This window comes from Homo sapiens, chromosome 8, assembly GCF_000001405.40.
Source record: "Homo sapiens chromosome 8, GRCh38.p14 Primary Assembly".
Lineage (NCBI taxonomy): Eukaryota > Metazoa > Chordata > Mammalia > Primates > Hominidae > Homo > Homo sapiens.
Window position 1 is genome coordinate 41240285 of NC_000008.11, and position 143505 is coordinate 41383789.

Sequence of the window (143505 nt, forward strand, 5' to 3'; positions counted from 1 at the left end):
GCTTCAGCCTCCCTAGTAGCTAGTATTACAGGCACCTGCCACCATGCCTAGCTAATTTTTGTATATTTAGTAGAGAAGGGGTTTCACCATGCTGGCCAGGCTGGTCTCGAACTCCTGACCTCAGGTGATCTGCCCACCTCAGCCTCCAAAAGTGCTGGGATTACAAACATGAGCCACCACACCTGGTAAATTTTTTATCTTAATTGAGCATTTCTATGATTCTATCTTCTTTCCTTTCTTGGCGTATCAGTTATACTTCTCCTACCTTTTTTCAGTCATTGACCTAGAATTTGCAATATACATTTAGAACTAACCCAAGCCCACTTTCAAATAACAATATACAGCCTCATGGGTAGTGTGAGTACATTATAATAACAAAATAACCGAAAATCCTCTTTTTATTCCTTGTGTCATTGCTGTCATTCATTTCATTTATATGTAAGCATATGTAAGTGTGAATATATAAGTATATTTGTCACAAGCATATATTTATATATGTATTCAGTTATAAATCTTATGTATATATCTTATGTACATAATTGAAGGTGCAGTTGCTATTATTATTTTGAACAAACTGTTATGTGTTAGATCAACTAAGAATAAGAAAAATAGGCCAGGTATGGTGGCTCACATCTGTAATCCTAATACTTTGGGAGGCTGAGGCAGGAGAATTGCTTGAGCCCAGGAGTTTGAGACCAGCCTGGTCAACATAATGAGAACCCACCTCTATATTTAGAATAATAATAATCTAAAAAAGAAAAAAATTAATGATAAGAAGAATAAACATTTTTATATTGATGTTCTTCCTTTCTTTATGCAGATCTAAATTTCTGACCTGTACTATTTTCCCTCTCTCTAAAGAACTTCTTTTAACATTTCTTACAAGGCAGATCTACTGGCAAAGAAATTCCCTCAGTTTTTGTTTGATTGAGAATGTCTTTTTTTTTTTCTTCACTTTTGAAGGATAATTTCACAGGGTACAGCATTCTAGGCTGGCGGGGGGTTTTCTCCCAAACCTTTAACTATTTCACTACATTCCCATCTTGCTTGCATGGTTTCTGAGGAGAAGTTGGATGCAATTCTTAGCTTTGCATCTCTCTAGCTTAGCTGGTTTTTCCTTCTGTCTTCTTTCAGGATATTTTTCTTTATCTTTGGTTTTCCGTAATTTGAAAATGACATGTCTAGGTGTAGTTGTTTTGGCATTTATCCTGCTTGATATTCTCTGAGCTTCCTGGATCTGTGGTTTGGTGTTTGACATTAATTTTGGAAAATTATTGGTCATTATTATTTCAAACATTTCTTCTGTTTCCTTTCTCTTTTTATTCTCCTTCTGGTATTCCGTTACATGTATGTTACACCTTTTGTAAGTGTCTCACAGTTCTGTTTCTTTTTTCAGTCTCTGTTCTCTTTGCTTTTCAGTTTTAGAGGTTTCTATTGATCTACCCACAAGCTCAGAGATTCTTTCCTCAGCCATGTCCAGTCCACTAAGAATTCTATCAAAGGACTTGTCCATTCTTCCTTTCTCTCACAGTATTATTGATCTCTAGCATTTCCTTTTGGTTTTCCCCTTAGGATTTCCATCTCTCTGCTTATATTACCTATCTGTTCTGGCATGCTGTCTACTCTATCCATTATGGCCCTTAGCATATTAATAGGAGTTGTTTTAAATCTCCTGTCCTAATTCTAATATCCCTGCCATGTCTGGTTCTAATGCTTGCTCTGTCTCTTCAAACTGTGTCTTTTGTTCTTTAGTATGCCTTGTAATTTTTTCTTCACAGCTAGACATGATGTAGTGGGTTAAAGGAAATGCAGTAAATAGACCCTTAGTAATGTGGTGGTAAAGTGTATGGGGGGAATAAGCATTCCATATTTCTATGATGAGGTTTCTGTCTCTTAGTGACTCTGTGCCTCTGGACTGTGAACTTCTCAATTTTTCTCCACCTTAGGTTGGGCAGGATGGCTAGAGTAGCTGAACTTGGGTTATTTCCCCTCTCCTACATAGAAGGATAGAGCTGGCTGGATTTGGGCATTTCCTCCTTCCCTCCCAGGTCATTAGGCTCTGATAAAATTCCAGCAGGTTAGACTCTAGTTAACTAATTTCTCCCGACAGCAGACCTTGTTAAGACAGAGTGTTCTGGCATATTTCAAAATGGCTCCTTTCTCTCTCCCATCCTGCTGAAAGCATGAGGAGATTTTTCTCCAGTATTTACTGTGAGAACCTGGTTGATATCCTGAAGACAAAACTCACATAAGTGTTGGGGGCCTCCTAAGACTGGGTCTCCCTAGAGCTTTTAAGTCTCAGATTTGTCCACGCCTAGACTCCATCAGCTTGTCAGTTACAGTTCCGGTTCTCCCAGGCAGCAGTGGTTCCTGCAGAGGTTGCTGCTCTAATGTACTATGATTCTCTGTATTTGCTTGTCTGTCTGTTTAATTTAGGGGGCAGTAGTTTGCCCTATGACATCATTTCTCTTATGCATCTAAGAAGAGTGGTTGATTTTTCAGTTTGTTCAGCTCTTATTGTTAGGACACAGTGGCAACTTCTAAGTTCCTTATATGGAGGACAGAAAGCCAGGAGTTGCATTTTTCATTTCAGATATTATATTTTTCCACTCTAGAATTTCTGTTTGGTTTTTTTATATCTTCCATTTCTCTCTCCATTATCTTCATATTTTCCACTAGATTTTTGAGCATATTTATAATGGATGTTTTTTAAATAAATTTTTATTTTAGAATAATTTTAGATTTGTAGGAAAGTTGCAAAGGCAGTATAAAGTTACTGTACACCCTTCCTTAGATTCCCTTAATGTTAATATCTTGCATAACTCTGGTACATCTGTTAAAAGTATGTGTTGTGGCTGAGCACAGTGGCTCACGCCTGTAATCCCAGCACTTTGGGAGGCCGAGGCGGGCAGATCACTTGAGGTCAGGAGTTCGAGATCAGCCTGGCCAACATTGTGAAACCCCATCTCTATTAAAAATACAAAAATTAGCTGGACGTGGTGGCACACATCTGTAGTCCCAGCTACTTGGGAGGCTGAGGCGGGAGAATCGCTTGAACCCAGGAGGTAGAGGTTGCAGTGACTCACCACTGCACTCTAGCCTGGGCGATAGAGTGAGACCCTGTCTAGAAAAAAAAAGAAAAAGAAAAAAAAGTATGTGTTGTGAGTTAAACTGAACTCCCCAAAAAAGGTATTGAAGTCCTAACCCCTGGTACCTGTGAATGTGACCTTACTTGCAAATAGGGTTTTTGCAGATGTAGTTAGGTTAAGATGAGGTCATACTAGAGTACAGTGGACCCTAACTCCAGTATGACAGGAATCCTTATAAGAAGAGACACACAAGGAGAAGGCCGTGTTATGAAGGAGGTGGAGACTGGAGTGATGCATCTACAAGCCAAGGAATCCCAGGGTTTGCCAGTGACCACCAGAAGGCAGAGAGAGGCGGGAATGGTTTCTCCCTAAAGCCCTTCAGAAAAAGCACCTCCCTGCCAACATCTTCCTATCAGACTCAAGGCTCCAGAACTGTGAGAAATGAAATTCTATTATTTTAAGGCACCCTGTTTGTGATACTTTGTTACACGGTCCTAGAAAACTAATACAAGGAAAATACTAACATTGGTACATTACTATACACCAAACTCCAAACTTTGTTCAGCTTTCACCACTTTTCCCCCTAATGTCCTTTTTCTGTTCTGGAATCCAATCCAGGAGACAGTGTTGCATTTAGACACTGCATTTCTCCTGTCTCCTCTGGACTGGGACACTTTCCAAACTTTGTTTTCCATGATCTTAAAAGTACTGGTCAGCATTTTGTACGTGTTTCCCAGTTAGAGTTTCTTTGATATTTTTCCTCATATTAGGCTAGAGATATATGGGGTTGTTCTTTTTTTTTTTTTTTTTAAATACCAGACAGGTGAAGTGCCCTCTCATAACATCATATAGGGGATAAATGATATTAGCCAGATATATCAGCAGGGATATAAACCTTGATCAATTGGTGAAGATCGTATCTGTCAGATCTCTGGCTGTGAAGTTACCATTTTTCCCCTTCCATCCTCTATTCTTTGCAAGTGAGTCACTAAGTCCAGTCACACTCAAGCAGATGGAAATAGGGAAAATTAAATTACTTTTCTGCTAATTCCACATGTCTGTCATTTCTGGGCTTATTTCTTTTGAGTAATTTTTTCTCTCCTGGCTATGGGTTACATTTTCCTGCTTCTTTGCAAATCTAGTAATTTTGTGAATGTTACATTCTTGAGTGTTAGATTTTGTTGCATTTCTTTCAAGAGTGTTGCACTTTATTCTGGCTTTCAGGTGAGTTATTCAGACATCAGTTGAATAGTTTGGGCTTTAAAAAAAAAGAAAACCTTTTTATCAGGCAGGAGATCTAGAGAAGTGTTATTCTAGATTAGTTAAGTACCACTGCCAAGATGTGTACTTTCTGCGGCTGTTCAAGTATTAAACTAGGTTTCTCCAAGCTACCTAGTGGAATTGAATGTGTCCCAGTCCTGTGTAAGCTCTGGAGATCTCTTGGCCAGCAGCCTCTCGGCAATTGTTCTTTCCCCAGTGGTTGTTCTTTGCCCAATCCCAAGGATGCCATCCTGCTCAGCCCCAGACTCAAGAGAACCCCTCTGCACATTTCTGGAGTCATTTTCTGAGTAGTTTATTCATCTCTATTCTCTGCCTTAAAAGTCCCAGCTCCCTCAGCCTCCGGAACTCCAATCTCTGCCTCAACAGGACCACTGGGTTCTGTTGGGGTTCACTCTTCCTGCACCCTGGTTCAGAAATCCCCCGCAAGCAGGGAGCCAGGGAAATTGTAGGGCTTTCTTGCTTCATTTTCCTTCTCCCAGCAATCACAGTCTCAGTCTACCCACTACCCAGTGTCTGACAATTGTCATTGCACATGTCTTTCTTATCCAGTTTTTCAGCTGTGCGTGACAGGGAGACAACTGCCGATGCTCTTACCACTCAAGGCAGGAGTGCTTCTAAGTTTTCTTTCTCTCTTTCTTTCTTTCTTTCTCCTTCCTTCCTTCCTTCTCCTTCCTTCCTTCTCCTTCCTTCCTTTCTCTTTTTTCTTTTCTCTTTCTTTCTTTCTTTCTTTCTTTCTTTCTTTCTTTCTTTCTTTCTTTCTTTCTTCTTTCGACAGAGTTTCGCTCTTGTTGCCCAGGCTGGAGTGTGCAATGGTGCAATCTTGGCTCACTGCAACCTCTGCCTCCTGGGTTCAAGCAATTCCCCTACCTCAGCCTCCCGAGTAGCTGAAGTTTCCATAGTTCTTCTCGGCCCTCTATTCCCTGAAAGGAGTAACTGCTTGCTATAGTCCCTGCCTTGTAATACCTTAGCAGTCGGTTGAGCCTTTTCAGTTCTCCAATACAACCAGAGAGCTGTGTTGCTAACAGGGATTTACACTGCGCTCTCTCCATGGGAGTAATATGTGTTTCCATCTCCCATCAGGACCGCCCACCTTCCTTCAGAGTAAAAGCGAGAGATGGAGCGGAGGGCTGGTGGCATGGTGACAGGTGATACGGATGGTCACCTTTTTCTGCCTAAAGAAAAGGGGGCCTATAACTAGAGGGGAGGCCCAGGAAGAGTTCCCAGGGGAGCCCACACGGTGTTCCCTGGAGTCAAGAGGCCCCAGGTCAGGTGTCCGACCTTTACAGGAGAGCCAGATGGCCAGAGCATGGGTTGCTATGTGGAAGGGCCAGCAATGAGAGGGTTGTCCTGGAGTGCCTCTCGGGGACTGGCAGGGCCACGGAGCCAGGTGCTTCCTCTGGCTAGGCCATGCTAGCCAGGCACGGTGGCTCATGCCTGCAATCCCAGCACTTTGGGAGGCCAAGTCAGGAGGATCAGTTGAGGCCAGGAGTTTGAGACCAGCCTGGACCATATAGCAAGACTCCGTCTCTACAAAATATAAAAATAAATTAGCTGGGCCTAACGGTGCCCACCTCTGGTCCCAGCTACTCAGGAGGCTGAGGCAGAAGGATCACTTGAACCAAGGAGATCAAGGCTGCAGTGAACAATTATCTCACCACTGCACTCTAGCCTGGGTGACAGAGTGAGACCATGTCTCAAAAATAAAATAAAATAAAATAAAATGAAAAATAAAGGCCATGTTCACAAGCGCACCCTCCAGGACCAGATAGCCCCAGCAGACAGGTGCAAGCTGGGCCTCCAGGAGCAGGAACTGAGGGAACTGTGTCACATGGAAGATGGGAGGTCCCCAAGGGGAAGGGAGAGGGTGTCCAATAATTCCTAAAAGTCCCCAGAGAGAAAGCCTCACCTTGGGCACCAACCGGCCCAGTTAGAAGGTACCTACTCAGTTCCTATCGCCAGCCAGGGATGACTGCTTCACCCCTTTATGGCTCCCCACCTCCCTCTCACCCACCTCCCAACAAGCAGGAGAGCCAGCAGGGGCCGTTGAACTAAGTCTGATCTGAAGCTGCCTCTTTGACTATTTTAAGTTTGGCCTAAAGTTCTTTCCATGCATAGTGAGCTGTAAGCTACCTGGAGACTGAACAGACTGCAGCCTACTCTTGTGCCAATCACCGAGTTTCTGGCAATCGAAAGCGGCCAACTGTTCAAACTCTGTTCACATAAGGCAAGTGCCCAGCTGCAATCACCCTGCTGCTTCTGCACCTCACTTCTGTGTTCTGTTCCTCACTTTCCCTTTTTTGTCCATAAACCTTCTTCCACCATGTGGCTATGTTGGAGCTTCTCGGAGCCTATTCTGCTCCCGGCTCTGCCCAATGTACAAATCATTCTTTGTTCAATTAAGCCTGTTAAATTTAATGTTTTTTTAAAAAAATTTAATGTTGTTTAAGGTTTTTCTTTTATCACAGAGGAGGAAGACACACAGAGAGGGAAAAGATACACCCCTTCCTCTACTGCAGGTTTAGGAGGCTGTGGGGCAGGGAGAGTGGAAAGTTTAACTTCAATAAGAACGTTAAGGCCGGGCGCGGTGGCTCACACCTGGAATCCCAGCACTTTGGGAGGCTGAGGCACGTAGATCACTTTAGGCCAGGAGTTCAAGACCAGCCATGACCAACATGGTGAAACTCTGTCTCTACTAAAAATACAAAAATAAACCAGGCATGGTGGTGCATGCCTGTGGTCCCAGCTGCTCAGGAGGCTGAGGCAGGAGAATCACTTGAACCCAGGAGGAGAAGGTTGCAGTGAGCCGAGATGGTGCCTCTGTACTCCAGCCTGGGCAACAGAGTGAGACTCTGTCTCAAACAAAAACTAGAATAAAATAAGATAAAAACCTTTAAAAACTCCTTTAGATTAGTCTGGACTATTTGGTACAGGAAGATGAGACAGTGTCTTAGTACCTGCAAAGGACCAGAAAGCAATGGAATCTAAATGACGCCCCCAGGACAGGGATCCAATGGAGCAGGCGGGAAAGGCAGTCAGGTGGAAAATAGAAAATGATTTCATTATTTCAGCCCCAGCCTAGCTCCTTCAGTAAACCAGTTACAAATATTAGATGCATGAAAATCTTCATAGGAAAAGAGATGGGAGCCCAGAGTCCCAGACAAAGAGCAGGCAGCTGCTCTATCTTCCCTCGGTGCCCTGCCACCCCACGGCTTCCCCTGCAGGCCACGCTGAGTCCCCCAACCCTGCGGCTTCCCCTGCAGGCCACCCTGGGTACCCCCCTACCCCACCCCATGGCTTCTCCTGCAGGCTGTTCTGTCTTTCCTGAGTCCCCCACCCCACGGCCTCGCCTGTAGGCTGGTGGCAGTCCTCAGCTCCAGACCTTCCCCACGACCCAAGGTTACTCTCAGGGTGGAGCCAGAAACACCGGCCCTAGCTCCCACACACACCTGAAGACCTGTGTCCCTGCCTAACCATGTGGGACCCCAGCACAGGTATGTAGATGTGACAGGCCACCTGCACTCCAGCTGGAGAGAGGAAATAGATCAGGCATCAGTCAGCAGCCCTCAGCAAACCATATGAGGCTAGAGCACGCGTCACCCTAGGAAAACGGAGCCTCTTCCGGGAAGAATATCTTCTCAAACCAGCCATGGTTTGAGAAAGGCTGTCAGGAAAGACCAGTTGTTGTTTTTTCTGTCCAATCTGTCACAGATCTATATTTTGTAAAATGCAGTACAAATGAGTTATTAGGAAAAATTGAATAAAAACAAAGCACTCAAAATACAAGCTGAAAATTTGTATTATTAGATTGGACGGACATAAAATTACTCCATCAAATTACAATTTCTGTACTTATTTCTTCATGGGCCAGCCACAGCCAGTCCACGGACCATGCTGTGAGCAGCCCCAGCCCGGCCAGGAACTGTTCATGGCAGCCAGCCCTGGCCACTGCACTGCCCAGGAAGCTGGTCATTAAAACTTGCAGGCCATTTGGCAGACCTAGGCCATACCTTTCGTGTCTCCCTGCTGGCCTCTCCAGCCTCCTTAAAGCCACTTCTGATTAGGTCAGTTCCCCTGGCATCAGCCTTCAGCAGATCCCCCAGCGTGGATCCACGTCCTCCTTCTCTGACTGCTGTGCCCTCTTCCTGACCTCGCGTATCCAGTCCTGACCGCTCTCAGGCTCCACTTCACTGCCCCACCTTGTGAGTCCTCCCAATACCATCACTCTGAGGATTTTCAGGGGAGTTCGTCCACACTTCTCTTATTTCTCATTTCACTTCCTACTCAGCACTGGGGTTCTTATACCGACCTCTTACCTTCCCTGCGAGATCGTAAAATCCTTGGGGGCAGGATTCATTTCTGACTTATCTTTGCATCCTTCATAAGAGCTGGTACAGTGGCTACCCCCAAACCACTGACTTTTATTAATGATTGAAAACATTAAGGCCAGTCGCAGTGGCTCACGCCTGTAATCTCAATACTTTGGGAGGCCAAGGCGGGAGGATCACTTGAGGTCAGGCATTTGAGACCAGCCTGGCCAACACAGTGAAACCCCATCTCTACCAAAAAATACAACAATTAGCCGGATGTGGTGGTGTGTGCCTGTACTTCCAGCTACTCGGGAGGCTGAGGCAGGAGAATCACTTGAACCCAGGAGGCAGAGGCTGCAGTGAGCTGAGATCACACCACTGCACTCCAGCCTGGGTGACAGAGTGAGACCCTGTCTCAAATTAAAAAAAAAAAAAATAGAACTCTCTCCCTGAGTCTGGATGGAGTCATTTGGGCAGAGATAAGCAGCTGTTTGTCTGTTCTTCCTACCTTGAGTGCCAGTAAGTCCCAGGCCCTGAAGGCCCCCAGTCTGGGAAGTTCCCTCAGCACTGGGGAAAAAGGTCGGTCGCTAAGTGGACAGTTTGATGCGCTCTGTGCCTCTCTGAGCCCTTCAGAAAACGAGGACACCAGCTGTCCCCTGTCTCAATTGAGCAGGACGTCTCCTTTCATTTCTCCTGGGCCTCTTACTCCCTAGCAGGGTGTCAGAGCCCGCTGCCAGTTGTCCCAAGATGGGGAAGCGGCCCCGACAGATGGAAGATAGCTCAGTGCTGTGTGAAGGGAAACGGCTTTTGTTTCAGCCCCCGGTGTGTGTGGCAGGCACGAGGCTTGATGACAGGGTGATGAGCTGTGGAAGGAATGCACCACAGGGCTGGAACACAATCGTGCTTTGTTTTTGTTCTTGCATCTGAGAATGCCCCTGGACTGATGGCAGCGACGAGGCCCAATGTGCCACATTTCATCCTACAGGCGCCAATCCACATCCCCCCACCGCAGAGAGGTGGCTCTTCCTGCAATCCGGCCGCGATGCGCCTGCTGTAAATCAGCGTGGCTCCCCCCAAGTCAAAGGCCGTCTGAACAAGGTGACAGAGAAATGCAAGGAGGATGGACAGCCTCGTCTGGCTCTGCCTTGGAGGGGGAGGCTGCCTGGCCTCCCACAGCCGGGACAGGTTCCCTATGTGCAGCGCTGCCTGCGAGAGGGTCCCCAGGATGAACTCCTGCTGTGTCACTCCTCAGAACCCGAGTCCTGTGCCAAGGACGGTAACTTTAGCTATGAAGGGGAGTCAAGAAAGAGAGAAAAATGAGGAGAAAGCAAGAAAAACAGAAAGATTGAGGACAGGGGGATAGAAGGAGGCAGAAGGGGAGAAATGAAGGAAGAGGATTTTAAAAAATAAAAAAAAAAAGAATGGACGCAGCAAACCACCATCGCACACGTATACCTATGTAACAAACCTGCACGTTCTGCACATGTATCCCAGAACTTAAAGTAAAATTAAAAAAACAAAAACAAAAAAGAGAGTGTGTGCAGGGTACCTCCCCTTTACAAAACCGTCAGAAAAAAGAAAGGGAATGGACAAGAAAGAAAAGACGGGAAAAAAAGGGAAAAAGTAAGGACATTTTTAAAGGGGGGAGAAGAGATGGCAAATAAGAAATGATGTTGGCAGTAATGGCTTTTGAGAGCCTTACTGATTGATAGAAAATATTTCTTAGATAGGTTTCCCCTCCAGGAGAGGACTCTTGGTTCAAGCTCCCTCCTCTCATGCTGGCCAGGAGCAGGGCTGCAGAGGAAGCTCTGAGTTTCTCAGAGAAGCCTAGCACTCCCTTCTCTTCCTTCTAGGCAGCCAAAGTCCTGGGAGGCACAAGAAAGTGAGTTACAAGTTCCACTCTGTCCCACAGGGAGGCTGCAAAGTGGTGTCATCTCTCAGAGGAAGTCGGCTGAGCTGGCTGGAAAGTGTGTAAGTGTGTGTGTATGTGTGTGTGTGTGTATGCGCGCGCGCTTGCAGCTTCTCTGCCAGAGTTGGGAAATCAGAGGTCTGATCACTTTTGACTCTGGTGTAGCTGTTTTCCTCTTGTAATCCTCAGTGTGGTGAGCAGAAGGCAGTGGAAAACACACTCCGTGAAGTTTTTTTCCATTAGAAGGTCACTAAACTGTGTAACTCAGAAATAAGGTTCTGCTGCACACATAGCTTTCAACTTACATATTCCTGGACTTTGGACAACATCTTTTGTCCCAGAAATGAGAGAAGGAACAACACTTTTAAATTATTTTTAATTTTTAATTGTGGTAAAATACACATAACATAAAATTTACCATCTTAACCACTTCAAGTGTACGGTTCTGTGGCATTAAGTACATTCATGTTATTGTGCAACCATTACCACCGTCCCTCCACAGAATTCTTGCAAAACTGACACTCTCTACCCATTAAACAATAACTCCTCATTTCTCCTTACCCCAGCCCCTGGCAACCTTCAACCTATTTTCTATCTCTTTGACTTTGACTACTGAAGATACCTCACATAAGTGGAATTATGTAGTATTTGTCTTTTTGAGACTGGCTTATTTCACTTAACATCATGTCCTCAAGGTGCATCCACATTGTAGCATGTCAGAATTTCCTTCATTCTTAGAAAAAGCAAATGCTATTGTGTAGTACGTATACAGCACATTTCGTTTTTCCACTCGCCTACCTTTTGGCTATTATGATTAATCCTGCTATGAACATAGATGTACAAATATCTCTTTGAGTCCCTGATTTCAGTTATTTTAGGTATACACTCAGAAGTGGAATTGCTAGATCTTATGGTAAATCTATTTTGAAGCTTTTGAGAAACTGCTATACCGTTTTCCACAGTAGCTGCAGCATTTTACATTCCCACCAACATTGCACAAGGGTTCCAATCACTTTCTCCACATCCTTGCCAACACCTGTTATTTTCTGTTGTTTATTTAAGAGATTGGGTCTCGCTATGTTGCCCAGACTGGCCTCGAATTTCTGGGCTCAAGTGATCCTCCTCCCTCACCCTCCTTAATAGCTGGGATTATAGGCACATGACACCACATCCAGATAATTTCTGTTTTTGATAGTAGCCATTCGAATGGGCAGGAAGTAATATCCCATTGTGGTTTTGATTTGCATTTCTCTACTGATTAGTAATGTTGAACATCTTTTACTTGTTTATCTGCCATTTGTATACCTTCTTTAGAAAACTGTCTATTCAGGTCCTTTGTGAATTTTTTAATTAGGCCATTTGGTTTTTGTTGTTGTTGTAGAATTGTAGGAGTTCTTTAAATAGTCTGGTTATTAATCCCTTATGAAATGTATGATTTTCAAATATTTTCTCCCATGCTGTGGGTTGCCTTTTCACTCTGTTGATTGTGTCCTTTGATGCAAAGAAGCAGAATTTTAAGTCAACTGCAATACTATGGCACTTCTCGAGATGTCACTAAATGTGAGAGAGAGGCCAGGTGTGGTAGCTAATGCCTGTAATCCCAGCATTTTGGGAGGCCAAGGCAGGTGGATCACAAGGTCAAGAGATCAAGATCATCCTGGCCAACATGGTGAAACCCCGTCTCTACTAAAAATACAAAAATTAGCTGGATGTGGTGGTGTGTGCCTGTAGTCCCAGCTACTGGGGAGGCTGAGGCAGGAGAATCACTTGAACCCAGGAGACTGAGGTTGCAGTGAGCTGAGATCGTGCCACTGCACTCCAGCCTGACGACAGAGCGAGACTCAGTCTCAAACAAACAAACAAAAAAAGTGAGAAAGAACAAGATAAAACCCTACCCTGATGACTGCAAAGTGTGTGCACCCCCATCCACCAGTATTTCAGCCTAGCCTCACCAGAACTTGTTGACCAAGTTAGGACATAACCCACCTCTTCCATTACCTTCCCTATCAGAGTCTGTATGTGAGGTTCCCAGAAATCCTTTCTTTGCAGACCTATGCTAAATAGAAGGTTTTGTGTTTGGGCTTTTTTGTTGTTTCATTGTCTGGTTGGGTTTTGTTTTGATGTTGGTGGTGTTTTGGTTTGTATCTCTGCCTTCTGACTATGGTTTTTCAAGTCCTGCAGCAAGGAATCTTGCAGAATTAACTTCACATAAAGGATTCAAATGAACCACTTATTCGGAAGAAAACATCCCAGGTTTGCTGGCCAGTTCAGCTCTCCACACTTTGCACCAGGAGGGATCATTCTAAAAAGTGATCCCAAGGGGAGTGAGCCAGATGCAGACATTTAACTGTTCTGCAAGATAAGGACTTGAAAGCATCTTATAAGTGAGCACTCAGCATTCAAGGTCCTGGCTCTAAGTTTTATGAGCCCTAATTCTGATCCAGTGTCAGCTGCTGGATTCTCTGCCAAAGAAATACTGGAAAACCAGCTTTTCTTCAATTTCATTGGTATGTCAGCCACTGATGGACATCGTCTGTGAAGCCAGACCAACCTTTAAAACATCCAAATATATTGGAATGAGTGCATCATTTTCTTTTCGCAATGGAAAAGCAAAGCTAGTTTAATGGACGACGACGTCAACCCAATAGTGCCAATAGTGGGTGGGGGAGAGTTTCGCAGGCAGGGACAGGAAAGGTCCTGGAGTGCTGCCCAACTCTCCCCACTTTAGAGTCACTTGCCTTTCCCCAGGGAGCCCCACCAGGCCATGCTCTGCCACACTCTGAAGTCCAATTGGTTCAATTCATTCCTCTTCTTTCTTAACCACCCCTTACAAGTTTCTTGAATTTAAGGCATGTGCAAGGCACTGTACTGAGGGCAATGGCAGTGGGGAGGGAGACACAGAGCTCATATTATACACGGCAGCTGTCCTCATGGTGCTGACAGACAAGTGGAAGTGATGAAGGAACAATCAAGAAAAAGAGTGATCAATACAGGCCGGGCGGGGTGGTTCACACCTGTAATCCCAGCACTTTGGGAGGCCGAGGTAGGCAGATCACCTGAGGTCAGGAGTTCGAGACCAGCCTGGCCAACATGGTGAAACCCCATCTCTACTAAAAATACAAAAAAATTAGACAGGTGTGGTGGCTGGCACCTGCAGTACCAGCTACTACTCTCAGGAGGCTGAGGCAGGAGAATCACTTGAACCTGGGAGGCAGAGGTTGCATGAGCCGAGATCACGCGACTGCACTCCAGCCTGGGCAACAGAGTGAGACTCCATCCCCCAAAAAAAAAAAAAAAAAGGTAATCAATACAAAGCAGACTTGGTACCACAATTTAACATTCCACTCGACCCCAAGTATGTAGGGGCTTCCAGCAGAGGGGCCAGTGAGGAGGGGAAGTCCCAGTGACCTGGCATTGGAGGTACATTGTACACACAGACACCAACACAAACACAAGCACACATCTCAATGCCAGCACCCACACACGCTGACACTGATATGCACCCACACACATTCACAGATACCCATACATATACACACACACCCTAAAAAAGGGATGTGCTCTTCCCACATCAGTGCCGGGATACATTTTTTTTTAAACATTCCTCTCCTAAAAGAAATGATAAATAGGTTGGGCATGGTGGCTCATAACTGAAATTCCAGTGCTTTGGGAGGCCAAGGCAGGAAGATTGCTTGAGTTGGAGACCAGCCTGGGCAACCTAGCAAGATGCCATCTCTACAAAAAATACAAAAATTAGCCAGGCATGCTGATGCACTCCTGTAGCCCCAGCTGCTCAGGAGGCTGAGCTGGGAGGACTGCTTGAGCCCAGGAGTTTGAGCCTGCAGTGAGCTATGATCACGACACTGCACTCCAGCCTGGGGCAACAGAGCAAGACCCTGTCTCTAAAATAAGTAAATAAATAAATAAGAAATGATAAATGGACAAAAACCCAGGGCTTCCTAAAGCAGTTTGGAGGCCCAAGAAGACAGCCCGGCTGAATTTATAACATATCACCATCCTTTGCCCCATTCTAGATAGGTTTCATATGCACCTTATAAAAAGTACACCCCAACTTCCTGGAAGGGGTGGGGTTTTTAAAGGAGTAGATTAATGTTCATGGGTGGTAGTTGCTAGAGTTCCAGGTGAAGAAGAGAAGCACCAAGCTCTGAGTGTTTTTTGCAGAATTCCAAGTCCTCTCTGCAGATGTACATTTATTCCTGTAAGTGGATGCTGGGCTTTCGTTTTATGTACCCTGGCTCAATTTCAGCGCAGGTCAAGTTCAAATGCTTCATGCGGCATGGACAGTGATGAGCCTTGAGGAAGTCCAGGTGGTTCTGATTAGGTCTGGAAGCACATAACTCATCCAATAGAGAACCCAATCAATTGCAAAGGTCTGGGTCCCTGTTCCTGCCTGCTGGGTCCAAGTTTCATTCCTGTTGGAATGTAACTTCCCGATCAAAGACAAAATCTTTGATTCCTTCTTCCCACCTACCCTCCCAACAAAAAGTCACCGAAAAAAAAAAAGGCTGGCTTGGAATTGAGGCTCCAGAGGTTTATTTGGACACCACCCACCCTTTGTAAATCAACATTTTAACGAGTTAAGTGCACATGAATCAGAAACACAGGGTCACATTTCCTCTGAAATACTTGGGGGTGGGGATGCAAAATGCACTCCGAATTTGGCCCAGTCCAGAATCAGGAGGCAGGCCAGGCCCTTGTCAAGATTCTCTCATCCCAGTGTTCGGCCCAGCAGCCGGGACCATTTCCCCCAGCCGTCCTCAGCTGCGTCAGGACTGAGCGGAATGGTGCTCACATGCCCTGCCGGCCGCCACTAGGATAATCCATGCCAACCCCACAGAATGGGAGGCGAGCGATACTGAGAACAATGAAGGGGTCTGACATGGAAATTTCAGTAGGAAACAAGCAATTACATGAGAACAAACATTCCCAGTGCCACTTACAACAATTGGAACACAACAGTGATTATAAAAATGAAAGCAACAAATTGAGAGCCAGGGCAGCATGCACCTTAAAACAAATTGTCCTCCTGGTGCAGAGCTGCGACCCTCTCCCTGGGCAACTGTGTGACTGTGTGTGTGTGTGTGTGTGTGTGTCTGTGTGTCTGTGTGTGTGTAACACATGAATTTTATTTGACTTGTCTTAGAGGCTGGATCTCTTATCCCTGCGGTAGAAACCACTTCTCCTGAGCAAACTGGTTTCCATCCACCAGGCAGGGAGGAAACAGTGAGAAAACTGGAGAGGATTTTCTCTGGCCCTGCTATAGGTTCAGTCTCAGGACTGTGGGAAAATGTGCACGGCAGGGGAAAAGGCCTGTCTTCTCCAACTCAGGGCAGAGGCAGGTTTCTAATGAAGAGGGCCTAGGAAAGAAATATTTTGCAGGGAGCCAAACGTACCAGGACATACCAGCTTTCCTTGTTTTCTTCATCAAGATCCACAGAACAGTGAAGCTCATTCTAGGGTTCGAAAGGTAAATTATTTCCTTCCATCGGTTGAGTGAAAATCAGTCCTCTGGGTCTCATGCACATCTACTCAGTCTCCATTATGGGATGCCTTCCTTATCCAGCTCCAGCCTGTGTTTCTCATTCATAGCTGTCAATTCTGGCACTGCAGGGAGGAGGCATCTGAAAATAAGGCGGCAGCCTGGGGAAGTCTGGAGAGGATGCAGGGAGTTTCTGCGTGGCAGTGGTTGGCAAGTGGGGAGCAGAGCTAGCAAGGCTTCACGCTGATATACATTGCAATTTACAGGCTGGTACTTATTTTTTTCTCTAGGCAATTACTGGCTGCCTCCTGCTCCTCCTCTTCTGTAGGGGCCTTGGGGCCTCCCTCAAGCCTGGCCCAGCTCGGGGCCTGATTTGTGCGGCTAAGAGTCATTGAGCAACCTGCCAAGACTAGCAGCCAAGTTTGGATTCCTATGGCCACAGCTGCTGGCCTTGGGAGGGAGCACTGACCCCAGAGGAATCCAGCTAAATCTGTGGAACCCACCCTGGTTGTCCTTGGGCCACATTGTGAAATATGCACTTAGATTGTGGGTTGGGTTGTGGCATGTGATCTCTTTATTCCTTCAGATGATGGGCCTACTCATCTAGTTGATGGGGCAAGATTACCCAGATCTGCATAAGCCCCCCAGAGAACTATGCAGCAAAAATGGAAACTGAGGCCCCTAAACCACCCTTCCACCCTCAATCCATTCCCAAGTACAAACAATAACAGCAGATGCTAGTGTAAATCATTAAAAAGTGCAATAGATGGCTGAGCACGGTGGCTCATGCCTGTAATCCCAGCAGTTTGGGAGGTGGAGGCAGGAGGATTGCTTGAACCCAGGAGTTCAAGACCGGCCTGAGCAACATAGTGAGACTTGTCTCTACAAAAAAATTTAAAAATTAGCATGGCTTGGTGGCTTATGCCTGTAGTACCAGTTAATCAGAAGGCTGAGGTGGAAGGATTGTCTGAGCCTGGAAGGTTAAGGCTGCAGTAAGCCAAGATCACACCACTGAACTCCAGCATGGGCAGCAGAGCAAAACCCTGTCTCAAAATAAATAAATAAAACTAAAATAAAATAAAAAGTGCAGTAGAGATGGGGATCTTGTGCAAAGCATTTTAGCAGAATCTCCTGTTTTCTTTCTAATTCCCTTCCTTGGAAGGAAATTTATTGTGCAGTTCTGGGTTTTTTTTTTTTCCATTTCAATAGATTTAGGGGGTACAGATTGTTTTTGGTTACATGGATGAATTATATAGTGAAGTCTGGGCTTTTAGTGTAACCATCACCCAAACAGTGTACACTGTACCCAATAGGTAATTTCTCATTCCTCACCCCACTCCCACCCTCTGATCTTCTGAGTCTCCAGTGTCCATTATACCACTCTGGTGGACCTGTGTACCCACAGCATAGCTTCCACTTATAAGTGAGAATATGCCAGTATTTGGTTTTCCAGTCCTGAGTTACTTCACTTAGGATAGTGGCCTCTAGCTCCACGCAAGTTGCTGCAAAATACATTATTTCATTTTTTATGGCTGAGTAGTATTCCATGGTGTATGTATACCACATTTCCTATATTCACTCATTGGATGATGGGTACTTAGGTTGATTCCACATCTTTGCAACTGTGAATTGTGCTGTAATAAACATACAGGTGTAGGTGTTTTTTGATATAATGACTTTTTTCCTTTAGGTAGATACCCAGCAGTACGACTGATAGATCGAATGGTAGCTCTATTCTTAGTTATTTGAGAAATCTCCATATTGTTTTCCGTAGAGGTTATACTAACTTTCATTCCCATCAACAGTGTATAAGCATTCCCTTTTCACTGCATCCATGCCAACAAACTGTGGGTTCTGATTGCTTTATTTATATTTAAGCCCTGACACCCGGGGATCTCAGAGAAGCTGGATCCCTGGATCCTACCTGGCCAGCCAATGGGCAGGCTTCCTGAGGGTACACAGCTTTAGGACTGTGGACTCAGGCACTCCAGGGAAGCGGGAAATAAGAACTTCTCCTTAGTGCTTGCAACTGCCACATCAGAACTTAGCTGAAATCCGAGGGATCGGATCCCAAATCCTTCCTCACCAGCCCCCATCCACCAGTCCTTTTGCTCAGGTGATAGGAAGGTCATCCTAATGATAACCACGTGGTGGGTTTCAGCTGTGGAAAATTCCTGGCCCCTTTCTCCTTCTTCCCACCCCCTCCTTCTCCCCTTAAGCACACACACATGCAGCTTTCCCTTCCTTTATTTAAGCAAACAACTCTCCATGATTGGGTACAGCCCCTTCTTATCTAAATAGTCTGCAGATGCATGAAGATGCAGGCGCTTTCTGCTCCTATTCGGAGCTTGTTCTGGTGCCCATCTTCTCCAAACCTACAACAAGTGGCCTCCCTTAGACCTTGCTGACAGCAATCCCTACTGCCTGCTCCCCTAGTAAGTCAGCTCAGGGGACAGGCTGTCCTCAATGTATCAGGGGTGGGATTTTCCCTCCAAAGACTTCAATTTCCCCTCTCTTTCTTGGCTCCTCCCATAACCTGAGGTTGAAACTGCCCAGACATGAGCAAATGGAACAGGGAAAGTCCCAATTTTGTTGTCAGATTCCTATGTAACTTTAGTTGTCCAGGTACATACCACCAGTTGGTTAACACCATCAACCCCTGGTGGGTCTGGGGATGGGGGCTGAGGACTGGGAAGTTTGGTAAAGGGCACAGTCCATAATGTTAATAGATGGGAAAAATAGGAAGGAACCTGTGAGTTTCCATAATGAGCAGGGTCTGAGGGAAAAGAATTAACCCTAAGGTCTAGGACAAGAATGAAATCTAATGAGTGGGTTGAGAAGATCAGCCCCAGCTTTGGGTTTATAAGCATGACTCTCTGGTTTGATTTTCTTCCCATTCCAAAGCGTGGTCAATATTTTGAGTCCTTAGGAGATGGGCTGTGCTGATCATAGAGATGGTGATACTGTAACAGGGGGTGAGGACGCACCTGAAACCATCAGCCTGTTAGAGCTTCCCTACCCAAAGTACATTCTGCACACTGACAGCTTCACAGCTTCAGCCTCACCCGGGTACCCAAGGAAACGTGGTACACATACACTATGGAATACTACGCAGCCATAAAAAATAACAAAATCCTGTGCTTTGCAGTCACATCCAAATGCCACATGTTCTTACTAATAAGTGGGAGCTAAACAATGGGTCCACATGGACATCAAGATAGACAGAATCAATTCTGGGGACTCCAAAAGGAGGAAGGGGTGGGGGCAAGAATTGGGAAATTTCCTATTGGGTACTATGTTCACTATCTGAGTAATAGAGTCAATAGAAGCCCAAACCTCAGCATCATACAATATACCCTTGTAACAAAGCTGCACATGTGCCCCCAAATCCAAAATTTATATTTAAATTTTTAAAAGATTATTCAAATGTTAATATGGCCCACTAGTAGTTTGCAAAAAAAATTATATAATCTTTGGATTAAGAAAAATAACCTCTTTTGATATTAAAAGCATTACGAGTCATGTGTGCTTTAGGTACTTATGGATTATTTGACAAAGCTCCATTGGATAGGCCATGTATGTCTTTATACAAATAAAACTGGAAAAATATGAGGAAAAAAAAGAAAAGAAATGCAGAATTCAAGCCCACCTCAGACCTACCCTTCAGAATCGGCATTTTAACACTGGTCCTCAAGTGAGTCATATACATATTAAAATGTGAGAAACACTCCTTGGACAGCCAAATGTACTCAGTCTTAAGGAAAGAGGGCTCGTTCCCCCTTGCATTTAACTTGCCTCTATTAGCTGATGCCGGGTAAGATGAACTCACAGAGCTTCAGAAGGGACTGCGGCAATATGAAGTGTGGATGTGGGGAGAGGGAGATGACAAAATAACTTCCTGCCTCTCATCCCCGGGCCACGCAGGTCCTATGAGAATGTTTTGCAAAGTAAGATCCCGTGAACTGCTGGCATCAGAGAAACCTAGCACCTTGGTTCTAGAGCCCCTTTGCCAACCTTCCCAAACTTTCCCAATCAGAATGTCTGGGGGTGGGAGCCAAGACCCACATATTAGTAAGCTCCCCTTGGTGATACTCACATAGGCTGAAATTTAAGAACGATTCTCCCTCTGCCCTTCAATTGCTATTGGATGATTAGTACCATGTCCCACCCTCAGGAGCAAAAGTGAATTGCTAGCACTTCTGGACCCAAGGAGGGGAGACAGCCTTTGAAGTTAAGACCAGCCTACCTCTGTGTCCCTTGGTCTTTTATACCTCCTGCCTAGGGAAGTGCCGAAATTTTTCATTAAGGAGGTGCAGGTGCCATGCAGCTTGAGGACAAGCCTGTGGTTCCAAGTGCTGCCAGCATCTCTGAGGCACAAGCGTCAAGCAGTCCTGACCCTTGGGCACCCCAAACTCCACCACGGTGACTCCAGCAGCTGGAACTGAGATACCTTTGCACACACTTCATCATCCTTTTGCAGACTTAAAAAAAATGGAAATGGTGGGTCATGGTGGTGAGCTTCAGTAGGGGGTGGCAATGACATCTCCACCCAGCCTAAATAAATTTTCTTTCTTATTAACCACAGGGAGCTAAAAGGAAATATGGACATTTTCCTTGGCTGGACTAGTATCTCACTATTTTACCAGTCAGGTACATTAGCATGTGAGAATCTTTCTGGACTACAGCATGACTTTGATAGAATGTTTACAAGTCCTCATACCACACCTTAAAAAAAAAGTTGTGTCTCTGTGCTTGGGCGTGGATTTGGGTAACCTGGGAATATTTTATCACTTCTGGGTAAAACTGACAGTTGTCTGCGGTTTGGAGGTGACTTACTGATCAGGGAACTACATCCACTGAAGTTGTCACTGTAATTGCTTGCAGAATTAGAAGTCACATGGAAGAATTCCTGAGGCAAGAAGCACATAACCTAATATGAAACAGCTTGGGCTGGGTATGGTGCAGCACTCTGAGTCCAAAGGGAAGCTCGGCAGGGAGCGCAGACATCACGCCTACGCAAGTGGGATGCAGGAGCCCTGGGTTCTAATTCCAACCAGGCGAGTGACCTGGGAGTCCCAGACTAGTTGGGAAATCCCAGCTATATCCCCATCTTACGTTAAAAGAGTGGATATGTTCCTCTCCAAGGCCTCCTATGTGTCTAAGACTCCAGATAAGGACAAGTTTTCCAATTCTAGTTGGTAATTCTAACATTGAGTTGAGCCGGAGGGGAAAGAGAATGTTTCCATGAGAAACATGGAAAAGAAATTCAGGCAGGGCCGAAAGCTACATTCTTGTAGAGCAAGCATTTAACCTTCTCTCTGATCTGAAACACACACAACCAGGAGAAACACTTCTGGAAGTTATTTATAGGAGCAGATGGTAAATGGGAGGGTGGGGGCCACGGGTAGCCTGTGGTGCCTCCCAAGTTCTCCTTCAGCCCACCCACACCCAGTTACCATTTGCAAGCTGTTGAACTGGGACCAGAAAGCATCACTGAAGAAACTCAAGAGGAGAAAGATACATGTGGTTCACCGGAAAGGGTGAGAAGTGTATGACTGAGTGGGAAAAAAAAGTCACAGCTCACAGTATCATTGATTAATTGAGTGATTTTAGTCAAGTGAATATTGATACATGGCTGAAAAAGCATGAAAATAAAATGAACACGTACGGGAATTACTATTAACATAAGCGATAACATCAAAACATCTGGTAAAATGCAGTTAAAAAAACAACACAAATGAAATGGAATGTAAAACATTTTCACAGTATTCAAAGCTTTTGTAAGAGACTTAGGATCTAAAAGAGGAGTACTACAGGAAGAAACTAGAGGAAACGGGAATTTCATCCATGTCCTGTGTATCTGCTGGCAACAGGTCAGAACGGCCAGTATGTTATTCCCTGCAGGCTGCCTAGGGTGCTCTCCTCAAACAGATCACCTGAGCCTCCTGCATCTATGAAGTTATGACACAGCAACCAGTTACTCAGAGTCTGATGAGAAAAACAGATTTTAGGTTTGGGAAATGGGATTACTGTAATTTACACATCCAAATGCAAACTGGAGCTCTGATTGAATTCTACCCTGGGGAGAACTTGATGCTAACCCACAGGTACCAAGAGCCAAGTGTTACACAGGATATTTTAAAAATAAAATGTTTTTGGAATCCTCACCTCCCATGCTATCTTCTAAGATAACTACAAATATTCTTCAAAGATTTAACTGAGTTCTGCCAAGGACCTCCCAGGACTCTATCCAGAATGATTATTGTAAAGCTTTACAAATCCCACCTTGGCCCTAGCGATAATTAGGAAATCACAGGCAAACCTCCTCTCTCGGAGACCAATGACCAGGCCAATCAGTCTGCACATTGGTTTTGTTAGATACTTTGTGGAGAAAAACAAAGGCTCGTGATAGTGCAGCTCTGTGCCTACAGAGAGCCTCCCTTTTGGTTCTGAAATTGCTGATGTGACAGAGACAAAGCTGCTATGGGTCTAAAACCTTCAATAAAGTAACTAATGACACTCAAGGTCCTGGGACTCTGAGACAGACGGTGGTAAAACCCACAGCTGCGATTCACATTTCCAATTTATTTTGAGCTCTTTCTGAAGCTGTTGCTTCCTACCTGAGAATTCCCATTTAGAGAGCTGCACAGCACAGTCACCTGCTCTTCCGTATTCTGTGGTAACTACTAATGTTCCAGGTAAACCCCTCCACTAAGGACTCTGCCGCAGAGAGAGGGCCCGGTTGCATGAGGCACTTTGTCAAAATGAGCAGATACGTATGAGCACTGAACTCTTGAGTGAATCAACCAGAACTAAGACCCAGATCCACGCACTCAGGAACTTGCTCTGAATTTCAGTTTGACAACAGAGAAGTAGAATATTTCTAATTAGCTAATATATATACACATTTTTTAATCATCCAAAATTACAGGCAAATCACTTAAGGTCCCCAGCACTTTACGATGAAAGGTCAGAGAGAACCCCACAAAAAAGGTGTTAAAAGGACAGGATCACTAACTGTGAGAGGTTAATTTATCAGGATAACTCTCCGGTAGGTAACTAGGCGGGCATGCTGATTTTCATACTGGAGTCTTCAAGAGTTAACAGAATCTACCATCCTTTCCTCCGGGTCAGGCTAGGGCCGCAGGGGGCCACTTTACAGCCTCACTGCAGCATCCTCACTGGGTATAAGCATTGGCCCAGAGGGACAATCATAAATGTCCTCAAAGTGTTGCAGAGAATTAAGAATCCGGCTTTGGGGGAAGAAATTAATATGCATTTTTTTTAGAACTACTTCCTGTACATTGGACAAGAAGGGTAAAGTTGTCTAAGTGAACTGGCTTATATACATCGCTGATTAAACATAAGGGCTTTGGGAAGTATCTCAGGGTACTTGGGAAAAACTGCAGAGATGTTTTGCTTTTGAAACTCTCTCGCTGGATGGGGACACCCCACCCATGTCAACTTTCCATCTGCAGAAATGAAACAAATATATGTAAAAAGTGCGGGGGGACAGGCAGGCTGTTCTGAATTTCTTTGATCCATAGGCAATCAAGTTCAAAGGAAATGTTTCTTTACAGGAAAGAAAAAAACGGAAAGCTCTGTGAGTTTTGCTAGGGGGTGTTAGGTTCTAGGGCAACCACGGACTCTTCAGGAAGGAAAGCCACACAGCTACACTACCAGGGAAATCCGCCTCCCTTGGCAAATGCCTGGGGAGAGCTGCTCCTCTGGGAAGCAGCCTCGGACGGATCAGGAGACCTTGTTCTAGCACACCTTTCAAATGCTCAATGTAGACTGTTTTAAAACCTTGAAAAATAAGTGGGTGTTTGTCATTGTTCTTTTAAAAATGTGAAAAGGAAAAAACATGAGATTAGAATCCTAAGCTCTTCACCCAATTTCACAATTCACCCTGACTAGCAATTTGCTGGACTGTTCTAAAATTTTTTTCATTTGTTTCTTTTTTAACTATGTGTTTTGAAAACTACTGCCTTCTCAGCCCGAAAATCGCCGTCTCTCTCAGGCTCACTGTGGTTTCCTTTTTCTGACACAAAGGCAGGCACAGGCTGCCCCTCCACATGTCTTGGGGATCAGATCATGCCCCGGGCTCATAGGAACCGAAACTTTGGGGCATCTGAGACTGGCTGATTCAGATTCAAAGACAATCACACGGAAAGACTGTGGGCAGAGAAGGCAATGCCTCTCCCCTGGTCCCTTTGCTGTCACTATTACATAATGGACTTGCACTTTTCCTCCCTGCACTTATCACTTTCTGGGCTTGACCTTAATTGTAAGTGTGGTATGAGTCTGTTTCCATTTAAAGCAGACAGAAAGAAACTACTCTGGACCTGAAAACAACGTGACTTGCCAATCATTAGAATTTTCTAGTTGAAAGGCATAGATCAGCCAATAGATCCACACCAACAAGTTGCAAAATGTAGTTTTTGCTGCTGGCTCTCACTTTCCGCCCAATCCCCCTTTTTGTGTTTTAGTGGCTGTGTTGCTGTTGGAAATGGTTTGTCACCTCCTCCTGTGCAGTGGCTGCTGCTCCACATTGCGGATCTTAAAAACCTTCCTAATCTAAATGGCCCTTGCTTTACCCGGCCATGGCTACCCTGGGGTTTGGAGCGTGGCTATGGAGGGAAGGGAGCGGGAATGCTGCAAGAACAAGCCGACTGGATTACAATGTCCACTACTGACAGGCGCAGTGCGTGTGTGTGACCCACCGGGTTCCCGGGGCACTGTCCCCCCCGCTCCCACCCCACCCGAGGCTCCCTCCCCACCCTGCCCCCGGGAGAATCACTTAAACACGGACTGAAAGGTGGGGCACTCATGGTTTTTCATTTTCTTCATGAAGTTTTTGAACTCCTTGTTTTTCTTGTCCCACTTGTGGATGGCCGTCAGCAAGTACTGGCTCTTCACCTTGCGGCCCATGATGAGGAAGTGGTGGCTGAGGTTGTCCAGCTGGTGGCAGGGACAGTCAGCCCCATTCTTCAGGTACAGCACAAGCTTCTTCAGGTCCTTCTTCTTGATGGGCCCCAACTTCAGGGGCTTCTTCTTCTTGGGGACAATCTTCTTGTCGCCATTTTCTTTTTTCACTTCTTTTATTTTCATCCTCAGTGCTAGAGATGGAGAGGACAGAAGAAGAGAAAAGAGGGTAAGAGAAAGCATTTAGAACACAGCTTTTCTTTTTTTGATCCTCAAAGTGATTGCATTTTATTATTTTATTTTTTGGCTTATACTTTCTTCTTGTAAATATATATGTTTTTAATTTTAGATTCAGGGGCACAGGTGCAGAGTTGGTTTCATGGGTATACTGCATGATGCTGAGGTTTGGGCTTCTAATAACCCCATCGCCCAAGCAGCAATTACAGTGTCGGCCATCCTCCCTCATGTCTTTTGGAATCTCCAGTGTTTACTGTGGAACAAAGCTTTTCATCTAGAACAATAACCCAAGTGTACAGCTGAGGTGGAGAAGAAAATGAAAGGCAAGTAACAAGTCAAGAAACAGGCAGTTTTATCCATAAAAACCAAGGTCTGTTAATCCCAGCACTTTGGGAGGCCAAAGTGGGTAGATCCTCTGAGGTCAGGAGTTCGAGACCAGCCTGGCCAGCATGGTGAAACCCCATCTCTACTAAAAATACAAAAATTAGCCACACATGGTGGCAGGCGCCCATAATCCCAGCTACTAAGGAGGCTGAGGCAGGAGAATTGCTTGAACCTGGGAGGCGGAGGTTGCAGTGAGCCAAGATCACACCACTGCACTCCAGCCTGAGCGACAGAGCAAGACTCCATCTCAAAAAAAAAAAATCAAGGTCTCAGTTACCCATTCTGCCACCGCCTCCGCCCCCTATTCTGTGGTGTCCAGTGGTATCTCTCTGTAATGGCCATCGGTGCCAGGAGATCCTCAAATAAATTTCAAAGCTAAATCACATTGCTCTTTTTAAAAATCCAGTTATCATGCACTGCTTTAAGAGAAAAAAGGGTCCTATAACCCAATTTACTCCACATGATCTGATGCTATTGATCTCATCATTCAAAGACAAAAAATCCTGAGTGTTTTTGTTTTTTATTGTTGTCTTTGTGGAGGCAGGGTCTCACTCTATTGCCCAGGCTGGAGTGCAGTGTCTCGATCTCGGCTCACTGCAGCCTCAAACTCCCGGGCTCAAGCAATTCTCCCACCTCAGCCTCCCAAGTACCTGGGATTGCAGGCATGCACCATCATGCCTGGCTGATTTTTTTTTTTTTTTAAGAGACGGATCTTACTATGTTGCCCAGAACTCCTGGACTCAAGAAATCCTCCCTCCTCAGCCTCCCAAAGTGTTGGGATTACAGGCATGAGTCACCACGCCTGACCATGAGGGTTTCTTTTTGTTTGGTTTTGTTTTGAAGAGCAAGTTATTGGTTTAGTATTTTAACATTGAAAGACCTACAATTCCTTGAAAATTGAGTCCTATAAAATGACAGGCAGAACTATGTGTGTGCACTCAGCAAGGGAAAGTTAAAGGTTGTTTCAAATGGTCATGCTTCCTGCATTAAACATCAACGTCCAACCACAGCATGGGAGAAATCAGTTTCTACTACTGGGTCTCTATGGCGGTAAGACAGCAGGTACTGCTAGTATCAGTCAATCGCTAATCAACCACTAATCCCCACTGACAGGCAGCACTAATGTTCTGCCAACTGAGAAGACCTACACAAAATCCAAATCTACTTTGACTTTCTGGCAGATTAGAGCAAGTTCTGGTGAAGTCCTAATTGATAAATCCAGGTGATGAGCTCTCTTCAAATCCAATATGGTACCAGGGCTGCTTCTGTTCTCAACTCCCAGGAGTGTGGGAAAATCAGCCCATTCACCAACTCTGCTTTCTCTTTTCTCTGTCCCAATGGACACTGAATTAACAGTGTTAACCTGTGAGCCACATCCTGTAGCAATGACTCCACAGGGGCTGCTGATGAAGATAAATGAGCGTGGACATGCTCTATAAACGAAGCAGACTGAACACACAGTGTCGCGGGTACAATCAACTCCCCTTTAAGACTGGTCAGCCCGAGATATTCCCAAAGGAGTTGGAAATCACTTTCTAGGTGCCAGTCACCAGATAATTTGCGTATCTTCTGAACTCTTTTTAATAGAAAATTACCAAGCCCCCTCTTTTTAATGATGCAAGGCTTCCACCCACACACCCTGAGGAAAGTCTTTAACCTGAACTAAATCACAGTGGCTAACAATTATGAAAGCATGTGACCTGCCAGAACATGTGCTAAGTATTTTCCGTGCATTTCCTCAGTTAATTCTAACAACTCCAGGAGGAAGGCATAATTATTTTCCCATCTAATAGATGAGAAAACTGAGGCATAGGGGGTTAAGTTGGCTTGCCTAAAGTCACTAATCCTAAGTTGAAACCCATGTCTAAATGTGCACTTTTAATCTGCATGTTGTCCATGCTGACTCTATGGTTCCAAAATTCTTTAGAATGGACCCCAAACTTGGAGTACTGATTAAATGGACCAAGAAGATCACAGGGAGGAGCTCAGACCCTCTTCCCAGTTTCACCTACATTTCAAAATGACTTCACTTATGAAATGGCAAAAGAGTGCCTCCTGGTTGAAAGAGACTTCTCTGGCAAAGGAGAAACTGCATTTGTGAAAGCTTTATTATTTAATATTTTAATTTATTTTATTTATTAGAGATGGGAGAAACTAATGCATACTCCAGCTGACAAGGCGAGCGCCCTCTTGTCTGCAGAGAAGTGAGCCATTGTAAGGTAGTACCCACCACATGCTGGGCTCTGCAGATGAGAATGGGATATGTCTATCTACGACTCCTTGTTTAATACTCGCAGCAACCATGTTAAGAAGGCATCAATAGTACTTTATTATAATCAAGGAGAAGGACTCAGGTTAAGTAACAACAGCATGAGGCCACAGTTTGTAAGAGACAGAATCAGGATCAGAACCCACACCTAACCCCAAAACCACTCTTTCCTGCCATACACACCACGACCCGGTTAGAAGTGATATTGCTTCATTGGAAACTATTTCACTCTTCTGATTGTGTTGCTTTCAATCACAATTCAAATCAAAAATTAATGTTCCTTTGCCATGACCGTGTAAAGGAATGTAGTTTACGTAGGTGGGGGAGCAGCCAGGGAGGAGAAATCAGAGTATGGGAATGTGTTACACATTAGACTTTACTTCTTGTCTTGCCACTTGGCCCCTTTCTTTTTTTGAGGTGGGGAGAGCAGGAAAGAAGGCACGTATGGCCAGAAATTACTAACATCTTTCCATCTTTCAAGGGTTTGTTTTAGGAGTGCAGACTACCAACAATGTTGAAAAGATCATGAGCTGTCCCGGGTGGATTTTTCCTTGTGGGTGTGTGTGCAGACCCCACCATGATGCATCCCGGGGCTGCTGGGGCGAGGGCAGGTGCTGGCCCAAGAGCAGCCCGGAACTGATCACCACCACCCCATCCCATCATGCTCACAGGGCCTGGGCCCCAGCGATGTTGCCCATGGCCTGAATTTGCAATGCAAATGGTGGTGGTGAACAAACAGAAGCCCAGAAGGTAGCAGCTGGGGCAACAGCTGGATACAGTCCCAGGTCCTGGGTTCTTCTCTGAGTCTCAGTACTCTGTCTGTAAAGTGCAGGGCACCATCCGACTGCAGGCCTGGTGGATCGACCATCTGAGGAGCCCCTGCTGGGTACTTCTGGGAGACAGCAAAGTTTATCTCCAGCACTATCCCCACCCTGTGCTCACTCCATGCTTCCCTGATTGGGCACCCTGCTGTGCCTGGAGCATAGGGCTAAAACTAAACTACCACCTTGGACCCTGGATCTCAGCTCCCTGTAACAGCTAGACCCTAATCTAAAACCAAACAAAAAAATTTTAAAAATTATGTGTTTTTTTTCTTAAGCAACAATTTTAACATCCTCCAAGGGTAGGACATGACTCCCACCTAGGCATAGCTGCCAGCAAGAATTCAGAGACCCAGAAACTTTGAAAACTCAAAATTTGAGGCTGCAACAAGGGCCTGCCTGGGTCTTTCTCGGGAAATCTTAAAATAATCCATTATATTTGAGTAGGCCATTAAGCTTTCATTCTACTTGCAGTCACCCAAACCATTTTTGCTCACAAATTATACTTCCTTGGTAGCCTCCCTCAAGAAGCCTGGCCTTATTTGGGAAGCTGAAATGAGAATGAGGAAGTCATCACACACCATCCCAAACCCTCACATTCTTCAAAGCCGTCTCTTCCTCCTGACTCCCTGCTTCTATGAGTGGTGCCTCCAACCCTCCCAAGCCCGAGACATCCTACCCATGACTTTGAACGTAAGGCAACCATTGGCCCAGAGCCAGTCATTTCATAACCAGTCCTGTGGAATGGCTGTAGGAATCCAGGAAGGGTCTGTGGGGAAAGGTGGCATGGGGTTGCATTAGGAATCAATCTTATAACTCCTCTGATGGCAGATGATAGTAGCAATGAAGGGTAAAGTACAGAGGGAAAGAGGGACATACTAGAGAGCGCCTTCGTCAGGTGAAAGGAAGAAGAGTTACTGTAAATGCCACGGGAGGCCCCGCTGGGAAACCAGGCAGCCCAGTGTCAATGAAGACCACAGGGTCCATTTAAATGGAGGAAACACCCCTCAACCCTAAGTGCCGAAGAGCTTAAGAATGAGTCTGAAACTAGAGCACTTCACTGGGTGATTAGGGGGCCACGCCAACCCATAGGAGGCCAGGATCTGGAGTGGTGAGGGCAAATTCCAGAGAGCAAAAATCCAATGGGAAGGGAAAAGAAGAGAGAAGCCATATCACCAAGCTTCTGGACTGAGTGCGAAGGAGCACTTGCAGGCACGCTAGCCACATGGATTAGACTGAGCCCGTGCAATCATTCCCACTCTTCTTGAAGTCAGTTTAAAATTAGAGTCAAAAAAACAAGTTATAAACACATGCAAGAAAGTGGTAAAGGAAAAAAGAACATATCAACATTTTGTATGACAGAAAGCAAATGGATGGTAGAATCTGGCTTAAAAGGGAGAAGAAAAGCTAAAATGCAGATAGGGATGCCAGTAAAGTGCAGAGAAAAGAAGAAAAAGAGGGACAGACAGGGATGCCAGTAAAAAACAAGCCCATTTGCACTCCAGGTCCCACAAATGCTCCTGATTGGGGCCCCCGGACACTCCTGAACTCCATCACAGAGGCTGTCAATGTTGGGATTGGCAGCAAGTTTACATATGGACACTCAAACCTACTCCCCTGGGCCATGAGTCCAGGTGGCTGCCCTCACCAACTCCAGCAGTAGCCATGGGCTTCATTCCATACAGAAGGCCTGTAGTTCCAGCTACTTGGGAGGCTGGAGGTAGGAGAATCGCTTGAACCCGGGAGGTGGAGATTGCAGTGAGCCGAGAGCGCACACTGCACTCCAGCCTGGGTGACAGAGCAAGACTCCATCTCAAAAAAAAAAAAAGAAAAAGAAAAGAAAAGGGGGAAAAAAAGAAGGCCTGAACCTGCACACAGCCTGCCGCTGGGGTATACTAGACACAGAGGAGGACCGGACAGGTGCTGCTGCGTGAACACCAAAGGGTTACATGAAAGTCTGCAAAGTGAAGAATGAGACACTCGGGTCTTAGAACACTACATTTATATGCCTGTGTCAGAGGATTGAGTGGTTTTTCTCTAAAGAAACTATTAGGCTGTTGCAAAAGTAGTCACGGTCTTTGCCATTACTTTCAACTGCAAAAACCGTAGTTACTTCTGCATCAACCTAAGAATAGTTCAAAAGAAAAGACATATGGGCCCTCTGCAAAATTCTCAAGTGAGGCCTAACAAATCACAGGCCCTGCATGTACACAAAGAGCTTCCAACGTCATGTCTCGCTGTTAAATTCAAATGGACAGTCAAGGGCTGGCAAGTATTTAAGGAAAGCCTCCAAATGTGAATGGCAGAGACTGTAACATACAAAACAGAAAAGGAAGAAAAGGAATTCAGAGATAACAGAGACAATGCAGGGAGTATTAAAAAAAAAAACTTTTCACTTTTTGCCTTGTTGCACTCCTAAAAGCAAGATGGGTCACCAGCAGCTCTCCTGGAGCCATCCAAAAAAATTCGGCCAGGGTTCTCATTCTTGTCATTATGGCCTCAATATGTGCTGCCAGTGTTTCCATCAGTATGCAGAGGAGGTAGGCTTCATTAGGTTAGACTAAGTGAGCTTCCCTGAATGGATTATCCAAGGCATCCACCAAGTGAAAGAAACCATGCTAGCTCTCTGTACATAAAATAAAATTTTAAAAAAAAAACTTTAAAAAATGATAATATGGCCAGGAGTGGTGGCCCGCACCTGTAATCTCAGCACTTTGGGAGGCTGAGGCAAGCAGATCACTTGAACCCAAGAGTTAGAGACCAGCCTGGGCAATATAGTGAGACCCCATCTCTACCAAAAAAAAAAAATTAGCCAGGCATGGTGGTGCATGCCTGTAGTCCCAGCTACTCAGGAAGCTGAGATGAGAAGATCAGCTGAGTCTGGGGAGATTGAGGCTGCAGTGAGCTATGACTGCACCCCTGCGCTCCAGCCTGGGTGACAGAGTGAGACCCTGCCTCAAAAAAAATTGTTTTAAATGATAATAAATTAGATAAGACTTTTGTATTCCTAAAACAAGAACAGAAAGCTATTAAAAGGAATGTTCAGAGACTGGGAAAGATTACTTGGAAATTTAAAATATAAGAGAAGAAATATAAAATGCAAGACAAGTAAAAAGATGTGAAAGAAAGGAAATAAATATGCAGTACACTACATGGCTCAGCTGCAAATAATATTTACATAATTCTAATAAATTAAACATTCAATATTAACCAAAAGTGTGATGTAATTATATTGGAAAGATAGTGTAAAAGAGATAAATCTTTAACTTCAATAACAGAAAATCAATAAATAATGGTTTTAAGATAAGGTTAAAGAGGCCAGGCACGGTGGCTCACGCCTGTAATCCCAGCACTTTGGGAGGCCAAGGCAGGTGGATCACTTGGGGCCAAGAGTCCAAGACCCGACCAGCCTGGCCAACGTGGCGAAACCCCGTCTCTACTGAAAATACAAAAATTAGCCTGTGTGGTGGCATGTGCCTATAATTCCTGCTAATTGGGAGGGTGAGGTAGGAGAATTGCTTGAACTCAGGAGGCAGAGGTTGCAGTGAGCTGAGATTACACCACTGCACTCCAGCCTAGGTGACAGAGCCAGACTGTCTCAAAAAATTTTTTCAAGAATATTTTTTAAATTTTTTTTAAAAGATAAGGTTGAAGAAATTTCATGAAAAGATGAACAAAATGACAAACAGATGGGAAACAGAGGAAAGAAAAAGAGAATCAATCCAAGAGTTTCAACATCTGAGAAAAGGGTATTATAGCAAGAGAGAACAAGAAAACAAACGGCAGAAAATACCAAAGAAATAATACAAGAAAACTTTCCAGAAATGAAGAACATGAGTCCTCAGGTTAAACAACACCCAGCTCAAAGAATCATGACATTTACAAATATGAAAGACAAAAAGAACTTTTAAAATCTTCAAGAGAAAAGGGTAGACATCTAATACAAAGGATCAGTATCCCAGTTGCACTGGATTTATCAATACAGACACTGGAAACTGGAGGATAATGAATCAATGCCTTTAAAATTGCCAAATTTGATACTGAGGCAAGCTATCAATCAGCATGCAAGAGTAGAATGAAAACATCTTCAGGCATTAACAGGTTTTAAAACATCATCTCCCATGTATCTTTTCTTAGGAAACTACTCAATGATGTGCTCTACAAAAATGCAGAATTTTTTTAATTTATAAAATGTATTATCAGCCAGGCACAGTGGCTCACACCTGTAATCCTAGCACTTTGGGAGGCAGAGGTAGGCAGATTGCCTGGGCTCAGGAGTTCGAGACCAGCCTAGGCAACATGGCAAAACTCTGTCTCTACTAAAAATACAAACACTTAGCCAGGCATAGTGATGCGCACCTGTGGGCCGATCTACTCAGGAGGGCTGAGGCAGGAGAATTGCTTGAACTCGGGAGGCAGAGGCTGCAGTGAGCCGAGATCATGCCACTGCACTCCAGCCTGGGCCTCTGTCTCAAAAAAAAAAGGCATTATTAATGTTATTTTTGATTGAAAAGTAATAATTGTATAAACTTATGGGTTACAATGTGATGTTTTGTATAAGAGAAGGAATGATTAAATCAAGCTAATTAGCATGTACATCATCTCACTTACCTATTTAAAAAAATGCAGAATTAAACAAGACACGGGATTCAGGAAACCAAAGGTCTAACCTAAGAAAGGAAAAGGAAGGCTTAGGATGGTTTTTCCCGAACAACTGTGTGGCAGGCTGTGATGGTTAATTTTAGGTGTCAGCTTGGATTGAGGGATGCTGAGAAGGCTGGAAACGTGTGTGTGTCCAAGAGGGTGTTTCAGAGGAGACTGACATGTGAGTCAGTGGGCTGGGAGAGGAAGAGTCAGACCTCAATGTGGGCTGGCACCACCCAATCAGCTGCGAGGGCAGTCAGAATAAAGCAAGGAGAAGAAGGCAGGTATTCAGCTTGTGGAGTTTCTGCTCTCCCTCCCTTCCCAATAATGGCTGTTTCTCTTCTCCTGCCCTTGCACATCAGACTCCATGTTTTTCGGCTCTGGGACTTTGGGGCTTGCACCAGTGGCCTCCTGGGGGCTTTCAGGCTTTCAGCCTCAGACTGGGGGCTGCATTGTTCCAAGGCTTCTCTGGTTCTCCAGCTTGCAGACAGCCTATCGTGAGACTTCTCCAATCCTGTGAACCAATGCCCCTAATTAACTCCCTCTCCCATCTCCTGTTGTTTCTGTTTCTCTGAAGAACCCTGTCTAACAAAAAAGCCTAAAGCTCCATCAGCCCAGACCAATGGTAGGAAAGAGAACTCAGGCAGATTTCCTGATGCATATCTGCCAGAAAGCTTGGGGCTGAATTCATAATATGAACATAAGTAACTGGGTTAATAAAATGGGGCAGTTACTATCTCCAGGAAAAACAAAATGATGTAAAAGAAAGGAAATAAATATGCAGTACACTACATGGCTCAGCTGCAAATAATATTTACATAATTATAATAAATTAAACACTGAATATTAACCAAAAATGTGATATACCTGTACTGGAAAGACAGTGCAAGAGAGATAAATCTTTAACTTCAATAACAGAAAATCAATAAAGAACATCTAAATATTAAAAATAAGAAATCCAATTATAACCATGTTATTTATTTGCTCCAGTTTGCTGAATATGAAGAAATCACTAAAATACTTGAAAATTATTACTTCTAGGTCATAGGAACTAGAGGTGGGAAGGGAACTGCATGCAGTTTTTGTTAAAAACCATTCATTCCAATTTAACTTTTTAAACTATATTTACGTTGAATCAAAAATTTAAAATTTAAAAAACTTAGTCTAATAAAGAATGTCAGTGTATATAAAATATAAATGAACCACAAAATGTCAGATCATGAAGGAAATACAGAGATTTCACATCTCCAGACCCTTCACCCTCCATTCAGCTGGAGCAACTTGGCCATATAGTTAGGACTTCTTAAGGGTTTTGATTAAGAATTCTGCTTTCTCAACCAGCTTTTTGTTGTTTCCTTTTTTTTTCTTTTTTGAGGAGGAGGAGGGAGGCAGTCCACTGATTTAGTCAATCCCCATCATTTTTCAGATAACAAAATCAATTGGGTTAGAATGCAAATTATTTACTTAGAACTGGAAGAGACGTTAAATCTGGTTCAACCGATGCTCAAAAGTGAAGTCACTTGTCAGCTCTGCCTGGAACCTGCTCCCTGCTTCCCTACCCAGAGCTTTATGATTCATACAGCAGTTCCTCCAGTAGGAGAGCGAGAGGGGATGAATGGGGGCCTAGCCATCTGGGATGACGGGGCAAGCAGTTGGATCCATTTTTTCCAAAAGGTGCTGTTAAAAAAAAAAAAAAAAAAATCACCCAGAGACAGATACCAGACCACACACTCTGATTCCTAAGAGACTTGCTTTTTCCCTAAATTGCTTTCTTTTTCAGAGGGGCCTAAAGTTCCCAAAGAGATAACAAGAGAAGTAGAGGGCAAGCTAGTCACAGTGAGACTGGCAAACTCTTTTTGTTTTTTTTTTTTAGACAGAGTTTTGCTCTTTTGCCCAGGCTGGAGTGCAGTGGCGGAATCTCGGCTCACTGCAACCTCTGCCTCCTGGGTTCAAGCAATTCTCCTGCCTCAGCCTCCCGAGTAGCTGGGACTACAGGCACACACCGCCACGCCCGGCTAATTTTTTGTATTTTTAGTAGAGACGGGGTTTCACCACGTTAGCTAGGATGGTCTAGATTTCCTGACCTCGTGATCCGAGACTGGCAAACTCTTTAAGAGACAGGGTCTCACTTTGTCGCCCAGGCTGGAGTGCAGTGGCGCCATCACAGCTCACTGCAGCCTTGATCTTCTGGGCGCAAGTGATCCTTCAGTGTCAGCCTCCTGAGGAGCTGTGACTACAAGCATTCAGCATCACATTTGGCTGATTTTTTAATTTTTGTGTAGAAACAGGGTCTTGGCATCTTTCCCAGGTTGGTCTCGAACTCCTGAGCTCAAGTGATCCTCCCACCTCAGCCTCTCAAAGTGCTCTCAAAGATGTGAGCCACCACACCAGTCTGTAAACTCTACAAAGTGGCTTAGCCCAGCTTGGTTGATCAGGAAAGGCCCACAGACGGGCACCCCAATGCACCAGTCGCATGGGCCTGCTCCACCCCTCCTACCCCACAGAGCCTCCAGGTGGAAAAGTCTGCTCAGATACCAAAGCCTCACTAAGCCATGAAGACAGAGCACTGGTTTCCTGCCTCCCAGCCCCAGATCACACATGTCTTGGGTAACCCTGAGGTCTGAGGCAGAAAGCACCCTCCCCAAGTCCAATTGTGCAAATGAGATTCAGTAACAGCACTGGGTACGGCATTTGGCTGCAAGCAACCACAACCTCCTTCCAACACTCAGCAGAGTTCTGGGCACCATGGCGAGCTGGCTTTGCGGCACTAGGGCCCAGATAAGTCCTACTGACAATGGCCTTGCAATGGCAGCTTAACAGACCCCACTGTTCCCAGCAGGAGCCAATGTCTGGCATCATTAATTCGTTTAGCAGAGAAAGGGGCTTGTGCTTTGTCACAATAACTCAGCGTCTCTCCCCTGACCACAAGCCACATGCTGCATACTTGGATGCATTTGCTGACTACAAGACATACGTTACACACAAGAACAAAAAAAACTAAACTAAAAGAACAAGATCCAAAGCAGATTTCTTTTTCTCTCATCTCCAAAAACAAAACAAAGCAAAACAAACAAAACAAAACAAAAAACAGCAGATGTGGAAAATGCTCCTGAGTGGCTCATTTGGGACAAATTATTTAATTGAAGTTGTCCTGTTTTCTGGACCCCAGACACCTCAGGAAGGTGGCCAGGCAGGAGAGTAGAGATTGCAACTTTGCAGAGCCCTCTCCCCAGTACTCACATATGAACGCACACACGCAAGCTCATGTACACATGCACACACACTCGCCAGCATCATCAATGCATACACACCAGCAGCATCGGTGTCAGCCATCCAGAATCCTGCTGCTAACTGCTTGATTTCCTGGATTGTGTTAAATCCCCACTGAGTTAAGCTAATGGTGCAAAATGAAAACCCCACTCTGAGAGCAAAGTGCTGCCTGGTGTGATTTCATCTGGGAAGCCACGCATCTTGGGGAGCAAGGGCTTGGGCCTCAGAGTGGATCAGAGAAGAACTGTGGCCCCTCCCCTTCCCAGTGTGCAGCTTAGCCTCTTCCACCCCCAGCCCCCCACCCTCACCACCATCCTGCACTGGAGGGAGAGAAAGAAGAATAGGAGAATCACTTAAATAAAGTCCATCACTAGGATTGATTGAATCTTGGCTCTGAGTCCAGGCAAACCTGCCAAGGCAAACAGCTTTTCCTACCATGGGGTCACTGGTTTTTCATTCCTCTCCAATCTACTTCCTGGTGTTTGCCCAAATGGCAAGTTGAAATGTGGGATGGTCTCCTGGGAGGGAAAAGATGGGGAGTGGGCTACAGAAAAGGCAAAAACTATCCCTCGCTCTGAGAGATGCTAGAGTGAGCATCATCAGAATCACCTGGAGGATTGTTAAAAATGCAGACTGCTGGGCTCCACCCCTGGAGCTTCTGAGTCAGCAGCCATGAGATGGGGCCCAGGAATCTGCATTGGTTTTTATTTTTAGAGACCAGGTCTCACTCTGTCACCCAGGTCAGAGTACAGTGGTGCAATCACAGCTCACTGCAGCCTTGAACTCCAGGGCTCAAAGGATCTTCCTGAGTAACTGGGACTATAAGCATGAGCCACCACACCACCTAATTAAAAAAATGTTCTTTAGTTTTGTACAGATGGTGTCTCACTATGTTTCCAAGGCTGGTCTCAAACTTCTGGCCTCAAGAGATCCTCCCACCCTGGCCTCTCAAAGTGCCAGAATTACAAGCATGAGCCACTGTGCCTGGCCAGAAATGTGCATTTCTAACAAGTCCCCAAGTGATGTTAATGCTGCTGGCCTGGGGATCACACTTGAGAACCACTGGTTTAAAGAGCCTGAGGGTTGGGACAGGGTGGGTTGTTTGATTTGTCACCTTGGTTATTCACAGTGGTATCTTTTAAGGACTCTTTCTTGGATGACGTCTAAACATCCTAGAGGCCCAGAGCAGCCCCCCAAACCCACTGGAGCTCAGGTGGAAGCCAGCAAAATTGGCACAGGCCTGTCCAAGACACAGCGGAGTAGGGCAAGGTGGTCAGCACTACTTACAGAATTGCTGAGGTCTCTTCCAGAGCTGTGGGTGCTTGCAAAATCAAGAAAACAAAAGCTTGGATAGCAAGAGGCAGCACATTTCAGAGGAACGGACCCCAAGTGGAGAGTCAGCAGACCCCAGCTGACCAATCCCACCACTCACATTTTAGTGGATTAGACTCCACCATTAACCTTTAGCATAAACTTGGGTAAAATCATTTTACTTCTCTGGATCCCAGCGTAGCCATTTGCAAAACGAATGTGTTCATTCATTGAGATGGATCCGTTCATTTCAGTCTCCCTGCCTGCAATGGTGAGCTACATCTGCATCTTCCTATTTCCTTTCCCTGTCTTTGAAATCCAGTAGAGAAGCCCAGACCGCACAATGGGAACATCCCACCTCTCAGATGGCAATGCTGCCCAAGCCGCTCCACCCCCAGGGGCCTTGCTTGCATGTGCCCGAGGCCAGCCCTGCAGGGCAGACAGTAGCACAAGAGCACCATCTTGGTCACAAAGTTGTCTAAGCTCAAAGACAGCCCCGGAAAAACACCTGACACACTCCACAAATAATAATCAGCAGATCTTCATGCCATCCCATGTGACAGATGGGGAGCAGAGGCCTAGGGGGCTGCTGGCCCCTTTGCTGAGAGACCCCTGACAAAGTTAGTCCAATGCCTCTGCAAAATCGCAGCAGTTGCACCTCACTCTTCTCCCTTTATCATGTTCTCGGTTTGTCCTCTCTGAAGGAAGGGGGTGCAGGTCACCTGTGCTTCAGGCCGAGCTACAGACCATCTTCTCCTTGATGCCTCCCCAGCCCAGTCTAGCCTTGGCCTTCCTGGCTCTCCTTGCCTCAACATTGATGCAGCAGAGCTCTGCATGAGAATGACCCACGAGTGTTCCTACCTCTCCTCCTCCCCTCTGTGAGCTCATGTAGGACATGGCCCAAAACGCATCCAATCTCTGTTCAATGACTAGTGCAATGCCTGACATCAGGGGGCTCAGCTAAACACACGTGGGGCACACAAATGAACAGAGAGATGGAAAGAGCTCAGCCACTGCCCGGATGTTCAAAGACTCACTCGCCAGACTGGAACTCTCTGCACAGAACTCCGCTTCAGCACTAACAACAACAGCAAGAGCCAGTGGTCACCGAGTGCTTGCCCAGGCCGGGGTCTGGTCTACCCACCTATCAGTAGATGCACTCCGGGACACCTCTAACAGCCTAGAAGGCAGATACTCCAATAATGACACCCAGTTTCTAGATGTCTGGGAGCAGAACCTTTCTGTCCCAGAAAGGTTCAAGTCCCACAACTAGTCCATGGCAGAGCGGGACTTTGATCCAAGAAGCCTGGCTCACAACATATAAACACTACCAGAAGCAAAACGAACCACATAAGCAGAACAGGAGGCCTCTGTCTTGGGGGTTCCCTTTCTACTGGGGATAGCTGCTTTTCAGGCCTGGGGGCAGAGAAGGGTCTCACTGGCCCCCTTTCCCTCCAAGAGCTTTCTAGGTATAAAGGGATTTAGAGAGGGAAGCATCTCTCTGATCCATCATAGACAGTTCCAAAGTACAAAGCTAAGAAAGCAAAAAAAAAAAAAAACCTATGTCCAAAATCCTTCATCCTCGCCATCACATGATTCTCTCCAAAGCAAAAATAGAGGCCTCATCTCTCTGGACCTGATAGTGTCAACAAGCACAGTTCAAGGTTCTTGCTTATTCCCATTTCTGACCCTACCTATTTATCCAACTTTCTACACCTGAATAGTCTCTTTCTTTTTTTCAGCTTTCTAGGCTTTATGTCAATAGCAGGAAGGCTTGAAGACAGAGGGGCCCTGGTGGCCTGCTCTGACTCCGGCCCTTGGCGGGCACGAGGTCCAGTCTGAGCCTGGGCCCAAGCCACACACCTTCCCCGGCATAAGATGGGCAGCGCTGGGCTTCCCTCCCAAGTCCAGGGGAGTGCAGGGGGAGGGCTGACGGAGCTCATACAGTTTTCCTTTGTGGGGTGCAGGGTCGGGGGATGGTGCGGCAAAGCCCTGCCCGAGGCACACAATCATCCAGTGAGATGACAATGTACACCAAACAGGATGCAGAGGAACGCTGGCCTCTCAAAGCTGAAAAGTGTCTTGACCTGAGACAGGTCTGGCCAAAGCCAAGAATCTAAAAAGCTAAGAGGAATCAGCACCCGGTCCTATGTCAAAGCTGGCCTTACCTCTATTTTCTGGAATTCGCACTCCCTGCCCTACTCCGCTGGCACGCATTCAAGGCAGCCAGGTGGCACCGGCCTCAAGCTGAATGCCCTGACTCCGGCTTCCAGGTCCTCAGACCCTCCCTGGGTCTTTCCTTTCTCTCAAGCCATCTGGAGCCTACACACAAGTCACGGGGCAGAGGTTCTGAGAGCTGAAGGGAGCAAGCGGCAATAAAAACCCATACGACCCCAACTCTGCACGCCCTTTCTACTTCTTCAGGAAGCCATTTCTTGAGAAGAAACAAACAAAAAGCTTCCCTGTGGCTGCAGGAGCTGCTGACCCATGGGGCCAAATTAGCACCTGCAGAGGGACAAACAGCCCCAGCCCTAGAGGAGACCACAGAAGGCTGCTGGATGGGCAAAGACTCAGGGCACACATAGACAGAGCTTTGCAGGAACGGGTGCTCGGCCCACATTCTGGAGCGCCTGCCCCAACTCCCAGAAGCGTTCCTAGCATGCAGAAGGCAAGTGCTTTCTAAGTATCTCTACCAAGTGGCTCCACAACAGACAGATTCTTTTAATGTTCCAAGTACTCTCCAGGGACCGTGCTTCTCTTCCTACTGAAGATAGTCAACATCCAGGTTTGGGGGCCAAGGCTGAGCCCTGTGGGACAGGCCCGTGAGCTCCTAGCAGGCATGACCACCTCTAATGTATGCAGCTCCCTCTCCTCTATTTCCTTTTCCTGCCTCTCCTGCCACCTGCCAAGTGCTCCTACCTCGTTCATGGCCTTCCACTCCGTGCAGGGAGGGAGTGGGAGTCCTCTCTCCTGCACCTCCTCCCCAAGGCCTCCAGTTTGCATCAGGGGTGCTGATCACAGCCCCACCTCACCAGCCTTCACCAGCAAGCTTTGCCCTGTTACACAGCTGGGCACATTCGGGGGCCATGCAGGCCCTTCAAGGATTTGCCAGTGGAGTGGGAGTGCAGTGCCCCTCACTCCCTCAGCATGGGGGGATTGATGTTGCAGCCACAGACAGGGGAAAATGAAAGACAAATGTCAGCTTGCACTCACCCATAGCTAGAGGCAAAGTCCCTTCAGAGCACAGAAGGGTTAAGCCCATGGCTGCCATCCAAAGAGTTGAGACACATTGAGGATGCGGAGGCAGCTAGTCTGTCCTCAGGTGCTATCCAAGCACCCTTGTGGCTCCTATCTCTTGTGAATGGATGTGTACACAGGGGCATAATATAAACAAGTCACAGGGTCAATCTGTCATTGACTGAGGGTTCACTGTGAAGCCATCCCTCATATACTGCACACACCCTGGCTAAGCAAGATCAGTAACCTGAGGAGCTGCAATGCTGTGTGCAGGGGAAACCCCCACACCCTACAGGGTGATGAATTTCATATACATGGCCAACTGGGAAAGGCACAGTCTCAAGATCTAGGATCCCCTCCCAACCTTGCTGACCACTCTCTGGTGTTCTCGCCTACCCTGATCGTGATTTGTCCAGAGCACCTCTGGCGAATGCATATGTCGTGCCTCATGGTCAACAAATAAACAAGTTTCAAAGGGTCCTCATTTGTCTGAAGAGCCTGAAATGAGCTGCTAGGACAATTCACGAGACAGCTGGAGACCTTCAGAGCACTCAGGGCCAAGGGCGCAAAAGGTGGCCCCTCCATTCCTCTCGTCACCCTATAGGACTGGGTTGCTAAGGGCCTTTTGGGTAGCTGTTTGGTTGCCTCCCACATCTGCCTCTCACTGTCCCTGGTTTGCCTGCATGGCAAAGGGCCTCTCACCCAAGGTGTTCAGATGTGTGCACCTTGTAGCTCTGTGTTTTGTAATGTTAGAAATTAGGTTTTGGCCATGCAGGGTGACTCAGGCCTATAATCCCAACACTCTGGGAGGCCAAGGTTGGGGGATGGCTTGAGCCCAGGAGTTTGAGACCAGCCTGGGCAACATAGCAAGACTCCAGCTCTACATTTTTTTTAACTAGTCGGGCTTGGTCGTGTGGGCCTGTAGTCCCAGCTACTCAGAAGGCTGAGGTGGGAGAATTACTTGAGCCCAGGAGGTCAAAGCTACAGTGAGCTAAGATTGTGTCACTGCACTCCAGCCTGGGTGACAGAGAAAGACCCTGCCTCCAAAAACACACAAAAAATGCTTGTTTGGAAATCTGAAATAGAAAAAAATAAATAAATAAAATAAAATTTTAAATAAAATAAAATTTTAAATAAAATAAAAATAAGCTCAAGCATGGGAAAGCATTTTGAACATGGCAACCTGTTCCTCTTACTTTTAATTCTGTATTATTTGGACATTTTTTATTTTATACAATGTGAACACATTGCCTTTTTGAAACTACATATTCAAAAATATTATATACACAAATATATGTACAGAGTTATATACATGTTTAGGTTTTATTCATCCATTCATTTATTTTATTTTCCTGGCTTTCTGTACAATTTTAAAGTACTGCCCTGCCTTCAAGAAAAGCCAGAGACAAGCAAATAAAGTTTTTTTGCACTGATCGGGCCAAAATAACTCCAGCTTTAGAAATTTTGATTCATTTCCCTATGTTCTTTCAAGAAGCTCTCTGTGGCTATCTACGATCTCATTCTTCTTCATTCCACTCCAAAAGAATGAAGATTCCAACGTATCTCACAGATAAGAACACTGCTGAATTTAGATTCTTGCTTTTATTACATGACCTTGGACAACATGAGTCTCCATCCTGTTTCTTCCTCTCTTTCTAGATGTAGATTTCAATATCTTTATTAAGTTTCAGGTCAGTCATGTCCTTGTTTCTCCTTCCCTTTGCTACAATAAAAAGTACTTTTCCCTGACAAGTGTCAGAATTAGACCACCAGGTAGGCGTCACATCTATCTCCTCCTCCGAGTCCCTTTCAGAGTGTGTGTGTCTCCCATACAATGGGAGTAGGATGATCTTTAGGCCTTGTCCTGCGAATAGGTCACATTCTCTGCATTAGACAGAGCTGGTGGCCAGATAGGAAACCCCCGTGAGACCATCTAGACAGAAAACGTGCAGGCCCCCGATTGCTGTTTCAGCCATGCTCAAGATTTACTTAAAGACAATCCAATGAAGTGATCAGAAGATCAGGCCAAAGTCAGCGGCTGAACTTGTAAAAATCATTCAGATCAACGCTATTTTTATAGAAACTAAAAAAAAAAATTAAACTCCTCCAACTTTCTTTTTTTTTTTTTTTGAGACAGTTTCTCTCTGTCACCCAGGCTGGAGTGCAGTGGCACAATCTGCCTCCCAGGTTCAAGTGATTCTCCTGCCTCAGCCTCCCGAGAGTAGCTGGGATTACAGGCACCCACCACCATGCCCATCTTATTTTTGTATTTTTAGTAGAGACGGGGTTTCGCCATGTTGGTCAGGCTGGTCTCGAACTCCTGACCTCAGGTGATGCACCCACCTTGGCCTCCCAAAGTGCTGGGATTACAGGTGTGAGCCACCACGCCCGGCCAAACTCCTCCAATTTTCTTGTATCTATTGATGAGTTGGGCTAACACAAAGAGTTGATTAGAGCTTGTTACTTTGCTCAGCCTGACTGTTCCATCCAACCTACTGCTGTACACAAGGTGTCCTAGCTGGGCCAGGGGACTCTCTGGGGGATTGCCTACAGCTCCCACCAGCATTACCTGTTTGCCATGGCAAACTTTAAGATTGTCAGCAAGTAGGATCCAAACCTAGGCCTGCACATCTAGAGTGGCTGACAGGAGCCTCATCACTGAGTGAAGATGGGAAGCTGGAGAATCCAAGAATAATAAGAAAGAGTCTGGTTCATTAGCCCAGACTCAGATGGAAGAGGAGAAGGAGAACGGCAGCTCCAGGTGCAGCACAGTGGCTATTATGGAAACCGGCCACACTGTGGGAAGAAAGTGCCAGGTAAACACCCTGAAGAGCTCTTTCACTAGAGGCTGGGACACACCAGGGCCCGGCCAACATTGCTGGAGGGCCCCTCCCACATTGCTGGAGGGCCCCCTCCCACATTGTCTGAGCCCCTCCCACATTGCTGGAGGGCCCCTCCCACAGCAAACCCCACTCATGCACTGGGCACAGTGCTCTGGTGGCTCTGTGATGGCTGAGAGCGTCAGCAGGGACCCTCAGTCTGGCAATGGAGCTGCCACTCAGGAGATGCTGGGCTGCAAATACCCACGGACCTCCAGCATGGCTGACAACAGCCAGGACAGCAGCTCAGGGCAGCAGCAAATGAAGTGACCTGCAGGGACCACACCTGCTCACTCCACAGAGCCCAGCCTGCAGGGCCCACACCTGCTCGCTCTACAGAGCCCAGGGAAGGTGGCGTAGGGGGAGGGGTCTCCCCTGCCTCCTCTGAAGAGCATTCTTAGGTGAGGCAGAGGCAAAGCCTCTGGGAGCTGCTGGTAAGCGCAGGCAAGTGCAGGCTGGCAGGCTAACATGGCCTGCCATCATGGGTACCCCCAGGCTGCAAGGCCAAGGCCGATGCTCCAGTCCAGGGAGAAAGTACAGAGTCAGTGACTCATTGAGTTCACTCTGCCCTTCTTCCCTCAGGTCAGACACTCACTCTTCCCTACGCCCCACAGATGCACCGCAAGAGTAAGTGGAGGCCAAGCCAGCCCGACACTCAGTCCCCTCCGCTTCCGACCTGGTGGCCTGTGCTGCCTGGTTTTCCACAATGGAGTTCCGGGTGAGATTTCCTCTAAAGAAAAATTGTGCTTCGTGGCACATGAGTGTTTAACAAACACGAACTTCACATATAGATGCACAGAATGTTAAAGCACAATGGGATTTAAGAGGCCATCTAACCAAAGTCTCATTTTACCGATCAGAAAACTGGGGCCCAGAGAGAAAATGAAGCCCCCAGCCCCTCAGCCGTCAGCATCTGAGCTGGCACCAGAACCAGGACTCCCGACTTCCTGGAGCCACTGCTGTCCTCCGCCCCTCGTTCCCCACGCACTATTCCCTTCACACACTCATTTCCGGAAGGGTGATGCCCCAGCCCCTCGGGTTCCAGCCCCATGGGCTCAATCAGCCTCCCTCATTTCTTCCACAAATGCAAGCAAGCCACTCCCTACTTCCCTGCCAGAATAAAATGCCAAAAACCAGAGAACTAAGCCCCACTCCAGGCGGAAGAAGTGCAGCCCCAGCTTACTATCAGATAAGTCGTTTCCTAAAAAGAAATGCGGCTGCAGTAAGGCAGGAAAGCCGGGAGCCAGGGACCCTGAGGCCAGCCCACCTGGCCTCACTTTTCCCAGGACCACAGTCAGATACAACAGCAGGGCTGTGGCCCAGCCCCCCAACCCTTCCAACTCAGGAAATGCTGAGCCCCCGTGAGTGCCAGGGAGTGCCCCTGCCATGCCTCCTCTGAAGAGCATTCTGGGGTGAGGCAGGGACCTAGGACAGACAGGCGTGCTCAGTTAGCTCGAGCGGGATGGAGGCTCCACCGGATGGGATGGCCAGGCTCAGGCTAGGGTCGGGGGTGCCAATGATCCCTCCCAGCCGCCTCAGAAGTGGCCACCCTTTGGTGTTCTCTGCGGAGTTTTGGGGTATGGGTCCCCAGGAACTCTCAGGCTGAGGGCTCCATGGGAGGAACAGGCAACGTTTCCACTCCAACCCAGGGTCCTCATTCTATGGAACTGGGCGGGGGGAGGGGGTGGGTGGGTAAAGCAGAAGCTCATAGTTGCCAGCCGGCCCAGACCCGATTCCTGGCATCACCCCACTTCCAAAGAGCGTCGGGAATGGGGGGACAGGGATGGGGACGATGAACCCAAGAGAGAGAAACACTCTGTGTTCCTCCCTGGGCTTGCCTATTCCCGACTTCGAGTAATCATCCAAAACAAGGAAACCTGCCAGGAGATACATTAAGTCTGTAAGCGAAGAAGCCTCCAGGCAAAGAGCTGTCAGTCACAGGGAAAACCCAACACAATACATGGATTCTACTCCTGTTCCGAGGCAGGGGCGGTTCCCGCTCAACCTTCCCACCGCCTCCCCCGCCGCACAAACACAGGGACACAACTGTGAAGGCAAAAAAGGATTTGTTTTTCAAAGTCACCAGGAAAATCAACACCAAGGGAGGCAGAGGGAGTGTGGGGCCAGTGGCTCCTCCTTGGATAAAGGAAGCGGGGCGGGGGGAGGGGGTTCAGCCCTGGGCCTGGACTTCATTCCATGTCCATGCTCCTTGCTGCCAACTGCAGGTCCGTTCCCAAAGAGTCACAGCCACTAGAATGCTCCAGGCCATCTGGCCTTCCTCTCCAAGACACGCAACATGGAACGACTCCAGGATTCTGTCTTTACACACCCTGGCGTCATCCCTTTCTTCACTGAAGAGGGGGTCCACACACGAGGTCGGGGGCAGCTAGGAACTCATTTCAAGGGTAGGATTCATACGCTGCTGGTGACCTAAAGAGATGGGGGCCCTAGCTGGCTCCTCCACCTTCTTCAGAAAGATCATCTTACATCTCCACCAGAAGGAAGGTTCACCCACCAACACAGCCAACTTCTGGAGAGAAGCCAGTGGCCAGAAAGCACACAGTGAGTGCCCCAAGCGTGGCATCTGAAGGGCTGAAAAAGAGTCCTGTGGGTCATGCCTCTGGCTTCCTGCCCAGTGCAGGCCTCCAGGTATCGCAGCTAAGAGGCTGCCAGGTCTCTGAATAACGTCTACAGTGGGACCCTACCACGGAACAAGGCAGCCTGCCCCTCTGCTGAACAAGGTTTCATTTCCTCAAGCCCAGTTTCTCCGGTGCCACACAGGAGTCTTCCCTTTGCTGGACTGCACAGCCTTGGCCCTCACATCTGTTTTCTTCCTGACACCTGCAGTCCTAAAAGGTGGACATCCTGAAACACACAGGCTTGTCCACTTGAAGGGGTTATATAGGGAAGAGAATGGCCAGGCCCCAGGAAAGTGGGAAATGCCTGGGAATGACAGGCGTGCCAGCTTGTTTTCTCTCACCTCACAGCTCCTCTTACACAAAATCTCTGCCATCGGCCACCATGGCCGAAGCGATGCTGAGCGCTCATTCTAAATGCTGGCATCGGCTCGGAGGAACGTCATGGAGAGTGGGTAAGAGCACCAGGTCATGTGCCACTGCAGGCTGGTGGCCCCGATGCATCCATCCCACCTGCACCAGGGCCTGCTGTGGGCTCTGTTCCCTCTTTAGGGGTGAGCCTGGCTCTACATCTCAAGCCTGGATTTTTCAAGCATCCTTTCTGATTTGATGCTTTCGATCTCAGGGTCTTCAGCTAATATTTGCTCTCCCTGTGAGTCCACAGAGAAGGTGAGGGAATAGATTCGTGTGTATTATAATAACCTCTGAAGTTCTTTTTAAGCTTCTCTGAGAAATACATTACCATTACTATCCTGGCTTCAATTTGGTATATCTATAAAATGCATTCACCTGTTACAGTTTAAGGAAAGTGCAGCATGTGTCACAAATGCTTTGAGGGAAGGGACCACAAGGGATGCTGACAGCCTCCACATAAACAGGAAGCCCTTCCAGGGATGCCACATGGAGCTGTAAGAGAGCAACTGGGACTGGCCGCCACAGGGTGAATGACAAGTTAGAGGAGAACTGCACTTTGTATGCTGGACATGGCAGCTCATGCCTATAGGCAGGAGGATAACTTGAGGCCAGGAGTTCAAGACCAGCCTGGGCCACATAGCGAGACCCCGTTTCTATAAAAAAAAAAAATTTAAATTTGGCCAGGCACAGTGGCTCACACCTGTAATCTCAGCACTTTGGGAGGCCAAGGCAGGCAGATCACCTGAGGTCAGGAGTTCAAGATCAGCCTGGACAACATGGTGAAACCCTGTCTCTACTAAAAATAAAAAAATTAGCCAGTTGTTGTGGGACGTGCCTGTAATCCCAGCTACTCAGGAGGCTGAGGCAGAGAATCACTTGAACCCAGGAGGCAGAGGTTGCAGTGAGCCAAAATCGTGCCATTGCACTCCAGCCTGGATGACAGAGACTCCATCTCCAAAAAAATAAAATGAAATAAAAATAAAAATAAAAATTAGCTAGGTGTGATGCTATGCACCTGCAGTCCCTGTACTTGGGAGACTGAGGCAGAAGGATCGCTTGAGCCCAGGAGTTCGAGGCTGCACTGAGCCATGATAGTGCCACCGCAGTCCAGCCTGGGCAAAGAGACCCTGTCCAAAAAAAAAAAAAAAAAAAAAAAAAAAAAAAAAAAAAACTGCAATGCACTTTGTAGTTTCCAGGACTCTTCCATACACTCTCATGTCTACACACCAGCTCTGTGGGGGATGCATGATGGCCATCATTTGGCAAATGAGAAAACTGTGGTTCCAAGCATTGCCCTTGGCCAAAGCCATGCGACTAGTAAATTGTGGGGCAGGAATGAAAACTCAGTTCTGAGTTTTAGAAAGTAACTGCTTCCAAACTGCTTCCCCATAGCAGGCTCTCTCCTACCCTATGCAGCGGAAGGGGCTCCTATGCCATCCATCTCTGGGTTTCTGAGAACAGAAGGGAAGAAGCAGCAGCTCAGAGACACATTCAGGAGAGGGGCTGCAAATGCGGGGATCAGCCCAAGAAGATGGCGCTGGGGCCAGGATGTCCAGCAGTGCCCAGCCCTGGTCAGAGACCACTGATCCACAGTTTATGCAATGCACTGCCCTTTGCAGTGGTCCTACGCCCTCCAATGCACCCCCAACTCAACCCTTCAATGAATGCGTCCAACTCAGTTTTCATCTGCTCCACCCTCTCAGGCACATAGCGACTTCTCTTCCCCATGCACCCAAGGTGAAGGCCAGTGTTCCCAGGGGCCTTGCCTGGGGAGCAGGAGGTGCCAACCAAGATATCACACCTAGAGAGCAAGTCACAGAGTTTTTGCCACAGACCAAAACCACCTAACTGCAGAGCTGGAGGACACTCACAGATCACCTATGGTGACCCCTTCAACTCGCTTAAGGAAACAAGCTCAGAGATTTGAACTGACTGGCCAAAGTCACAAACAGTTCAGTAGCAGCGCAGAAATTAGATGCCAGGACTCCAGAATCTGTGTTATTTTTTTCTTACTCCATATTTTATCTTCTAACGCAGAAGTCTTTGTTTTTGTTTCTTAACAGGTGGGTAAACTGAGCCACCGAGTGCTTCAGTGACTTGCAGGCGCTGACACAGTAGGTGGTAGAACCAGGCGCTGGGCTCACGCCTGTACAGCTCCTAAGGCTACACGTGTTCTTTCCAATGCACTCTTTAAATCCTAGAGATTACAGCACCGCCTTTATGTCAATCCCTGCTAACCGCTGGAATCCTCTAAGGAAGTGACTCCTGCCCAGAGAACCAGCAGTTCTAAATGGACTTGCTGCAAACACTGAAACCTAAACAAAAGAGGTCTATTTGGCACTCAAAGTAATAAACAAAATACCAAGACCATAGGAGTGTTCCCCAAACTTACAAAGATGGCACTCAGTTTGTATAATGGCATCAATGCAGAGAAATCCCTCCTGGGCTTCTCAGAAGCTCTTCTGGAGGATAGTGGATTAGCAGCATGCTCTAGACAGTGTCTCTCTCAAGTGCTGGGGGAGGAAGTGACCCTCGGGCCTCACCAGTGGAGACCAAGTCCCTGGGAAGCCCAGGCCAGCTGGAAAAGGCAGCTGCCCAGCACAGCCAGGCTCACCAGGCAGATGTGCTATGCACACACAGACAGACGCACAGGAGGGCACACGTACACAGCTCATCACACCACACACTACCCACATCTGTCTACACCCACACCTCACAGACTGACCCATACACAGGCAAACACAGACACAAACACACATGTGTGCACAGCAGGTGGTCCCTTGTGTCCCCCAACTACACATAGGCATCGACAGACACCCATATCTCGCAGATATAACCCCACGTGCACAGAGGCATAAACACACAAACCACACATGCACCTCCCCTTGTCCCTTATTGTCACTGCAGCCTCTCCTGCCTCCCTCTTTCAGGGAAGCTCCAGACACCTGGGCTAACCCAGCCCTGAAGGCCCTCATAAATGCCATTCCCAGTGCAATGCTTTGGGGCTGGCTCCGGAGGCACTGCTCCTGCTGCCCCTGGTCAATAACAAAGTCTGGAGAGAAAAGTCAGGACCATTTATGATGGGTCCTAATGACAACTGCTCTTGGTAATGGCCAGCTCTGCGGTGACCTAAGTATGAGCTGATTACAGGCTCTGGCTCCCGCTCTGCACACGCAGAACACAGGTGTCCCGGGGGCACTGACCGCAGCAGATGGCCCCTTCCCTGACGGCCAGGACAGCTGTGCTGACCTCATCAGCCACCTCCCGAGGGCTCCTTCAAGTGGGTGGCCCTGAGCAGGCCCAGACCCAACAGGCACCACCCTGAGCCCTCTCATACGGGACGCGGCTCCAGGGCTCCTCTCTCCCTCCCACCCTCACTCAGAGACTCCCTGTCCAAAATGTCTCACCACTGATGTCTGCAGTTCTGCCATTAGGACTTCATTATTTGATTAATGAGGTCTTTGTCTTCTTCTCCTCCTCTTCCTCGTCTTTTTTTTTTTTTTTTTTTTTTTTTTTTTTTTTTTTTTGAGATGGAGTCTTGTTCTGTCACCCAGGCTAGAATGCAGTGGCGCGATCTCGGCTCACTGCAAGCTCCACCTCCCAGGTTCACACCTTTCTCCTGCCTCAGCCTCCTGAGTAGCTGGGACTACAGGCGCCCGCCACCAGGCCCCGCTATTTTTTTTTGTATTTTTAGTGGAGACGGGGTTTCCCCATGTTAGCCAGGACGGTCTCGATCTCCGGACCTCATGATCTGCCCACCTCAGCCTCCCAAAGTGCTGGGATTACAGGCATGAGTCACCACGCCCGGCCTTTTTTGAGGACTTTTTTAAAGATATAAGACAGTCATGTTTTAAAATAAGTTCCCAGTGTCTCTGTGTTACCAACAAGGCCAAATCTCCATTCTGTAAGAAAGCAGTCAGGTTGCCGCACAAGCTGGCTTTTGCCTGTTTTGTCATCATTTCTAGATACTCACCACCACACCCTGATAAGCTAGCTAACCACAAAGAGATTCGCCACTCCCCAGTGCAGCGTCGCAGCTCCTGGTCTGATCTCCACTGGGATTATCTTCCTAGGCCCACCTTTGCTGCCTGACAAATGCCTACCAGCTCCATGGAGGACAGCACAGGGTCTCTCATCTCTGCAGCTCCCCTTGACCATTTCCTTGGAGACCAGCTCCCTTCTGTATGCTCCCGTGGCTCCCAGCTCTTCTCTATCACGGGCATCTCTGCATCCCCTGACCTCCTCTAGATGGTAAGGCCTGGTAGAGCAGAACCACTTCCCAATCACACCCCATGACCATTTTCTGGACACTCACCAGCGCGGAGCCCAGCACACACACCACGCAGTCAGCCTTGACTGGGTCTCTGACACTAACATGAAATTAGGTTAATCCAGGTGTTTCCTTCCCGAGGCAGGAAACACCATGAGGAGCAGCACAAAGGCACTGTGATCCAGGGCTGGAGCACGGACAGAGGCACCTTGGAGAAGCCTGTGACAAACCCAAAGCTTCTGCCTCAAACAGGCCCCAGGAGTGGGGACAGCGAGGTACCCTAGTGTGGCCAGGGGCACCCCAATACAGACACCCTCACCCTCTCCTCCAAAACTCACCAGCTCCTACGTGGCCAGCCCGAGGCTCACTGCAGGGCTTCCCACTCATAACGCAACTTCAAAAGCAACACACCCCAGGCAGAATTACACCACTAAAAACTTCCACTCCTGGACTCAGGTGTGCAGGTAAGAGCTATCTATAGCCAACAGAGTTTTCACCTTCCTTACCCAGGGCTTAACTCGGGTTCAGAGCACTTGGAGGGAGGAGACAGCTGCAGAATTCTTTGCAGCGAAGATCCCATAGCAGCCCTTTTTGGCTTTGTGTCCCCACCCAAATCTCTCTTTGAACTGTAATCCCCAGGTGTTGAGGGAGAGACCTGGTGGGAGGTGACTGGACCATAGAGGCAGTTTCCCCCATGCTGTTCTCACGAGAGTGAGTTCTCACAAGAGCTGATGGTTTTATAAGGGGATCTTCCCCCTTCACTTCCTTCACACACTCTCACCTGCCACCATATAAGATGTGCCTGCTTCCCTTTATGCCATGACTGTAAGTTTCCTGAGATCTCCCCAGCCATGTGGACCTGTGAGTCAATTAAACCTCTTTTCTTTATAAAGTATTCAGTCTTGTGTAGTGTCTTTATAGCAGTGTGAGAACAAACTAATACAATTATGGAGACTTCCCTCTTCCCAGGCCCTGGGAAGAAATGATATCAACACTTCTGTCTACACAGCTAAAATCTCTTTGGATGTTGATTCTAGTCAACAGATGTGGTACAGACTAAGCAGGGCTCAGTAGAAGCCCAACGATTGTTGAATCATCTCTGCAAGAGTGCACGTCTTCTGCAGGTGGTTAGATTTTCAAAAGAAAACACATGCACAAACACACATCATGAGCCTGTTTTTAAATGAATGTGTGTTAAGAGTAAAGACCCTGTAACCAGAGAGGCTGGGTGCCGGCTGGCATTTGGCACTGTGCAGACATCTCAGCTCTTAGTGCCTCTACATCTCAGAACAAAGGTCGAGACTCCTTCTAGCCAGCCCTGCATCCTGTGAGTGGAAGCAGCGGCTGCGGGTTACGTGGAGGTGAGAGGCTGCTCTCAAGACTCAAGTCTTGCCTGTGCACTTCTCAGCACCTTCCTTGCCCAGGGCTGACAACAAGTACTTACCTGACTGAACTCCTTCCCCTCACAGCTATGCACTCCCTGGGTGTCATATCTGACTCAGGCCCATGGCCACAACCACATGAGGGACCCCTGAAACACATGGGCCATTCATTCCAACTGCTGCACCACAAGAACAGGTACAGCCTTGCTGGGACCTCGTCACCCTTTGAGCTGGGTACACAGACAGCTGCGAATTGGAAGGAGCAGCTCCCCCTCCCATGCCTTGATGCAGCCTTTGAGTCCCCACGCTGTGGGCCAGGGCTAAGCAGAACATAGAATGCGAAGCGAGTTGTTATAACTGACAAATGACAAACCAACATTCTCCTCTGTATTTATTTACCAGCTTAGGTTTCGTCAATTGAAGAATTACTACTTGTTTTGAGTCTTTACTCCCTTTCCCTGTCCTCATCTCCTGACACCAGGAATGCCCTCCTCTACTTTCTCCATTAATCTTCAGCCTGACAGTTAGATCCTCATCTTCTCTAGGAAAGTTCCCTGAATTTCTCCAGGCCCCACCGAAGACCCCTCCCTCCTTCAGTCCTGAGTGCTAGAACTACGCACAAAGGCATCTGAAGTTACCAAAGAGCAGAGACAAAAAAGCATGGCAAAGGCCTGTCTCGCCCACCAGATTCTTGGGGGTTTTGTGGGGGGTTTTGTTTTTGTTTTTGTTTCTGTTTTGAGACAAGGTCTTGCCCTGTCTCAGACCCAGGCTGGAGTGCAGTGGCCTGAACACAGCTCACTGCAGCCTCGACCTCGCGGGCTCAGACGCACATCCCACCAAGTAGCTGGGACCACAATGTGCCACCATATCTGGCTACTTTTTTTTTTTTTTTTTAGAGACAGGGTCTGGAACTCCTGGGCTCAAGCAATCTTCCTGCCTCAGCCTCCCGAAGCACTGGGATTACAGGCATGAGCCACCATACTTGGCCACCAGATTCTTAAATGTGTCGAGGGCAGGAACAGGGTCCTCCATATGGGGCTGAGACCAAAGGAAAAGTGGAAGGCGCCCAGACTGTCTATGAGCCTGAGAGGTGAGCACAGCGGGCTGGCACAGCCGCCCTATGGAGTACCACAGGAGGGAATGCGCTCTCTAGGCACCAGCTGCTCTCAGGGTTTAAAGTGCTTATCCAGGCTCGTTTCTAGCTCTGGTGCCACCGACATATAGTTGGGGATTTCCTTCAGCCATAAGCCATTCCCCAAAGCTGAATGCATCCATTGCGGAAGACACCGACGTGGAAAATTTTCAAAGAGCTCACAAAGAGAAGAGAACACATCTGAGGTAGTCCCAAAAGGAAATGTCCTTTGGAGAAAGCTGATGGAAGGGCTAGAGAAAACAAGAGAGAGAAAATCCCCCTCGTAATCCTGCCTGAATGAGAAAGAACATCATTTAGGGAAGCTGGTTTCTCGTTTTCTCCCCACTGCCAAAGTACTATTTTGGCATCTCTTTACAACTCACAGACATCCTTTCAGAATTTGTAAATGATGTCCCTTAATTCCTGCCCTACAGAAAATACCTCTGTTATGCCTCCAAATATCTGCCAAGCCAGTAAGCATCTATTACCTGCACATCAATCCCTAAGTGCTGTCAAATAGCCTCAGCCCTCATGCTTACAGCCCCCCAAACCTAACAGACCAACACCTTTTACATTCAAGACTCAAATATGTATATGGAAGCTCTGCACATGCACCGAGATCCCAACCCCAAAAGCCCACACAGACACAAATGTCACCTTCTCTCAGGAGTCCCCAGTTCCTGCTCCTGCCGCTTTGAGGAGTTGGGATGAGAAGGACCCAGCGTGCAGCATGAGTTATGGGAGCTACCCACAATCATCTTTAAACTCAGCCCTGCAGGAAGAACCCCAAGGCTAGTGTGATATGGAAACTCCAGCATCTGGAGCTGGCTGGGACTGTAAGAACAAGCAGTTTATAATCCAGCAGTCTCCCTGAAAAAACCACTATCAACAATCACTACAGGCCAGTGCAGTGGCTCACGCCTGGAATCTCAGCACTTTGGGAGGCCAAGGAGGGCAGATCACGAGGTCAGGAGTTCAAGACCAGCCTGGCCAACATGGTGAAACCCCATCTCTACTAAAAATACAAAAATTAGCCAGGCATGGTGGTGCGTGCCTGTAATCCCAGCTACTCAGGAGGCTGAGGCAGGAGAATTGCTTGAACCCAGGAGGCAGAGGTTGCAGTGAGCCAAGATCACGCAACTGCATTCCAGTCTGCGCAACAGAGGGAGACTCCGTCTCAAAAAAAAAGAAAAAAAAATTAGCCGAGCATGGTGGTGGGCGCCTGTAATCCCAGGTACTCGGGAGGCCGAGGCAGAAAAATTCCTTGAACCCAGTAGGCAGAGGTTGCAATGAGCTAAGATCACACCACTGCACACCAGCCTCAGCGACAAGAGCAAGAGGCTGTCTCAAAAAAAAAAAAAAATTCACTACAGTACCTTCCCTGGAAAGACCTGGAAGGCTGTATTTCATCTCGTCCCCATCATCACCATTCATGTGTCCATCCACCCTCTCACTTAAATATGCGCTGCAGCACTCACAGAACTCAACTTACCTAATTCCCAAATGGGTCTCTCACAGCCACCCACTAGCAAAGCCAGAGACACTGGGGGAGTATCTGCAGCATTTTTTTTTTTTTGCCACTGTCATTAACACTCAGCAGAATCCAGAAGATGACTTCACCCCCTGCCACCATGCCCTGGCCCCAGCTCCCAGATCAGTCAATACGTCCAGCCCCCTGCCAATGTGGATCAACAAATGTCTATTTTCAAAGAAACCTAAGCTGGCTGCTTCTGGTTCACTTTCCTCATAACTCATCACCAACTATTTGTGGGATGCGGAGGGCAACCATCCTGAGCCTGCCCCCTTTGAATTAGGAAGTCCCCAGGTGCCAGCAGTAAGAGGCACTCAAACCCAGGGAGGCTCACGCTACAGGGGTGGCTCTTGCACACACTGACTATGGGGCAAGTCCCTCTTCTTGGTCACCCAGCCAGACAGACTGCAGTCCAGGTCCTCTGGGCACAGTGGGAGTGACAGCACTAGTGGCAGGCCAGACCCCATACACAGCAAAGCTGTAGTTCAAATATGTATTATATGTGTCTGGCTTTCACACGGAGTTTGCAACCTGCCAGTTAGTAGTGTTTACCTTGGTAAAAATTCACGGGAAATCTTAGTCTGAACAGGCCCAGAGTTTATTTTACTGCCAGATAAACAACTTTCTTTGATAAATCATCCGTGTGACAGTGTTCCTGAAAGACTAAACAAAGATTTCAAGCACAATCTATAGGCCTTTGAGAAGCCTTCCAAAGCGAAGGCATGTTTAATTGGCTGCCCTAAGGTCGGGGCAGGGCAATGATCTGACATTTCTTTGGCCATTTGTTCTTCTGGAAAAAAAAAAAAAAACAGATTGGGGCTTCCAGCACATTTCTGCAAAACTGGATGAAACTTACCAATATTTAAAAGCTCATTCGCATTATAATGCATAGCCTATTTTTTGGTTAAAGGAAGTGAATATCACAAGGCAGGTGTTGGGGTTGGGGTAGGGGAAGGGAAAAGTGCCCCAGAGATATCGCTGGAGAAAAATGGAGAACAAAGTGAAGTAAAACAGCACAAAGGGGCTCTGAAGTCCCTCAAACATAGGCCCTGCTAAATTAAAAGGAGAACGCGTTAGGTAGAGTGTTTCTAAAAAACACACAAATGAAAACTTCAGTGGTCCTATCCTGGAACACCAGGCAGTCACAGCTCCCGCATTCAGCCCTCATCACTGTCTGGAGGCTTCCAGGTTTACGTTGACATAAGGATGTCATCTCACTAAAACCCAGATCTCCTAACTTCTAGTTAGGGTTTGGCTTTCCGAGGGGGAGTTGTTTGTTATTGTTATTGTGAATTACAGCACCTTGAAGCTGCATAAAGCAGTTCTCTTTGTGGGTTTTGTTTTGTTTTTGAGACAGAGTTTCGCTCTATCACCCAGGCTGGAGTGCAGCAGCGCAATCTCAGCTCACTGCAACCTTGGCCTCTAGGTTCAAGTGATTCTCCTGCCTCGGCCTCTGAAGTAGCTGGGATTACAAGCGCCTGCCACCATGCCCAGCTAATTTTTGTATTTTTAGTAGAGATGGGGTTTCGCCATTTTGGCCAGGCTGGTCTTGAACTTCTGACCTCAGGTGATCCACCCACCTCAGCCTCCCAAAGTGCTGGGATTACAGGTGTGAGTCACCGTGCCCAGCAGCCTAAAGCTTTTAAAGGTCTTCCAAATGGGTTTTTTAAAAGACTTCTTCAGTTTAATCCTCCATTAACCAGAGAATTAACTAGCATATTCCATTCTTCTTCCTAAAAAACTTTCCGCCCAACAAGCTGATTTCATTAGTGCTGGAATTTTCCTTCCTAGGCTAAATTTCATCCTAAAACATTTTTTTCCAATAAGAAGACATAATAATTATTACAGATTGAACAGCCACCATATTCCAGGAACTGTCCACACTTGATTAAATCCAATTCTCCCAACACAGTCACGTAGGAATTCTCATCCATAGTTTGCTGATGAGGAGCCAGGCTCAGGGAAGTTAAGAGACTTTCTGGTGGTCGCTTAGCTTATAGGGTAGGGATTTAATCCAAGTCTGTCTCGCCCAGAGCCTGTGTTCTTTCCATTCTGCTACACTGCCGGCTTTCCCACCAAGAAGGGAGCCAATGATTGCTGAGCTCCTTCCGTGTGCTGGGCACAGACATCAGTCCATTTAAATTCTACAAACCCTAAGAGTAAAGGAGCACCCGATGCCCCTTCCCAGGAAGCTCCTCAACTACCTTCCTGCTTGATGGGTGTGAGAGGATGGGAAGGAGCAAGGGTGTGCAATCTGGCCTGGATGCCAGGGAAGTGCTGGTGGGCAGTAACAGGGATCCAGGTAGAGTGCTCTTGGGTCACTGAATGCCTAACTCCTTTATTTTTTTGTCTTATTTCCTTCAGTCAGTAACGTGAGGGCACGGACTGGCTGATCTTTGAGGTCCTATCCAACTCAACACAGCTTTACAATGGCAAAGTGGTACAGGGGCTTGCTTCAGTAGCACACATGGTAAAACTGGAACAATACAGAGAAGATTCACATGGCCACCATGCAAGGATAACACGTGAGTTCGTGAAGTGTTCCGTATTTTTAAAGAATAAGATACAGTCTTCAGTAGCACAGCTAGGCAATTATAGTTAACAATAATTTATTGTATATTTCAAATTAACTAGAAGACTAGATTTGGAACATTTCCAACACAAAGATCAGTGTTTCAGGTGGTAGATATCCCAATTACACAATTTTTTTTTTTGAGACAGTCTTGCTCTGTTGCCCAGGCTGGAGTACAGTGGTGTGATCATGGCTCACTATAGCCTCAAATTCCTGGGTTCAAGCAATCCTCCCACCACAGCCTCCCAAGTAGCTGGGACTACAGGTGCATGACACCATGCCCAGTTAATATTTAATTTTTAATGGGGATGGGGTTTCACTATGTTGCCTGGGGTCTTGAGGCTGGTCTCAAACTCCTGACCTCAAGCAATCCTCCTGCCTCACCCTCCCAAAGCATTGAGATTACAGATGTGAGACAGCATGCCCAGCCCCAATTACCCAGTTTGATCATTACACATTGGATGCTTTTATCAAAATATCAAACATACCCCATAAATATGTGCAACTATTTTGTATCCATTAAAAAAATTTTAAGTGGTACAGGTGAGCAACGCAGCACCCAAAGAAATGGGCAGTTCACATGAGCTGTGAACAGCCCCCTCATCCCACTCATCCCTTTTCCCTCTTTCTCTACCCACCTCCAGAAAAACCTCAGAAAATAAAGGTGAACTTGAGGGCAAATCCTTCTCTCCACTCCCCTTCTTATGAGAGTCTATAGTCATATCCAAAGATGAGGACATGATGCATAACACATAAGCCAGATGCAAAAGGACAAACACTGGCTCGGCCTCCATCTCTTCACCGCCTACCCCCCCAACCCCCCACCTCCCATGCACAAGAAGGCTGCTCAGAAAGAGACACAGGCTCTCAGCTGGGACTCACACCTCTAGTGCACTAAGCAATGGGCCAATCTCAGGTTTTTACGCACATAAAATATCCTAACAATTAGCTCCATTTTGTACAGATCTGTGGATAGAATATGTATCTTCAGCAACAATAAAACCCAGTTGTTTTCCACCTATCAATTCCATCCCCAGAGTAACAATTCCTTCCATGTCTAATTTTACTTTGACTGAATGAGATTCTGGATGTTGGGGCTTCTTTTAAACATGTATACATGTATATGCTCAGTCACCCAAAACAGGGCATGTAGTTTTCCTTGAACTTAATACACAAGTTGCCGACATCCACCTTGAAAAGAGCCTTCTCCTTTATAAAAAAAAAAAAAAAAAAAAAAAAAAAGAAGTCCATCATGCCTGCAATCCCAGCATTTTGGGAGGCCAAGGTAGGGGGATCGCTTGAGCCCGGGGGGCGGAGATTGCAGTGAACTGAGATCATGCCCCTGTGCTCCAGCCCAGGTAGAGCGAGACTTAGTCTCAAAAAAAAAAAAAAAAAAAAAATTCCAACATCCACGTCCCACATCCCCTGTCATTCATACAGTCAGCTGACAAACTTTCATTTTATGCCTACCATGTATAAGACACTGTGCCAGGGACTATTTGAGTGCAAATAGGCCTTACTTTGTTCATTCCAAGACACAGATTTTCTGCACATTTCTGCAAGAAGTATGGTTTTTTTATTGTTTTTTGTTTTGTCAGTAGTACAAACTGAACAGTGTGTCTCACAATTAACAGGCATCTCCCACCAGGTAAAACACGGCATTAGATACAGAGCCTGCTCTCAGGCAGCCTGCAGGTGCCGCAGTGACTGTGCTAGCAGCCATCTTGCTTCATCTTTGGGAGGAAACCCAAGGTTTAGTTTGGAAAGGCTGAGCCTACTTTCTGCAAGAACTCAAACTGCCCGTCAGAGTAAAACACTGTCCCCCAAACAGCAGCACAGCCAAGACATCCTGAAAGAAGTTGGAGGCAGAGTGAGAACAGATTAGTGGAGGTACGGAGGTGCGGGAAACTGAAAATATTTCTACTAGGAAATACTCCCTAATGCTAACTGTGAAAGCTGATGTTCTTTTCCTTCCTATTTGACTAACCTTAGTGTTGCATAGTACAGCTTTTCTCTTTATGAGGAAATATATAAATGGAAAAAAGAATCCTTCCAGAAGGCAAGGAAAGTTTCTAGGGGCAAAGAAATCCTTTTCCATAGGGAGAAAATACTGGGCTGAAGAAATTGCCACCTGAACTCTCAAGCTCAAAACACTGAAGAAGGTAGTACAAGTGGAAGCTCTGAACTCTCCTAGCAGAAGTGTATCACCATGCAAATTTCCCCCAGGAAAGCTTACGGGTGTTTACAGATACTGCAGAAGAAGCTAGAGAAAGTGGCCAGAGGCAGGAATTAACCTCACCACAATTATAAATAAATCAGATCCTCATATCCCTGGGATAAACCAACCCAAAGGGAAGACGGCTGTGGGTACTGAGCTGTTAACAGCAGGATGATTAGTGTGGCGGCTCGCAAATACTATATTGGGCTATTTAAGAGGCGAGAGTGGCACCCTGTTGTCACAGAGCAGGAAAAGCAGAGAGAGAACAAAAAGCAGAGCCCTGCAAGCTGATGGAAGCCAGCAGGCAGGCTGGTCGCCATGTTCGATGCGGTGACTTTGCCCCATCTAAGTCTTGGCTCCCACATCTGGTGCTTGATCCAGGCTGATCAGCTGCATTCCTGAGCATCAGCACACAAGCTTTTCTGCTCATGTTTTTTTCCTGTTGGGGAAAAAATGTGCCCTGAACTGAGCAGGTACAGTGCAGGGCTGGAGACATGAGTGACTAAGCAGATCTGCCAAGGGGTTAAAGCACACTGCATGCCGAGAAGGTCAGGGGTCAGACATGCCCAGCTCCACAGAGGCTCCCGGAGACCACAGATGCAGTGGCAGGGGGACGAGGGTGCTGCTTACCCAGGGAAATGCACCCCTTGTTCCCGGAGCTCACAGAGAGCCTTCCAGCAACCTGATGTCTTCCCACTGGGGATGTCAGGGCCACTTAATGCAAAGTTTGATCCCTGGAGGAGGGAGTCAAGCATTCTCTTTCTTCTCTGCTGTGTGTCAGCTTGCATTGTTCAATTTCTTTGTTTCCTAACTGAATCCCATCAGTGTGGCTGACTGCCTCACTTACTTGAAGTGAGCTGAGCTAGGAAACACGTTTCTCGACAAGGCTGCATTCTCTAAGGTGCTAAGAAGGGCAGAGCTAAGCTCAGCCCCTACAGAGAGAGAGAAAAAAAAATCCCTATATATTGTTTTATGAGAACATTACAGACAAAAAAACAAAAAGGTTTCTCCTGCAACCAGCTCAAAGAAGCCTGCCATACACCATACGCACACTAAGGAGGTCAGCGCCTCCGTGGCAGAGCCCAGCGGCTGTGCATCAACTCTTAAGTGAGGAGGGCAGGTGGCAGAGTGTAAAAGGACTCCAGTTGAGAAAGTCAAATTCCTTCTTTATCAAATAAGAGGACTGGATAAGATGACCTCTGAGGTCCAGGAGGAACCCAAAAGTTCTGTGAACCCAAGAGGAAAATATTGTCAGGGCTAAAGGAACCCAATCCCAAACAGCTAATCACTCAGATTCCACAAACCGTGACTGGTTATCGACATGAGATCCTCTGTCCTCTTCTGTGTACAGAACGCTGGCTGATTTGGCAGGTGCCTGCTGCCGTGGGAAGAAGATGTCCATCCCAGATGAGTTACCTGAGTGCCCTCTAGACCCCTGCCCTACACCTTAAGGTCAACCTTGCCAGATTCAAATTCTTTCCCAGGCTTGCCTCTTCAGCCTATGTGGCAAAGGGTCTGAATCCTCCAACTTCTGTCTTTTTTAAAAAACAATACTCATGTATTACATTTATTTAGAGGAAGAGTTCCACCCTCAATCTGTATCTATAGAACTCAGAAAGCACTAGGTATACAGGGAATCCTCACTGATGAATTTGAGTTAATGCAGAAACAGACAAGTAACTCACACTGCTGCATCACAGAGAACACATCAATCTTCCCCATGCATGGAAACAGGATACGCGCTCTCCAGTTTAGCTCTGGTGGCCATCTACATCCAGCTTCCATCTTCATCCACAATTGCAATACCCTGAGAATGACCCTGTCGTGAGGCATGATTCCCTCCGACTTGCATGTGTCCTCCCACATGTGTGCAGCTTACTTTGACAGGGCAGGAACAAGACCCTTCCGTGTACTTTACCATGTTCGATTAATGAAAACATGGACTGGGATGCCTCCGAATGGACTCACATCACCTATCTTTACGCTTTTCCAGATAAGAATTCTGTAAGAAATCCGATCTCAGGGACACAAGGCAGGAATTATGAGAAACACGTTGTTCAGCATCACACTGAGTCTTCTGAAAGTGTGGCTTGGCCGGAGCCACTTCTCTGCATCCATGTCAGATAGAGGCGAGAGAGAGGGAGCTGGCCCTCCAAAGGGGTGCCGTTTACATTTACTTTTCTCAGAGGAGAGACTCTCAGGGTGTGGTGAATTCAGGTATTCTGCAGGTCAGACTATAACAGACCATCCCTGGAAGGCCCCAAGGCCCCTGGCATCTCCCCCACCTCCCCCTGGCCCCCACCAGCTCCTCCTTCTCCTGGAGCTGCGAGTGCTGGTTCAGAATTCTCTTTCGATGGAGAGTGACTTGGGAAGAAGAGAGAAAAACCACCCTGCTGTGGGGATGTCCATTTTTCTTTGCCTCGCGGAACCTGATGAGGACCCCCACTCTGAATCCCCTAAGCATTGAACTCTCCCCTCCCTGGGAAGGCACCCAGAGGGCAGCCATTTAAATCCTGGACAGAGTCATGCTGACACCTAGGGGTAGATGTTAAAAAAAAAAAAAAAAAAAAAGAGCCAGTCCGGAAAAAACCGGGCCCAACCAGACACAGTAGCAGGTGGCAACTTGTACTCCCTGCAGCTTCTGAGAAGGAGCTGCTGTCCTTCCCTGCTCCTCTCGACCTGTCCCCAAATCAGCCTCCCTGCATGCCTAGAGAAGATGCCCAAAAATCTGTCCAGCGATCCCCCACAAAGGAGGGCAAAGTATGGCCTTCATCAAAACTGGCCGGTTCTGGACCCTGTCTAGTCTCCCATCTGCCTGAGAAAAGCAGCCATTTGGAGAGGAATGAGGTAGAGAATATGGAAAGCTGCAACGAGATACATCAGCAGGGCCTCCGTCTGGCAGAGGCACAGACCAGGAGGTTCCAAACCTTCCAGAGGCAGCTAGAAACGCTTTCTTACCAAACTCGCTGGCACAGAGATGTTCAATGATGGCCTCAGATTTCAACTCGTTGTCACAGGGAGGACACACCGTTGTGCCTGGGAAAGGAAGTAGGGAGAAACGGAACTGTAAGTTACAGAGCAGGAAGGGAGCAGCCCCTGGGGAAAAGATCGGCCCTGGGTCCAGGCTGAAAGTGGCTAAAGGTCTTCTGGAACTTCTGAAGGGGACCTGAGAATTGAAAACAAGAAGCCTTGAGCCCAGGGTCTACAACCAGAGCAGGCGCAGGTTTCTTGAAACATTTTGGCCCAGAGCTGCTAAATGTGACACAGTTATTTAAGCCAGCATAACCTGAGGCTGGGTGGGTGCAGGTCACATGAATGATGACTTGTGGGGCGCTGTGAGTGCCGGGAAAAGCTGGCTTACAAACCCACAGAGATCTCTTCCTGGTGTTTGTTTCCCATCCTCTCCCTTCTCCTTTCAATACCATCCTCCGATTCCTGCCCCCTTCCCATTTCCACACTCCCAGCTAGCCTGCTGATCCCTCTGACCAGGTCTCCAGGAGCCAAGAGAGAAAGAAACTCAGCCAGACTCACAAACTCCAGCTCTCGGCCCCTGAACACCTCCTCTCCAAAAGGGCCACCGCAGCAGGAGGCCAGGGCAGGCGGGCGGGGTGGGGCACTAACAGGCGCTGCCAAATGGGAGGACAGGGCTGGATAGGAAGGGGTCCTTCAGAGGCTCTTTCCTGGGCAACTGTGAAGTGCTTTGAAGAGGAGGTTTGTGGGGGCAGACGTGCATAACGTTGGAAGGCAGCTCCACTGCCTGGGAGGAGATGTCTGAGGCCAGGGCAGAAGCCTCCTCCAAGCCAATATACTGCTGAAGTCAGAAAATCCAGTGGAGGTAAAGGACTCCAGCTTCCCAGGACAGAGGGAGAGCAGGACGGCGCTTTCCTCCAAGAGCTGAAGTGGCTTATCATCATTGTCATCACCTTCACCTATCAAGCAGCCTGGAGCTTATCGACTGTCTAGGAAAACATCACGAGCACATTCTAGGGGCACCCCACCCCCGGGCACAGCACAGGAGGCCAAGCCAGGCTGGAGCTGAAGAGCACAGGAAAGTCACCGCTGACCCTGCACTCGGGGAGTGCAGGTGGGGCTTGGTGTGCTTGGAGCCCACTGCTCTTCATCCTCCTCCACCATGGCTTCCGTGGCAGCATCTCCCTCCCCATCAGCCCCCCTTATGGCTCAGACATTGAAATAGGCAAAGGCTCCCTAAGTGGAAGAGAAGAGGGGACCTGCAGAGCACCCCCAGATCAAGGCTGCCCTCAGGACACAAGTGGCCCATAGACCACTCCCTACTTCCAAACAGGGTCCCTGCAGGGCCCAGCAGAGACCCCATCCTTAGTTTTTATTGACACATTCCTCTCCCACCTTTACTCTGCACCCAGGAGCAAACACCTTCCAGATTCTCAGTGCAGTTAAGAACCACGCTCCCAGCAGACGATGGCATGACTGTCCTTAGCCCAGATGCTGGAAATTTGCTTTGCACCCAGAACTTGAGACTGGGTTCTAGAGGTGGTAATTCTCACAAAGGAGACAACTTACCACAAATTTTGCATTATGGTTTTTGCTTCCACATGGGGAAAAGGAAGTGTGACAATATGGAAAGGACCAGGTTACTTGCACAAGGAGAGTGAACTGTGCTTTTGGGTTTTCCTTGTTTAGGTTATTTTGAAAAAGGAAAAGTGGGAGTTACACAAACACACATAGCAACGTTCTGTGAATACAATCTTGACCAAATAGTGAAGTCAGGGTGATCCAAACATAAAGGGCACATCTCTGCCCGCTCCACACACTCACTGCATCTCCTCTGGACACTTGAAGTTCGCCTGAACCAATCGGCCAAGGAGGGCTCTGCACTTCTCAGGGACATTTTCCTCAGTCCCGTCAATTACATTTGGACTTCAGTGCCTCTCAGAATGGCAGGAGCTCGTTGGGGTGGGCTCTGTGTGTTTTTACCACGGCTTTCCCCTATCTCAGCTTTTCTAACGGCTGACTCTGGAGCAGCCTGATCCAGAGAGAGAAAGAGAAATGTGTGATGCGGTATTAACCTGCGCCTCATTGGTGCGTCTTGGGGCTCTACAGGCTGCCTCTGCAGGAGAAATCCACCCAGTCATCCTTCTGAGAGGTGGAACTAAATCGCTGTTTTCAGTTGTATTTAAAATAATGTTTAAAGCAAATGAACAAAAAAAGCAAAGGTTTTGTGTTTATTAATATTTAAGGGTGTGTGGAGGAGACAGCCCAACAGCTGAATCAGGATTAAGTGATTTTTGTGATACATCAATCCACACACACACAAGTGCTTTCTCAGTCTCTCTCTCTTTCTTCTCTCTTTCCCTTTCTCACACACAACCCCCACAATCTTCCCTGGCCAGTTCCTGGGGGGACCAAAAGGGAGCCCTAAGGAAGGCTTTCTGGGGAACAGAGGGCTCTGTGGCCTCTGCCACACTGACTAAATGCACAACATGCCCAAGCAACAACAAAATCAAACCCAATGTGCTGGCTCATACAACTTCACCCAGTAAAACCAGGCAGAGAGGGAAACAACAATGCATCAGCCTGGGAGTTCACAGTTCTAATGGAAGTGCCAAATTCAAAAATGACTTCCCTAGAAAAAGAGCAATTGCCTCTTCCCTAACAGGAGCTTCTATGGCTTGGGTATCAGCCTTTGCAGGGGAAAAATGTCAAGTCATTTCTCATTATCAGGTTTCTCCTTAATAACACATGACCACAGACAGCTGGCCAATAATCCAAAACTGAATTTGCCCAAGTGTGTGAACAGAAACCAGTATGCAAAGATATGACACTGCTTTGAAAATGCATTTTAATTTTAAAGAATAAAAGCATAAAGAATAAACGAATAAAAGAGTAGTGCATGCATACTTATTCTCATTGGAAAGTGCCAGTTACGACCCCACAGCCACAAGCCATAAGGTTATGAGGATCAGTAGTCTGGTTTGTCTTGACCTGCCCTCTACACACCTACACACACACACACACACACACACACGCCCCACCCTCCCCTCCACAGGGACCTCGCAGGAAATCACGTGGGGCTCCCTTACACCAGGGATTGCAGTCCTGGGGAGGGTGGTGTGCCATCTCAGGGCAGAGCCCCCCACCAAAACCACTGAGGGGAAAACCAGTCCCAAGCCCCACTCCCGACCGGCCCTCTCCCCACTTTTCTCTTTGCTCCTCAAAGACCTGTCTTGGGAGGGTGACTACCTGAGCGCTGCTGGGAGGAGTGGAGGTGAGTGAGGACGGTTCCAAGCCAGGCTGAGAAGGGCGCCGACCAGTGGAACTGCAGCCAAGGGGCAAAAGGTGTCCGGAAGACAGCGATTATGGGGTTTCCCCATCCCATCACAGCCTTTTGGGGGCTGGGGTGAGGGATTCTTTCCTCTCTTCTTCAGGCAACCCGTCCAATCCCCCCATGTTCCCTGTGGACTGCAGCACCTTTTCCGCAGCCGAGCCCCCTAAGGTGTCCACTCATGTCTGCAGACGGTCCCAGAAAGAGACCATCGGAAGCCATTGGGAATGGACTCCAGGTCAGGGCTGGGCACAGCCTCACAGGGCAGGGCTGGGCTAATCCCCGCTGGCTGAGGAAGGGGAGAAGGAAATTCCCGCAGGCTGCAGGGGATGGGTGCAAGCCAACAGAACACAAGGCGCTTTGTTTGCTCCAGGTAACTGCTCAGTTCTCGCTCACAAAGTGCAGATGCATCCGCTACCCTCACTCCACTCCCAACACCAGAGTTGACTCTGAGAGCAGCGGTGCCCAGACCTGGCCACTGCGGGCAATCAGTGCCGTTCCCATCCAGCCATCCAACGACAGTCACTGTGGACCCATCTCCACCCTCCCTAGAATAAGCAAAAGCATCTAAAATTTGGGGTATCCCTTTCCCCCACCTGCCCAAATCCTCACTCTGAGGAGCCAGGTGACTGCACTCCCCTCTTTTAGCATCAATAACAGAGGTTAAAGACACTTTAAGGTGAGCTAAGTGTAGGCAGTCTTTCTCCCCCACCCTAAAGGCCCTCCTCAAAAAGCCCTCAGGAAGCCTGCGTCTGTGCTAAGCGCAGCTGGGGTACAGCTCCCCAATCCCTGACCCTCTCCACACCTCAGAGCCTAAACTTCGCTTCTAAAGAATTCTGGGTTGAATTTACTTCTATAGAAGTCAGGTCTGTGATGTGTATATTTTATCTTTATATCTATTTCATTTTATTTGACTTCCCAGGATTTTTTTTTCTTCCCCCTCAAGAATTGCTCTTTAAACATAAGGGGGTTTTGAGAGGAACCTCGGGCCGGTCCCTCAGGCTGTTAGGAAAGTCTGCATTTTGCAGAGCTGCTCTCCCCGGGAGGAGATGAACAATGAGCTAATTACATTTTTATCTTTCTAATGAGCTGAGGATTTGTGTAAATGAGAAAAGCAGGGGGTACGCTAGAGGGAGGGAGAAAAGACTTTCCACCCCCAGCCCTCCGAGGGCAGAGCTGGTACCTGGAAGGGGTGGAGAAACAGAAGTCCCCACGGTTCCTAAACTTTCTCAGCCAGTTTTGCAGCAATCCCAAGGCTACTTGACTGAATGACCAGTGAAGGAAAGGGCTTGGTTTTATTTTTTAAATCTTTGTCGAACCTATGAAAATAAACAAAAGCTGCTCCAAGCATTCTCTCGGCCTTTCTGAACTTTCTACGCTTTGGGTTTTTGTTTTTTCCTCCCGTCTCAGAGGTTAAAAACTTCGATAGGGACTCGGAGTCCTCCTAGAGGAGAGGGAAGCTCCCCTGTTATTTAAAGCGCAAGGCTTTGTTTCAGGTATGGGAAAGGCGAAGTTGGATCCCAGGAAGAGCGGCTCCGGGGACCACAGCGAGTCCCTGCGAGGCCAAGGCGCAGAGCTGCCGCTCCCGGGCCAGCCCCGCCGTGCACCTGGGTCGCGAGGGGCGCTGAGCGATACCTGGGACAGACCAGACGCGCTTAGGAATCACGTGCACAGCATGCGAGCAACCTCGGGCCCTCAGTCCCCAGCACCGGGACCCAGCGGCGGGCGGGCGTAGGGTGGCGCGGGTTCTCCTGCAGCTCCGGCCGGGGGATGGAGGGGGCGGCTCGCGCACGTGGGAGGAGGCAGCCTTACCTTGGGGCTTGGAGGCTTCGGTGGCATTGGGCGGCGTCATGGCGATGCAGACGTCCCCCTCGGGGAACTTGTCACACTTAAGCATCTCGGGCCAGTAGAAGCCGAAGAACTGCATGACCGGCTCGCACGAGTCGCGCACGGCCTCGCAGAGCCAGCGACACGGGTAGATGGGCCGGTCCAGGCAGACGGGCGCGAAGAGCGAGCAGAGGAAGACCTGGGTGCCGGCGTGGCAGTTCTTGTTGAGCAGGGGCACCCAGCTGCTGGCCTGCTGCTTCACCTCCGCCATGGTCTCGTGCTCCAGCAGGTTGGGCAGCACCATCTTCTTGTAGCCCACGTTGTGGCACAGCCGCAGGTCCGCGGGGATGTCCACGCACTGAGGTGGCTTGGTGTAGAAGCGCCCGCTCTGGTACGGGCCGATGTCCGACTGGAAGCTCACGTAGTCGTACTCGCTGGCCGAGCCCACGGCCAGAAGCGCCGCGCCCAGCGCCAGCAGCACGCCCAGGGCTGCCCCGCGGCGGCCCCCCTCGCTGCGCCCGATGCCCATGCCGGCTCTGCGCCCTGTTCTCCGCGACGTCGGGGCTGCCTCCGCCGCCTCCCCGCGCGCGTCCTGCCGCAAACTTCCAGGGACCTCCGGGGACAAAAGGCGCAGTCCCCAGCGTTGCCCGGCTCCGCGGCCGCAAGCTGCTGCCCGGTCCCCCCGGCCAGTGGCGGCCCTCGGCCTGCGGTCGGAGGCGGCGCGGGCGGGGAGGCGGCGCTGCGGGCTGGGTGCGCCCCGGCTCCCGGAGGTGCGGCGAGCAGGAAGGCGCGGGGCGGCGGGCGCGCGGCACTGACTCCGGAGGCTGCAGGGCTGGAGTGCGCGGGGCTCCTACGGCCGAGCCCTCGGAGCCGCCCCGCGCAGCCAATCAGCTCCCGGCGGGGCGAGCCGCACTCGTTACCACGTCCGTCACCGGCGCGGGAGCCAATCGCCTCCCTCGCGAGCGGGTTCGGTTTACTAGAACCAGACGCGGCTCAACACCCCTTAAAAAACAAAACCAAAAATACATAAATAAAAGGGGGAGGAGGAAAGAGACAAGGGGAGAAAAAGAAGGGGAATGGATCACGGCGTGGGGTGGAGAGAGACCAGGGCGGACGCTGTAATTAACTCGCATTGGCTTGCAGAGAAGCGGGGAGCCTGGATCATACTTGCAAACCCATGAAATTATGAAGACTTTTTTTTTTTGAGACAGTTTCGCTCTTGTTGCCTAAGCTGGAGTGCAATGGCGCTATCTCCGCTGACTGCAACCTCCGCCTCCCGGGTTCAAGCGATTCTCCTGCCTCAGCCTCCCGAGTAGCTGGGATTACAGCCGCGTGCCACCATGCCCCCGCTAATTTTTTGTATTTTTAGTAGAGACGGGGTTTCACCATGTTAGCCAGGCTGGTCTCGAACTCCTGACCTCAGGTGATGCTCCTGCCTTGGCCTCCCAAACTTTTTTTTTCTTTTTCTTTACACTGCTTCCTAATTTCAACCAACAGCCCTTTAGACTAGCGGCTCCTCTCCTCGGTTCTCTAGCTGCGGTGCAGACAGGTGGTTTCCCAACTAACAGGGGTTCAGGAAGGCTGAAGCGAGGGAGGTCTGCTTGTAAATACCCAGTGGGCCTGGCTGGGCTCCCTGGAAGGCGAGGCGAAGGCGCAGTTGGAGCTGTTTGCTGTGAGCAGCACCTCTCCAGGTGGGGCCGCCCATGGTGGCCCTCAACACTGGGGCAGTGGGTGGACTTTGCCCGGTGTGGCGGCAGGAAGAGCTGCTAGCAACGGTATTAGCTCTGGGAGGACACTTTTTTAAATATATAATATATATTTAAATAGAAAAACCCTACTCAAGTCCTAGCCCGGGCGACAGCACATCTGTGTGTTTGTGGTGTGGAAAGCCAAAACATTAAAAACACATGTGCACTTATCAGCGTGGCTGGTGTAAATACCAAGTCCATCACTCAGGCACACATGCTAAGGTTAGACCCAGTCCAGGAACTTCAAGTTAAAATCAAGGGTCCCCACTAGGGCAGACGCCAAGAGGACGGTATCAGCACAACAGCTCGGCCCCCAGGAACAGAAGTCTCTCTGCCACCTTCTACCTCGAATTCCTGAGAATTCTTCGTAGGTTTCAAACATTCCCCTGAGAGGGAGGGTTAAGCTCTGGAGAGCTGGGAGTGAGACCCGGACTATCCCGGGACAGAAGACCACAGCAAATAGTTCATGAAGTTCCTGGAGTCTCCATATCTTCTGTCCCTAAGTGCGGGTGGAGAGAGGCTGATATATTCATAGCCCAGTCTGAGCGCACACCCCATGTGGCAAAGGGGTCACAGATCTTAGCGCTCCACAGAGACACTATAGGGCGCGCTGCCTTGCCCGCCAGCTTGTTTGTAAAGCTCTAGGGAGCTTGCTTTGGACTCTGCAAACCTAATTTCTTGATGGACAGATTCCAAGTGAAATGACTAGAGTTTGTGAAGAAGCAGGGCTGTTTTCTTAAAGCATTCGTGCCCGTACAGACACGGTGATTCCACGGTGCACACAGGAGGCTTCTGCAGATGGATGACTTCTCTGTCATTTCGTGGCCAATGGAAGATGCCTTGACACTCAAAAGGTGACATGGAGGCTGGAAGGAAAACACAGAGAAGAGAGAGCAAGATCGGGATGGCCAAGGGTTAATCCCAAGACAATTGGTGAGGCCGGCCTGTGGAGCTGAGGAAGACATTCCTCACAGAGAATAAGACCGCAGGAGACCCGGCAACTGTGTCTCAATTCAAGGGGCATTTAGAGAAAAATGCTGTTTGGTAGGGGGTCTTTTTGTCTCCTAGGGCCAGGCCCTCCACCTCAAGCCAAATGCGTCTGTTTGCTCACTGCAAAGATGGATGTTTGCAGATAACATCCTCTCACCTCTGAACCCAGGCTTAGCTGACCGCTCACTCACGTTTTCAGTTTTCCCGAATGGCAGGAGGACTTGTGTCTGTCCACGGTTAAATGCTGGAAATTCGTCCAGGTGACTGCCCTGGAAGTCCCAAGTCAGGAGTAAATCTCACAAATCCATTCAGGGGAAGACCTCGCCTATGTCTGGTCACTCCGAGTAGACTTTGATCACCTCCAGTCACCACCTCCCCCACTCACCCCTAGTGGTCCTACTGCTTTACTGACCCCTGCTGGGAACACAGTTGTCTCTCCGTGGAACAGGGAGTGATGGGAGAAGACCCCAAATCCTAAATCCAGTGCACTCCTGACTCCTCCCAGACCCAGCTGGAAAGGAAGGACCCTAAGACCTCAGTCCCACCGAGAGACTTTAATCCATTCCTGGGATGTGGGAGAGGGACCACCCGCCCCCCGTCCTCTCGGGAAATTCACATGCTGCATAACAGCACCAGGCAGAACAGCCTGAAGACTTTGTATTGCAGAGGTACATACAGTACTTTTGTCCTTTTACTTATTGTCAACTCTTTGCACTTCAAAATCCAGTCCCCCTTTTCCTAATGGCAAGTGTGTGTGTGTTTGTGTGTGCACGCACTCCTGTGTGTACAGCAGAAGGTTCTAGAACAAAGGCCCTTTAAACATGCAACTGACATGACAGAGCTCCCAGATATGAGGGTTCCTGAGTATGAGAACTGTGGGCCAGGAGACATATCCTCCCTCCTTTTTGAATGGCTTAAATAAACAGAGGCAAAATGCAGCTTTAACTTATGTTTCTCATTTCCCAGAAGTTCTGCTTTTCCCACACTGCTAGATGCCCATGCATGAAGCCTGAAAGTTCGTCCTCTGTTGCTTCAAAACACCAGCTTCAGGAGGCATTCTCAGTTCTTCAGCCTCCACAGAGGGTCACAGAGGGCCCCCCCAGGTGCCTCCCAGGTGGCCTCTTCCCACACGCAGAGCTTTTTCCTGGCTTCTCCTGGAAAAACTGGGAGGGGAGCCTTCCCAGCCACAGCTCCCATTGTGTTCCACTATCATATCATCAGTGATGTCTGCCATCCTCTCCAAAGATACATTCAGCTCGCTCTCCCTCAGCCAGCAGCACTAGGGAGGGAGCTCCCGCCTGAAGCTGGGTATCTGTGGGTCAGGGGCAATGCCAAGGAAAGCATGCTGGCCCACAGTCAGTGGACACAGGCTACAGCCTCAGCTCTGCTCCTAACTGGCTGGGCGACTCATGGGAATCGCACTTCCTCTCTCTGGTCTTAGTGTTCTCATCTGTGAAACAGAGCTATTAATGCCTGCCCGGCTGCCCTGCTAGCTCAGAAGTGTGAATTCTCAGCATGTAGGGTCACTCGAGGCACATCCTTAGACTTCCAGGCAAGTCTGAAGGGGCCAAAGTGGTATTCGTTGTCAGATGCCTTGAAACCTGGTCATGCTCTTACTTGGACAAGCTTCTTCTGCATTCTGCCTCTGTAGATGTGTAATCCTGATCCTTTCTAACTCTTTAAAGAACTGGCCTGACCTGCTAACTGAAGTCTGGGAATGTCTGGGAAGCATCTTAAAAATTTGGAGTTGAAGGCAAATTCCAGCCCCATCTCTTCATCTCTTCTTAGAGTAAGCACCCCTACCTCTTCATCTTTTTTTTTTTTTTTTTTTTGATACAGAGTCTCACTCTGTTCCCCAGGCTGGAGCGCAGTGGCAGGACCTTGGCTCACTGCAGCCTTGACCTCCTGGGCTCAGGCAATCCTGCCACCTCAGCCTCCCAAGTAGCTGGGACTCCAGATGCAGGCCACCACACCTAGCTTTTTTTTTTTTTTTTTTTTTTTTTTTTTTTTGAGCAATGGGATTTTGCTATGTTATCCAGGCTGGTTTTGAACTCCTAGCCCCAAGCAATCCTCCTGTCTCAGCCTCCCAGAGTGTTGGGATTACAGGGGTGAGCCACCGCACCCAGTCCTCTGCACCATTCTTGACAGAAGCTAACGGAGCATCCCTTTTATTTGTTTGGGATATAGTCACCAAGTTCAGACAATCCACTAGAATGTTCTTCCTTCCTTGAAGGGAAACTCTGCTCCCTGTAATTTCTTACTAGGCCATCCTAGGATCAGTTCCTATCGTAAGCAGCCAGGAAGACACCCTCAGCGGAGCCCCAAACTGGGAGGCCAAGGTCACCGTCCCCGCCCCTCCACTCAGACAGTCACACCTGCCCACTCTCCAGGCGAGGTTCTGTCAAACTGGGCTTGACAATTTTTGTTCATTTATTACTACATTAATTAATTTATAATTTATATTATAAATATATTCATGCCTATAAATATAATTTTTATATAAATAAATGAAGACTTGTATACCACCTCTTAGAAAGAAGAGAACTAAAAATAAAAGGCATATTTTAAGATGACTTTTTAAATAGAAATAAAAATATCAAATGGACTATTTCTCTGATTAAAATTCTCACACACTCTTTGTCCACAGGAAAAAGCCCAACCTCCAGGATAGTATCAAGACTCAGCCCTGACCCCCATGACCTCTCCAGCTTCACCTCCCCAGCACCCCCCACCAGCCTAGTTTCCAGTCTCCAGAAGTACTTGCACTTTCCCACCCAATGGCTTCTCGCTTGCCTCTCATCCTGGGCTCATGCTGTGTGCACATGCTGTTTTCTCTATCTGTAATGCCTTTCACTACTTTTGTACAAACTACTACTCATAGGGTTTCCAGATTTACAAATAAAAATACAGGACACCCATGGCCAGGCACAGTGGCTCATACCTGTAATCCCAGCACTTAGGGAAAGTAAGGCAGGAGGATTGCTTGAGGCCAGGAGTTTGAGACCAGCCCGGGCAACATAGCAAGACCCTGTTTCTACACATAATAATAATTTTTAAGAATTATCTGATTAGGCACAATTTTAAGAATTTTAAGAATTAGCTGATTAAGAATTAGCTACAGGCACAGTGGTACGTGCCGGTAGTCCCAGCTACTTAGGAGGCTGAGGCAGGAGGATCGCTTGAGCCCAGGAGTTGGAGGCTGCAGTGAGCTATGATCATACCACTGCACTCCAGCTTGGGTGACAGAATGGCACCCTGTCTTTAAAAATAAAAATTAAATTTAAATATTAAAAAATAGAACATCCAGTAAAATTTGAATTCCAGATCAACAAGAAAAAACTTATTAAGTGTGTCTCAAATATTACCTGAGACATACATATACTATAAATTATTCATTGTTGAACTGAAATTCAGTTTACTGGGCATCATATATTTTATCTGGCAAATCCACCCACTTATCCTAACAATGTTGTCTCCTCCAGGAAGCCAGGCCTGACCTCCTCCATCCCTAGTCAGATTCACCCACTCTGTGCCTGCAGACACTCCGTGTACATTTATAACTGGTCCCTTCCATGTACATCGTACAGTGCAGTGAGCTCTTAGAGGCCAGGACCTTGTCTTATTTTGTCTTACCCATTCCACATCTCCAGCATCTAGTACAATGCCATGCATATACTGAGTGCTCAATAATTACGCCCACCCCAACAAACAAATAAAGGGGAGACAGACATGTGAAATACCCAGGTTCTTAGGGGTGCTACCCTTGCACATTGATTTTGTGCGATGTTTTCTGAGAACAAAGGTAATACGCCAGCATGAATAGCTCCCATCGTTCTCTTTGTCTTTGAAAAAGGAAAATCTTTTCTAGATCTGAATCCTAAGGGAACTGATCATCAGTGCCTTATACAAGGACAGCAAACATAGTGTGGGACTTCTTTATTGGATCTCTTCCCATCCCAGAGCTGACCCTGTGGACAGATGCCACATCCGATTCACTCCTCTCTCCCCAGGGCTTGCACCGAGCAGGTGGCTCCATGGAGGGTGGGTTGGTCAATGCAGTGGCCCATTCCCACAAATCCTCACACAATGCTGTATAAAAACAGGAGCTGGCATCTGGGAGGCTAGAGTTTCTGGGAGCCTTGTATGCCAAGTGGGGGTGGGGACTGGGGAGCAAGAGAAGGTAGAAGGGGGCTCCACAGTGTGACACCTGGAGTCGGATCCTGGCGACGGGGCTCAAGGCTTGGCTGGGACATCACAGAGCACCAGACACAGGTCTTTAGGAAGCCCCTGCCCCTCTGGGAATCCCAGGCAAGTGAAAGTGAAGTGGCACATGCTTCAGTGACCTGAAGCCCATAAATCTGCCGGGATGGCTGCGGGGAGGGCAGCGGCCCAGCGCCGGGACACATTCCCCGAGGAGCCATGTGCTTATTTACCTAACCCTTCAAGGCAGTGGAGCCAGACGGTGCATAGCCTTCATTGGGGGATTGAGCCTGGAGCAAGCCGGATATAAATGAGGTGCTAGCGAGAGGAACGGGGGAGTGCCCATCATCACACTCCTGCCTGGCAGGAAAGCCTTCCCTGCTCCCAAGAACTGGTAACCTCAGCTGGGGAAGCCTCGCCTCCAAGTCTCCATCCAGGCAAGCCTCCTCCCCACAGTCTCTCTCAGCCTGAATAACACATCTGCCATCTGCCATTTAAGGGGCATTACTCACCTGGGCGAAGGCAGAATCCCCTGTCGCATAGGAAGATGCCTTGCTGCAGTCTTTTCCGATTTGCTCTCTGCATGCATTATGGCATTTGGGCCTCACCAAAAGCTTCTGAGCTGGCTGAGAAGTTCATTACTTTCATTTGACAGAAGAAGATACAGAAGCTCAGGGTAGTGGGACCCTGACTAGCAGTCCAGCCACCAAAGCACTGTGGTGGAGGCCAGTCGCAGGTCAGGAAGCACAGATCTTTGGACTCCAAATCCTGCTGGCTTTGCAGTAGACCTGGCTTTGCTGAAGGCCAGTCCCTGGGGAGAGAAACCTGGAGAGCCCTTGCAGCCAGCAACATCTGATTGTCCATTCATTTACCAGGCTCTCTTCCTGGACCTCCACCAGAGACTGTACAAGGTGCACAAAAACGTGAGCCACGCATGTCAGACCCGTGACCGCTACAAGAAGATGGCCTGAGACGTGGCCCAGGAATTGAAGAAAGACACTTTCAGTTTTCAGAGAGAGAGAGATCCTTTTCTATGAGAAAATGTCCCAGGAAGGCTGGATGGCCACTGAGCCCACTGAGAGAGCGCTGCAGGTGCTCCAGAAAGAAAATGGCCACAACAGGCAGAAGCTGGCTGACTCCAAGGCCGTTTCAGGCTTTCCTGAGTGGCACTTTGGCCCCTAGGGCTCCACCCACAGCCCACAGGGGCCTGGAAGTGCCAGGGGGACTGTGAGCCTTCAGGGCTCCCAGGAGGGAGGCGGGTCACAATGCCAGGGTTTGGGTCCAGAGCACCTGCCAGTTTGATTCTGTTTTCCCATAACCAAGTCCTGAATGCCCAGAGACTCGGCACAACGTCAGCCGGTGCTCCTCCCTTTAAAGCACTTTTGATGGATCCCCTGTTAGTTTAGCTACTGTTCATTAGTTCCTGCTGAAATTGCTGTCATTGATGTTTGATAGATAGCATTAGGACTGTAAGGTACTATTTTCCAAATAAAGATTGTTTAATATAAAATATATATGTATTTTATATTATATATATTTTATAACATAATATATATGTGTATATAGAAAGCCCAATATGGCATGGCACCAACCAATCAGATTGCATGCAGACAAAAAAAACCTCCTTTGCAGCCTGACAGGTGCATGCCAGTGGGGTCCCAGTGTGGGGGAATTCATAGCCTCCAGCCTCTGTGCAGAGCTCACGCTGCCCCCACAAGCTGGGCCGTCTTCCCAGCACACATCTCAGGTTTGGCTAATGGGCTTCATCTGCCTGGTCTCTCCCCAGTCTCCCTGTACATCATGGCTGTCAGAGCACCACTCTTCTTGTTTTGCATGTTTGCATGTCCGGAGTTCTAGAAGCTTCTTGAAGACAGAATCTGTATCTTTTTTGTATTTGTATCTCTAGTGCCTGCCACATGGTAGGTGTGCAGTAGTCATGTGATTGCTGAGCAAATCACCGTCTCAAGACTCATCTTTTTCATTTGATTGTCTCAATACTCTGTACTTAGGGCACCTGAGGAACCACTCTGTGACTTGTCTCCTCTTCTGAAAAGTAGGGGTTCTGCCAGGCGCAGTGGCTCACACCTGTAATCCCAGCACTTTGGGAGGCTGAGGCAGGTGGATCACCCAAGGTCAGGAGTTCAAGACCAGCCTGGGCAACATGGCAAAACCCCGTCTCTACTAAAAATACAAAAATTATCCAGGTGTGGTGGCAGGTGCCTGTAATTCCGGCTACTCGGGAGGCTGAGGCAGGAGAATCACTTGAACCTGGGAGACAGAGGTTGCAATGAGCCGAGATCGCACCACTGCACTCCAGCCTGGGCAACAGAGCAAGACTCCTTCTAAAACAAAAATTAAATAAATAAAAATAAATGGAAAAAGTGGGGGTTCATAGGACCCTTCCAGTAGGAGGCTAAACAGAGGGATGCAGAGCAATGTGGGTGCATGGATGAGACAAACTGGGGCCTCCTGGAGAAAGGGTGTCCTGCAACCTAGGAACTGGAACAGGAGGAAGGTGTCAAACTTCCCGGTATGTGGAAGAGTTGCTCAAGATGGGTTTCCTCAGTCTTAAATAGGCATTGGATTCACCTAGGAATCTTGTTAAAATGCAAATTATGATTGAGTAGGTCCGAGGGGGGCTACTAAAAATTAGAACCTCCATGACAGATGATTCTAATTTTTACTGTCTCCTACAACTTTGCTCCTCCAAGTGTGGTCCGCAGACCAGCAGCACCAGCATCTTCTGGGAACTTGTTAGAAATGCAAATCTCAAGCCAGCTCTGGCCAGTGAGAAGGAGGTAGAAGTTGGTAAGTGTGGCACCCTGGAGCACATCATAAGAAAGATAGCCTTAGAGATTTTGCCTCTTCCCTCTGCTTCCCACCTGGAATTTAGCTGTGATGCCTGAGGTACAGCAGCTCTCTGGCAACCATGAGGATGAATGCCAGCAGACCAGTATGGTGGAGCAGAAGGAAAGAACCTGGGTCTCAAGGAGTCCCTGCACCAGCCCTGCACTGCCCACCTGGGGATTCTCACTGGGGAGACCTATAATCTGTCTCCCTCACTTGCTTAAATCCAAAGTCATTTTGATTTTCTCTTTCATGCAGCTAAAACCAAACCTCACTGGCACAGGTATGTAATTCTCACAATAGGCAGGAAGCTCAAAGACTGCAGGTTCTAATTTTTACTGTCTCCTAAGACTTTGCTACTCAAAATGTGGTCCCCAGACCAGCAGCATCAGCATCTTCTAGGACCTTAACAGAAATGCAGACACTCAGCCCACCCGCCGCCCACCCCAGGCATAACAATTAGTGTTTGCATTTTAACAAGACTCCTAGGTGAATCCGATGCCTGTTTAAGACTGAGAAACCCCATCTTCAGAAACTCCTCCATGAACCTGGAAGTTTGCACATCTTCCTCCTGTTCCGATTCCTATGGCTGTGGAGCACCCTTTTTTCTGTTGTCCCTATTTGTGTTCTGTCTCACCCATGAACCTGCATCGCTCTGTAGCCCTCTGTTTAGCCTCCCACTGGAAGGGTCCTATGAGCCCCCACTTTTCAGAAGAGGAGACCAAGTCACAAAGAGGTTCCTCAGATGCCCCAAGGACAGAGCATTGAGACAATCAAATGAAATAAAGTTCTCAGGCAGAAAGAGTGGACAAAGCAACTCTCTTAAGGACACAGGCGCCAGGAGGGTGGGGGCAGGTCACAAAGTAAAAGTGCAGGCAGTGAGGAAACGCTGCCTCTTGGCCCCTCAGAGGCTGACGGCAGCAGCAGAACAGACTTTGCTTTCTTCCCCACACGTGGTGGCACCAGCAGCTGTGTATCTGGAGGCTTCTGTAATCTTCCAGCAGTTTCCCATTCAATCATATTTAATATCTGTCCCTATAAAAACATTGCCTTTTATCAAATTCTTCTAACACAGCATTATAAGACAGCCATGGCTCCCCCACCCAGAAAAGCACAATTTGTCCATCGAACCCATTTGTTCTTTATTTTTTAACAGCAGTCTAGGCCACTGAATTGCTTAATACACGGTAGGAAGGTCCATAAATAACAACTTCCCATGGAGATCCACTTAGCCTTGGAGTGCTTTCCAAGTTCTGCATTAAGTCCTCTGGTGTGAAGGGTTTTCCAGCCATTTAGGTCCATAAATATATATAACCGGCTGCTTCCTAAATTGCTGCATAATCCTTACCACCATCACTTATGTTTTCTTTTATTGCCATTATCATTGGCCTCTTGACAGGAGAATAAAATATTCTTTCTGGAAGATGAAATGCTCTACATCCTGCACATTTTAACTCATCCAGATTCTTTTTGGTTTTATTTCCGTCCCCACCCCAAGGAAATCGACTCTTCACAATTAATGGGGATTTCAGATTGGAGTTTAATTGCATCCTCTCTCTGCTGCTGACACAGCCTTGGCCGGTGGCAGGCACTGTCTGAGCTGTGTTCTCCCAGTTCCAGAAGTCAATGAATCAACAGGTGTCTATCAATCAACTGCTGTGTGCAGGTTCTGTGCTGGGTCACGTGAGGAAAAGAGAACATCAAAGATAGATTCCCAACCCCAAGAAGCACAAAGGTGGGAAGGAAAGATAACATAAAGGATAGCAGGGAAGATAACAGAGCCCATGGCTGGGGAGAGTGGAGGTGGGAAGAGTTTGGACTGAGGGGATGTCACAGCCAGTCAGGACAGCATGCTTCTTCTTAGTAGATCTATCTGCCCACACTTTGTCTGGCAACCCAGAGAAACCAACAGACATGAGATGGACATGGCCCCAGAACCAACCCACTAGGACCCCACCTCAATCCCTCTGTGGAGTATGTTGCCCATACCCCACAGGACAGAGTGGGTGACAGCGCTCACTCTCTCTCCCTCTCACTTTCTCTTCCTCCCTCTCTTTCCTCCCTCCCTCTCTCTTCCCCCCCCCGCTTCTCTCTCCTTCTTTCTCTTCCTCTCCCTCCTTGTTCTCTCCCTTTCTACCCCCCTCTCCTTCTCTCCCTCATTCTTTCCCTCCTTCTTTTCCCTACCTCCCTCTCTTCCTCTCTCCCCCACCTCCCTCTCTTTCTCTCTCTCCCTCTCTCCCCCATCTCCTTCTCTCCCCCTCCCTCTTACCTCCTTCTCTCTTCCTCTCTCTCTCCCTCTCTCTCTTCCTCTCTCCTTTTCTCCCCCCTCACCCACCTCTATCATTTTTGTTCATGTCCCACAAACTATTCTGAACAAGCAGGCTTTGAGCCTTCTGATATTTCTCCCCAAGTCTGGGTGGGGGTTGTTAATGAGAGGAAGCACACTTGTAATCAATAAGCGGTGGAGCCAGGCAGCCCTAACACCCAAGAAAGGAGAGAGCACTCTGAAGAATGAGCTCATGCAGCCTGTGACCAGGGCAGTCATACTTGCAAACCTCTGTCTTGTTAGAAAAGACACCTGAGCCAGGACAGCTACACCCTGCCTTCCCTCCTTCCTCACCTTCAGCCTCTCTAAGGTGAAGGGCAGTCCTGGATGCAGCCCTCGCTTTGCAAAACACAGGAGCGAGAAGTAGGGACCCAGAGACTCACACAAACCCCTGCTCCCTACTTAAAAGGGCACTGATAATGAATGCCTGCATGCAGCCTCTCTGTCTGCAAGCCGCTCTCCCACTTATCTCTCACACATCATATTTCTCAAGGTTCGGGCATCACTGACCCTAGAATGAGAGATCTGCAGGCTGCTCAAAACAAGCCCCATGACTCTCCGTCCTCTGGAGGAGACTGTTCCTGCCAGGAAGGGGCTGCAGAGGAGAAGGAGCTGCAGACATATGTGGCACAATCAATGCAGGAGGCAGGGGCAGCGGTCCCCGTCACAGAGAAGTCACCGACCACCTCTGGCCTTCCCCTAGCCTCCAGGCTGCCCTCGTCACTGTGGTCCTCATGCCCCATTTCCACTGCTGGCCCTCTCCCCAGACTCTTGGTCACCCTCAACTCCTCTCCCATCCACATCGGGTGCCAGATGGGGTGCCTTCCCATGGCTGGCTTCAGGAACTCTTCTCCCCTCTGGGGTGGGGACCGGTGGGGCTGGAGAGCAGAGGGCTTGGTGGGGCGGCGGGGGCAGGGCCGGGGGTCGCAGTGGTCTATGGAATGCAGACCTCTGCCCACACTCAGGGGCCAGCCCAAAGGGCATAATAGAATACATTAGTCCCCAGAGCCATTCAGCCCTGCCTCTTTAAGAACAATGGTGGCAACTGAGCTAATTTTTGCCAAATGACTGGCTTCCGTCCATTGGGAGCAGAGTGGAGCCCACCAGACAAAGTCCATATTCAGGGCTTCAAGAGGGGCTGGCTGGTCGGCACTGGGGCACTGGGCTACTTCCCAGGACCAGCAACCAGAGCATCCCAGTGCCCAGGAAAGGGCCTGAAGCTGACACCAGCCACTCAGGCCATCTGTCCCGGGGCGTGGGGGTGAAGCTGCCACTGAAAACGGGAAGCACACTCTTCGTTTTCAATACAAGAGAGCCTTGGTGCAGTGGTTGACTACAGAACAGTCTTTATTATTTGGAGGTTCACTTAGGAAAAACCAACTTGGCTGCTGGAAGGGAAAGATGCTCATGTCAACCTATGTGAGGCACCTGCAATCAGGGAAAGAGCACTGGGCTAGGAGTCTGGTTTTCTAGCCTCAGTGGCCTTCCACAATCTCTTCTCCTCTCTGAGTCACAGGTCCTAAACATGTGAAGGGATTGGGCTAGATAGGCTCATGTCCTTTGTAACTTTGATGTTTTATGTAAAAAGAAAAGTCAGACCATGCTTCCTATGTGTCTCATAGTACATTGCTAAGCATTCAAAAAATAAAGGCTTTTGGAAGGAAGGAAGGAAGGAAGGAAGGGAGGGAGGGAGGGAGGGGGAGGGGAGGGGAGGGGAGAGAGAGAGGAGGGAATGTTTATGGAGAATATGGGATAGAAATATATAGTATGAATCCAATTTTGCAGACAGAACAGAAGGATAAGAAAGAGAAAGGAGGGAAGAAGGGAAGGAAGGAAAGAAGAAAAAAAGCTAAAAATCCTGGAAATAGGTACACTGAAATGTTAGCCACCTCTGGGTTTTGAGATTATAGGTGCTTTACACTGTCTTCTTTCTGCTTTTCTTCATTTTCAGAAATTTTCACAATGACCATATATCACCTTTGCAAAGAAATAAAGATTATTAATTTTAAAGAAAAAGAGATAGATACATAGAACAGCATCAGTATTCTCTTGGGTGGAAGAAAAAATGTGTGTCTCTGGTGTTAACCTCTGTGACGCACGTTCTTAAAAATCCTACTTCATCTGATGTGTCAGGTAATGATTGCAAAAGACTTGGGGTGGGGGGTGCAGGATGGCTCACATTTTCTGGATAATTGCCCCCATTGTCCAGCTTGTGATGCATGTGGAGTCATATTCTCTATCTTTCTTCCAGACCACACAGACACCAACAAGGGAGTGAGAACTTTCAGGCCAACAATCAATCAGCAAATGTTTAATGAGCTCCTACTATGTGCAAGGTTCTGTGCTCAGAGCGTGTCCTCTCGTGCTCTCCCTCGCTCTCACCAGCTGGCTCATACACACGCCCTCCTCTATGCTCCATCTTCCTCTCACCATCACAGTCAGCTTTCCCTGGGCCTCCTGCACACACCCCCTGAGCATCTATTCATTGAACCACGTGCCCCACCAAAGAGAAGAGAATCAGAGCCTTTTCCACCTGCCCTACCTCTGGACAGGGATGCATAGGAGGGCTGAAACTGGCATAGAGAGGTTGAACAGCCTGCCCCAGGTCTTACAGCAAGTCACAGGTGGACACCAGGCCTCCAGACCTCCTCCCAGCTGGCTCTCTGGGCTCCTCCACCCTCCTGGCCCTCCTGAGCATAGAACAAGCACTGCCTGAGGCAGCCAGGCCGGGAGGAGAGCTTGGAAGGTCATATACCTGTCATTCTGGGAGAGTGCTTGGCAGCTGCTCCTTCCAGCCTGCAGGAATTCATCCTGCAATAACTTGCCACACAAGACACACCTTTCCCGTTTGGACTGGACGCTGTCCCAGGACAGGAGGGAGGTGGAGGGCTGCCTTGGGTGCTGCAGAGAGCACCCGACCTCCTCCCTGGAGATGCCTAGAGGTGTTTGTTCTCAGGAAATGTTGGTCAAGCTGCGTGTCACCTGATAAGAGAGGAGAGACAGAGAGCTGGGTGGTTCAGACATCGGGAAGTGTGTGGGGACATGAGGCAGGATCCAGCAGGGCTGGATTTTCTGCAAAGCTAACAAGGCTCAGGGCAGAAGTGCAGCAACTGGGAGCAGGAGTCCTGGCTCCAAGTCGAATGCAGCCTCAGCTCACCAGGAGGGCATCAGCATGCGAGTGTTGAGCCTAGTTCCACAGAGACTTCTCTGTCCCATCCCAGGCCCTGTGGTTCTGCTTCTAGCTCCTCTTCCTTCCTCTTCCCCTGTGTCAAAATCCTTTTGATGTCCCCATCAGCACCATCCCCAGGAAACGTCAGCCTAAGCAGAGATGGCCAGAAGAGACCAGTGTCTTTCCTTCTTTGCAGCCCCACCTGTGTGCTTCAGGTCTTTACACCAGTGAATCTCTGTGCAGCCCATCTCCTGGGGTTCTGATGAGGAGCCCTCCAACCATGCGTGGTGCTTCCCATCTCTCTCCCTCCACACTTCCCAGGGAGCAGGAGAATATTAACCAGAAGTACAGTAGCATGGCCCCCGAGCTCCCAGCTGAGCCCAGCAGCAGGGGAACCTACAGTTGTAGGGAGGGTGCAACATTCCCCAAAAGGAAGCACAATGCCCCACCTCCCAGAGACAGCCAACCCTTGCAGAACATGCTGTCTTAACAAAATTATTGCATTTCCAGCCTTTTAGTCACTCATTCAGCTCCTAAGTGCTGGGCCCCAGGGAATCAAAGCAGACAGAGACAGATCCATTCTCAAGATAGCCCCAGCTCCTGGAGGAGACCTCACTGGGCTGTCCTCAAGTGGAAGCAAGATCCGATTCTGATGATTAAGATTTGTTGAGTGTCTGCTTTGTGTCAGATGCCCGGGCACGGTTTATACACACACTGGCACAATGTCATCTTCTCAGCAAGTCTGTCAGGGAAGTCAGTTCTAAAGAAACCGAAGGTAAGACATTAAGCAATTTGCCCAAAGGCTAAGAAATAGAAAAACCGAGTGCCAGGACTCAGAAGACCTTTGATGGGACATGGTAGCAGTGGTGGGGTGGGTGGAGGAGGGGAGATGCTGGATCGAAAGGATGACAGGGCTTTTTGAGCGTACCAGGTCCTGCGTCACCAGGCGGGAGCTCTTCACAGTCCCACTGGACCACCCCATGCCCAGGAAACAAAGGCTCTTGTTAGGATGGGTGTCGCTCAACCACTCTTTGCCAGGAAAGTCGCCCCACCCCACCCCATCCCATCCCCTGGCCCAGCAAAGGACCACGGTGCCCTCTGCATTTTTTAAACAGCTGTGGCCACATAGCAGGCTGACTCTTTGCATGAGGGGCACAGAGGACGTTTGGGAACTGCTTTCCACTCTCCAAGTCTCCTCCCTTTCTGTCTGTCTTTCATTCCCCCTCTTTAAAAAGAAAGCAAGGTCTCTATCGTAGCCTATTGTGTGTGCGATGCCTGGCCACTGGTTTTTTCCGCCCTGTCTCATTAAGATGGATGGGGTTGCTGCCTTATTAATAATTGGGAAGGTTCCCCTTTGTTCCTCTTTCCTCTCCTCGCTAACGATCCTGCCCCAGAGGCTCCATAGAGAGCCAGGCAGCCCCCGAGCTAAGCAGAGCACCTCTGTGCTGCTCAGGCACTGCTGCCAAGCCAGGTCCGGCCCAGCCAGAGCATCCCACCCAGGGAGACAGTCTCGGCGCTCTCAGCTGCAGATCTAGTGAGCCACAGAAGGAAAGACTAGAAGTGACCAGAGATTGTGTCATCCAACCAGAAGGAGACTGATGCACCTGCCTAAGGTCACCCAGAGGATGGAGTCAAGAAACCCAAGTCCTGGTCCTGGGTCTACCCACAGCCCCTCTCTCCAGTGCTCCATCCTTTGCCCTTCTCACTGTCCTCCTCCAAACACAGCCTAAAAGCAGCACAACTAAAGTGTTTTCCTGTGGCTACTTCGCTAACCCATTCACTCATGTGCGTTGGTTTTCATGCTAGGGCAAAAGAGACTTCATTCATTCATTTGCTTCATTCAACACATATTTTTGAGGGTCTACCATGTGGCAGATGCCGTTTCAGGCACTGGGGCAGCAGCAGAGAGCAAGGTGGGCAAGTGTGCTCTCTCTCGGCATTCACTTTCCAATAGAGTCAGACAAGAAAAAACACATAAACACAGAAACACGGAAACAAGAATTTCTAAGAAAGCGGGAAAGAAGTCAAACAGCATGATTACGCCTAGAGGGCTTAGATCAGGGATGGCCTCCCTGAAGACGTGACATTTAGCTTGAGACCTGAAGGAGGAGTCTAAGACAATTCCAGCTCCCCAAAGAGAGCCTAAAGTCCTTGAGAGCTGGAATATCTTGAGGGGAACAATTGGGGAAAGAGTAGGCATTAAGTTGTGTGGGTCTGAAGCATAGCTGGACTTGGCTGGAAGTTTCAGAAAAAGGCAGAACCTAAGATGGGTTACATCTGGCTTGTCAAAGAAAAGGTTGCTGGGTGTTCCCTATGGGGCAATGGCTACAGCCAGGACAAGGGTCCCAGCACAGTATGTGACAACTGCTTGCCTCTTTTTCTCTTTTTTCTTTCTTTTTTTTTAAGAGACAAGATCTCCTCTGTTGCCCAGACTGGAGTGCAGTGGAATGATCATAGCTCACTGGAGCCTCGACCTCCTGGGACTCCTGGACTCAAGTGATTCTCCCACCTCAGCCTCCTGAGTAGCTAGGACTACAGGTGCACACCAACAAGCCCAGCTAATTTTTAAGGTTTTTGTAGGGACGAGGTCTCACCATGTTGCCCAGGGTGGCAACTCCAACTCTGGGACTCAAATGATGTTCCTACCTTGGCCCCCCAAAGCACTGAGATTACAGGTTTGAGCCACCATGCCCAGCAACTGTTTACCTCTTTGTCCTAAGTCCCTAACTGATGTGTCTGGGCATTATAGTAATTCTTTTCACCCCAATCCTACAGTTCTCTTTCCAGATAAATGGGACCTAATCTGGGGTGCAGGGGGTAGTCAGAGAAGAGTTCTCAAATGAGGGCAACTTGTGGGTCTGTCTGGCCTCTGGATCCTGGCTTTTCTCAATCAGTCCCAACCTGTAACCACAGAGCCCAGGTTAACAGAGACAAGTAACATAGGTAGGAACATCAGACAAAGGAGGACTTCCTAAGAGAGGGGTGGAGGCCCCACCAACTTGCCAGTAGTTTGTGAAAGATTTTGGCTGTATAAATCATGTTCTGTTTGCAAGTTTAGACTTCTCCAGGCCTGCCCTCTCTCCAGCATGGGCTCCCGCACCCTCCCACTCCGCCACCTCTTGCAGAGAAGATGGGTGCCTGTTCCCAGAATACACTCCCAAGTTCTTCAATGGGCACAGAGTCCCATCTGCCTCTGCCTGCCCCACTTCCCCAAAAATGAACATAATGAAAAGAGAGATACTTTCTATAATGCTACTTGATCTTCTTGAAGCCAACCTGACTTTATGCCCTGGGTTTGTAAACTAAAGCCTATTCATACAGCCAGATGAGACAAGGACCTCTCTGCTCATGGGATCCCCCTGTTTGAGGGATTTCCACCCCAAATCCCCCTCCCCCACTGCTGCCATGTCAAGAAGATTAATGCCTTGCTCCAACCTGTGAAGGGGAGGCTGGGCTGTCACCGACCTTGCAGGGAAAGCCAACTTTGTTTGCATGGGCATGGGAGAGCGTGGCTGACCCCAAGCGTGCATGTGCACACACACATATATGCACACACAGACACATACACACACGCACACACGCAGACACACATACACACACACATGCACACACACATATACACACATACATATGCACACACATACACATACACACATGCACACACATACACACATGCACTCCCATACACACATGCACACACATATACACACGCACACATACACACATGCATGCATACACATGCACACAGACATGCACAGACACACATGTACACATACGCACACACACGCGCACACACACACGCACACAGGCACACATGCACACAGGCACACATGCACACAGACACACAGACACACAGGCACACACATACATGCACATGTGTGCTCGCGTACACACACACCCCCCCGCCCCTCCTGGGACCCACCAGGGGAGGCTTGTATTCTCAATTCAGTTTTAGGGCCACAGCAAAATTTACCATGGCACCCATGTGGAGAAATTAGATGGATCCTCTGTTATACCTGAGAGGGAGCAGGTCTCATCTTGAGGAGACCTGGGCACAATGTGAATGAGTGAACCCTACAAAGGTAGTTGCCCTCCACAGCACTTCTTTTGGTTCTAGTCCCTAAATTTACTGATGAGAAAGAAGAATGAATTTGACAGCCTTGTACAGTGTGCCTGACTTGCACCAAGCACCTCGCTGGGCATGGGTGCAGCAGTGGATGGGGCACTGCTCCTTTTACAGCCAGCTGCCCCGCCCTGGCCTGGGCTCACAGCCTTTCCTGGTGCCACTCCACTTTGCTCTCCCGCCTCCGGGTCTGATTGGCTTTTTTCACTCCAATCCCACCACCTGGGTAGCATTTTAAATGGTATTTCCGGCCATGCACAGTGGCTCACACCTGTAATCCCAGCACTTTGGGAGGCCAAGGCGGGCAGGTCACCTGAGGCCAGGAGTTCTAGACCAGCCTGGCCAACATGGTGAAATCCCATCTCTACTAAAAATACAAAAATTAGCCAGATATGGTGGCACACACCTATAGTCCCAGCTACTTGGGAGACTGAGGCAGGAGAATCGCTTGAACCCAGCAGGCAGAGGTTGTGGTGAGCCGAGATCATGCCACTGCACTCCAGTCTGGGTGACAGAGCGAGACTCAGTCTCAAAAAAAGAAATTAATTAATTAAAAATAAATAAATAAATGTCATTTCCACCTCATAACCTTGTCATAATCACAACAGGGAAAGTGAAGGCTGGCTGAGTCCGCACTCAACCTCTCTCCAATTCCTGCCCATCTCCCTAAATCCTCCTTCATTTGATTCTTAATACTATTTACATATGTTTCAGAGCAGGTTTCCACAGCCTAAAATGGCAATAATCCTAGTAACATATAAGTAGGTTTTAATGCATTTAAATAAGATTACACGTTGAAAAACATAACGACGCCTGACAACAATACCCCTCACCTGCAAAATGGTAGCTGTGCTTGTTCTTCTTGCTGGATTGCAGAACGCTTCTTGCTGGATTGCAGTAACTGAGGTGTGTTTACCTTTATTCCTGCAGCCCCAGCCGCAGCTTGGACCTTTGCACAGATGCTTGATAATTGTTTGTTAGAAGTCCTCCATATCCATTCAGTTCTGGGTGCTAATCCCTCAAAAGCTGGCAGCAACAGGGTTTGCTAACCTAAGGAATTCATTTGCGCTGAGACACTGTGGTCTCAACAGTTCCCAACGTTGATACATTTGCATGCTGGGGCTTTGTAATCTAAACCAAAAGAATGTTTCGTAGTGACCATTTAAGGCATTGGGGTAGTGGGAGTAGGGTAGAATAATTATTGTGGAAAAAATACCTATTGGTACTCATGAAAGTACCCTTAGAAGTAAGCTAGCCCGGGGTCCCACATGACAGCCATGACTGGGACATTTACATTTGCCAGGCTGTGCCGCTCAGTGTCGCTGGCAAAGTTTAATTATCTCCAATTTTGCCTCCCAGAGGCTCTGGAACTTTCTTCTGGCCAATGTTTTTCTTGCTTAAAACCCAATGTCCCTGGGTCACCTGGCCACGCCAGGTGCTGCAAGCATTGGATTCACACCTTGATGTGTGTGGTACTGGGAGGCCACGCTGTCAAAAGCACATAGCAGAAAGGGGAGGGTGCCACCAGGAAGGGGAGTGAGAGGCTGGCCCTGCCTGGCCAGCAAGGACTCCAGGTTCCTGGGTCGGGGACAAGAGTGGGTGTGCATTCCCCATGGGGCATCTGATAAGGCCATGAAGGTCCCATGCTGTGGTCTCTGCCAACATAGCCATCCCAAAGCTCAGCTCTGGGTGTGCCACATGCTTACCCAGAAGGCTTGAGTGGGTCCTGATGCCTCCTGCACCACATCCTGACTTCGGGGCCCTCTGCGGCTTGGCTCCAATGGTCCCTCCAGCTTCCCTTCCCACTCATTCCTGCTCCATGGCCAAATCAAACAACTCACCTTGCCCTAAACAGCCACAAGGCTTCCCACCTTCCCACCTTTCCCCTTGCTGTTTCTCTTTCTTGGAAGGCAAATCCTGTCACCTCCATCATTTGAAATCCCCTCGCTTGTCCCTCCAGGTTCAAATCAATGGCCCCCTCTGCCTGATCAACATTGGCAGGACCCCTTCTCTGTACCCATAACTGTGTGTGCTCTGTTGTGTGGCCTGCTGGTTTTCTACTTTGTTTCATACATGCATTTGTCTTCTTTCCCTTCCTGGATTGGAAACTCTGAAAGAGCAAGGAGCTGGTCTTGTATATTTCCCCCCACAGCACTTGCACAATGTGCTAGTTGGTTGGAAAGATGGATGGATGGATGGATGGATGGATGGATGGATGGGTGGATGGGTGGATGGGTAAGTGGATAGATGGATGGATGGGTGGATGGGTGGATGGGTGGGTGGGTGGATGGATGGATGGATGGATGGATGGATGGACGGATGAACAGAAGGATGGATGGAAGAAGGGAGAAAGGGAAAGGAAGAGGGAGAAATGAAGGAATAAACAAAAATGAGCGAAAAAACAGAAGGCCCCTGATTGTGGTGCTCTGCCAGCTCCTCATGAGTAGCCAGAGAGGCCGGGCTCCCTGGAGACGAGGCAATAAAAGCGCACACCATCTCTGAATGGCTTCCTCCTCCCCTGCTCCCTTCCCTGGGGCCTGCCTTCAGCAGCATTCGTCACACAGGCCTGTGATCATTGAGGAAAAAACATGCAAAGGCAGAGCAGGGGTGGCCCTGCCCCGTGAAATCCTCTTGTTCAAGGGCCGCTGTCCCCACAGGAAATCAGTGAGGAAAGGACCAACCTGCTGGGCCCCTTTATTCCCTGGCCCCAACACCCCGGAAGCTAACTGCGACCACACACAGCAGGAGACACACACAATCCCCTCCGCCAGGGGGTCTCTGGTTAGCACCAGCGTCAACAAATCCTCCATACTGCACAGACACACAAATGTCCAGCCGCAAGCCGATGCCGGAAACAAGAACAAAAGCCACATTCAACAAGGAGGCTTCAGTTAACCAGAACTCTGGCCGACGGAATCTTCACTTCATTGAGGTTTTTGTTTGTGTTTTTGTTTGTTCTGCTTTCCATCTCAGTGCCCTCTCTGGAAGAAAAAGAGAAACCATCCAGAAAACAAGCTGACATTAAAATGCAGGCAAGAAGAGTTCCAGAAAAAAAAAAAAAAAAAAAAACTGGGGGAGCCTTTAGCATCTGGAGTTTCAGTGACAATTTTAGCAAAAGCAGCACAAGTAATTATCTCCCAAATTAGCGAACACAGCTATTTGCATGTCCAGGCTGCCCTAAGCCTGTGTCTACAAGTTGGAGGTTGCCTGTGTTTGTGGATTGATTGACCCAGTTCCCTAACCCCACACCAAACAATCCCTGGTGGTCTGTCTTCTGTTGCTTACTTTCCTTTTCCTGGTAACTGAAAAATGCGGAGAGTGTCGTGCCTAAAGCCATCTGCTGGTCATCACTTGCCTACTGCGGCACACTGAGCATGAGCACTGGCGTCCAGCAGACAGGCATTTCCTCTCCTGGGACCTTGGCAAGTCCCTGAATGACACAGCCTCAGGGTCCCCTCCGTGAAGTGGAGAGGATGATACCACACCCCTCTCAGGTTGCTTGAGGACTCAAAGAGGGCACTTCACACCAGCGCCCTGTCAGGGACCCACAGTGGTTATGTTCTTTCTTTCGTTTATTTACTTTTTCGAAGACAGGGTCTGTCGCCCAGTCTGGAGTGCTGTGGTGTGATCATACCTCACTGTAGCCTCAAACTTCTGATCTCAAGCGATCCTCTTGCCTCAGCCTCCCAAGTAGCTGAGACCACAGGCGTGCGCCACCATGCCCAGCTAATTTTTAAATTTTTTATAGAGAAGAGGTCCTAAGAAAGTACCTGGAGCAGGCTGCAGGATGCAGTTGGAACTACACAAACATGGAGTTTCCTCTTCCTCCTTCCACTGTTGCCCACCCCAGGTCCTTGGCAATCACTCCTGGAGCCTCCTCTTGGAAGCCCTCCAGGCCTCAGGTGCTTGCTCTAGCTCCTGAGATGAGCTGTTTGGAATCATCAGACTCTGAGACACCCCCCAGATGTTGCCCTCAGGAGCTGAAGAAGATCCAGGCAAGCTCCTGCCCTCACTGAGCCACTCGGTCTCCGCACACACACTCCTTCCGTGCTTTTGCTGAGAGCAGCAGCTCAGCAATAACTTAGGAAGGCCGAGCTGCCCAAGGGAGTTAACACTCAGCCAGTGATGTCCTCACCCCCACCTGCTAATGCCTGTTCACGCTGACCACTTTTTACCTGGGCACAGTGCCAGTTCCATCACATACCTGAACTATCTCATTTAATCCTCATAACAACTCTCTGATGTAGGAACTGTTACTGTCCCAGACAGATAATGAAACTGGGGCCCAGGAAAGTAACTCTCAAGGTCACATATCTAATAAGGAGCAGAACCAGCATTTGAGCCCATGAGGCTTGGCTCTGGAGTCGAGGCCTGCACCCCTAAACCTTGGGATCTCTGTGTCTCCACACCCAGAGGCTTCAGGCAAGAGGAGTCAGGGACCCACAGTGGCTATGTTCTTCCTTTTGTTTATTTATTTTTTTCTGAGATAGGGTGTTGCCCAGGCTGGAGTGCAGTGGTGGGATCATAGCTCACTGCGGCCTCGAATTCCTCATCTCAAGCGATCATCCTGCCTCAGCCTCCCAAGTAGCTGGGGCCACAGGTGGAAGTCACCATGCCCAGCCCATTATATTATTTCTAATCCTCACGGTGAGCCTGCATGATGGGTATAATTTTCCCATTTTTGCAGATCAGAAATACCAAGGTCTCAAGATATTAAGTAAAACTGTTACATGACCATGTTTATAAGAGGCAAATTCAGATTCATCTGATCCTGAAGCCTGAGACTTCCATTTTCCACTGCCCAGTCGGAATGCCTGGCTCCTAGAGGTTGGCATCAGGCACACCTAGGAGGGTGGCACAGCCACCGTCATGACAGTTTTGAGAGGTGATGAACCCCCATCTGTCCAAGCACTCCTCCATGACTCCCATGGTACCAACCAAATTCCAGCCTGAGAGTTACTGTTCAAGGACCTTCTTCAAGAGCCCTGCAAAGTATCCGTGGTAATGAGTTATGTTATCTGTCACGGGAACACATGAGCTAACAGACAGATTAGCTGCCTTTATCTGGGCTTAACTGTCTGTTGCAAAGAACAGAGCCCAAATGGATTATGACAGAGGATGGGGACACTTTGACTGGGGGGTGAGGAGTGGATGTTCAGGAAGCTGTCAGGGTAATGGGGTGAGGGAAGCCTGAAGGATGGATGTGGGAGAGCCCAGAGAGAGGGCAGCTGAATGTGCATGCTACGCTTTCCTGTGCAGACCCAGGTTTGCATGCCTCGAGCTCCGTTACTCATGCTGCAGAGCTGTTACTGCCCTGTTCTAGCTGCAGCACTTAGGACTGTTGCCCATGCAGGACACTTATGATGCCCTGCTCGTCAAGAAGGCAAGCACTGGGAGCAGGGAACATGAGTGGAAATATACGTGAAGTGTTTACCATGCAGTGACTGCAAAACAGCTGGCACTCAATAAACAAGAGCTGCTATTAGCATTGTATTAAGATAATTATGTGTTATCAATTGATCAATTGATTGATTGATCAGCATCACTCATTTATCTTCTCTGTACTCTCCATGGTACTCAGTGCAATTTGGTACCTCCCTACCCCTCCAGGTAGGAGGTGGGACTCAACCCTGGAGGCAGGGCTCGGACACTGAACCAAATTGAGGACTAGCTAAAACAGGGATGGGGTGGAAGCACCTTTCCATAAGACACGCCCACCAGTGTCCCATGTCAGTTTATCGTTGCCATGGCAACACCTGGATATTACTGCCCCTTTCCATGACAACAATCTGGCATCCCGGAAGTTCCAACCCCTTCTAGAAATGTTGGCATAATTCGCCCTTTAATTTGCATGTAATAAAAAGTGAGTATAAATCTGACTGCAGCACTGCCCTGAGCTGCTACTCTCAGCACATGCCTGTGGGGCAGCCCCACTCTGCAGGAGCAGGCACAGAGCTGCAACACTGCCGCCTCCATAAAGCCATTTTCTTCTACCACCAGCTCACCCTTGAAATTTTCCCTGGGCAAAGCCAGGCACCCTCTCAGGCTAAGCCCCAGTTTGGGCTCACATGCCCTGCATCACTCTAACTCTCTCCTTCACTAAGGCAGCAACCACTGAGTCACAGTGAACACTGCAGACTCCAGCCTGACGGCATACACAGAGCAAAGCCTCCTGGGCTGAACCTTCCTGCCCTGGAATCTGAGACCCTACCCTTACGAGGGAGATCCCTGGAGGGTAAACAGAGATGTCAGCCCTTGGGGACCTGCAGCAGGAGAACCACCTCTGGCCCATGAAGGACAGTTGATCCTCCAGGGTTGCAGATGACTAGAGAGTCCTGAGCTGGCCAGCACAGGTGGCTGCATCCTCGCTCCTGTGCTCCCTGAGTATGTGTGTGTGGTGGGGGGTACTTCTGGAAGTGCTGACCTCAGATACTCACTTATGCCTCTAGTGTTTCTGCCTGACCCGCTCCTATGCTCCTATCAGACCTGGAAACCTGGTGACTGCCCACACCCTACAGACAGTCTTATCTGCAACTGGGAATCAATAGGTATTTATTGTTGATTTAATGCCCAGAGATTGTAAGAGAGCATATGGCTCCCAGGAAAGTGTGTACATGATATACAGGATCTGCAGCTGGTCTCTGCAGAAGTACTTTTGGGCTTTAACTAAGGTGCATCATGGTGCAAGGGAGATTTTTGGTTGGAAAGACATTAGAGTCTCACTTCTCATAGCCTCTCAAGGACAATGAGGAGTACTGTGTCAGTCAGCTACTGCTGTAAAACAACTCCAAAACTTAATGGCTTTACTCACATGTCCATGAGTGGAAGGTTATTGGCTGGAATGACAGAGGCCCCTCATCACCAGAAGCAGCCCAGGCTGCTGCACGTGGTGGCAGTCACAGTGTTCCCAAAGCAGTAATAGCAGACAGGCCCCACAGCACAGGTGCTTGTCAGCCTCTGCCTGTTTCACAGGAGCCTAAGCAAGTCTCCTGACAGAGCCCCATCTCAAAGTGCGAGAGCAGTCAACGTCACAGCAAGAGGATGTGAAGCCGAGGAGGGACAAATTGTAGCCACCTTTGAGGTCTATCCCAAGGTTGAATGAACCTGCAGGTAGGCTGACATTTACTCTTGCACTCCTCTTACCAGAACATCAAGACCAGCTCTTCTCCACTGTGCCTGACTTATCAAAATAGATCTCAATAGATATTTGAATGGCTGCATAAATGAATAAATACACAATGCATGAAAGACAGGAAGGAATGAATTAACAAGAGGCCAGTAAGAGAGTGAGTGAATACTGTCCTAACACTCAGGGTGTCTTTTTTTAGGTCCTCAGGCCTGGGGGAAGATTCCGGAATTTGGAGAAGAAACGTAGAAACACACAACTCTTTAAGATATAGAAGCATTAAAGAAAATGTCTGGGGAGAACAGACTATGGGCACAATGAGAAAAAACTGAACTAAGAATCAAAAGCCCTGGCCGGGTGTGGTGGCTCACACCTGTAATTCCAGCACTTTGGGAGGCTGAGGTGGGCGGATCACTTGAGGTCAGGAGTTCGAGACCAGCCTGGCCAACATGGAAAAATCCCATCTCTACTAAAAATACAAAAACTAGCTGGGCGTGGTGGTGCATGCCTGTGGTCCCAGCTACTTGGGAGGCTAAGGCAGGAGAATCGCTTGAACCCAGGAGGCAGAGGTTGCAATGAGCCAAGGTCATGCCACTGCACTCCAGCCTGGGTGACAGAGCAAAACTCCATCTCAAAATAAATAAATAAAGAATCAAAAGCCCTAAGTCCTCAAACTTTGTTCTTTCTCTAATCCTAACATGATTCATTAATTTTCTCATTTTTCTGTTTCAATAAGTATTTATTGAGTATCTACTCCATGCCCGGCACTGGCCCCTAAACCCATGACATTACCAGTTAGAAGCTGTTCTAAATGAATGAGTCCCAGACCTCTTTTGAGGCATGCTTCCCACCTGCACTGGGAGGAGGAGAGGCCCACTCGCATTGCCACTGCTGCACCCCCTCCCTAAACCCCGAGGGCCTCTCAGGCTAGGGGCTGGGAGCAATGGGAGACTGGGGCCAGAGCTGGTTTTCTGGATTGACAGGATAGGGCGTCCCAGACCAATGGGAACTCTCAGATCCCTTTTAGCTCTAATGTTCTAGGATAAGAACTGGAACCATGACAAGCCCCTGAGTGATGCCTTCCATCACAATCAGTAATCCTGCGCTGTGGGGAAAGCAGACATCCACTGATGGCCCACACAGGGAAGCCCCTAAGAACAACAGAACAGCAAGACAGGATCCTCAAAACATCCCCCAAACCAAGCTCCATGACCACACACAAACCCAACTTCCCTGATCTGTTATCCTGCCAGCCTCTCATGACAAAGTCCAGCTTCCTGAGTAAATTCGAACAACTCAGTCACCTAACTCAGAACTCCATACTTCAGGGAGCAAATGGCTGATGCAGCCCCCAGTGGAGCCACTGGGCCCTCATTGCAGAATAAAAACACATCCAAAACATCAGGCACCTCCTGAGATCTCGGCGTGCCCCTTGCAGCCCACTGACTTCATCAGGATGAGGACAGGCGCTCTCTCAACTTCCCTCTCTCCCTCCTAAATTTTTCTGGGCACCTGCTCACCCTTACCTCCTTCCTTCCGCCCACAGGCTTGGATATGGCCTTTTATTACACTTCATCCAAGTGGGTTGTCTTCTTACCCTATCTTCAGTCTGTCTCCCTGCTGGCTTACAAACATTCCAGCACCCTCCCTTGTCCCCATTTGTCAATAGCATGAGATGCTGTTGATTCTCCTTCCTCATACTCTCTCCCAAGCAGGCACTTTTTCCTAACTTCCCTGCTCTTCCCTGACTCCCAGCCATGCAGGCTCAGACTCTGAGGTTCATCTTTAATAGCATCACGTGCCATGATAAAAGCCTCAAGCATTGTTGCTTGAGGATTCCTTCGTCTCTCTTCCCCATCCCCCCACACAATCAGGTGCCAGCTTCTTCTTCTTCTTTTTTTTTTTTTTTAAAGAGATTGGGTCTCACTCTGTTGCCCAGGCTGGAGTGCAATGGCCATACCTGCATCATCACTGCAGCCTTGACCTCCTGGGACCAAGCGATCCTCCTACCTCATCCTCCCAAGTACCTGGGCCACAGGCATGTGCCACCATACATGGCTATTTTTATTTTTAGAGATGGGGTCTCAGGTCTCACTATGTTGCCCAGGTTGACCTCAAACTCCTGGGTTCAAGCAATCCTCCTGCCTCAGCCTCCCAAAGTGCTGGGATTACAGGTGTGAGCCACTCTGCCGGCCCCATATGCCAGCTTCTATCTATCATCTTCCATGGTAGCTTGTGAACCATTCCTTCTCTTCATACCCATGAACACCTTTCCTTTCACCTTCTCAGGACTACAGTCAGAGTCTTTGGGCCCTCGTTTCTCCACCATTTCCTCTCCCTTTTTAAATAAATAGCCTATTTGGGGCCAAGGCTTGTACATCCTTATATTTGATCCTCCTACCCTCCCTTTGGCCTGGAAGGATTCACCTCTGCCCTGCCACGGCCGACCCAGCCTCCAAGGTTCCCTCCCCTCAGTGCAGCCCCTCTAGGAATCCTCTCATCTCCTACCTTGCCCCCTCCCAACAACCCTCTCCCGGGAGCTGGATGTCATCTCACTGTCCTCTGCATTCCTACAGCTCTGTCTCTGTACTGTCCTAAGCTGTGTATCCCTTTCTACATCGTGTGCTAGGAATCTGTGTGTTTTCCTTTCTCCCTGCTGATAAAGATTCCTTGAGAGATGTAACTACATCCTTTATATTATTACACCTTCCACAGAACTAGGATGAAGCCTTTGGATGGATTTGTTGAATGAATGAATGAAAGAATGAATGAATGCATGCATGAGTGAGTGAGTGAATGAATGAAGCCCCCAGCTTTCACAGAAGGCAGTCACAGAGTATGTGTAGCTCTCTGGGCAGGCACCTTGGGACGCTTGCCCAGAAGCAATTTTGTGTAAAAGTATCACGCGAATTATTTACCAGAGCTATGTCTCTTGACAGCAATCTACAGACACCTCTTTGTAGAAGCAATGAAATTAAAATCTGTTGCATTAAACCTAACTCCTTAAGCAGCCCCATCTTCACCCCATCCCCCAGCCCCCCTCCAGATACATGAGGATGGAGCACAGCAGCTTCTCCCCTATTCTCAGCTTCTCCCTTATTCCTACCTGAAACTGAGTGGTCTCCCCCAACCTTGGCCACCCCGCCCCTGCCCAGGCTCAGCCATTGAGTTTACATCTTTTAGCCTAATTCATTTTCTAGATAGATGGAGCAAATACCTAGCAAATATTATTTATGGCTTTGTGATAAATAAGCCTTTTACAGAAGTTTTTCAAGGAGTTCTGGGGAATTTCAAGGATAACTTTCAGCAAGTTTCAAAGGTCGGGTCAGGCTGGGATACTGAGCCCATAGTATTTGCCGGGCCGTTCATCTGTTTTGAATTATTGGCCTTATCAAGCTTCCGCGGGCTCTCAATGGAGGAGCTGTGCTGTAGCTCTCAGGCTGTATTTTATTTCCATCGTGGGCAACGGTCTTTAATGATTATTTGTGCTAGACTGACAGTGGGGAGAAAGAAAAAAGGGGTCTTCATGAAATTCAGGCTCCCGCAGATGTGCTGGGAAAGATGTTCCTACCTGCCTGGCCACCCCTGCCCGTGTGCCCCCAACCCCGCACACAGGGTGATGGCATCCCCCCGCGTGCAGCCAAGAGGACTTGGCGGCACAGAGTGGAGGTCAGAAAGGGCAGAGTTTTCCCAAGGGTCCGGGAAGCATGGGCCCTTTTCTGATGTATGAACAAACACACATCTGATTCTGTGCAGACTTGCAAATGTAGCTTCTTGGGAGCAGAGACCGCGTTTTGTTCAACTCCACAGCCTCGGAACCTAACACTCTGTCTGCACATAGTAGGTGCTCAATAAATGTTGGTTGGATTGGGTTGGATTGGATTGGTTTGAATCAAGTTGAATCGGTCTCCTACTCCCTCCCTTCTAACTGTGGTTTCCTTCCACAGAGGCTTTGTGGGTTTTTTAAAAAAATTTCTTCTCTTTCCTTTTGCATTTATTGTTGTTGGGTTTTTGTTGTTGGTTTTTTTCTCTCATTAGTTTATTTTGGTTGTTTGGATTTGATTTTGACTTACTCTCAGAACGGATTTGCTTGAGGCAGAAGTTTGGCCTAGAATGCAAAGTTCTTTCCAGATCTAGACATTTCTCCCAAGATGATTTGGCAAAATTTTCCATTCCTGAGACCTAAGACTATCCGCCTGTTACTCTAGAAGTGATGTGAAACAAAGAATGAAAGATGCTCTCTCATTGTACATTCTTTTATATTGGTATCGCTCTCTTACAGCTTTGAAAATGGATTTTCCATAGCCTTTTCTACTAATCTGATACCTTTACTGGCAGTTCCACCAGGCACACATGGGTTCTTAAAAAAGACTTGGTGAAGTGAATTGAATGCAGAAAGTCTGGATTTGTTCACCTCTTTCGCTGTTTGTTTTTAACTTCAGAAGGTAGAAAAATGTCTCCTCCTGTGAGAAATCAATCAAGGGCTCTCTTTGTCTTTAGACTAAGGCACGTTCTGCTAGATTCCCGTCTTATAAACATCTGTCCCTCTCACTTTATGTGATAAATATGGCCTGAAGAAGTGCTACCTTTGCTATTTTTAAAAAATCAAATTATATTTAAATGCACTTGTGGACATTTAAAGAAACATCTTCTAAACATGAATAACTCACTAATTTACCTACCTGTCCAATCTGAGTCTTTCACATTGGGTTTGCTCAAGGAAACTTTCTCTCTTCTTTGTTCTTCTTTCAGAAAAGACAATTGCCAGTGGAATCTCCTTCCTCAGACATAGAAGCCAGGACTGAGGCCCCAGGAGGGCAGGCCTGTTAGCCAGAATTGTATCTGGGCCCAAATAGAAGGCTGACTCCAAAAAAAGAGGTTTAGTAAATGAGAAAAAGCTGAGATCACTAGTACCCAAAGAGGTCATTAAATCATGAGGGAGGACCCAGGCCGGAGGATGTGATGGGATGGAGTGGCAGGAAAAGAAAATAGAAAATAATAAGCCCATTGGGCCAGAAAAATTAAAACCCCATGACAAAGGCCTTTGATGTTGTTGGATTTCACTTGCTCTTGCATCCAGCTCTCTGCCAGGCCAGGTACTAAAGCCCAAGGACAGAGTCAGCCGGGTTCCCGGCTTGTCTTCCTGGTGACCTTGGGTTTCTACCAGCCCTTCCAGCTTCTGGATGTGAACCTTCCAGCAGAGTCCTCTGTTCATAAAGACATCCTCAGCCTCCACTGTCCTAACCTTCAAATCTGTTAATACTCAACTCCACAAATGATGGAGGGATGACGGGTGCCTGCCATGGTGAATACTTCAGATCTATTTCATAAGGAAAAGCATCCTTTAGTAAAAAGAAGAGAAAAATGAAGCTTTTTCCCTAGTACTTCAAAGCACGTGGGGCCCAGTGGCACTTCCTGCACCAGGGCTTTCTGCACCATCTTCTCCTGGGTCTTTGCTTTGTCTGCTCTGAGTGGATTGTGTGCCAATTTCTCCTTCCTCTCCTGGAGAACCCCTTTTCTTTTCAGCACCATCCCAAGGACGGGATAAAGTCCTGGTGGTTTGCTCTAGTTAACTATTGCTGTGTATCAAACCACTCCAAAACTTAAGTCGTTTAAGACAACAATATACTATGGTTCATGTATATGTTGACTAAGTCAGCCAGGCAGTTCTCGTTTAGGGTCTCTCATGGGCTATATTCAGATAAATGGAGCCCGGATATGGATCACCTAGAGTCTGAATGTGACTGGACCTCCAAGATGAATCATGCACATGGCTGATGGTTGACATTGACTGTCAGCAGCTCAGCTGTGCTGTTATCCAAAGCACCTCCATGTGGCTTCACCAGATGGCCTGGACTTCCCACATGATCGTGGCCAAGTCCCAAGAGGGGGTGGCTCATGCCTGTAATCCCAGCACTTTGGGAGGCCAAGGCAGGCTGATCACCTGAGGTCAGGAGTTCGAGACTAGCCTGGCCAACATGGTGAAACCCCATCTCTACTAAAAAATAAATAAATAAATAAACAAAAAATACAAAAATTAACCAGGAATGGTGGCAGGCACCTGTAATCCCAGCTACTCAGGAGGCTGAGGCAGGAGAATTGCTCAAGCCCGGGAGGGGGAGGTTGTGGTGAGCCAAGATCACGCCACTGCACTCCAGCCTCAGTGACAAGAGCAAGACTGTCTCAAAAAAAAAAAAAAAAAAAAAAAAAAAAACAGAAAATCTATGGAACTCAGCTGTGTCACATACTCAGAAATGTCCCGGTGCTCCCCCCGTGTGCTTTATTTATTTTTATTTTTTTTAAGATAACAGAATTGGAAACCAAACATCAAACTGCTTCCTGGGGGGTCTTCTCTGGACTTATAATTAAGAATAAAAGGTAACCAAAAGAAAGGAGAAAAAGGCATGGAGGGAAAAGTGAAAACGCAACTTAAAAAAAAAAAATGAACATTGAGAGTTTGAATAATTCCAAAACCCTTTCTGTTTAAAAGCAAAGTAAATCTTCCAGAGCATCAAAGCCCTGTAGAGAGCAAATGGGGTTTATAGTGAAGATCCTAAATCCCCAATCTGAAGACTGCCCCTCCCCCACTGGTGCTAAGAGCAGAGGCACCAAGCCATTCACTCGTCCCCTGCAGGAGTAAGTAGGTTTTCCTCCAGCCTGTCGCGGGCTCCTTCCTGAACCATCCGGGAATGTCTCTGCTCTGAGGGTCTCTCTCTCCCCTAAAGAATCCCTGTCCACCTCTGTAGGGGGCATCTGGGAAATGGGTGGAGGACACAGCGGGGCGGCGACTGGCCCCTTCCTTGCTGTGTGGCACAGGGAAATCTGCCCCCACCCTGTGCCCAGGCCCGATCACGCATGAGGCTAAAGACGGTGTGTGTGAAGCTGCTTCCAGTTTCTTGTAGGATTATACAGCTGTAAAGAGGGCCAGGAAGAGAGAGGGGGATATTGTGATTTGCATTTTGCACTCCTGATCTTAAAAAATTTGTATCCCAGCAGGTTTGGGAAAAAGAGCCCTGGATGGAGAGTTTCACAAGCTGGGGTCTGACCTATTTCACCACCCACTAACTGTGGGTCTTCCATTTTCCCACCTCACCAGGCCACGCGGAGAAGCAGCTCTGCTCCCCTCCCTCTGAGGGGTAGGGGGACACCCTCACCCCTCAACCCTTTGAAGCCACTCATTTGTCCCCGGCTGCCTCCTTTCAGGCCACTGTGGGGAGCTGATAAGAAGAAGAGTTTGCAAACGGGCTACCATGGAGAAAATTCACAAGTTGTTTTCCTAAAAAGGGAGGAATTGGAGTGGGGGCGGGCATGGTGGGGGCAGGGCCCGTTCCCTCGGCTCTGGAGGTCTCTATATTCTTTAGCTCTTAATCATTAGATCGGAAAAGGGGGGGAAGGGCAGGCAATGGAGGCAGAGGAGGAGGGAAAGGGGAAGAAAAAAACTCAACAACAACAAAGAGCCAGCCTAACACTCAGGTCCTCGGGGACCCAGAACTCCATTCAGAGTTTTCAGAAAATAGGGTCAGGCATGTCTTGTGACCTGAGACCCCAGAGCTCCTCTGTTCCCCATAATTATCTAATACAGCACTCTCTCTGCCAAATACAATGAAACAATTTGTCACTTCAATTATCTGTCAGTCAACACTGAGGCCTTTTCAGCAGGCCAGCACATGTGTTTGGAGAGCTTGTCAGTGAGGGCTGTCTAGCCAGACCCATAACCACGGAAAATGGAACCTTTGTTAATTCTGGTTCTTAGAAAAGTAAATCCATTCAATTTCTCTCCTCTCGCTCTCTCCTTTTCTAAATGCCTTCAGCTTGGAATTCGCACAAGGAACTGAATTGGTCCTGCTCTGAACTTCGGATGACTGGCCGAAGGATTTGCATGAGGAAGCAGAAATTAATTATTCTTTTCGGGGCTTTTTCCCCCTCGTTTTCTGTAATTCTGTGTTAGAAGCGAGATTACACCCTGCGTTACCAGCGGATGGGGGTGGTGAGGGATAGGGAAGTGGGGGCCGGGCTGGGAGAGGCAAGCGGTTCCTGAGTTCAGCCCCGCCAGCGGCCCTGCTTTCCTTTTCCTTCCCTGCTCTCATGTGGGAAGAAGGCAGCTCCATGCCCGCCGCCAAGGGGAAGGCGGGACATGTGGCTCCCTCCGGAAGGGCGCTCCCCTTCAGGGTCCTGGGGATTCTCCACTTGGAGAAATAAAGGAAAAGGAAATGGGTCATCCCTTGGGCAGAGCCTGACTTCCACTCCTAGACACAGACCTAAGGCTATTTCCTGCCAGGACGCAGAGGCCTCCTCCCCTGTGGGTGGACAGGGACCTCCACGCTGTCAGGGACCTCCTCCCCGTGAGGGCAAAGCAGGTCCATGGCTGAATCATTGAGGCCTGCCTGGGAAGTCTGTACATCAGTGATATTTCCCAGAATGGTCTAACTTTAAATACTCCAGCCCACCGTCAGACCATGTGCGAAGCTGCATGTCTCCATTTGGGGTTGAGAATTTGAAGCTGCTCTAAGACCGGGTGCCAGCACCCAAGCCAGAGGACCCCTCCCGGCTCACAGGGGTCCTCGCACAGAGAGATGCTGGTGTGCTTTGAAGGTGGGAGCTGGGGGTAGGCAGTGGTTTGGTATTTCATAGCTCAATTGTTTCCACAGTAATTGGGTTTTTTTTAGAGACAGGGTCTTGCTCTGTCCCCCAGGCTGGAGTGCATTGGCACCATCGCAGCTCACTACAGCCTCAAACTCCTGGGCTGAATCCTCCCACCTCAGCCTGCCAAGTAGCTGGGACAACAGATGTGCACCACCACACCCAGCTCAATTTTTTTTAATTTTTAATGTATTTATGTATTCATTTATTTTGTAGAGACAGGGTCTCCACAAACGTTATGTTCGTAACATGTTGCCCAGACTGGTCTTGAACTCCTGGCCTCAAGCAATCCTCCCACCTCAGCCTCCCACAGTGCTGGCATTACAGGTGTGAGCCACTACACCCAGACGCCATACTGATTTTCTTCATACATTGACCTATAACAAATAAAATTATAATGTTTTAAAATTTACATCCATGACTTCATATATGCTAAATGCTTTATCCCACTTTAGACTTTTACAGATCCTCTCTATGAGGGCCTGTTTCCTCCCCATCCAACACAAGCCCAAAGCCGGGATCCAGTACTTCCTGCTTCTGGGAGGGTTTCCTTTCCCTCCTTCCAGTCCCAGGACCCAGAACCACCAAAGAACACACATTGGTGTTTTCCAAGGTATTAGAATCGTGTCCCCAGGACATCTGAGAAAACAGGTCCCTGAAAAAGTTCAAATCAAAATCTCTCTCGCCCACAGATGCACTGGAGAGTGTCCATCCTACAGCCTGGCCTCTGTGTCACCAGAATCATTCTTGCCTCTGCCCTTTCTGTCTGCTTTCTCCCCTGCCTCACTTTCTTCCTCTCTTCTTCTCCTTTCTTTCCCTCTTTTTCCATCTGCTTCCTTTCCTGCCTTTTCCCTGCCAGACTTTTCTCTATATTGTTTCCTCATTTATCCTTCCTTAGGATTTTGGCCTCTTCCTGTCTTTTTCCTTTTTGAGTCCAAAGAATTTCACAGCCATCCCTGTAGTGTTGGATTGTACAAAGAGAGAAACCACCCTCTTTTTTCCTTTTTTTTTTTTTTTTTTTTTTTTTTTGAGACAGAGTTTCCCTCTTGTCACCCAGGCTGGAGTGCAATGGCACAATCTTGGTTCACTGCAACCTCCACCTCCTGGGTTCAAGCGATTCTCCTGCCTCACCCTCCCAAGTAGCTGGGATTACAGGTGTGTGCCACCACATCTGGCTAATTTTTGTATTATTAGTAGAGACGGGGTTTCACCATGTTGGCCAGGCTGGTCTCAAACTCCTAACCTCAGGTTATCTGCCCGCTTCAGCCTCCCAAAGTGCTGGGATTACAGGCATGAGCCACCATGCCCAGTCTCTTTTTTCCTATTTTATAGGTAAGAGAATATAAGCCGGAGTGTGGACTCTTAAATTCAGTCATTGCTCAATAAAGAAAGAAATCTGCAACCACCAGGTAGGCCCAGTCCCAGCCAGGCCTGTAATGGGTGTTCCTGCCTCCATCTCACCCCCAGAACAGAGCGCACTTTTCCCCACGTGACTTAGGTGGCAGAAGTCCTCTAACACGCCATCCTGGCAGCCAACATGAACGTGGTCCAAGAGGGAACTGGGTCTTTTTCTCCTGAGCTGTGAGTGGAGCCTCTTTTCAGCTCTCAAGGAAGAGTCCATCTTGGGGGATGTGGCAATGGGGGAAGAAAATCACCTTTCTTTCTAAATGATCTCAAAGTTAACCTGGCCCTACAAAATGAGCACTCACTTTGAGAAGCCACACACTTATTTGAAATGTTTTTGGAAATTAAAACATATAGAAGAGCAGCACAAAAAACATCAGACACATTACTTTCTAAGAACCCCATGTTTTCAAGAGGGGGTTCACATTTCGTGAGCTCCAGCATCATTCTCTGCCTTTTTTCAGATTTTATTCTGATTGACTTGGGGATTTTTCCAAAAATCAAGCCTACCCTTAGTGTAGGAAAATCAGTATAGAAAAAATATATATATATAGCATGCCCTTAGTTTAGGAAACATAGCAACCATTAGGGCAGCATGAAAAGCGACACTGCAATACTGAAAACAATTCCAAAGGCAGAATGTGCCCAGCGGAGCCAACGTCTAGGCAGGAGCAGGATAACTGAAGCATCTTCTGGGAAGGTAGCTGTAGCATTGACACAGAGGCCAAACATCACAGCTGAGAGAAGCAAAAGACCTGATCGAAATTAATACACGAATATCAGGGCTAAAGCTGGGGAGGGGGGTCAGTCTGTTTTCTCTCATCTCTGGGACAGGCACACTATGGCTCTCACCCCACCAACCTTTCCCCAACCTCCATGCTGACCTACTCCCCCTCCCCTGCAAATTCCCTTCATTTAGTTGACATCAGTTTTTAACCTTTCACCTCCAGCGACATCTACTGTTTGCTCTTTGGGAAACAGAGTGACATGGTTGCCCCGTCTCCTGGTCACTCCCCAGAGAAAAGGGGCAGAAAGAGAACTGGCCTGAATGAGCAACACAGGCCGGGAGCTGTGTCTAATCCCATCTCCAGCCCTGCACAATTTAGAAGCCTTTCCCAAGGAGCCCTTGAGACCACAGCTGATTCTTCCTGTCTCACAAACGCTGCCTTTCCAGCAGACGTTTTGATTTTCTCATCCTACCCTTAGATAGTCGACTTTCCTCCACACAGCCGATCTCCCTGTAAGCCTAGGAAAGAAGAAAATATAGGCCAGGTGTGGGGGCTCACGCCTGTAATTCCAGCACTTTGGGAGGCCAAGGTGGGTGGATCACAAGGTCAAGAGTTTGAGACCAGCCTGGCCAACATAGTGAAACCCCATCTCTATTAAAAATACAAAAAATTAGCTGGGTGTGGTGGTGGGTGCTTGTAATCCCAGCTACTCAGGAGGCTGAGGCAGGAGAATCGCTTGAACCCGGGAGGCAGAGGTTACAGTGAGCTGAGATTGCGCCACTGCATACCAGCCTGGGTGACAGTGCAAGACTCCATCTTTAAAAAAAAAAAAAAAAGAAAGAAAGAAAAGAAAATATATTTGGGGAGAGTGGTAACAACCTAATGTGGTGAATTCAAGGAACACAGCCAGACTGTCAAGAAAATCCTTCCAGGAAAAGAAGAGGGGGACCCAGAGGAAGAAAGGTCAAGCTCTGAGCAAGTGTTCCATGGCTCCTCTGGTCATCCTGTGTCTGAGACACCCAGAGACTTGGGGACCAGCCTGAAATCCCTTTGTGCTACATTCATTTGAGTAATCGAGGTTTTAATTCTTTCCTTAGACTCCACTCCACTTAGCTTTCTCTGGCTTTAATCACAAAATGTCCAAAAATTGGAATGTGTGCCATTTCTCTTGGGTGACTCCACAGAGTAAATATTTTTTATACAATTTATCCAGAAACCCAGAGATGTTGGCTGAAACCAGTCCAAATGCAATTTTGCCACCACCCTCCTGAGAAACAGTGAATAAAGCTCCTTGGGTTGTGAAGCAAAATTACTTGACAGGCAACAATGCGAAATTTTTAAATACGTGCTTCATCGAACTCAGGCAGTATAAACTATTTCAAACTATTTTTACATCTAGGGTAGTAAGCACGGTAAAAGAAAAAATTATCCAGCGACACTTATTAAAGCACAGTGAGACACTTTATTCAGGACCACCACCGTAGGTACACAGACCACTGCAGTGAGGTCTTGCAGTGGGGGAGGGAGATGGGGTTCAACTCCCGATAGATCATGGGCGAGTGGCAATTGCTAGCCAACGAGCAGTGTGGGCTTCAGGAGATGAAAAGTTACTAAGAGGAAACTCAGAGGTGAGAGGGACAATGGTACACTGACCTAACAGGATTTTTGCTGAAGACAGGCTGGGGTGATCAGGCATCACCTGGGGATGGTGGAGGATGAGAGATCTGATCATATATTGAGGGTGGGGGTTTGGGCTAAACTAACTTGGCAGGGCTCTTCTGCCAACGCTGGATTTTATAAGGAAGTGCACTTATAGGCCTAGGAGGAGTTTCAGAAGATGGACTAAAGTTTGGCCAAGCAAAAGAAACTTTGTCAGTCCCCACTCTTGTTCAAGGAAAAAAGAAACATTCTTCTTTTCATTGAATAATATTAAAGCAGCCTCATTGTCTGGAATAACAGCTGAGGTTCGTTGTCTCACAGCCACAGAGAACAAGGACGCAGACACACAAAGTGTAAGGTTGAGAGTGGAAGTTTAATAGGCGAAAGAAAGAGATAGCTCTCTGCTATAGAGTGGGGTCCCAGAAAAATGGGTTGCTGGATCTGCAGTGAAATGCAGCCACGGTGGGAGTGTGGTGGGGGGTGTTATGGTGTCTGATTTACATAGGGCGTGAAAAACTGGTTGGACCCAGTGTTCCATTTGCATAGAGTGTGAATCTCTGGCTGCCCCCATCCCAATCTTTTATTATGCAGGCAGGTTCTCTGCCTGAGCTTCCCCATGTTGCCCATTTCTTTATTACTGTACACCTGGTAATAAAAAAAAGGGAAGATGGAGCCTCCATGGTGGACATGCCTGGCCCCCAGGTATCCCTTTTCTATTGGCACAGCTGCTGGCATTCCTCCGAGCAAGCTTCCAGCTTGCTTATCTATGTCTGCAGCTCAATTTTTCAGGCTGCTCTTTTTTAGAAAAGAAATGCTTTTGGGGAATGCTTTTTGCTAGAGGGAAGAAGCTCTGTCAGGAGTCTTTTGCCCTCACTATCTGCCTAAATAACTTCTTTCTACCTCCTCTATCAATATAAGGCTATTTTCCTTCTTGGTTGCCTTTTGCTCACGAAGGACCAGCTGGCTCATTTCTTGGGATCTGGTAGTGAGGAAGATCTCCTGGATGGTGTGAGCCTTTAATCAGGGGAGCTTAATTTCCATGAAAATAAAAGAAAAACAAAGATTACTACCTGGAACAAACTATAAACTCAGGTTTATACAAACTCAGAGAGCAGCCAATCAAGAAAATTTCTAGATGCTGGGCTTCAAGCATCTGCAGTTGGAGTAAGGCAGAGGCAGGAAGTGGCAAATGACAGATTTTCCTGGTTTACAGTTTTGAGTGTCACAAAGGTTGTCCGTACATACACAGTTGTGGTGATCTCTTTCAAGTTTATATCAAGACCTCAAGCTTCAGCTTGCAGGACTACAAAAAAGAGCAGTTTTACCTTCAGTGATTTCAAGTCAGAAGGGTGGGAGAAAATCAGAAATATTAATTTGGAGAATTGTAGCTAGACATTGGAGGAAACTAGAATTTAGGATGCAGTCCAGATTACAGGCAGATAATAAAACTTCAGAGAAAATAAAGAGGGCTAGACTCTAATGTTGGGTACACTATAGTTTTCTTCTGAAAGATAATTTTTCTTTTAACAGTCACCCCCATTTCTAACAAGATGATCAAAATAAGACTGATTTGTTTGCAAAATAACTTTGGTCTCATTAAACTTGATTATTTACATAACTGCATCACTATTCTTACATATATACATAAGTGTAAGAATTATGATTGACTATATCGGCTTCTGTTAATTTTGATGGAACTTTTGATGAGGAATCTCAGATTGGACTTGTAAAAGCCTCTCAAAGACAGGAAGCCACACAAAGGACTTGCCATAAAGCTATGTCTGTAACACCTATAGTTTTGAATGAATTCCTTTCTTCTCAAGATCCCCAAAATATCCTGTTTCTTATGCCAGCCAGGAAGTGACATTCCTGACTCACCTGTAAGGCCAGGAACTCTCAGGCCAGTTTTTCAAAAAGAGAGCTTTATTGACTCCATAAAGTCAGGCTTAGTTTCTTAAAGCTCTTTGGTCATAGCTGAAATATGACATTCCAGTGAAAGCCTTGGTAATATAACCAGTGTTTCCAATTGTGTCCTGTTACAAAAAGAACAGATTCTTATTGAAATGAAGCAAATTACTACATTGCCATAAAAATAAGAATACTCACAAATAGTTTCCTAATTCTAGAAGGATTGGGTATGGAGAAAAAATAAATCTTTCAACTTTTGTTCACAAAAGTATACTTTACCAAATTGCTGTAAGCTATCAATAGCTTTTAAAAGCTTCCTTAAATCTGAAAAACAAAACTTTTGAAGAATCAACAATATTTCCAATGAAAAGTCACTTAAAAATTATCCTCATCAGTTCATTCAATCCCATGTAATTAATTCTTGTTCTGCTTGATCTTGGGACAGCAGTTTCATGAACCCATTGGTTTCATTAGATTTCTGGAAATTCTTATCCAGTTCAATGGTATGATCTTAAAGTTATCAGAAACCTATATTTGTCAGAGTTTCTTTTATAAATCTCCTTGAAGATACAGCATTTTAGGATTGTAGTTGCTTACAAAGAAAAAAATTTTCAGAATAAAGCACTTAACTGTGGACAACAAGACTTCAAATGGCTATGATTAAAGTTCTGATGTGAGTTCAGTGTAATAATGGCACAACTCACAATGAATTTGTGAGTTTCTAGTATTTCCTAGAAATACTACATTTCTAGGAATCTCATGCAATTTTTGGAACACTCATATCAATAACACATCCATAAATATAACTTAAAGAACATTTAGCATCACTTATTATTTGACAATGCTTCCCATATAATTTAACATATCAAATAAGCCTAATTAGTTTAATAGCTCTATTTTCCAAAGTGAAAGATACATCCTTCAAGGCTTTCCTGAGGCCCAATTAAGTCAAAAAGACTTAATTTAGAACTTGATTTGGGTTTGTCCAGAATATCAAAGGTTTAAAACACTTGATTAGGCCAGGCATGGTGGCTCACACCTGTAATCCCAGCACTTCAGGAAGCCAAGGCAGGTGGATCACCTGAGGTCAGGAGTTCCAGACCAGCCTGGCCAACATGGTGAAACCCCATCTCTACTAAAAATACAAAAATTATCCAGGCATGGTGGTGGGTGCCTATAATCCCAGCTACTGGGGAGGCTGAGGCAGGAGAATCGCTTGAACCAGGAAGGTGGAGGTTGCAGTGAGCCGAGATGGCACCACTGCACTCAAGGCTGGGCAATAGACCGAGACTCAGTCTCAAAAAATATATAAATAAATAAATAAAACACTTGATTAAATATTAGTTATCTATTTAATTGAACTGATAATGAAAGATTTTAAATGTAAATACAGAAGGTGACGTACTTACGAACAAAAATTTAGCTCTTTTAATATTGAGAAGACCCAATTTTCTTAAGTAATCAAAGAACCAATAAAATACAACATTAAGCACAAGAAATTATCTTGATAAAACACATAATCTTTGTTTCCTAGGCCAGTTACATAAAAGGTAAGGAAAACCCTTCACATTCTCAGACCAATATGCCAAAAAAAACTTTGTCATTTTAATAGAGAAGACCAAAGTTTGTTTTGCATCAGTACACTACTAAAACAAATTTTTAATGAAACCTTATAAATGAATATATCTGGCAGTTTTGACTACACAAGATTTTCATAGCTCTTTAACAACCTCTTTTTTTTTAACTTTTGCAACTAACATGCATCAGGCAACTCATTTGTACTGTGTATTGTGTTTAATGTGTCTATGATTTTAAACATCTAAGCAGAGACAACACAAACCTGTCTGACCAGCATAAGCATGCAAGAATGTCTGTATTATATTTAATGCTGACAATTCTAAAGACATTCTTATTTTAACTAATTATTTAATTAATTTTTTTAGAGATGGGAGTTTCTCTAGTAGGTCCAGGCTGGAGTGCAGTGGCTATTCACAGGCATGACCATGGCTCACTACAGCCTTGAACTTCTGGGCTCAAGCAATCCTCCTGCCTTAGCTTCCCAAGTAACTGGACCACTGTACCAGGTTTCCTACTTTTATTTTACCAATAATTTTTAAACTAACTTTTATTTACCAAAGATTATCTCAGATCATATTAACTTTAAAACTTGGGGGCACTTTCCATTTTTCTGAGACTTTTATGAATATTTAATTTATCTGAGCATCATTTATACCTAAATCAACTTGGCATTTTAGTTGGTAATTAGCTGGCATTTAGTTGGTGGTAGAAAAATACCATGTATACATAACATAGAAACTAAATACATATACATGTACACAAACATAAACATACAGACAGATGCAACCAAATCCTATTGTTTTTCATTTAAAAATTCTTATCATGAAGCAATAAAACAGAGTAATAAAAACTCACTGGTTTATCGCCACTTATACTTTTTTTTTATTATACTTTAAGTTCTAGGGTACATGTGCACAACGTGCAGGTTTGTTACATATGTATACATGTGCCATGTTGGTGTGTTGCTCCCGTTAACTCATCATTTACATTAGGTATATCTCCTAATGCTATCCCTCCTCCTTCCCCCAACCCTATGACAGGCCCTGGTGTGTGACATTCCCCACCCTGTGTCCAAGTGCTCTAATTGTTCAATTCCCACCTATGAGTGAGAACATGCAGTGTTTGGTTTTCTGTCCTTGTGACAGTTTGCTGAGAATAATGGTTTCCAGCTTCATCCATGTCCCTACAAAGGACATGAACTCATCCTTTTTTATGGCTGCATAGTATTCCATGGTGTATATATGCCACATTTGCTTAATCCAGTCTATCGTTGATGGACATTTGGGTTGGTTCCAAGTCTTTGCTATTGTGAATAGTGCCATAATAAACATACGTGTGCACATGTCTTTATAGTAGCATGATTTATAATCCTTTGGGTATATGCCCAGTAATGGGATGGCTGGGTCAAATGGTATTTCTAGCTCTAGATCCTTGAGGAGTCACCACACTGTCTTCCACAATGGTTGAACTGGTTTACAGTCCCACCAACAGTGTAAAAGTGTACCTATTTCTCCACATCCTCTCCAGCACCTGTTGTTTCCTGACTTTTTAATGATTGCCATTCTAACTGGTGTGAGATGGTATCTCATTGTGGTTTTGATTTGCATTTCTCTGATGGCCAGTGATGATGAGCATTTTTTTCTGTGTCTGTTGGCTGCATAAATGTCTTCTTTTGAGAAGTGTCTGTTCATATCCTTCACCCACTTTTTGATGGGGTTGTTTGATTTTTTTCTTGTAAATTTGTTTAAGTTCTTTGTAGATTCTGGATATTAGCCCTTTGTCAGATGGGTAGATTTTGAAAATTTTCTCCCATTCTGTAGGTTGCCTGTTCACTCTGATGGTAGTTTCTTTTGCTGTGCAGAAGCTCTTTAGTTTAATTAGACCCCATTTGTCAATTTTGGCTTTTGTCACCATTGCTTTTGCTGTTTTAGTCATGAAGTCCTTGCCCATGCCTATGTCCTGAATGGTACTGCCTAGGTTTTCTTCTAGGGTTTTTATGGTTTTAGGTCTAACATTTAAGTCTTTAATCCATCTTGAATTAATTTTTGTACAAGATGTAAGGAAGGGATCCAGTTTCAGCTTTTTACATACGGCTAGCCAGTTTTCCCAGCAACATTGATTAAATAGGGAATCCTTTCCTCATTTCTTGTTTTTGTCAGGTTTGTCAAAGATCAGATGGTTGTAGAAGTGTGCTATTATTTCCAGGGGCTCTATTCTGTTCCATTGGTCTATATCTCTGTTTTGGTACCAGTACCATGCTGTTTTGGTTACTGTAGCCTTGTAGTATAGTTTGAAGTCAGGTAGCGTGATGCCTCCAGCTTTGTTATTTTTGCTTAGGATTGTCTTGGCAATGTGGGCTCTTTTTTGGTTCCATATGAACTTTAAAGTAGTTTTTTCCAATTCTGTGAAGAAAGTCATTGGTAGCTTGATGGGGATGGCACTGAATCTATTAATTACCTTGGGCAGTATGGCCATTTTCACAATATTGATTCTTTCTATTCATGAGCATGGAATGTTCCTCCATTTGTGTCCTCTTTTATTTCGTTGAGCAGTGGTTTGTAGTTCTCCTTGAAGAGGTCCTTCACATCCCTTGTAAGTCGGATTCCTAGGTATTTTATTCTCTTTGAATTAGTTGTGAATGGGAGTTCACTCATGATTTGGCTGTCTGTGTGTTATTGGGGTATAGGAATGCTTGTGATTTTTGCACATTGATTTTGTATCCTGAGACTTTGCTAAAGTTGCTCATCAGCTTAAGGAGATTTTGGGCTGAGATGATGGGGTTTTCTAAATATATAATCATGTTATCTGCAAACAGGGACAATTTGACTTCCTCTTTTCCTAATTGAATACCCTTTATTTCTTTCTCCTGCCTGATTGCCCTGGCCAGAATTTCCAACACTATGTTGAATAGGAGTGGTGAGAGAGGGCATCCCTGTCTTGTGCCAGTTTTCAAAGGGAAAGCTTTCAGTTTTTGCCCATTCAGTATGATATTGGCTGTGGGTCTGTCATAAATCGCTCTTATTATTTTGAGATACTTTCCATCAATACCTAGTTTATTGAGAGTTTTTAGCATGAAGGGCTGTTGAATTTTGTTGAAGGCCTTTTCTGCATCTATTGAGATAACCATGTGGTTTTTGTCTTTGGTTCTGTTTATATGATGGATTATGTTTACTGATTTGCCTATGTTGAACCAGCCTTGCATCCCAGGGATGAAGCCAACTTGATCATGGTGGATAAGCTTTTTGATGTGCTGCTGGATTCGGTTTGCAAGTATTTTATTAAGGATTTTTGCATTGATGTTCATCAGGGATATTGGTCTAAAATTCTATTTTTTTGTTGTGTCTCTGCCAGGCTTCGGTATCAGGATGATGCTGGCCTCATAAAATGAGTTAGGGAGGATTCCCTCTTTTTCTATTGATTGGAATAGTTTCAGAAGGAATGGTACCAGGTCCTCTCTGTACCTCTGGTAGAATTCGGCTGTGAATCCATCTGGTCCTGGACTTTTTTTGGTTGGTAGGCTATTAATTATTGCCTTAATTTCATAACCTATTATTGGTCTATCCAGTGATTCAACTTCTTCCTGGTTTAGTTTTGGGAGGGTGTACGTGTCCAGGAATTTATCCATTTCTTCTTGATTTTCTAGTTTATTTACATACAGGTGTTTATAGTATTCTCTGATGATAGTTTATATTTCTGTGGGATCTGTGGTGATATCCCCTTTATCATTTTCTATTGTGTCTATTTAATTCTTCTCTCTTTTTTTCTTTATTAGTCTTGCTAGCAGTCTATCAATTTTGTTGATCTCTTCAAAAAACCAGCTCCTGGATTCATTGATTTTTTGAAGGGTTTTTTGTGTCTCTATCTCTTTCAGTTCTGCTCTGATCTTAGTTATTTCTTGCCTTCTGCTAGCTTTTGAATGTGTTTGCTCTTTCTTCTCTAGTTCTTTTAATTGTGATGTTAGGGTGTCAATTTTAGCTCTTTCCTGCTTTCTCTTGTGGGCATTTAGTGCTATAAATTTCCCTCTACACACTGCTTTAAATGTGCCGCAGAGATTCTGGTATGTTGTGTCTTTGTTCTCATTGGTTTCAAAGAACATCTTTATTTCTGCCTTCATTTCATTATGTATCCAATAGTCATACAGGAGCAGGTTGTTCAGTTTCCATGTAGTTGAGCAGTTTTGAGTGAGTTTCTTAATCCTGAGTTCTAGTTTGATTGCACTGTGTTCTGAGAGACAGTTTGTTATAATTTCTGTTCTTTTACATTTGCTGAGGGGTGCTTTACTTCTAATTATGTCGTCAATTTTGGAATAGATGTGGTGTGGTGCTGAAAAGAATGTATATTCTGTTGATTTGGGGTGGAGAGTTCTGTAGATGTCTATTAGGTCCACTTGCTGCAGAGCTGAGTTTAATTCCTGGATACACTTGTTAACTGTCTGTCTCGTTGATCTGTCTAATGCTGACAGTGGGGTATTAAAATTTCCCATTATTATTGTGTGGGAGTCTAAGTCTCTTTGTAGGTCTCTAAGGACTTGCTTTATGAATCTGGGTGCTCCTGTATTGGGTACATATATATTTAGGATAGTTAGCTCTTCTTGTTGAATTGATCCCTTTACCATTATGTAATGGCCTTGTCTCTTTTGATCGTTGTTGGTTTAAAGTCTGTTTTATCAGAGACTAGGATTGCAACCCCTGCTTTTTTTTGTTTTCCATTTGCTTGGTAGATCTTCCTCCATCCCTTTATTTTGAGCCTATGTGCGTCTCTGCAGGTCAGATGTGTCTCCTGAATACAGCACACTGATGGGTCTTGACTCTTTTTCCAATTTGGCAGTCTGTGTCTTTTAATTGGAGCATTTAGCCCATTTACAATTAAGGTTAATATTGTTATGTGTGAATTTGATCCTGTCATTATGATATTAGCTGGTTATTTTGCTCGTTAGTTGATACAGTTTCTTCCTAGCATTGATGGTCTCTACAATTTGGCATGTTTTTGCAGTGGTTGGTACCAATTGTTCCTTTCCATTTTTAGTGCTTCCTTCAGGAGCTCTTGTAAGGCAGGCCTGGTGGTTACAAAATCTCTCAGCATTTGTTTGTCTATAAATCATTTTATTTCTCCTTCACTTATGAAGCTTAGTTTGGCTGGATGTGAAATTCTGGGTTGAAAATTCTTTTCTTTAAGAATGTTGAATATTGGCCCCCACTCTCTTCTGGCTTGTAGAGTTTCTGCCGAGAGATCTGCTATTAGTCTGATGGGCTTCCCTTTGTGGGTAACCCGACCTTTCTCTCTGGCTGCCCTTGACATTTTTTCCTTCATTTCAACTTTGGTGAATCTGACAATTATGTGTTTTGGAGTTGCTCTTCTCGAGGAGTATCTTTATGGTGTTCTCTGTATTTCCTGAATTTGAATGTTGGCCTGCCTCGCTAGTTTGTGGAAGTTCTCCTGGATAATATCCTGCGGAGTGTTTTCCAACTTGGTTCCATTCTTCCCGTCACTTTCAGGTACACCAATGAGATGTAGATTTGGTCTTTTCACATAGTCCCATATTTCTTGGAGGCTTTGTTCATTTCTTTATACTCTTTTTTCTCTAAACTTCTCTTCTCACTTCATTTCATTCATTTGATCTTCAATCACTGATACTCTTTCTTCCACTTGATCAAATCAGCTACTGAAGCTCGTACATGCATCATGTAGTTCTCGTGCCATGGTTTTCAGCTCCATCAGGTCATTTAAGGACTTCTCTACACTGTTTATTCTAGTTAGCCATTCGTCTAATCTTTTTTCAAGGTTTTTAGCTTCTTTGCAATGGGTTCGAACATCCTCCTTTAGCTTGGAGAAGTTTGTTATTACCTATTGTCTGAAGCCTTTTTCTCTCAACTCATCAAAGTCATTCTCCATCCAGCTTTGTTCCATTGCTGGTGAGGAGCTGTGTTCCTTTGGAGGAGAAGAGGCGCTCTGAATTTTAGAATGTTCAGCTTTTCTGCTCTGGTTTCTCCCCATCTTTGTGGTTTTATCCACCTTTGGTCTTTGATGATGGTGACGTACAGATGGGGTTTTGGTGTGGATGTCCTTTCTGTTTGTTAGTTTTCCTTCTCTCAGCTGCAGGTCTGTTGGAATTTGCTGGAGGTCCACTCCAGACACTGTTTGCCTGGGCATCACCAGCAGAGGCTGCAGAACGGCAAATATTGTAGAACAGCAAATGTTGCTGTCTGATCCTTCTTCAGGAAGCTTCATCTCAGAGGGGCACCTGGCTGTATGAGATGTCAGATGGCCCCTACTGGGAGGTGAATTCCAGTTAGGCTACTTGGGGGACAGGCACCACTTGAGGAGGCAGTCTGTCTGTTCTCAGATCTCAAACTCCATGCTGGGAGAAGGACTACTCTCTTCAAAGCTGTCAGACAGGGACATTTAAGTCTGCAGAAGTTTCTGCTGCCTTTTGTTCAGCTATGCCCTGCCCCCAGAGGTGGAGTCTACAGAGGCAGGCAGGCTTCCTTGAGCTGTGGTGGGCTCCACCCAGTTCAAGCTTCCAGGCCGCTTGGTTTACTTACTCAAGCCTCAGCAATGGCGGACACCCCTCCCCCAGCCTTGCTGCCACCTGGCAGTTCAATCTCAGACTGCTGTGCTAGCAATGAGCAAGGCTCCGTGGGCGTGGGACCCTCCAAGCCATGCGTGGGATATAATCTCCTGGTGTGCCATTTGCTAAGCCCAAGCGCAGTATTACGGTGGGAGTGTCCTGATTTTTCAGGTACCATCTGTCATGGCTTCCCTTTGCTAGGAAAGGGAATTCCCTGACCCCCTGTGCTTCCCTGGTGAGGCAATGCCCCACTCTGCACCCACTGTCTGACAAGCCCCAGTGAGATGAACCCAGTACCTCAGTTGGAAATGCAGAAATCACCGTCTTCTGTGTCGCTCATGCTGGAAGCTGCAGACTGGAGCTGTTCCTATTTGGCCATCTTGGAACCTCCCTCCTCCACTTATATTTTTATTCGAATTGTGTTTGTAATGAAAACAGGACAAGTTGAGGTTACCTACTCAATAAGGGCTAAAGCTTTTAACCAATACTTGTAGAGAAGACTCCTTCAATTCTTCATTTGCCTAACTTCCAAGTAGTTCCCTTTTTTCTTTTTAGCCTCAGGTGTTTGCTTTGGGGGCCCTCCGAGTCCCTTGAGAGCCCCCAGTGGAGGGTAGAGGGGCCTGAAGTTCAAGTGACTGAGGGGCTGAAGTGGGGAAGGAAAGGGTCTGGCAGGGTGTGGACAGAGTTGGCAGAGCATACAGGCAGCAGGGGTTCAAGAAGAGGGTTTTCAGGTGGCAGAGAAGCTTCCATGGGAGAAGCAGGAACTGACAGAGAGAATAGAGACAACAGAGAGGCCTCACAGACAGTCAGGAAGAACTTCCAGCCCAGGGAGTCAGAGAATAATCCCTCCTCAGAACAAGGAGCTAGGAAGATGACCTTCTAGCCCAGGAGGTAGCTGTCAAAAGTAGCCTGGGGGCCTGGTGCAGTGGCTCATGCTTGGAATCCCAACACCTTAGAAGGCCAAGGTGGGAAAATCATTTGAGACCAAAAGCTTGGGAACAGCCTAGGCAACATAGTGAGACCCCATCTCTACAAAAAAATATAAAAATTAGCCAGGCATGGTGGTACATGCCTGTACTCCCAGGAGTACTGTCAGGAGTGAAGACAAAGGTTTCAAAGGCACACACTTAGGGTCCTGAGTGAGAGGTTCAAGCATCGAATAATGAATCTAATCTTATCCAAGTTATGACACCATAGCTGTTAAGGAAGAAATTATTCAATGATGCTTATTAAAGTACAGTAAGGAACACTTTATTCTGGACCATGGTGATAGGTATAGGGAACACTGAAATAGGATCTTGCAGTGGGGGACAGAGATGGAGCTCAATTCCCAATACAGCATGGGCAAGTGGGAACTGATAGACAAGGAGCAGTGTAGGGGTCAGTGGATGGAAAATTACTAAGAGGAAAAACACAGGGAGAAAGCTGATTCTGGGTAACCAACCTAGCAGGATTCCTGCTGAAGATATCACCTGGGGGATAGTGGGGGATCAGGAACCTAATCCGAAATTGCGGGTGGGGGCTGCTGGCTAACCTGATTTAGCAGGGTTCTTTTGCTAAACCTGAATTTTACAAGGAAGTGCATAGATGGGTCCATGAGAAGGTTCCAAAGCCAGACTAAAGTTTGGCCAACCAAAGAATCTTTGTCAGAATTACCTGAGTTCAATGAATTTTAAAACTCAATTTATAATTAATTATCTGCTTTTTATTATCAATATCCCAACTAAATAAAAATGATCTATGATCATATAAAGTGAGTGCAGCTTTGGGGGAGGTTGTTACCCAGCCAGGAGCAGAGAAAAGGACAGCCAGGTATAAAAGCCAGAGGTCACAAAGCCTGGCTTCTCGTCCTAGGTCTGCTTCCAAGTAGTTAAGTGTCTTTAGGCAAGTTAGTGATGATAACAAGTTATTAAATACAATAAATTTTTTTTGAGATGGAATCTTGTTCTGTTACCCAGGCTGGAGTGCAGTGGTGTGATCTCAGCTCACAGCAACCTCCGTCTCCTAGGTTCAAGTGATTCTCCTGCTTCAGCCTCTCCAGTAGCTGGGATTACAGGTGCATGCCACCATGCCTGGCTAATTTTTATAGTTTTAGTAGAGATGGGGTTTCACCATGTTGGCCAGGCTGGTCTCAAACTCCTGGCCTCAAGTGATCTGCCCATGTCGGCCTCCCAAAGTGCTGGGATTACAGGCATGAGCCACTGCACCTGGCCCAAAGATAATAATTAATTCATAGAATATGGAAATAAAAACTAGTGGATTGCCTTACTCACAGGTCTGATGTGAATGTCTAATGTATGTATGTATGTATGTAATATCACTTTCTAGATTTACAAGTGAGCTGGCTTAGCTGGTGTTCACCCTAGTACAGGTATTTGGTTTGTTTGTTTGTTTGGAGACAAGGTCTTGCTCTGTTGCCTAGGCTTAAGTGCAGTGGCATGATCATAGTTCACTGCAGTCTTGAAATCCTGGGCTCAAGTGATCCTTCCACCTGAACCTCCCAAGTAGCTGGGACTACTGGTGCACGCCACCATGCCCAGCTAATTTTTTTTATTATTTATAGGGACAAGGTCTTGCTATGTTGTTTGGGCTGAATCAAACTCCTGGGCTCAAGTGATCCTCCCATGTCAGCCTCCCAAAATACTGGGATTACAAACATGAGCCATTGTGCCCAGCTCCAATACAGATTTTAAGGAATCAAACAAATGAAAGATATTACTATTATTATTATTTAGTCTTCAAAGCGTATAAGCAATCTTGAATGTGGATGTAATCAAACATATTTGGGATAAACATATGTGTCACATATAAACTCACACAAACACATCTACTCAGTCGTGTCCTGGTCCAACTCTTTTGGAAATGGACTCATCAGACCTGTCACAATATGGAGGAAATATTTGAAGTCGATTTTAATCCATTCCCCTGGCCACAGTCATTTTTTTAATCGTCGAATCTGAAATGTTGATCTCAAAATACTATCACTTTTTTTTACGCAGACTTCATCTTCAGAGCAATTTTAAATTGAAAGAGAGAGAAACACATATTTTTCATTCTCTCCTTTATGGCGATCCAGTCTCCAGCCTGGAGGGAGTGGAAAGTAGCAATAAGGAAGATCAGATGGCGTGAACATAAAACTTGAGGTGGCTTCTAATGACTTTACCAAAAAGCAAATTCAAGTATTTCCCCACATTTAGCCATCTCAGCAAGAAGGGAGGGCAAAACTCCTAGAAGTAGAAAGCGAGGGATTTAGTGTGCCTTGAAAACTAACAGGTATTTCAAGGACACTGAAGCAGCAAGTGAGAAGGAAGCTGGGAGCTCTGATTTGGGGTGGTTCTGCAGAACAATGCCGCTATTGGAGAGCACTTGTGGGGGCCCCTGGGCTGTGAAAGACCACTGATAGACATGCAAATGGAAGGGGCCTGAATAGACGTTGCAAAGCTGGGTTTCTGCGGGCTGGGCGGAGAAAGCTTTGGGGAGATAGTGGAAAGCAATGCCTCGAGCCAAAAATAACGCTTGCGCTTGCGCTGTGAGGACATTTAGGTCGAGCTGAAATGAGCCATTAAACGCTTTTTTTTAAGTGCCTTTGGATCTGAAAGGGCAGTAATAATGCAAATTCGAAGTTTGCCTTAGTTAATTGGGTAGAGGACCCATCAATTAATCAGAGAGGCAGAAAACTATTATGTAGTTAACACTTTTTAAAAAGAGTCCTACTGATAAAATGCATTTCAAAAAAAATTCTACAGCTCCGTCTGAATCTGACAACATGAAAAAGAGTAAGAAGGCCTTTATGTAACGTCTCGAATTCACCTGGGCTGAGATACACAGCCAGATCGGTAGTTAGAGGTTGCTAAACTCTCAGGAAGGGGTTAGAGAGCCCTCCAGTGCCTGGAAAGGCCTTTTCTTGGCCGGATCTCCTAGGGGACTGCCCCAGGGGATGGCAGAGAGTGGCCGGTGTCCCACGCCCCTCCACAGGCTGAACCCCTAGAAACTTCGCCAGGAACTAGCTCACCGAAGGCCCCTGGGACAAGCTGAAGGAGTCGCCGCTAACCTCAAGTGCAGGGGGAGCAGAATGAGGAAAATAATCCTCAAGACAGCTTCCGGATATCTGGTGTTAGTCTAACTATCCAGAACTTTGGCTTCCTGCCCGGTAAAAAGGAAATTTACAAACTGCAAATGTCTTTTATTATTAATAACTTTTTTTTATTCAAAAAGTACACCTGGTATATTTCTTCTTGACTTTTGAGTTAACGTTTGTTAAAAATTGTTTTAGTGTTGTGTATCCATTTCTGTCTCAAAAGAACGTGTAAAAAGAAATTTCACTAGAAAGAATAATGTGTAAATGAGGGAAGTGGAATGTGAGTTAGAGCTGTGTGAAGTGAAATTTTTCAACATTTTTTTTCCATGAAGTTCACATTCAGCGAAGTAATTATTTCTGGAAAAAAATTACCAGCTGAAATGTTTAAATACATATTTTGATCAAAAATGTATTTCTTAACACACATAGCTAATGACCCATATTTTTGAGAACTATGACCACCCTATCCTAGATTTTGCCTTATAAAATAAAGACCTCCTGAGAAAAACTTAAGAAACAAAACCTCCATATCAACCTACCTTGTTTTCCTCCTGATTCAGTAACACCCAGGAAATGTCATTCCTCTAACTTCCAAGTGCAGTTTATTGTGATTAGTATTATTGCTGTTATTATTATTAATATTATTTTAGTATTATTGCTGTTATTATTATTAATACTATTAATAATATTATTTTTGTTTTTGAAAGGACCCTGTTTTCATCCACCCCAACCCTCCTTCCCAAACTTTCTAGATCCATTCAAAGGGCATTCAGGGAGTGTATATTCAGGGTAACTTGCAGCTATGCTGGAAAGGGAGCGAGGGGGTAGGGAAGATGTGTTTCAAGGCCCAGGAAGTCAACAGCCTAGAAACCTGGGAATGGGTTAGAGAGCTCTGTTGCATCTTGGGAAGTATAATTCCTATAAGTAATTTCTTGTAGGCTTGGGGCAAAACAGGAGATGCCCAGCTAAAAGGGCTTGCAGGAGACTGTTTTTTTCCCCACCTTTCCCATTGGTCCAGTCTACTTAACAACCAGAAAATGAGATAGGAGACAGACTTCAGTAGAGCAAAACCACCCCATGGGAAAACATGCTAAATTGTGAGGTCGTATTATTTAGGATCTTTGGTTATTGCTATGGTAGGGTTGACCAGAACTCCCTTTTCTTATCTGTCCTATACTCAAGGAAATCCCTTTCCTTTAAAAAAAAAATATGTGATTTGTAAATAGCACCATACCTCTAGACAAGGAAAGAAAAGAGCCTTTACAGGTAGCAATGTGGTTCCTGTCATATAATCCTGGCTCAAAAAAAATACCACTCCTTGCTTTTACAAAAATATATGTTTACCTGCTTTCAAATAGGATCTTAGAAAACTCTATACACTTTTTGCAATTAATGAACTATTCTTCACAATAATCAAGCAACTTTAATTCTTAATCTGTGCCACAAAACTTACCATTTTGCTTACTGAGCTCCTGGCCTCCCTCAGAAGAAATCACAACCACATGGCAAAAGTCAACCTTGCCCAAACAATGCTGCCTTCTCCACATCGTGTCTAAGCCTGTGCACATGCACAGGGTCCCTGCTGTGGAAGCAGCTATGAACCGTGAGTACACATTATCAAGATTCCTGGTTAAACATGAAGGACTGGACATATATATTATTCTCTTCTTCCCTGATAAGACCAAGGAATCTGAAGAGACATAGAATAATGAAAAAAATGTTGGAAGCTGGAAAGCAGATGGCTTGGTGGTCCACAAAAAGCTGAATAGTAAAAGTGGAGAAATACAAGCAGCAACTCGGATTACACACAGAACGTTCAACAATTAGCACCAGTGGGAGTAAAGATGGGGCTAAAAACAGGAGGAAATGCTAAGAGATTCTGAGACCTCACTGAGCAAGTGCTCCTTCCCTGACCCTGGCAGATAATCAGAGATTTGTTCCCTGAAGAGTGTAGAACTTAGGGTCTCAAGACCACAGAACCCCAAGGCATGGTGGCGGTAGGGGAAGTACTGAAACTAGAGGGCTAAAGGGAAAACTTAGATTCTCAATGTTGAGACCCCTACCCTTCTTCTCCCTCTTGGCATCCAAATCACTGACAAGCAGACAGTGAATATCCCACTGGTAAACTGAGTTCTCTCACCACTTTGTATCGGTTACAAAAAAAAACATCCTATTGGAAAAGGCAATCAGGTTTTATTCACTGACCAGGAATGGAGAAGAGGAGGTTCTCACTCTCAACGTCCCTTGCCTCCAAACAATAGAAAGCATGAGGTTTTGAAGGACTGGGTTTGGGGAGGGAAAGGAAGGTTAACATAGGCAGATCAGGACTCCAGATGTGCAGGTGCAATTCATACATATATGTCTTCATACATCCCATGTACACAAAATGGCAGAGATTTTCTTTTGAGGGAGGGGATTTTGCCATTATAATGATATGCTAATAATCTGAAGGCAACCACAGGTCACCTGTTCCAGTGCACCCTGGAGTTGCAGGGTCTTATCTCCCCCTGGTATCTGGGCAGGGGTCCAGAAGCTCTGCTGCCATCTCAGGCTATCTGGTTTCTTTAAGCAGCTGTGCCTAGAGGCAGAGGGACTAAAGAAAAACAACAAGAAAAGAACTTTCCCATTTATTTCATCAGGGTTGCCCTGGTAATAGATATCTTTCCAGGAGGAAAGTTAAGAAAGTCATCTTTGGGGAATGTGCTGTAGTTTGAATAAGTTTTGTATGTCCCATCAAATCTCATGTTGAAATTTGATTCCCAGTGTGGCGGTGTTGGGACATGGGGCCTGGAATCATGAATAGATGAAGGCCCTCCCTGAGGAGGGGGAGTGAGTTCTTGCTCTAATGGTTCCCATGGGCACCTCCTCCCTCCAGTCCTCTTGCTTCCTCTCCTGCCCTGAGATCTCTGCACATCAACTCCTCTTCCCCTTCCACTATGATGGCAAGCAGTCTGAGGCCCTCCCTAGATACAGACATTGGTGCCATGCTTCCTATAGAGCCAAATAAACCTCTTATCCTTATAAATTACCCAGCCTCACGTATTTCATTATAACAACACAAAATGAACTAAGGCAGAATCCAATTAGAGGAAGAGACAAGACCTAAAGTTACTGACTTTGGGGACTCCCTAAGATGCAGCAGAACCAAGACACCTTAGAGGGAAACCCACAGCAGACAAACCCTCTCCCTCTGGCATCCAACAGCCTTTCCAGGGCCCACTCTCAGGTATGAGGGCACAGCGAAGTGTCAGGAGAGAGTGGAAGAAGATCACTAACATCAAAGATAGGGGCCAAAACGGATGAAAGCAACTCGGTGAGTTGGCAGGGAGAAAACTTCAAAAGAAATATTTTAATACATTCAATATATTCAATATTCAAGAGAAAATATTTCATCCATGAAACAATAACAGGTAATCCTAAAAAGCAACATTTAAAGAACAAAAAAGCAGGTTTTGAAAATTTAAAATATGACACCAGAAATGAAAACATTCAATATAAAAATTGAAATATAAATTTGGGGAACTTTCGTAGAAAGTAGCCCCCAAAAATGAAGAGACCTATGCATAAGAATTCCAAACGCAGATGCTCTGCCATCAAGGAGGTGGGACATAATCCCCAATCCTTACATGTGGGTACACATAGTAGCCTCCTTCCAAGAGTACAGAATGGAAACGGGGGAATATGGAGTGAATTTGCAGTGGAGATACCTCACAAACGCTACCTCACCAGGTGGTCAAGGTTGAAATCAACAGTAATCATGTTGACAGCAGGGACCCTTGACGCAGTATGATGGGAGGAACACTTTACCTCTGTGGTCTTTCCCCCAAGAACACACAACCCCAGGCTAATTATAAGAAAAACACAAATTTCAAGTGAGAGACATTCAAAACTGCCAAGGTCATAAAAACACAAAAAAGCCTGAGAGACCGTCACAGTCAAGAGGAACCTACAGAGATGTGACAACTGACAGCAGTATGGTGTCCTAGATGGGATCCTGAAACACAAAAATGACACTGAGTTAAAAACTAGGCAATCTGATAAAAATTCTGATTAATATATTTGATTAAGAAATATTAATATTAGTAATGAACAATTATTAATTAATATTTATTAATATTGATTGGTAATACTATTGCTATTAATAAGAAATATTACTATAAATATTCAGTTAATGCATCAATTGTCAAAGTCAAATAAAATACAGAGAAGAATCTTTACATTTAAGACATTTTATTTGGGAATCAAGAATTGCAATTTGGAGGCTGAGGATGGTGGCTCAAGCCTGTAATCCCAGCACTTTGGGAGGCCAAGGCGGGTGGATCACTTGAGGTCAGGAGTTCGAGACAAGCCTGGCCAAAATGATGAAACCCCGTCTCTACTAAAAATACAAAAATTAGCTGGGTGCGGTGGCAGGTGCCTGTAATCCCACCTACTCATGAGGCTGAGACAGAAGAATCTCTTGAACCTGGGGGGATGGAGGTTGCAGTTAGCCAAGATCGCGCCACTGCACTCCAACATGGGTGACAGAGTGAGATTCCGTCTCAAAAAACGAACAAACAAAAAAAAGAAAGAATTGCAATTTGGGGCATACACACAGACTGGGTGGTCTTCAGTATGTTCAAAGAACTAACAGAAACTTAGAGGTTTTATTTTAGGAAGAGAATGGTTACATATTGTTCTTTAAGAAAGTTTATTGGCACTAGTGAAGTTTGGGGGAGCTGGCAAACTCTGGTGAGTGACTTCAATGCTAAAACTATTTTCAGGGTGGCAGCAGGTTGTCTTGGCAACTATTAGGTAAAGCTGGTTTCAGGTTACAGCAGGCAGTTTCAGCAGCCAGGCTTGCAGAGAATGACACTCTTGGAGCAATGTTAGGTGCCCTGACTGATTTCTCCCCGTGATCTCTCAACTCTGTTCTAATTGGGTATGATAAGCATGACTCAGTTCTTCGTATGATCAACTCTCACAAATATTGATACATTAACTGTACCACACAGATGTAACAATGGGGGAAACTGAGGATTAAGTATATGGGAATTCTCTGCACTATTGTCACAACTTTTCCTAAATCTAAAAATATAATAATGTAAAATTTTTCTTTTAAAAATAAAAGGGGAAAAAAGTAGATGAAAAATTAAGAGACTGGACACAGTAGTTCACACCTGTAATACCAGTGCTTTGGGAGGCCAAGGTGGGAGGATTGCTTGAGGCCACGAGTTTGAGACCAGCCTGGGCAGCATGGTGAGACACTGTCTCTACAAAAAGTTTTAAAATTATCTGGGTATGGTGGCATGCAACTGTAGTCCCAGCTACTCTGGAGGCTGAGATAAGAGGAAGACTTGAGCCCAGGAGTTGAAGCCTGCAGTGAGCTATGATAGTGCCAATGCACTCTAGCCTGGGCAACAGAGCAAGACCCTGTCTCAAAAAGAGAATAGAATAGAATACAAAGAAAAGAAAAGAAAGAATGAAAGGAAAGGAAAGGAAAGGAAAGGAAAGGAAAGGAAAGGAAAGGAAAGGAAAGGAAAGGAAAGGAAAGGAAAGGAAAGGAAAAAGAAAGGAAAGGAAAGGAAAGGAAGGGAAAAGAAAGGAAAGGAAGGAAAAGGAAAGGAAAGGAAGAAGGGGAAGGAAGGGAAGAAAAGAGAGAAAGAAAAAGAGGAAAGGAGAGGAGGAGAGCGAAGTGAGAGAGAGAGAAAGAATAGAAAATTAAAGAATTAGTCTAAGAGATCCAAAATCTGATAGGACAGAAAAAGAAAAAAAAAATGAGGAAAAGCAAAAGCAAACCTCAAAGAAATAATTAAAGAAAGGTGTTTCCATGTTGAAAGTTCCTACAAATTGCTGAGAAAGTTGGTCGAAAGTAGACTCATGTTAAGACACATCATCATGACATTTCAGAACCCTGAGGCTAAAAGATGCTAAAAACGTCATAGAGAAAAAGCAATTTTTGCATAAAAGGCCAAAATAACATTGGCATCAGACTTCTCAACAGAAATCCTAGAAGATAATGGAGCAATTCCCTGAAAATTCTGAGACATTATCACAGAAATAATGCCGCTCCCTTCTAGATATGTCACATAAGTACAACTATGGTGACTTGTCCAAGTGCTGGTCATGTTAACCTTGATGGCCTGGTCAGATTGGTATCTGCCAGGTTTCTCCACTATAAAAATCACCATTTCCCCTTTGTATTTGGTTAGTGTTTTGTTGGGAGATATTCTGAGGTTACATCAAGATGCTGTCCCTCTTCATCAAACTCCTACCCACCAGCCTTGGGATCCACTGACAAGTACTACCTAGATCAACTATCTTTATGATGTTTGCCAAATGATGTCACTATTAGCTGACATTCTGCTGGCTGGAAGAGCTTTCTTTCTCCTCCATTTGTATATGGATTAATTCATTTATTTACTTACTTATTTTCTTATACCAGTATTGATTGGGGGTTTATATTTTATTCAGTAAGTTGTAACCCAATACTCTCATTGTTTATTTTAGTGCTCATACTGCCCTAAGTTTGGCTAGTGGGAGCCCTTTCAAGCTGGCCCCTTTTTGTCCTTTTTGTCAAAAGGCCCCTTAATTTTTTGAGCACTACCTTACTTTCTAACATAGTAAGATATTCCAGACTCATCCTGTAATTCTCTTGCCCCAGCCTGAATTCAGCCATTTCTCCAAGAAGATCCATACATACACATCTGTAATCATCTGTATATTTGGTTGGAGATTCTCTATACACCCATGAGTTCATGATGTTACTTCCAATTCCAATCCAACGCCCCAGAGTTCTTTTAGCTTCCCCCTTTCCATACTTACAAATCCCTGCTCATCTCTTTCTTCCTGTATTTCTGCTTTATTCGTCTCTTTTTCTCTCTCTGGGTCAGCCTTCTCTAATTTACATGATAGAAAACATAGCTGCCAACAATTCCTACATTTTATGCTACAGCTTCAGCTAACCAGAGAGAAACAGAGCTCTCCTTCTCTTTCTAACTTAAACATTCCTAGGAAAGAGGAAATGGCCTGATCTCTGTCAGGTGCCCTAAAAGTGGCCTGGAGTTTGGGCCATGTGGTCCTGGCCCTATGGATGGAAGAGGAGAGAGTTGGCCCCCAGAAAAGGGGTGGGCAATTCCTAAAAATGTGGGGTAGGGATTGGTGCTGAGAAGGGAAAACATAGGTGTCTACCATAGCTGGAGAACTGAGGGTGTCAACAGGAGGCCTGAAAAGGGGACTCGGTGAATGCCAGGAGCAGTTCTCAAGCTGTTGGAAAGCTCTGTGTCAACACAGTTCTTACTCAGAGATTCTCAAGTAAAGAAAACAAATCCACATGAGGTCCAGAAAAAAATACAGCAGAATGAGAGGAAAGGAAACAATTCCAAAATCCAGGAACAGAACAGACATGAAAACGATCTAATGCAAGATTCAAAAAACTAATTTCATAAAACTTCTTGGTATTTTCAAAAGAATGCAAAAACAGAGGCAAGCCTTCTTGAAAGAAAAAGAAAAGATTGAAGGATAACAAGACAAGGTGAAAAGAAATATGAATGAGATAAGAAAATTAGAAGCTGAAAGCAGGCCGGATGCAGTGACTCTCTCACGCCTGTAATCTCAACACTTCAGGAGGCTGAGGTGGGAAAATCACATGAAGCCAGGAACTTGAGACCAGCCTGGGCAACATAGCAAGGCTTCATCTCTAGAAAAAATATAAAAATTAGCTGGGCATGATGGCACATGCCTGTAGTTCCAGCTGCTTGGGAGGCTGAGGTTGGAGGATCACTTGAGCCCAGGAGGTTGAGGCTGCAGTGAGCCAAGATCATGCCACTGCACTCCAGCTGAAAGTATATGTGCAAATCAAATTAGTATATAGAGAAAAAAATCTAAGAGGAGAAGAAATTTATGAGAGACATTGCAAGTTATGTACACGTACAAGAACCTGTTGAAAACTAAGCCCTCAAATATCTGTAATGAATAATCAAGACTAAGGACTAGAATTAATTTTCATAAAAAATGAAAATGAGAAACAGATGTGTGTGTGAGTGTGTGTGTGTGTATGCGTAGTGTAACATACATTAAAAAGCCAAAAAAAAGTGGGAATACACATTGAAAGAGTAGATCCCATCCTAATGAAAAATCAATGAGCAGAAACACAAGTTGAAGCATATCTTAGAATGTTAAAATATCAGATCCAGATAAAAATGGTCTAAAGTTCTAGGAATAATGTATTTTTTAAAAAAACAGATTATCTTCAAAGGAATAAACATTAGACTGCTTTAGAATTCTATGCTGCAGTACTAACTGACAGAAGAAAAGTTTACATGGTTTTGAGAGTCTGTGCCCCAGGATTTAGTCCCGGGAAAATTCCCTTTCACATATAAAGGAAAGATGTGATCATATCAGCAAGGGGTATGATAGTTCCTTAAAGAGCCATAAATATTTAAATAGAGTTCCAGGATAGAGGACTGATGGTTCAAAATGATGACTGAGTAATTACACCAGACACACAGAGGGTTAAGTATGAATAACTGTTGTGTCTTGTTAAATAACTAATTGCAAATGTTAAAAATTACTTCTGAAACAGAAGATACACAATGTAAAAATAACAATTTAGAAACAATAATCTGATGGTTTCATAGACGAATTACTTCAAACTTTCAAGGAACAGATAATTCCCATGCTATTTAAACTTTCTCAGAGCATATGAAAAGATGGAAAACCTCCCATTTAATTTTACAAAGTCTGCATAAATCTCAAACCAAAACTTAAGGAAACACAAAAAGAAAAACCAGAAGTTAATATCATTTGTTACTTTAATCTAAATTCTAACAAAAATATTAGCAATGGAATCCAGCAGTGTAGTGAAAGAATAATACTCCATAACCAAATAAAGTTTAATCCAGGAATGGAGGATGACTCAATATTATTAAATCAATAAATCAATATACATTAACACAATAGTAAGTGAAAATGTATGACTATCTTTAGGGAAACTAAAAAGTATTTAAAAGAATTTAACTGTCATTCTGATTTGTTTTAAAGACAGTAAACTGAAAATAAAAGAATACTTCCCTAGGCCGGGCACAGTGGCTCATGCCTGTAATCCCAGCACTGTGGGAAGCCGAGGCAGGAGGATTGTTTGAGGCCAGGAGTTCAAGATCACCCTCACCACCATAGTGAGACCCTGTCTCAAAAAAATAAAAAAAAAAAAAAATACTCCCTTAACCTAATCAAGAACACTATACTTCTTTTGGATCAAGGTTCACTATTATACTTGGTGATTAGACATTACATAAATCATCTTTAAAGTAAGGGACAAGACACAGCTATTAGCTATCACCACTATTAACTAGCATAAAGGTGCTAACCCATGCAATAAAATTAGAAAAGGAAACTCTACAAATCATGTCCAAACAAAGGAAGATACCTGTTACCTATAATATCAACTTTTAAAATGAACAGAATTAATTAGAAAGGAAAGCGTGTAATTACAAATATATGTACAAATATCGGTACCTTTCCTGTGTACCAGGAATGCAAGCATAGAAATTATCAAAGAAAAGATACTATAGATGCAACAAAACAATCAATAAAATATTTAAGTTTCACTTTAATGAAGTTGTTGATTTCTGGACAAGATAGTTCTATCAGTTCATGCTTTGACACACCGTTGTTATGACAGGTAAAATGTAAAATAAGACACTAGAAAGCTATAGCTAGTTCAAAAATAATGTAAGCATCACCATAGATCAGAAACTGCAGAGAAATACAAAGCAATGAGTAAGGCTGAAGCTATGGGCCCTCTGGGCTTCCATCCAGAAGTAGGCCGATCACTCCAGAATTCAGTCATTTAAAGATAAAATGCACTAAGCATGCCCTATACCAGACAGAGGATGGGAGCCAGGCTCATTGCTCAAGGGCAAGAGATAATGCAGTAATATGTTTAAAGCCCTAAGGGAAAATTATTGTCAACATAGGATTATAACCAGCTAAACTGTATTCAAGAATGAGGCCAAATTAGAACATTACAGACCTACAAAGGTTTAACAATTTATATCTAACAGTCCCTCACTAAAAGAACTACAAGTATGTGCTTCAGCAGAGGAGAACAGCAAGACCACAAGGAAAGGCACGGGATTTAAAAAACAATAGTGAGCACAAAAATGAATAGATTTGTTGGTAAATTTAATCATATATATGATATTTAGTACTTATTAGGAGTTTTTGTGTTTATCATGAGTAAAAATGAAAACCTTAGACCTGATATGACCTGATATGGCAGCCACTAACTATATGTACCTACTGAGAATTGGAATGTGGCTCATCTGAATTGAGGTATGATGAAGTGCAAAATACACACTGGATTTCAAAAACTGTGTGTAAAAAAATAATGTAAAATATCTCATTAATGATTTTTTTTAGGGCTGGGTGCAGTAGCTCATGCCTGTAATCCCAACATGTTGGGAGGCCAAGGCAAGAGGATCATTTGAGCTCAGGCGTTTGAGACCAGCCTGGGCAACATAGCAATAACTTGTCTCTACAAAAAATAAAAATATTAGCTGGGTGTGCTGTCCTGTGCCTTTAGTCCCAGCTACTCAGAAGGCTGAGGGAGGAGGATTGTTTTGAGGCCAGGAGTTCGAGGCTGCAGTGAACTATGATGGAACTATTGCACTCCAGCCTAAGTGACTAAGCAAGACCCTGTCTAAAAATATATATATATATAATATTGAAATGACAATATTTTGGATATTAATTTTTAAATATAGTATTTACTTTTTTACTATTTCCTTTAACTTTTTAAAATTTGCTACTATGAAATTTAAAATTACATGTGCAGCTCTCAATAACGGTGTTCTAGGTAACAATTTTGAGATGATAGAAGAAAGGCAGGGGAGAGAGGGTTGTTGAATAGGTTGTCAATATGTAAGTTATCTGCCATTTTTGGAAGAGGCTAGACACACTAAAGAACTATAGGTCATGTTGCAAAAAACCTTATACTTAAGTATGAATGTTTCCAAAAATAGAAATGTCACCCAGAGCTTCCAAATCATCTGAGGAATAAAATGGGGGAGTATGGAAAACTTTATCAATAAATACATGATAGGAAGGAAATACGGTATGCAGAAAAAGCAAAGAAAAGGACAATTAAATGAAAAAAATAACATGGAAGAAATAAGTCCTAATTTTCAGTAATTACAAAAATTGTAATCTCAAATATTAAATTCAACTTTCTTTGAAATGCATTATACATATAAGAGAGAATTTTCTACCCAAAAATGGCAAACATAATTTTGAATAACATACATAATTTTTTCAAAAATTAAACTTATCTTAGGTTTTAAAGAAAGTTTCAAATAATTTCAAAGAATTAATAACACACAAACCATGTTCTCTAATATTGGTGTAATTAAACTAGAAGACAAAAATAACAAGATAGTTTTTAAAAATCATAGAAATTTTAAGATGAGCTCTAAAATAACTTATGGAATAAAGATGAAATCAAAATGGAAATGTTAAATATTAGAGCTGAATAACAGTACAGGTGGTAAATATGAAAACTAGAGGGATATAGTTACATTGATATTAGAGTTTAAATTCGAGACTTAAAGTCACTCAGCAAAAAGTTTTTTAAAGATTAAAAAAAACTAAATACTCAACTCGCAAAGCAAGACAGACTCATCATAAATCCAAAAAAAAATGGAAGCAGGAAAATAATAAAGTTAAGAGCCAAAATTAATTAAATACAACACAAAAAATTATACTGTGTATTAATAATACTAAAAGATGGGCTTTATAAACATAGTAGGATAAACCTGCAGTAAGACTGATCAAGAATAAAAGGCACAAATCAACATATTTAAAGCAAAAAGAGAGACATGATCTCCAAAGAGTAGAGTTTTAAAAAATGTTTAGATAAGAATATGAATTAAATGCTAGTAGATTTGAAAATGTAGATAAATTAGATAAATTATGAATTATCAAAATTGGCTTAAGAAGAAATAGAAAGCCTCAATAAACAAACAAACAAAAAGCCTAAAGAAATTCAATTCCTAATCAAAGCCTTTCCCTCCAAGAGACACAAGACCAGAGTGTTTTAAGGGTAAGTCTTCCAAAATATTCAAGTCATTCTTGATAATTCCAATGGATGCTGAAAAGACATTTGATAAAAGTCAATACCTGTTCACATTAAAAAAAAAAATACGGCCAGGCTCAGTGGCTCACACCTATAATCCTAGTGCTTTGGGAGGCTGAGTTGGAAGCCTCACTCGAGGCCAGAAGTTTGAGACCAGCCTGGACAACATAGAGAGACCCATCTCTACAAAAAAAAATTTTTTTTAATTAGCCAGGTGTGGTGGCCTGGAGTCCCTGCTACTTCGGAGGCCGAGGCAGGAGGATCCCTTGACCCCAGGAGTTAAGGCTGCAATGAACACCACTGTGCTCCAGCCTGGGCAACAGAGCAAGACCTTGTCCCTAAAAAATAGATGAATAAATAAATAAATAAATAAATACATAAATAAATAAATAAATAAAATAAAAATTTTTTAAGTTTAGGAAATTGGGAATAGGAGATGACACCCTTAATCTTATAACCTATATTATTAAACATGATACAAAATCTATTAAACATCATAATTAACAGTATAACTTGAGAATCATTAACAATACAGTAAAAAATGAAATAAAGACACCTACCATCACTGCTTATGTTCAACATTAAACAGTGGGTTCCGGCTAATACCGTAAGATAGAAGAATAAAGCAAATAATAATAGAAAAAGATGACCTAAAACTGTCCTTATCCCCAGGTGGTGTGATTTTCAACATAGAGAACAAACCTAAGCATTCTACAAACTATTATAACTGATAAGTGATATTAGCAACATTTAAAAATTAATAATTTACATCTCCACTGGCAATTACCAATTAGAGATTATGATAGAATATGATAGAAAAATAATTCCATTTATAATAGCAAGGAAAACTATAAAGAATCTATGTATAAATGTAACAAAAATGTTTAAGACACATTTGTTGGAAAAATCACAAAGTATTCATAATATACATAATGAATAAAACACATTAATAAAGAAATAAGTACAAAGTCCATGGATAAAAAGAATATTATTAAGACACTAATTCAACCCAAATAAAATCTTATAAATTCAATACAACTCCGATCAAAATGTTAACACAATTTTTTATGAATTTGATAAGTAGATCTAGAATTCATATGAAGAGCTAAGAATCACAAAAAGGCCAGGCATGGTGGCTAACGCCTGTAATCCCAACTTTGGGAGGCTGAGGTGGATGGATCACCTGAGATCGGGGGTTTACCAGCCTGGCCAACATGGTGAAACTCCATCTCTACTAAAAATATAACAATTAGCTGGGCATGGTGGCAGGTGCCACCTGGGCATGAGGCAGGAGAATGGCTTGAATCCAGTAGGCACAGGTTGCAGTAAGCCGAGACCGTGCCACCACTGCACTCCAGCCTGGGCAACAGGAGCAAAACTCCATCTCAAAATAAAAGAATCACAAATAAATCAATTTAAAGCCATGATTTAAATAGAGTAATTTTGCCTTAGGAATTACACACAGACACACAGCTACACACACACACATACACACAACACACACACATTCTGTCTCATGAGTCTGAAAACAGACCCATGCATACATGAAAACTTGATATATGACAGAGGTGGAATTATACATGCGTGGAAAACATAATCATTTAACAAAGGGTGACACCAATCTGGAAAAGAGAAACCACTTAATTCCCTACCAAAAAAAAAAAAATCATTTCCAAGTAAATTAAGGCCTACATGTGAAAAGTAACGTTTTTAGAAGGCAATATAGAAAATCTCTATGACTTTGTAGAAAACAAATCATAAGGAAAAGATTTGACCTCAGTAGAAGTTAAAATTTAATATCTTTTATGCATAAACCTATAAAGGGTTAAAATTAGCATTTATACATGGCTTTCAATTTAAGGAAAAAATGACAGTAGAGAAATGGCTAAAACACATGAGCAGGCAATATACAGAAGAGGAAAGGGAAATGATCAATAGACAGAAAAGAAATGCTCAATCTCACCAGTAACCCCAGAATTCTCAACTACAAGAGGGAGAAACGATCTCTTGTTCATCATATTGCAAAAGTTTGAAAACAAGTGTTGGTAAGAATTAGGGGGCGATCGGAACTCTCACTTAGCATGAGAAAGCAATTTGGAAATAGTAAGGGTAAAAATGTAGGTCTTCAACCCAGAATTTCTACTATTAAATATATATTCTACGAAAACTCTCACACACATATTGTACACAGAAACATGTACAAAAATGTTAATTGCAACAATGTTTATCACAGCAAAACACTGGGGAAAAAAATCCATCCACCAAATGAGTGGAAAAATAAATTATGACATATTTATTGAATTCATGTCTATTATACAGCAGTCAAATTAACTGGAGCTACATGTATCAACATTAGTAATTCTCAAAAGCATGCTGATTACCAAGAAAGGAAGTGGCAATATAACTACAAGATAATATGTACAGAAAATTTGAGAACATGCAAAACAATACATATTATTGGCACATTTGTATGTTATGATAGAATCAAAAGATGCTTGGAAGTTATGAACACAAAATTCAGTGTTCATCTGGGAAAGGAGAAAATGAAATCACAGAAGAATACACTGGAGGCTTCAAATCTATCAGAAGTGGTTTTAATGCTTTTTAAAACCTGAAGTAAACATAATAAAATGTTATGATCCGATTAAGCTGGGTGTTGGATAAATGGATGTTTGTATAATCTGTATTTTCACAAGAATCACTTCAGTCTGGGTATCATTAAGCTGCTATCAAACTGTGGCAGGACATACAGAAAGATCTGCCAATAATTCAAAATAGAATCAGGCAGGAAATAGATTTAAACATGCTGTGAAGTAAACTGGGCAGGAGGCTACAGATTTCATATCAGGCCAGAGGGTTAAGTAATGGTATATTTTAAACTCAAAAGAGATAAATCCTTTCCAAAAGATAAGGACTTGGGATCCCTGTTTTTAATGACTATTAAAAACTAAGTCAATGTTTCGCTGAGCGGCTCCAGGAGGGTCAGATCTAGTGTAGGACCCAAAATCTCTGGCCCATAATTTTTTTTCTGAAATCTCTCCCCCAATTTGATTGGGGTAATAACTCTTATTGGCTTGGGATGGTAAAATTGTTTTCCTCATGGGTGTCTTTTAACCCTAGGACATTTTTGAATTAGATACAAAGATGAAGAAATAAATCAAACTACATATATATTAATACTTCTGTGTTACATTCAGGAATCTGTTTGGATAATCATTGGAACAACGTGTGTATATTTGGTATCTAAAGTGACTGTAAAGAGGGCTGGGCACGGTGGCTCAGGCCCATAATCCCAGCACTTTGGGAGGCTGAGGAGGCCAGGTCACTTAAGCCTAGGAGTTTGAGACCAATCTGGGCAACATAGAGAGACCCCCCACATCTCTATAAAAAAATACAAAAATTAGCTGGGTATGGTGGTGTACACCTGTGGCCCCAGGTAGGGAGGCTGAGGCAGGAAGTTTGCCTGAGCCTGGGAGGCAGAGGTTGCAGTGAGCCGAGACTGCAGCACTGCACCCCAGCATGGGCAATAGAGCCCGATCTTGTCTCCAGAAAAAAGAAAGAAAGAAAGAAAGTGACTGTAGAGATTTTGGGGGGACATAAGATAATCATAAAGATTAGAGCTGTGATTCCATTTTACAACATGCATTTGAGTAATTGATTTTATCATTGCAAGTTGAAAGGTATGAGACTTTAGCTAATTTTTTAAACTACACTGAATTTTTTTAAAGATTTGTCATATTTATCAATTTGTTTTTATCACACTTAATAGAATTGTTCAAGAACTTGGGAAGGCTATTCTTGTTAGGGGCATTTGAAGTGCTGAAAAGAAAAGCAATTATGCTAAACTTATAAATACAGTTTTAATGATTGAAGGAATTTAATTAACTGAGTTGTAAACAGAACTGATTGTTTAAGGGGATATGTTCTATTCACCTTGCATTAATTCAACTTTAATCAAAGGAAAATTTAAAATTTTTGCATGTATTTTACCAATTTTATGAATAGGTTTGTAACTTGAACTTAAAAGATTAAGAAAAATCTATTTTTAATTTATAATTTTAATAAGTCAAGTACTAATGTTAACATCCTGAAACTAATCTTCTGTGTACAAATGACTCCCTTTAGGAACACTCAAAAGCTCCAGTTATATTCTGTAATTGTGGTCATAATAAAAAAAAATTCCCTCTCAATTCTTTTCTTAAATAAAAGAAACATTCAGGTTATCTGTAAATAAAACTATAAAATTTATTGGAAAAGTTTTAAAATCTTGAATATCAAGAGAAATAGCATCCTAGCTGAAAAATTCAGTATGAAACCTACTGAGTTTTTTGTGTTTTGTTTTGTTTTGTTTTGTTTTTTGAGATGGAGTCTCACTCTGTCACCCAGGCTGGAGTGCAGTGGCATGATCTTGGCTCACTGCAACCTCCGCCTCCCGGGTTCAAGCGATTCTCCTGCCTCAGCCTCCTGAGTAGCTGGGACTATAGGCGCCTGCCACCACGCCCAGCTAATTTTTGTATTTTTAGTAGAGACAGGGTTTCACCCTGTTGGCCAGGTTGGTCTCAAACTCCTGACCTCAAGTGATCCGCCCGCCTCAGCCTCCCAAAGTGCTGGGATTACAGGCATGAGCCACCACGCCTGGCCAAGATTTTTTTTTTTAATAGCAAAATTATCCTAAGGTACATCCCAAAAATAAAGAATCACTAATTACTAAAAATGTTTGAAAAAGAAAATTAGTAAGAAGTGACTTGCTCTGCCAAATATTAACAAGTATCATAAATCTCTATTACTCTAAAAGGATGGTTCAAAATAAAAAAAATAAAAAATAAATAAAATAAAAGGATGGTACTGGAACCATAATAGGTAAGCAAACCAAAGAACCTAAAAGAAAGCTCAGAAATAAATCTGTGTGTATCTGTTACTGAAAGCACCTCTATTTGTAAATATTGAATAAAACAAAGGTATATTTTGGGATGCTTCCTTCCTACTCATAATATTTCCTTTCAGGTGGAGGAGGCTGCACTGCAGCCACCTCTCCAGCCTCTTCTCACCCCTTACTCACTCCTCTCTGGAGAGAGCAAGTGACATGGATCTAAAAGTTTTGGGGGAAGATGCAATGTGCTTATCCTAACTCTGCTCTTCCCTTACTTGGGAGGGAGCTGCACATGGGGAGCAGGCACTGTTCCCATTCCAGGGGCAGGCTCCCCTTGCACACCAGGAGGGCTGCCTGGTCTCATTTTCCACTCATGGAGTGGGTTTATCTGCCAGACGCAGCGCCCATCAGCAGAAGCTTTGGGCATTCTCCAGTTTAACCTTTATCAGTAATAAAAGACTGGCCTTCATCATCCCAATTTCGTCAGGACCCATGTGAAGAAGAAAAATGCCTTCCAGAAACCCTCATGGTAGGTGCATGGGCCAAAAGCATTTAGGGAAGAAATCTTGTTCCCTTTCGACACTTTGAGTCCAACCAGAAAGGCAACTAAAACTAAGTATGCTTGATTGTTTTCCCCAACTTACTAAATAAAAAAGTCACTCAACCTCTTCAGGAGTGGAGTGAGGAAGTGGATGGAGAGAAATCAGAAGTACCATACCAATGGCGTTCCTTCACCTGGGAGGAAATATCTAGAATAGATAATAGCAATTTCTCTATCATGCAATATTCCATCTTAATGAGAAGAGGATTTTTTTTTTTTTTTTGAGACAGAGTCTGGCTTTGTCGCCCAGGCTAGAGTGCAGTGGCACGATCTTGACTCACTGTACCCTCCACCTCCCGGGTTCAAGTGATTCTCCTGTCTCAGCCTCCTGAGTAGCTGGGATTACAGGCACCTGCCACCGCGCCTAGCTAAATTTTGTATTTTTAGTAGAGACAGTGTTTCACCATGTTGGCCAGGCTGGTCTCAAACTCCTGACCTCAGATGATCTGCCCACCTCGGTCTCCCAAAGTTCTGGGATTACAGGCGTGAGCCACTGCGCCCAGCCCAGAGGATGTTTTAATCAATAAAATAGTGCCAGGGAAATTGGTTAACTAATTGATAAAAACAAAGTTTAATTCCTACCTCACATCATACATTCAAGTAAGTTACACATGGATTAAAGTATTAAATGGGAGGCAACTGTGCCACAAATTGATAAACATATAAGTAAATATTTACCAAACCCAGGGTTAGAAAAGGAATTTCTAAGCATTAAGGCAAAAGAAAGACAAATTAAAAGACTAAGAATTATTATATCAAAATGTAAAACTTTTGTATGTAAAGAAATAACATTTATCAAATGAAAAATCAAGTTACTGGGTTCCATGAGGACCCAGCAGAGACTGAAGGAGAGAAAGAGTAGAAGATCAGAAGGAGCTCTCAGGGAGTAGGATCTAGGGAGGATGCTAATTTCACTTCTGAAGTCATAGAGAAGATAAGACAACTATCACAAAACCTGTAGTACTACTGTTCAAATCTGCTTCCAGTAGCAGTGGAGTGAAGTCATTGGTGAATCCTTTCCTAGACAATAACGAAATGCAGACAAATTCTTTTTTTTTTTTTTTGACAGAGTCTCACTCTTTATCACCCAGGCTGGAGTTCAGTGGCATGACCTCGGCTCACTGCAACCTCCACCCCCCAGGTTCAAGCAATTCTCCTGCCTCAGCCTCTCCAGTAGCTGGGATTACAGGCACCCACCACTATGCACGGCTAATTTTTGTATTTTTAGTGGAGACGGGATTTCACCACATTGGCCAGGCTGGTCTCAAATTCCTGACCTCAAGTGATCCACCTGCCTTGGCCTCCCAAAGTGCTGGAATTACAGGTGTGAGCCAACACACCTGGCCAACAAATTCTTTTTTTAATAACCAACTATTTGAAGAAACTAGTAGATAGAAGTCAGAGAACAGCCTACCCTTAAATGACTGTAACTGTTTCCAGTAAAAATTGCAAGTTTATGGTTGTTGATTTTGTGGGGTGGGGAGTTGTTTGCTTGTTTTCTGCCTCAGAACATTCCCTAACCCTCACAGCTATAGCAGAAGAAATAAATCAACCTTACCAATTCAAGATGGCAGAGGAAGGAGTGCAAGAGTGGTAGAAGAGGAAATTTAGGGTTAAAATCCTGGAAGTGAGAAAATTGAAGAAAGTGTGAGACCAAAAATCTGAGTGCATACTATACCCCAAAGCCCTGGATGATGACAAAACTATGGATGGATGTGGAGGAAGGGCAGGGTACCTAAGAAAAGCAAACAGAAACCAGAAAGGCATTTACCCTTGAAAGACAGAGCTGTATTAGATGAGTTTGAGAGTTTTCTCCTTTTTTGACAGTGGAATCCCCAACCAGCAAACAGGTAAGCAACAAAAAGCTTAAGCCTTACTGGATTGAAGTATTGAAGGACTGGGCTCTGGAATGACAGAAGAGTCAAGAATTTAGAAAACTCTAGAAGCAAAGAAGCTGTAGAGAGTGTATGCCCCTAAATCTGAGTATAAACTCTGCACAAATCCTTGGCTAACCATCAAAGCATGCAGACACCAAGAAGACACAAATACATACATACATACACACACACACACACACACACAAACACACACACACACGGAACTGAAAGAACTGAGAAGATATACAAGTTACTGCACACTGCAGAGGAAGCAGAGTTTGCAGTTTGAGTCAAGGCAATTAACTATGTACTACAACAAAACAATTCTCAGAAGAATATAACAGAATCTATAATCACTAGTACATTTATTCTGCACTACTCAGTCTTTGACCAAAAATTACCAGGTATGCAAAGAAATAGGAAAATAAAGTAGTCAATAGAAATTGACTATCAGTGGCCCAAGATATTGGATTTGGCAAAGATTTCAAATCATTTTTATAAATATGTTTAAAGTATTAAAAGATGTGTGAATGATTAAATGAAAATATAGTCCTAATGAGTGGACTGAGTGTCATCAGATAAATGGAAATCATTAAGAATTCTAGAGCTGAAAAGTATAATAACTAATATAAAAAATGTACTAAATGCATTCAACAGTAGAATGAAGATGGAGGAAAAATCAGTGAATTTCCAAATAAATCAGTAGAAATTATCCAATTCAAATAGTAGATATAAAAAATTTTGAAGAAAAGAGTCTAAGAGATATGTGGAAAAATATTGTGCAGTCCAACATTTTGTAATTGGAGTCCCAGATGGAAAAGAAGATTAAGTACTTAAAGAAATAGTGCCAAAGTTTTCCAAATTGGAAGAAAAGCATTAACCTACAAGTCCAAGAATTTCAAAGAACCACAAGTAGGATAAATATAAAGAAATCCACACCAAAGTGCATCATTTTCAACTGCTGAAAGTCAAAGAGAAAGAGAAATCTTGAAAAGGGTACAAACATTATGGAAAACAGTTTGGTCATTTCTTACAAAGATAAACATAAAAGCCTACTCTTACCATATGACCCAGAATTCCATTTCTAGAAATAAAGATTATACAAGGCTGTTCATAGCTGCTTTATTAATAATAACCAGAACACTGTAAACAACCCAAATATTTATCAATGGATTAACGGAAAAATAAATTATGGTATATATATATACAATGGAAAATTGCTCAGCAATAAACATGAACAAATGCCTAATATATACAACAAGATGGACAATTCAGAAAAAAATACTAAATTATTTGAAATTTTTGAAAAGAAAACAAATTTATAATGACAGAGGGATCTGTTAACTAGTGGATATCTGAAGTTGGGGTTGGAAGAGGTCAACTGCCAAAGGTCGGGAGGTATATTAGTTATCTATTGGTTTATAACAAATTACCCTGAAACTTAGTGGCTTAGTGTCTTAACACATGTATTATCTGTCAGTTTCTGTGGGTCAAAAATCTGGCATGACTCAACTGGTTCCTCTGGCGCTGAGCATCTCACTAGGCTGACGTCAATGTGTTGGCTGCATCTGCAGTTATGTTAAGGCTCTCCTGGGGGTAGATCTACTTCTCAGCTCACTCAGGGGGTTGTTGGCAGTATTCAGTTCTCTGCAAGTTGTTGGACTAAGGGTCTCATTTCCTCATAATCTGCTGGCCAGAGGACAGCCTCAGTTTCTTGACATGTGGGCCTCTCCATAAGGACACTTACAATATTGAAGCTGGCTTTATCAGAGTAAACAAGCAAGAGGGCAAGAGAGCAAGAGAATGGCAGCAAGATAGAAGTCATGATCTTTTGCAATCTAATCTCAGAAGTAATGCCCCATTACCTTTGCTATATTCTATTCATTAGAATCAAGTCACGAGGTGTAGCTCACGTTCAACACAGAAAATGAATACCAGGAGGTGGGAGTCATTGAGGACCATTTCAGAAGCTGCCTACCACAGAAGGGAAATTTATGGGTTGATGGAAATGTTGTATATCTTGATTATGGATCAAAACTCGTCAAAGACTACACTTAAAGTCAGTGCATTTTATCGTATGTGTGGAGTTGATTTTTTTTTAAGTTACGTGTAAAAAAGAGAGACTAAGAGGAATCTCAGCAGTTTCTGTTAAACGTGGAAGAAACCCTCTTCCTCCAAACTCAACTAAATATTCATTAAAGGAATGTACATCTCCAAGTACAAAGAGGTGTGCTTGAGAGAGCTCAGCAGAATTTTATTAATTAATTTATTTATTTATTTTGAGACACAGTCTCACTCTGTCATCCAGGCTGGAGTGCAGTGGTGCGATCTCGGCTCATTGCAACCTCTGCCTCCCCAGTTCAAGTGATTCTCCCACGTCAGCCTCCTGAGTAGCTGGGACTACAGCACACACCACCACACCTGGCTGATTTTTGTATTTTTAGTAGAGATGAGGTCTCTCCACATTGGCCAGGCTGGTCTCAAAACTCCCGACCTCAGATGATCCACCTGCCTCGGCCTCTCAAAGTGCTGGGGTTACAGTTGTGAACCACCACACCCAGCCTGTAGAATTTTAGAAAACAGAAAATGGTTAGATAAGTATTGCCT

General features: G+C 45.8%; 1 protein-coding gene, 1 non-coding gene and 2 pseudogenes across 2 annotated transcripts, besides 6 other annotated features; 2 read left to right on the forward strand and 2 right to left on the reverse strand.

The window, feature by feature from the left end:
* Positions 18653-18712: an enhancer, noted in NCBI's record as "active region_27281". NCBI's record gives its function as "activates an Ori minimal core promoter by ATAC-STARR-seq in GM12878 lymphoblastoid cells {active_cell/tissue: GM12878}" and the evidence as "EXISTENCE:reporter gene assay evidence [ECO:0000049][PMID:35858748]".
* Positions 21678-69189, reverse strand: SFRP1 (secreted frizzled related protein 1). Its single transcript, NM_003012.5, has 3 exons — positions 68332-69189; positions 63177-63254; positions 21678-25205 (listed from the first exon to the last, which is right to left on the reverse strand). The coding sequence occupies exons 1-3, from the start codon at positions 68873-68875 to the stop codon at positions 24883-24885; spliced, it is 945 nt and encodes a 314-aa protein (NP_003003.3). The 5' UTR covers positions 68876-69189; the 3' UTR covers positions 21678-24882.
* MIR548AO (microRNA 548ao) lies at positions 30764-30859 on the reverse strand. Its single transcript, NR_049801.1, has one exon. It is a non-coding gene; the product is annotated as a microRNA 548ao (primary transcript).
* RPS29P2 (ribosomal protein S29 pseudogene 2) lies at positions 31120-31375 on the forward strand (annotated as a pseudogene).
* Positions 35902-36486: an enhancer, noted in NCBI's record as "NANOG-H3K27ac-H3K4me1 hESC enhancer chr8:41133705-41134289 (GRCh37/hg19 assembly coordinates)". NCBI's record gives its function as "activates a minimal SCP1, AML or CMV promoter by ChIP-STARR-seq in naive H9 embryonic stem cells {active_cell/tissue: H9 hESC(naive)}" and the evidence as "EXISTENCE:reporter gene assay evidence [ECO:0000049][PMID:30033119]".
* On the forward strand, positions 57879-57981 carry RNU6-895P (RNA, U6 small nuclear 895, pseudogene; annotated as a pseudogene).
* Positions 67367-68138: an enhancer, noted in NCBI's record as "NANOG-H3K4me1 hESC enhancer chr8:41165170-41165941 (GRCh37/hg19 assembly coordinates)". NCBI's record gives its function as "activates a minimal SCP1, AML or CMV promoter by ChIP-STARR-seq in naive H9 embryonic stem cells {active_cell/tissue: H9 hESC(naive)}" and the evidence as "EXISTENCE:reporter gene assay evidence [ECO:0000049][PMID:30033119]".
* Positions 68139-68909: an enhancer, noted in NCBI's record as "H3K4me1 hESC enhancer chr8:41165942-41166712 (GRCh37/hg19 assembly coordinates)". NCBI's record gives its function as "activates a minimal SCP1, AML or CMV promoter by ChIP-STARR-seq in naive H9 embryonic stem cells {active_cell/tissue: H9 hESC(naive)}" and the evidence as "EXISTENCE:reporter gene assay evidence [ECO:0000049][PMID:30033119]".
* Positions 70829-71356: an enhancer, noted in NCBI's record as "NANOG hESC enhancer chr8:41168632-41169159 (GRCh37/hg19 assembly coordinates)". NCBI's record gives its function as "activates a minimal SCP1, AML or CMV promoter by ChIP-STARR-seq in naive H9 embryonic stem cells {active_cell/tissue: H9 hESC(naive)}" and the evidence as "EXISTENCE:reporter gene assay evidence [ECO:0000049][PMID:30033119]".
* Positions 81426-82167: an enhancer, noted in NCBI's record as "H3K4me1 hESC enhancer chr8:41179229-41179970 (GRCh37/hg19 assembly coordinates)". NCBI's record gives its function as "activates a minimal SCP1, AML or CMV promoter by ChIP-STARR-seq in primed H9 embryonic stem cells {active_cell/tissue: H9 hESC(primed)}" and the evidence as "EXISTENCE:reporter gene assay evidence [ECO:0000049][PMID:30033119]".

What these genes read in the sequence shown, in the direction of transcription:
- SFRP1 (NM_003012.5), bottom strand. Translation starts at nt 68,875, where the DNA reads ATGGGCATCGGGCGCAGCGAGGGGGGCCGCCGCGGGGCAGCCCTGGGC. An exon ending in CGAAGCCTCCAAGCCCCAAG is followed by an intron (nt 63,255 to 68,331) that starts GTAAGGCTGCCT and finishes TTCCTTTCCCAG; the next exon opens with GCACAACGGTGTGTCCTCCC. An exon ending in TCTCTGTGCCAGCGAGTTTG is followed by an intron (nt 25,206 to 63,176) that starts GTAAGAAAGCGT and finishes CTCCATCTCTAG; the next exon opens with CACTGAGGATGAAAATAAAA.